Source organism: Populus nigra, chromosome 16 (assembly GCF_951802175.1).
Source record: "Populus nigra chromosome 16, ddPopNigr1.1, whole genome shotgun sequence".
Lineage (NCBI taxonomy): Eukaryota > Viridiplantae > Streptophyta > Magnoliopsida > Malpighiales > Salicaceae > Populus > Populus nigra.
The window spans coordinates 10949308-11059920 of NC_084867.1; the positions used below are offsets into that span (position 1 = coordinate 10949308).

The 110613-nt window shown below is 33.5% G+C and overlaps 15 protein-coding genes and 1 pseudogene across 47 annotated transcripts; 5 read left to right on the forward strand and 11 right to left on the reverse strand.

Annotated features, from left to right (window-relative positions):
- Positions 1-5104: 5104 nt before the first annotated feature.
- On the reverse strand, positions 5105-6562 carry LOC133675554 (uncharacterized). Its single transcript, XM_062096973.1, has one exon. The coding sequence runs from the start codon at positions 6475-6477 to the stop codon at positions 5497-5499; it is 981 nt and encodes a 326-aa protein (XP_061952957.1). The 5' UTR covers positions 6478-6562; the 3' UTR covers positions 5105-5496.
- A 13278-nt stretch (positions 6563-19840) lies between these two features.
- On the reverse strand, positions 19841-22235 carry LOC133676084 (malate synthase, glyoxysomal). The gene is made up of 4 exons (XM_062097657.1): positions 21846-22235; positions 21211-21536; positions 20602-20932; positions 19841-20500 (listed from the first exon to the last, which is right to left on the reverse strand). Exons 1-4 carry the CDS (start codon positions 22233-22235, stop codon positions 19841-19843), a joined length of 1707 nt encoding a protein of 568 aa, XP_061953641.1.
- Positions 22236-25437: 3202 nt separating this feature from the next.
- LOC133675792 (cyclin-dependent kinase G1-like) lies at positions 25438-30394 on the forward strand. 24 transcript variants are annotated; one of them, XR_009835496.1, is made up of 10 exons: positions 25438-27344; positions 27461-27596; positions 27695-27783; positions 27898-28009; positions 28120-28226; positions 28366-28761; positions 29149-29453; positions 29563-29591; positions 29872-29935; positions 30018-30394. XR_009835496.1 is itself a non-coding variant. In XM_062097273.1 (6 exons), the coding sequence occupies exons 1-6, from the start codon at positions 25879-25881 to the stop codon at positions 28613-28615; spliced, it is 2160 nt and encodes a 719-aa protein (XP_061953257.1). In that variant the 5' UTR covers positions 25438-25878; the 3' UTR covers positions 28616-30394. The 24 variants fall into 24 exon arrangements, 1 of the variants encoding a protein (XP_061953257.1); XR_009835487.1 differs by having other exon boundaries at positions 29149-29281; positions 29373-29453; positions 29736-30394; XR_009835488.1 differs by having other exon boundaries at positions 29149-29281; positions 29373-29453; positions 29739-30394.
- A 1100-nt stretch (positions 30395-31494) lies between these two features.
- On the reverse strand, positions 31495-35231 carry LOC133675794 (uncharacterized). The gene is made up of 4 exons (XM_062097274.1): positions 34598-35231; positions 33018-33449; positions 32544-32850; positions 31495-31770 (listed from the first exon to the last, which is right to left on the reverse strand). The coding sequence occupies exons 1-4, from the start codon at positions 35024-35026 to the stop codon at positions 31628-31630; spliced, it is 1311 nt and encodes a 436-aa protein (XP_061953258.1). The 5' UTR covers positions 35027-35231; the 3' UTR covers positions 31495-31627.
- A 901-nt stretch (positions 35232-36132) lies between these two features.
- LOC133675718 (4-coumarate--CoA ligase-like 9) lies at positions 36133-42637 on the reverse strand. The gene is made up of 6 exons (XM_062097179.1): positions 41345-42637; positions 40862-41051; positions 39172-39317; positions 38994-39061; positions 38402-38504; positions 36133-36580 (listed from the first exon to the last, which is right to left on the reverse strand). The coding sequence occupies exons 1-6, from the start codon at positions 42350-42352 to the stop codon at positions 36455-36457; spliced, it is 1641 nt and encodes a 546-aa protein (XP_061953163.1). The 5' UTR covers positions 42353-42637; the 3' UTR covers positions 36133-36454.
- A 6417-nt stretch (positions 42638-49054) lies between these two features.
- LOC133675192 (uncharacterized) lies at positions 49055-54339 on the forward strand. Of its 2 annotated transcripts, XM_062096481.1 has the most exons (12): positions 49058-49247; positions 49340-49452; positions 49665-49694; positions 49814-49941; positions 50049-50228; positions 50323-50386; positions 50497-50604; positions 51065-51218; positions 52027-52116; positions 52254-52309; positions 52623-52680; positions 53853-54339. In XM_062096481.1, the coding sequence occupies exons 1-12, from the start codon at positions 49166-49168 to the stop codon at positions 54062-54064; spliced, it is 1275 nt and encodes a 424-aa protein (XP_061952465.1). In that variant the 5' UTR covers positions 49058-49165; the 3' UTR covers positions 54065-54339. The 2 variants fall into 2 exon arrangements, with proteins under 2 accessions (XP_061952466.1, XP_061952465.1); XM_062096482.1 differs by having other exon boundaries at positions 49055-49247; positions 52623-53931.
- A 356-nt stretch (positions 54340-54695) lies between these two features.
- Positions 54696-56719, reverse strand: LOC133675193 (mitochondrial pyruvate carrier 1). 2 transcript variants are annotated; one of them, XM_062096484.1, is made up of 5 exons: positions 56611-56719; positions 56026-56150; positions 55847-55901; positions 55630-55765; positions 54696-54971 (listed from the first exon to the last, which is right to left on the reverse strand). In XM_062096484.1, exons 1-5 carry the CDS (start codon positions 56693-56695, stop codon positions 54929-54931), a joined length of 444 nt encoding a protein of 147 aa, XP_061952468.1. In that variant the 5' UTR covers positions 56696-56719; the 3' UTR covers positions 54696-54928. The 2 variants fall into 2 exon arrangements, with proteins under 2 accessions (XP_061952468.1, XP_061952469.1); XM_062096485.1 differs by having other exon boundaries at positions 56026-56158; positions 56611-56703.
- Positions 56720-57416: 697 nt separating this feature from the next.
- Positions 57417-60218, reverse strand: LOC133676085 (O-fucosyltransferase 37). The gene is made up of 6 exons (XM_062097658.1): positions 59478-60218; positions 58946-59114; positions 58523-58612; positions 58134-58417; positions 57797-58055; positions 57417-57638 (listed from the first exon to the last, which is right to left on the reverse strand). Exons 1-6 carry the CDS (start codon positions 60131-60133, stop codon positions 57417-57419), a joined length of 1680 nt encoding a protein of 559 aa, XP_061953642.1. The 5' UTR covers positions 60134-60218.
- A 1496-nt stretch (positions 60219-61714) lies between these two features.
- On the forward strand, positions 61715-67057 carry LOC133675802 (probable aspartyl aminopeptidase). The gene is made up of 11 exons (XM_062097284.1): positions 61715-61887; positions 62005-62140; positions 62530-62608; positions 62800-63002; positions 63156-63228; positions 63957-64076; positions 64189-64344; positions 65166-65339; positions 65917-65991; positions 66066-66206; positions 66678-67057. The coding sequence occupies exons 1-11, from the start codon at positions 61797-61799 to the stop codon at positions 66897-66899; spliced, it is 1470 nt and encodes a 489-aa protein (XP_061953268.1). The 5' UTR covers positions 61715-61796; the 3' UTR covers positions 66900-67057.
- A 355-nt stretch (positions 67058-67412) lies between these two features.
- On the reverse strand, positions 67413-71295 carry LOC133675803 (adenylate kinase 4-like). The gene is made up of 6 exons (XM_062097285.1): positions 71001-71295; positions 69413-69558; positions 69191-69310; positions 68871-69038; positions 68069-68158; positions 67413-67698 (listed from the first exon to the last, which is right to left on the reverse strand). The coding sequence occupies exons 1-6, from the start codon at positions 71122-71124 to the stop codon at positions 67597-67599; spliced, it is 750 nt and encodes a 249-aa protein (XP_061953269.1). The 5' UTR covers positions 71125-71295; the 3' UTR covers positions 67413-67596.
- Positions 71296-72818: 1523 nt separating this feature from the next.
- Positions 72819-76399, reverse strand: LOC133675931 (nucleolar protein 56-like). Its single transcript, XM_062097491.1, has 8 exons — positions 76039-76399; positions 75231-75445; positions 74960-75117; positions 74678-74865; positions 74340-74592; positions 73962-74110; positions 73747-73881; positions 72819-73459 (listed from the first exon to the last, which is right to left on the reverse strand). Exons 1-8 carry the CDS (start codon positions 76241-76243, stop codon positions 73101-73103), a joined length of 1662 nt encoding a protein of 553 aa, XP_061953475.1. The 5' UTR covers positions 76244-76399; the 3' UTR covers positions 72819-73100.
- A 4147-nt stretch (positions 76400-80546) lies between these two features.
- Positions 80547-82992, forward strand: LOC133675732 (GDP-Man:Man(3)GlcNAc(2)-PP-Dol alpha-1,2-mannosyltransferase-like; annotated as a pseudogene).
- Positions 82993-86263: 3271 nt separating this feature from the next.
- Positions 86264-91386, forward strand: LOC133675737 (probable inactive leucine-rich repeat receptor-like protein kinase At3g03770). 8 transcript variants are annotated; one of them, XM_062097206.1, is made up of 9 exons: positions 86264-86475; positions 87137-87197; positions 87307-88789; positions 88943-89076; positions 89674-89914; positions 90194-90405; positions 90502-90527; positions 90704-90815; positions 90956-91386. In XM_062097206.1, the coding sequence occupies exons 3-9, from the start codon at positions 87436-87438 to the stop codon at positions 91166-91168; spliced, it is 2292 nt and encodes a 763-aa protein (XP_061953190.1). In that variant the 5' UTR covers positions 86264-86475; positions 87137-87197; positions 87307-87435; the 3' UTR covers positions 91169-91386. The 8 variants fall into 8 exon arrangements, with proteins under 8 accessions (XP_061953190.1, XP_061953193.1, XP_061953188.1 ...); XM_062097209.1 differs by having other exon boundaries at positions 87388-88789; XM_062097204.1 differs by lacking the exon at positions 86264-86475 and adding an exon at positions 86637-87046.
- A 111-nt stretch (positions 91387-91497) lies between these two features.
- Positions 91498-94708, reverse strand: LOC133675738 (probable adenylate kinase 7, mitochondrial). The gene is made up of 5 exons (XM_062097210.1): positions 94237-94708; positions 93747-93887; positions 93275-93356; positions 93147-93181; positions 91498-92393 (listed from the first exon to the last, which is right to left on the reverse strand). Exons 1-5 carry the CDS (start codon positions 94591-94593, stop codon positions 92226-92228), a joined length of 783 nt encoding a protein of 260 aa, XP_061953194.1. The 5' UTR covers positions 94594-94708; the 3' UTR covers positions 91498-92225.
- Positions 94709-95360: 652 nt separating this feature from the next.
- LOC133675077 (protein ROOT INITIATION DEFECTIVE 3-like) lies at positions 95361-99631 on the reverse strand. Its single transcript, XM_062096356.1, has 8 exons — positions 99096-99631; positions 98244-98357; positions 97810-97943; positions 97553-97697; positions 97255-97457; positions 96731-96852; positions 96238-96470; positions 95361-96006 (listed from the first exon to the last, which is right to left on the reverse strand). The coding sequence occupies exons 1-8, from the start codon at positions 99327-99329 to the stop codon at positions 95755-95757; spliced, it is 1437 nt and encodes a 478-aa protein (XP_061952340.1). The 5' UTR covers positions 99330-99631; the 3' UTR covers positions 95361-95754.
- An 8525-nt stretch (positions 99632-108156) lies between these two features.
- LOC133675652 (protein kinase PINOID 2) lies at positions 108157-109936 on the reverse strand. Its single transcript, XM_062097100.1, has 2 exons — positions 109309-109936; positions 108157-109221 (listed from the first exon to the last, which is right to left on the reverse strand). Exons 1-2 carry the CDS (start codon positions 109896-109898, stop codon positions 108345-108347), a joined length of 1467 nt encoding a protein of 488 aa, XP_061953084.1. The 5' UTR covers positions 109899-109936; the 3' UTR covers positions 108157-108344.
- Between the last annotated feature and the right edge of the window lie 677 nt (positions 109937-110613).

Below are 110613 nucleotides of genomic sequence, written 5' to 3' on the forward strand. Positions count from 1 at the left end.
TTGCTTTGCTTCGGAAACTTTGACCTTGCCACTCTCACTTATTTACTGACTGAGGGGGATTTTTTTGGCAGGTGTGTATTGTCCGGTAAAAAAGTGGTTAAATAAATTGGAAATAAATTTTCGACAACCGTAGAGAGGGCAGTAGAAAACGAAAGGCGTTGGGATCTTGAGATTCTAGCAGTTAAGTTTGCGCCCTGCGGCTATATTTAAGATTAAAGTTGTTACTTTATCTTTTGATATTTCAGATGGCTGCCTGAGTTCATTTATGACCGGCTTCAGGTAAGTAATTGCATCCTCATTCCTACTAATCAAACCAATCCTTAGCTATAATAACGAGAGTACAATCAAATTGAAGTTGTTGAGATTTAATGACGCGAGAGAAGGTTGGACACAGTTCTGTTCATGTGGGAAAAAGGAAAAGGTGGTAGGCTGCTCCGTTGTGTTCTTCTGATACACGTATCTGTGATTGTGATTAGGTGAGATTTTTATTTTCTTTTCATGGGCTTGTGATTTCTGGGTTTTTCTTCTTGTACTTGAACATGTTTTTAGGTTTTGTACTTTTAGAGATAATTGATGAGTTTGTTTGATTTCTCCAGTTTTATAGGAAGAAATGCATGGCGAGTCATTGGATTATAGCGATTGAACGTCATAGAGTCGGTGATGAGTTGAATTCACCACCATTGTAGGTTTCTTGATTCCAAGAAAAATAGGTGCTAAAAGTTTCGATGATGTTTGTAGAATTGCACAGGAAGAAGAGCTTCGGTTAGCCCTAGAGCATGTAGTTTCAGTTTTGGAATTTATCACCAACATGCCCCCTTAGCCAAAAAAGGTTGGTTTTGAACGTAAAGGCTGTCCCGACATAGCTGAAAATAAATGGTTGACAATGGCTTGGTTAATAAATTTAATTGCAAGTTGATCCTTTGTGGATAAAAAGGAGATGTGAAGTTTTTTTTACTAAAACTTGATCCATAGAGAAAAATCAATTTTAATATATTTAGTTCTGATATGAAGAATTGAATTAAAAAACAAGTAAGTAGCTTTAATATTATCGCACCATGATTATGGATTGGTTATTAAGAAGAGTCATAGATCATGTAAAATGGATTTGTGTCAATGTAATTAAGTTGTTGTGTTGAAGAGTGATTTATATTCTAATTCAATGCTGCTTTGTGTCAATATTGTGCTATTGTTTGTAGCTCCAACTAATTCGAGTGGTTAATACAATGGTGTTTAGAAATATGGTTAAGGTGTGTTTTATTAAAAAAATATATTAAAATAATATTTTTTATTTTAAAAAAATTATTTTTGACATTAACATATTAAAATGATTTGAAAATATTAATTTAAAATAAAATAAAATAAAAAATTTTAATTTTTTTCAAAAACACTTTTAAAATATAAAAACAAGTAAATAATATGCATACATCTAGGTCACCAACCTAGTCGTCATCATTTAACCCTTGAAGAGGGTGATTTCATGTACTGCTGAAACGAATTCCATAACTCACCATGGACTTAGAGCTTGTTTGGTAGTGTAGTTGCGAGTGCTTTTTAAATAGCTTTTCGTGTTAAAATGCATGTCAATGATGTTTTTTTATTTTTAAAAAATTATTTTTGATATCAGCGCATCAAAACGATTAAAAACGTACAAATTATATTAAATTTTAATAAAAAAATAAATTTTTAAAAATCTAGGTTGAACCGTGTTTCCAAACATGCTCTTGAGCTATCTTGAGCTATGAAAGAGTCGTTAGACAGCTTTACCAATAAACGTACTTAGTTTGATGCATGAATTTGTTAACATGGTAGACATCAAAAGCAATATCTGTACGAGTGAATTCCAAGAAATGTAATGCACCAACTATGCTTCCACAGAGTTCCATGCTTCCACAGAGCTGAGGATTAGAAAAATCAAAGTTGTCAAACTTAGATAGAATGCAGGTGGTGCTTATAAGAGTTATGAAACCCACTTGAACCAATTAATTGGTTCATGAATCTTACAAATTAATTATAATTAACTTGACTCAATAAAATTATCGTTTCATTACATTAAAAGAAAATATTATAATAATATTGTTTTAATTTTTTTTAATAAAAATTATATTGGATAAACTCCCACTTAATTAAAATTGAAACCTAAGTTTGTTTGACGGTATGGTTGTGGTTGTTTTTTAACTAATTTTTCATATTAAAATACATATTAATAATTTTTTTATTTTTTAAAAATTATTTTTGATATTAACATATCAAGATAATTGAAAACATATAAAATATATTAAATTTTAATAAAAAAATTTAAATTTTTTAAAAACACAAAATAATACCGCCGTACCAGACTGGTTTGGTAACATTACCAAAAAGTTACACTCGACAAGACACCGGCGATGGTTTGTTCTTACATTTTTTAATGCATCTACATAAAAATGGGTTATTGGACCGGCAAGGTGCACAGGCCTACATAGCCATGTTCCATACCCATGCGCTCCTATTGTGCTGTATTAGCCCACGGATTTTTTTTTTTTTTTTAGTAGTGTTCTTGCGGCATGCAGAGTAAGTGCAGTGGTGAAATCTTTATAAAAATGTTAACATTAATTCAAAGAAAGTAAAAAAAACAATAAATTATTATTTAAAAATAAAATCATCTGTACATAACTCACATATACAACGTGCAAATGTAAATAAGTTTTTCTTAAGGCTTCATTAAAATTTATCATGATTACATTGTCATTATAACTTTCATAAATTATTTTATTTTAAAGGATTTATTTTTAATATACACGAGAAAAATATTAAAAATATAAACAAGAATAAAAAAATTATCTATATTTTATGTTAATATAGTTTGTCTAAAATATACATATCTTTTTTCTCTAAAGGAGTTAAAGATAGCATAAAACAATAACCAATAATTCCCTATAAAAAGAATAACAACCAAAGTCCAATATAATAATTTTTTAAATTTTGATTTAATTTTATTATTTTTGGATTTTAGTTACATGTGGTTTGTATAGAAATTAAGAACATAGGCATGGACAAAATTTTTATGAATGTTTTGATAAATCTTTATGTAAATTTATTATTTTTTAGATTTTAATTACTGGTTTTTGTGAATCTATTTTATGTATTTTCAGAGTTTTGATAGTCAAAATAAAATATTAATAAGGTACTATATAGGTTGTGACTGGTTTAAAAAGATTATTTTATATTTTGTGTGATGTATAGATAGGCATGTAATAAAAAATGAGATTAAGTTATTTTTAAAACAAATATAATAGAGTTGAATTTATTGACATATGTTATGTATTATGATATAGTTTATTTTTCCTTTTATACAAAGTAGAAAACTTTTAAATTTTTAGATGTAGGATTTTATAAAAAAAAATGATATTTATTAATAAAATTCTCTTAAAACATGTGATGATTTTCAAAATTTAAAGGTATTTTTTTATCAAATATTTTGACATAGAATTCTTGTTTTTATGGATAATTATGAATATTATGGATTTGAAAAGAAAAAAAGAAGAAATCAAGTCAATATGTGATTTAACAATTTATAATAAAAATTCAATACATTTTCTTTTTTTTAGCGTGAAATTAATATTTTTCAAAAACAATTGTACTTCGCGTGAACTTCAATCATGATTAATTAAGAATTATAAAAAGTTTCGCTAACATACTCATAGCAGTGTATTAGCCCTTTATGGACGTGCGAGCACAATAACATTATTACCAGAGCAACAACAACGAAACACTTAATGAACAAACCCAGCTGACTTTGAACGGGCCAAGGCCTGGTCCATAAATCGTCTAAGCAGCTGTTTCTCATGGGCCACTTCAGATTTCAAAAGGCTAGCGAGCATTAACACCACTTGAAACGTGTATTGAGTACGTGTCAAGCATGGGCCAAGCCCACTGATATCTTTGTTTTGTTTTTTCAATTAAAAAAAAGCTTTCCAAATGTTTTGAATTTTTTTTATATTTTTAAATAATTTTAATATGTTAATATTAAAAATAATTTTTAAAAAATAAAAATATATATTATTTTAATATATTTTAGAGCTAAAAATATTTTAAAAAATTATTATTATTTTTAGTGGTTTTTCAAGGTATAATTAGAATTTTATCGTCAAGATCTTTTTAAGGATACTAGATGTGTCTCGACAATGACAATAAAGCTTTGGTGTGTCTAACTCTTAACTCTTTTTTTTTTTTGCCATTAAATTTTAAATCTTATTTTCTATTATTAAATCATCATAAAATTTTAAGTTGATTCTTTTATGCATTTTAATTGAATTATAAAAGACATGGTTTTTGCAGAAACCGTTATTCTCAATCACAGACACCACAGTATGATGTTGATGTTAATAGACGGTTAAAGATGAGCTCATTATTATTATTATTATTATTATTATTATTATTATTATACTAAAAAATGAGTGAATTTACTACATTAATTACTACCTAGAGTTCTTTTTTTTTGAAGGACCATAGCTACGGGGAAAAAACTCCATTATCAAATCTTTATTAGATACAAGAGGGACTTACGATGCCGACATTATTCTATGTACTTGATCCGCCAACAAATATAATTAGTATATTAATTATACAACCAATCATCAAGTTCAATAAATTACACTATTCAGTACTTCTAAAATATTACTAAAGCTACATCTACAGTCTCGTGGTCAAGGCAAGGCACGTACATAATAGATAGGATCGGAGGACACTTCTCCTTGATAAGCTTGCTTGCCCATATAAAATTCCAAAAGCCAAAAGCCACTGCTGGCATGCACACACACATTGCTTAGCTACCTGCTGCAGCATACATCATTCAGATTTCAGAGAGAGCATACACAACTGAGACAGTTGTAGCCTCCCGTGGACGCTAAAACGACCCCGTATACGAGTACGGCACCCTATCTGCAACCACCTGTCCCAGCTCGTGCCCTCCCTCTCTTGACAAAGAACACCTCACCCCACCACCCTCGTATACATGATCTCTCTTCGGCTGACCTTTTTAAGCTTACAGTACTCTATCTATCTCTCACACAACAAATTAAAGAAAGTACAAAACACAGCACATAAAAATATACACAGCTCGGAATAGCGAATAATTAAAGAGACGATTTACTAAATAATATGATTACAAGAAGCTTTACTTTCCAGAATGTTTCTCATCAACAAATATCTAGACTTGAAGAGCGAACACAAAACACCCAAAGAAAACGAAGATAAAGATAAGGAGAGAATAGACAATCAGTGAGCAGTGAAAAAGTTATAAAGAGCAAACATCAGAGAAGCAGCTGGACCACCAAAAACTATGCACAATTTTAAGGTTATGATCATCACCGACATCATGTCCATGCTAAAGCCTCAGTTTAGGGTAATTAACAATACTGGTAGTAGTACTACTACTTAGGTCATAAAATATTGATAATATCATATCACAAGGTAGCAGCTTGCTGGCCTGGTTTCCTTGTTCCTCTCTTCTTTAGTTTACCGGCCCAGACAAAGAGCAGCCTTGACGTCTAATCTCCATGCAAAGCCACCAGTATCCATTCTCCACACATCACACGGCACCGTAATGATCGAACTCTTCTCCTTCCCATCAACCTCACTCGTGTTATACTTCTGGTATTGCACCCTTACCCTGCACGTGAAAGCCTGGTGACCTCCTAATGCTACCGTTACCGGCGCCTTCTCCTTTATCGCCAACCACACAAACACCTGATGATCTCCTCCCTCCCCTCGGCCCACCATCTTCCTGTACGCCTCGTTTGTCCACGTAACTCTCCCATAACCGTCAGATATAAACCCCGGGCACGTGTCCTCCTCCAGATTAACCCTCTTCTCCTTATCAGTACGCCCTAGACCATCCACATCCACCCACGTGTCGGTCACGCATTCAAGTGTCACACATGACCCCACTATATTCATCATTCCTGGCATCACAACTGTCCGATCTGCCGGCACGCCAAAGCCCACCGACTGATTATGACCACCAGCATGATCTTTCACATTGCCACCAAAACTAAGCCACGTAGACGTACTATTAACTTGCTTTGGCGTGAGGGAACACGAACCTGCTTCAGACTTAGGTTCTTTCGCCGGGGAATCTTTCCGGCCAGGTGCTTCCGGCAAGAGAGGCAAAGTTACAAAAGAATCAACTACTACCTTATTCTCTTCCCCTAAAACCTTTTTCTTTCTATTACTACCGCCACCACTATTACACTTCTTGGTATTATTACCATTACTGGTATTGTTGTACTTTCTCTTTCCTCTACCTGACCTAGGACTTGCATCACTGATTTCTGGGGACGATCCACCACCTGAAACAAAAGCAGCGGAGGACGGGGCCGCGGACGGTTTAGGCGCTATTGGCCTGAACCTCAACATTATCCGGTCCACCTTGGACATGTCGTACGCTCCTCCGCCACCTGCATATCTTGCAATACAACACCCTCCTCTACCATCCATATCTCTCTCTTGAACTTAAAAACCTCCTTATTTTCTCTCTCCCTCCCTCTATCTTTTAGTTTTTCTTAAACGAAGGCACTAAATCCAAGGTGGTGTAGTGGTGGTTTTTTATAGGGACTGTAGGGATGACACGCACTAAGGTGAAGACACGTGTGATAGCACTGTGTTTAACAGCGCAGGAAGGGGATTGGTTGGGGTTCACAACGTGGCATTTGTAGCGGTTTCCTGGGACCCACTAAAATGAAAAGATCTTTGGCATTGGGCCTACCTGAACAACCAATTAGATCGCGAGAAGTGTTGAGTTCTAAGCTAAAACAGGGGCACGTATGTTTTTTGGCTTTAGTGCATGTGCAAGCTTCATTTTTGGGGGCTTTATTATTATTAATTTTTTTATTTTTTATTTTTGGAAAAAGTATTTTCTTTTTCTGATAGTTCGAGAAGGAGGACACGTGAGCCAATGGAATTTGGATAGAACAAAAGAGACAGGTTTCTATAAATAGTAGAGAAGATCTTACCACGTGGACGGCGGATGTTGACCAGGATCTTTTTGAGTTAAGAGATTGACGTGAGCTTTGGGCTGTGTTTAGAGTAGGGGGGGAGGGAGGCGATTCTTGTTCTTGTCTCTCTAATTGGTGAAATGGAAAATGACCGGTTCTTCTCTCTTCAGCCTTCACGGTTTTTATTATGTTTTTTTTGGTTTACATTAGCCCTAGGAGTATACTTTTTTGTGTTTATTTTTGCAGTTAAATTGTGATGTTATTTTATTTTTAAATCAATATTTTTTTTATATAGTTTTAAATTGTTTTCATATGTTATTATTAAAAAAAAATTTAAAAAATATATTATTTTAAAACAATATCAAATAAAAAATAACTTCTATTGCAATTTTAAATACTACCTTCATATTTATAAAAAAAGCCCCGGTTGGTGCTGGAAGAAAGTGGATTTTGCCCACCTTCATAAAAATTAGACCAACCCTTCTGATTTTTTCCCATAAATATTTGGCCACTGTATTTTTGTTTTTTATTTTGAATAATCTATAAAATTAGATTTTTTTTTTCAATTTCACCCCCTTCTAGTTTATAATGTCTCAAATTTAATCTCTATTCATTTTATTGGTGTTTGTTTTGTTTGACATCATTTTTTAATTTTTACAATTTTATCATTCTTTGTTTTTTTTCCCTATTAAATTTTGATTTTTATTCTTTTAATTGTTTTTTTTAACTTTGATAAAAAAATTTCAATTTCACCCCATTTTATTTTTTTAACTTTCAATTCTGATCCTCATTCTTTTAATTGTTTTTTGTTTTGTTTGGGATTGTTTTTTAAATTGATTTTTTCTTTTAATTTTATCCTCCTTGAGTTTTTTTTTCGTATCAAATTTGATACCCATTTTTTTATTGCTATTTGTTTTATCTGGGATTGTTTTTAATTTTTTAATGATTTCATCCTCCTTAACTTGACTTTTCCTATTAAATTTGATCTTTATTCTTTTGATTTCTATTTTTTTACTTTAATTTTTTAAAAATTGATATATTTTTTTAATTTTATAATTCAACATTAAAATAGTTGAAAATTAAGCTTGTTGATTGAACCAACATATAGAATTACACGAGTTACAAATTTTGAAAATTATCCAAAATTTAGATGGCTCGCTTGAGTTTACTTGATTTTTTTCTTTGTTTAAACTCATATTTTTTCAGTTTCATCATTTAATATTTATTCAATTGAAAACTAGGCTCTATCTTTTTTTTTTTTGTGTAAAATCTGTCGCTAATTTTTAAATAACCTAGGTTGTCTAGAGTCTTTATATCTATCATGCTTTGTTGAATTTTCATTGGCTAATTTTTTAAAATTGATGTTTTTTTTTTAATTCAATACATACTTGGAAATTTTTTTAGTAATTTATAAAATTATATATATTTTTCAATTTTACCCTTCTAATATTTTTAATCTTTCAAATTTAGCTCATATTCTTTTGATTATTATTTATTTTGTTTAAAATATTTTTTTAATAATTTTATCCTCCTTAACTTTATTTTTCCTATCAATTTAAATTACAAGTTCTCAATCCATTTTTAAACATAGCAACATCATTATAAACACCCAATAATTACACAAATCTATCGGTCCTCATACTTTCATCAATTTATATTTATAAGCATTACTCTATATCTAAACATTCTATTTTGCACGAATAACAATCATCGTTAAACAAAATTTCATCATCATACAAACCTAATTTAAGCATAATAAAATCGTTTAAAACACTAAAACTTTGCACAATTTTCACCAATTTTTATACTTTTATTTCCCCACATTTAGCAAACATGAACCAATGGCCAAGCAACTTATTCTACATGAATTACAATGAAGCATAACACACTATTATCATCACATGTATTAATTAAATTTAAACATGACAACATCTTTTAAACACCAAAATTCACATAATTCCAACAATTTCCATACTTTTCATCATTCCAAAATATGCTAATAATAATTCAATTCTCGGCTATCCTCACTGCAATACTCACAACCAATTTCAAACATCTCAATATCATTAAAACATTAAAAATCAACTCAGTTAAATTAAATTTCTAAATCCCTAACCATTGTCGCTAAAGCCATTAATACAGTTTTATTCTTTCCGAGTAATGATCCGACACCTGAACCTCGACAAGTCTTTTCTCTTAAAGTTGTGCACCATTAAACCTTGCAAATCTTTCATTGTTTATCAATCCCTGCCCAGAGGAATCTTCTTCGGATGGATGTCAGAAGCCTACATACCCCTTTGGGCATTGAGTTTAGAACACTCTTAATCATGCATATTCTTCCTGCCATTCTAATCATCCTCCATTTCCACGAGGAAAGCCTATCACGGAATTTATTATTGATAACCTTCCAAGTAAAGATTTGCCCGGGATTAGCTCCTAAAAGCATACCAAGATAAGATAAGAAAAAGTAATCGATTAATTTATATATTTTTCAGATATGAGTTTTAATATTTGTAATTTCCTTATAAATCTCTCACAATCTTTAAAAAAGTAACCAATTTATAAAATTAGTAAGTATTTTTTTTTATTAACGTGAGTATCTGGATCAGCTTACATGTATTTCAATTAATTTTATATATTTTAAAGTTAACAACCATGTAAATTTCTAATAACAAAAAAATGATCTAATTTTATAATTATTAAAGAATAAAATCAAAACCTTACTAGTAAAATTAACTATCAAGGCATTCTTAAAGCTTCGCAATGTCTATAAACAAAACTATATATTGTTTTATTTCCCTGCAATATATTTAATATTTCTCTCTTAAAGGTTGGAAGCAGTGGTTTAAACTAGATTTTCTTGGGTTTTCCTATCATGATATATTTAATTGCTAATTAGACTTCGATATCAACTTCTAGACCCAAAATTAAAGTGGCTTAAATACACATACGATGAGGTACTAAACTAAATTTTTTCATCCACGTGGCCCTATCAAATCTACCCACGTGCTCCTATGGCACAGCCACAGGGACATTCAATCATTTCCGAATAAGTAAATAGAAGTAAAATTCTTTCATAGTTTTTTTTTCTGAAGTTACTACTGTTCACATTAAGTCGGCTCTGGCTTCCTTGACCTCACAACATCTTTGTTATCTGACGGGTCGAGGAGACAGACTATTCTTTATTCAATAATCTCGGCATTGCAAATTTCTCGTGGACCCCTGGAAATATTACTGGAACAATTGTAGCCGTCCAGATCGCGATCTAACATACGATTAAGAGGGTCCACCTATCGAACGTACATTAATTGACATCACCAAATCGTACGGTATAGATTTGTGAAAAGAAATGTAATGAGTGATTGCTACTTTGGGTGGCAGAGGCTGAACCAGTGTTTCCGAATCTGACCCGGATGGTATTAGTGATATGGCTGGCTGGTTGCTACGTTTCGAGCTATGAAAGCTTCATTCTCAGGGAATGATTGGGCTGTGAAATATGGAGCAGTGCAGATCGCAGGTCAACATCAGCGCTCTCCCGACGGATAATCCATCCCCTCCTCCCCGCTGCATGTTCTATGATCAGAGGCGCAATATTGTCGTATTATTTTTAGATGTTTGTAAATGTTGTAGCATAATTATTACATCTGATCTTGAAGGTGATCTGGTTATGGAGTGGGGTTTCAAGTTACATTCTTTATATGAATTAATTTAGATTAAACTGAAATAATATGATAAAATTAAAAAAAATTAAAATTTTAATATTTTATATAAAAAATAACATACAATCTATATAAATATAAACTATATATATATTATAAATAATAAAATTTAAAAAATTATTTTTAAAAATTTTATATTCCATATTAAAAAATCAAAATTATTTTTAATAATATCACGTCAAAATGATTTATAAATAAAAAAAATAAAAAGTTTTGAAGTTTTTTAAAAGTATATATTAAAAAAAAAGCAGACATACCTTTCCTTTTCATCGATTATTTTTGTGTTAATGTTCCTCGGTCATGGGTCTCTAACTGAGAAACATGCACACATGAAATTCATGAATATGCTTCCACTACGTCAAGCACTGACATATGCACCATGCACACGAAGGACAATAATCATGGCATTTACTTTGAAATGCCTTCTTTAAAACGACGTAGCAAGGTTGCGGAATAGTTTCGAAATTTCGATCATGATGTACAAATTCCATTGATAGGCGTAGCCCTTCAAACTGATAATAAATTCACCTGTCCAATCAATCCAGTGCACCCATTAAGTCACTGAATAATCATCCGATATAGAATTGTGGTTTGCATAATCCAGAATTTCAGTATTAATTTTACATTAATTTATAAAAATTATACATTTAATATGTTTCCTCAAACAATTACGAATGCTTGTGAGGGAATGTTTCAGGGACTGAATCATATTATTTTTTATATATTAAATTAATATTTTTTATTATTATATTAAAATATAAAATTTTCAGAAAAAACAATGTCAAATAATCTCTCGTTCTGTTTTTTTAAATGTTTATATTTAAATAATATTTTATTTTATTTTTAATATCATCATATAAAAAACAATTATAAAATATAATTTAATTATAAAAAAAAACAATTAAATCACAGTACCAAATAATCTCGAGATTCATTGGAAAGTGTGTTTGGGTTAGGCGCTTCGATAGACGCAAGGATCCAAGTCTGAAAAAAAAAAAAAAAAAAAAAACCATTACATGCAAAAAAGAGATAGGAGTCCCACCGAAAATTTATAAAAACCGTTGACCAGACTAGTGGGTTTTCGTGAAAGATTGCTGGTACGACCACCAATTTTTTCTCATATATAAACCCTTTTAATTTTGTGAGGTTTTTATTATTGTTTTTGTTGAGCTGAATTATTGTCCGTGCTAAGTTTAATATATTAGGATTTGTTTGAAATCAAGATAAACACTCTATTTTACTTTTAATTTTCTGGGTTAGTTATTAATTTGTGATTATTTTATTTTATTTTAGTTCTGATTTGATTGTTATTTATGTTGAGTTTGATATATTAGAGTTTGTTTAAATTAAGAAAGAAGCATAAATTAATACAATTGGTGCTACAAATAACATAATTAGATAAAAATTAAATAAATTAGAGTTTGTATTGGATTTTAGATTTAATTAATATAATTAAATAACATTGTATGCTCTCTTGCTAGTTCTCTAAAATTATCAAAATTCCATTGACTTAAAACGTATTCGAGAGTATCGTCATGGTTGTTTTTTTTAAAAAAATTTTATTTAAAAATATATTAAAATAATATTTTTTTAAAAAATTATTTTTAATATTAATATAACAAATGATTTAAAAAATTAATTTAAAATAAAACAATTAATTTATTTAAAAATATTTTTAAAATATAAAAATAAATGGAATCTCTGTTAAGAAATGTTAAGAAATGTACTGGTGAGAAGTTATTATCATTGTTTGTATTTTGGTGTCGAGGGAACCATGCATCGCTGAGTTCCTATCGCAAAATCACCATTAGAAATTAAAAATAACGGGGATGACTTTACAAGCATTAGTTTTATTTCCATGATTATTTTGAAATGAACGGTTCAGCTAATTTATTTATTTTTTCAATAAAATCATCTTAATTTAAAATCATAAACTAATTAAATGATTCATTTAGATAAATAATTGTAAATTAACAGAGAGAAATGTGTCTTCTTTCTACTCATGGAGAGGGCCTGCGTTGGGTTTTTTCAAATTTTCAACGAGAGCATGGCTCCATGATTACCTAATAGTCATTGAAAAATGGGATTTGATTGACTACTTCTCCTAGTGGCATCTTATTAAAGTGAAAGTGACTTCACAAGATTTCAGGCAGACAAGATCATCTCTATGTGTCTATTCTTTCAGAATTTCTGCCAATAGATTTAGGTTGCCTTTTATAAAGGGTAAGCCATGGCCAAAGCTAGGAGATGCATGAGAGCCCTTCACCTTTTCTTTTATTCGCAAAGCAAAGAATCAATGGGGTATTAATTCAGGCCGCAAGTCTCCATGATGCGAACATAGTGTTCTCCACCGTTTTCAATATCCCCTCACGCCCCTCTCTGTAAGTTGTATAATATCTAGGTTTCTTTTCTCTCTTTTCCCCCTTCTTCTTAAAAGAAACACTTTCTTTATACACACACACACACACACACACACACACACACACACACACACACACACATATATATATATACATAGGCAATTAAGTCAAAGAAATAAAAATGAAGATATATTCCAACCAATATTAGTTCGATTGGTACAGGTATCACTTTAGCAATCTTGGCAACGAAAATATCTTGCATTGAGAATGATGGGGGCAAGTAGTTCTATCTATACATTAACTCGCTTTAAAACATGAGCAACCTTTGACGTAGAGCTGTCTCTACCATACACATGGCATGCTAAGAGCAATATCGAACTATTCGATGAATTTGGTCATGCATCAACTTTAGAGCTGGCTTATTAAATTGATTTTTGTTGGGTATACGACCAAAGTCCCACATTGGCTAGAAATGGGGAGGATCATGGGTATATAAGGATGGACAAATATCTCCATTGGTATGAGGCCTTTTGGGTATAGCCCAAGAGCAAATCCATGAGGGCTTAAGCCCAAAGTGGACAATATCATACCAATGTGGAGATAAGTGGTGTCCATAGTCCTTACAAGTGGTATCAGAGCCAGGCCCCCGGAGTTAGCCATGATGGATGAATCCTCGGAATGCAGAACAGAAGGTGGTGGGCCCCCAATCACGATGTAATCCATGGAGCAGCTCTATTGGATAGGCGGTGTGCTCCCTTCATGGACGTGTCCTGATCCCAACATGGTGAAGAGGAGTTGACCTAGAAAGAGCAAACTCTCAAGTCAGGTAGTGCTCTCCGGATGCTTCATGGACGTGTCCTGACCCCAACACGGTGAAGTAGAGAATGAAGAATCCTGGTTGGTTGAGAGTGGACGGATGAATGATCGGTTTGAGGGGAGGCTCGGTGGTCCTTTGTTCGAGGGGAGGATTGTTGGGTATACGACCAAAGTCCCACATTGGCTAGAAATGGGGAGGATCATGGGTATATAAGGATGGACAAATATCTCCATTGGTATGAGGCCTTTTGGGTATAGCCCAAGAGCAAATCCATGAGGGCTTAAGCCTAAAGTGGACAATATCATACCAATGTGGAGATAAGTGGTGTCCATAGTCCTTACAATTTTTTCCTTGAGGATTGGACGAGGTCGAGATCAACATTCAAGTTATTCTGTATATGTGCAGTCTGCAGATACAAATTAAAATGCTCCCTTTCATTTGCTGACGAAGAATTTCAATGCCCCATTCACTACACCACGCAAGGACAATGACTTGTAGTTGTTTATTGTTTTCTTGCTTGATTGAAGAACAAAGCCAGGTCCATATACTGCGTGCATGACAAGCAATTCACAGCGTATGGGAGCTCTCATTTTAGCCATATTTTTCAAAATGGACATGTACATGTGGAGGATAATTGGTTCTTCTCTTCCTGTACTCGAAATATTGATTAAGAACCGTAAATCACGTAATAGCTTATTTGAAACAAGGCATCGCATCGATGTGATTTGCGTTTGAACCATGACAAAAGCTTCACATTGACATATTTGCCTAATGTGGCTGGTAACTTGACGCTGAAAGTTAAAGATTGCGGGTAACTAGCAAGTCACGGTAGATGATAACTGTTGTTTGGTGCTCGATAAGTTAAAATGGTTAATAATTAATGCTTGATACACTAAGGTGGTGGTGGGATAGCTAGTACTTACTAGCTGTAAAAATTCTTTTATGGTAGGCGAAAAAAAACTATGTTTAAGTAATTATTTTTATAATAAAAAAGCATGCGATGATATTTTAAAAAAATAAATTCTAAAATATATATGCAGTATAAATTATAAATCTTGAACTTGATGGATTAATATGATATAAATAATTCATGAGTTTTGTTTTTTTAAAGAGAAGAGTCGAAGAGTCATTTCATTTTTATAAGTTAATGAGGTATTTTGAGTTGTATTTCATTCAAAATAGTATATATTAAATTAATATAAAATATTGAGAGATTTATGTGGAGGTCCTGAAAAATTCCTAAGAGACCCGCGTGAAGGCTTGAAAAAATCTTCAAGGAAGTGTAGGGTTTAGTCAAGTTGTCTTAGCATGTTAGAGGTGAAAAAATCTCCAAGGACATGTGCTAGAACTCATGGGGATGCTAGGGTGCATGTCTAGCAACTCTATCGAGATTGCGCCTAGCACCTGGAGTGCTAGGAACACGCACTGCATGTCAATTGTAAAAATTAATAGTCTTTTTTTGTGGGTTAAGATACATGTCCAACACCTAACATACTTGGATCTAGGTATTTACCTGGGTCATTTTTTGTTGGGTCCATACATCACCTAGATTCGAGGATGGTTGAGTCAAGACAACAACATGAGCAACATGATCCGTTTTACTTAAGAGAATTTTTTGAAATTTTAATGTATTTTTTAGACCTATTACTTAAATTCACCGCATATCAAATTAGAATCATTCGCAAAATTGATTTCATTATACGATCACATTTATCTTTTTAGGTAAAGCCATGAAGAGTAACAACTATCACTCCCTTCTTACAGTAGAAGTCATTAAGTGTTTAAAAAATATGGATTACATATTTAGGCAAAAGTTGCATTCAATCTACAGGATAAAGACATCGATTATGTGACATGTTTGCCAATCCTTTATTAATTAAGAGAACAAAACACAAAAAAACACACTTTAGTTTATTATTTTAATTTTTTCTTCCTATTTTTAGCTTCAAGGTTAGACCTCCCTCCCTTACACGAGCATGTGCATCCAATGGAACTAGAACAAATCAAACACTATTCGAATATTTTCAACGCTAGGCCCCATTCTCAATGCTTTAAATAGTTTAATTTTAGCTTCGCTCGTAAACTAGTGTTGGCTTCACGCCACGTGTTGATGCCGGCCATGACTACACAGTAAACCTGCTAACCCTAACAAATCTAGATAGACTAGGTTCACGCAACTTTCCCAATCCAAGAAAGGATTACAGAAAACTAGAACAGCGCTCTTAGGGCAAAAAGAGAGGAATTTAACTACCTTTGGAATATCTTCTTATCTGTATGCCATAATGAGTAAGACTTACGTTAGAACTGGACCCATTAATGTATCTCCTCTCAAGCAAACCCTAGCTAGCTTGTAATAAATTCAAGGGAAAGAATCCAGTTTTGTATAATTGGGAAGGATGGGCGCTGTTTTTGCTTTCTTTTCTCTCGATAGGAGGAATTAGGGTGGAAGATTGGAATTTTTTATGTGCCAAAAAACAAGTCCTTCAGATATATGAGACCCATAATTAAACTTGTAGCGGTCATTGCAATCACTGGTTACGCATAGAATAAGGCTTACAAGAACACATGTCATCAAATAATTGATTGGCTTATTTTATAACTTTTTTTCAAAATTAGTATCTTCTATTTGACTTTATGATGACATTTGGTTACAGTTTTTTTTTTAAACAAAGATATTAGAAATAGAAAAAAAATTATGTTGAAGAGATAAAAACATAGATATAAAAATAAATTTATCTATATAATAATTTTGGTATGAATTTTTATTTTCAAAACATGAGGTATAAATATGACATGTCTAAATAGACAATATTTTTTATTTTTTATTTCTAAAATATCCTTATAAAAAACTCATAATTTCAAAATTATCTAACTAAGAGATGTAAGGATAAAAATAATTATAATTATAGTTTTAAAACCCAACTCGTGAGTTTAATCCGAGGCAAAGTCCGGTTCACTAGTCGGGTTGACCCGAGCCAGCATAAGAATAAAAGTGGTTATTATTGTAGTTTTAAAACCTGATTTAGAGGTCGATCCGTGGCAAGACTCGGGTCATAAATGAGGTTGACTATTGATTTAGGTTAATGTAAAAATAAAAATGGTTATTATCATAATTTTAAAATTCAAATAAAAAGTCAATCCAGGATAAGGCTTGGGTCACGTGTTAGGAGGATAAACTCGGATTGACCTAAGTCAACATAAAATAAAAATAGTTATTATAATAGTTTTAAAACTTGATTTGCAAGTCAATCCGGGGCAAAGCCCGAGTTATAGATAAAAAGAGTGAATCCGGGTTGATCTAAGTCAATATAAATATAAAAATTATTATGATCATAGTTTTCAAACTCAACTTTATGGTCAATCGAGACAAAGTCATGGTCACGGGTCAAGAGGGTGAACATGGGTTTGCCCGAGTTTGCCCTTGTCAATATATGGATAAAACTAATTATTATTATAGTTTAAAACCTGACTCAAGAGTCAACTTGAGGCAAGATTCAGGTCATGGATCAAGACGGTCAACTTGGCTGACCTCAAATAAAAATCAAAACAATCTTATTTTGACAAAAAAAATCAATAGTTTTTTTACCAGTGTTTTATCTCGGCTTGATCTTGGTTTTTGATTAAGTCAAGTCTAGTCCTTCTTTTCTTTGTTTTTTTTTACTCTAGGCTGGTTTAGAAACCATGTCAATCCGTAAAATTAATTATAGTTTTATAATATTATTAATTAATATAACTCGAATTCTTCACTTCTTGGTAAAGTGAGACCAGCCTAAGCCACAATTGTTAGAGGCAAGCCCTACCATTTTTCAACAAGATTTCTTGCTAAAAGGAGGGATCGAACCTACCTATTAGGGTTATAAAGTTAGAGGTGGGGGGTTTGATAATAAAAATAATTTGAATAAATAGGCAAATTATGGGCCGAATCAAGCAACTGTGGGGTGACGCGTTTTTAAATAATTCAAGCCCAAACTACTTGCTATCAAGCACTCCGTTTACCTGCAAAGCCTAAAGAAATATAAACCTTTTGCCTTCGAAATTTCTACTGATCTAAAAACTCAAAACTTTCCCTTATTCCTAATTATATATTTTTTTTCTTATACTTTATACTAAAAACTAAAACAAAAAGGTTAAAAAGAGCTGGTTGAACTGCTCGTGTAAACAGTCAATCAAATTAATTTATTTTTATTCATTTGATTATAGCTTCTACCTTAGTAGTTAGTGACTGTTTGGGAGTATGACTGCGGGTGAGGTTTATCCAGCAGCCACATATGACAGCGTTTGGTTAAGGAAAAAAAAATGCAGCTTACTGGTAGGACCCACTAAAATCAGAGATCGGACCACAGGTTTTGAAAAGCAGCATCTTGCTGCTTCTCATGGTAGGAAAGGAACTTCAACAGTGGAGCATGGCTCCATTGCGCACTGTTCACTAAGTGAACAATTTTTTTTTGTTGAAAAATTAGCTCACAAAGTTTTTTTTTTTGAAAAACTAGTGCAGTTAATTAATTGTACTCGCATTGTTCACGTGAACGTGAATGTGAACAATTTTTTTTTTGTTTTTTTTAAAAATATTTTAAGGTGAATTAAGTTTACTCGTATTGTAATATTAATTTTATTCATGATAATATTTTACCTAATTTTATTGCATGCAGGATAAATCAGGATAATATATATATATATATTTAATTATTTTATAACCTCAATTTAAAAAGTATTTTTTTAACCAAACTCATTAAACTATTTTTTTTTCAACCTCAATTTCAATCACAGTTTTAACCAAATATTTATTTTTTCAAACCAACCTCAACTAAAAATACTTTTTATAAAAATAATTTTTTTCAAATCATAACCACAATAGCCACTGCAATATTAAAGACACTCTTAATGTGTGGAAGTAATGTAAAATTGCGGGTTAACATTTAGGGTTACTATATTTTCCCCTCAGCTAACAAAAAAAAGAAGAAGAAGTTAATATATTATTTGATTATTTTAAGCATTGCAGAACATGGTGATGCGCCTTAACTTAGTTGATTGAAGCGCACGGAACAGTTGCGAGTTTTAGTCAGGATAGGTGTGTAATTTGATTTAAAACAAACATAGATAACTTATTATTTATATTTATTTTTTTAATTTTTTTTTAAAAAAAGATGGAAAAGAAAAACAATATGGGTTAGGCGTGCAGGCCTCCTTTAAACCCACACGTCCCAGCCCAATGCAACCAAGTTGTTTTTTTCTCAGCTATTTTATTTTATTTGAGGCTTTTTTTTCTTCAAGTTCATTATTTAGATTGGTATTTTTAATCAGTTTTATTTTTCAGTGTTGGATTGATGGTAAATAACTTTTGTATTTATTATCATATAATAAAATATAAAATAAATAGATTAAGTGGAGTTTATGACCCGGGTCCTAGATTTAACAGGTTAACTAAATATTAATTAAAGTGTTGGGTTGAGATTTTTTAGCACTTTTTTTTAATCTTTTTTTTTGCCTATCTTATTATTTAATGTGAGGATTTTATTATTTAGTGTTAAATTGATAGTAAATTAATTTAAAATTAAACTCGATTTAGTGAAGTTTCTCATACAGGTCACATGATTACCAGGCTTACTAAATATCAATTAAAAAGTTGGATAAAACGTTTTCAAATTTAAACAATTATACTGGAAGTAATAATAATGTCAGAAAGTTTTTAGCTATCTAAATATATTTCTTTACATTTCAAAAACTTTCGCGTGGATAAACTAGTAGAATTTCTATATTATTTTTCACGGAATTGACGTTTTTCTTTAAGAATCATCTTAGAAAATGCTAGTGTGTATTAAGACAAAAAAATAAATAAATTAAGTGCTAGTAATGGGTGGAACTTAAGTTCAAACAGATAGAAAGGATTTTATTCAAGTTGTAGTAGTAGAGTAGAACACGAGGGCACACATCAATCCCAGGAAATTAAAAACAAGCGATGAAACTCATGACTTAGAGGCGGGATGATGATCCCATAGGGTGATGGATGACGATATTTTCATAAGCATTCAGGGTTAGAAAATCATCTAGTGTAGGTGCTGTGCATTGCCTTGCGAAAATCTTGCAGGCCTCCTTGTACATTCCCCTCTTGAATTTCTCTTTCCCGACTTCCCTTTCAATCCTAGCCATTTCCTCTTCCACCACTTTCCCGAACAGATCATTGTTAACTTGCACTCCAAGGCCATCTCCGTCAAGTTCCACTCCATATTTAAGCCATTGCCAGTTCTGAACTCTGCTGATTTCTGCAGTGGCAGCGTCTTCCATGAGGTTGTAGAGAGGGACTGAGCCAGTTCCAGTTAGCCATGCTGCTAAGTACTGGATTCCTACACGGGTGTTTAGGCGGAGACCTTCCAATGATCGGGACCCTCTTGGCCTCTGTAAGAGGTCTTCCTCTGTTGTGGTCGATGCATCTTCGCGCTTCATGGATTGGATTTGGTTTTGCGTGTTTCCCATGTTGTTTGAGAAGACTTCCATGCAAGCTGGGATAAGTCCAGGGTGGGCTGCCCATGTTCCATCATGTCCTGCTCGAACCTCTCTTAGCTTGTCCTTTCGCACGAGTTCTAGTGCTTCATTATTCGCCTCTGGATCGTCTCTGATTGGAATCTGAGCTGCCTGTTTGATATTTAAGAGATAAAACATGGATGTAAAAATTACCAAGTTTTTTAAATAAGATGATGCATGCTGTATGATACACAGAATAAAGTGCAACGTACCATGCCGCCCATCGCATGGACACCACGCCTATGGCATGTCCAGATAAGGAGATCGGAGTAACTCTTCATGAAGTGCTGAGTCATGCCAACTTGAACCCTGTCTGGTAGAAGGCGATCTGGGTGATCCTGGAATGTCTTGACATAGCTGAAGATGTAATCCCATCTTCCGCAGTTCAAGCCAACAGAGTGATCCCTTAGTTCGTAGAGGATTTCATTCATTTGGAAAACAGCTGGAAGTGTTTCGATTAGGACAGTGGCCCTGATGCTTCCCCTTTCAATTCCTGCCATCTTCTCTGCTTTCTCAAACACACAGTTCCATATCTTAGCCTCCCTGCCAATAATGCAGATCATGTAACAATGTTCAGTTCAATGTGAAATCATGTCATGAACATTCCACAAGGGAACCTTCCAACGAGTGATGACTATAATTGAGGTGCGAGTTCTTGAAGATGGGAAATCGAAGCTGAAACAATCTGCTGAATTAATTGATGCCTTTCTGTGAACTTCCAAAGATCTTTCAAATTATTCTCAAAATTAATTGCGGAAAAAACTTCAAAGTTATGATTGCTTGACAATTTAGCTACTCTATTATCTCAGATGAAAGATTACCTTGAATTCTCCATCTTAGGGAGATAGAAGAAAGGCCCGAACCCTGCACCCTGAATCCGACGGAATGCTGCATAATTGTGGTAAAAGTAAAGGCCAAAGTCCACAAGGCAACCAGTTGCAGGTTCTCCATCAATGAGAATGTGCGCCTCAGGTAGATGCCAACCTCGTGGGCGGACAAACAACTTGGCTGTCTGGTTATTCAGCTTATAAACCCTGTTCCTGACCTTGTCGTGAAAGGTAATAGTCCCATCAACAGCATCCTTCAGGTTAACTTGTCCTCTCATAAGGTTCTCCCAACTTGGTGACAGTGCATCTTCAAAGTCAGCCTACCAAAATTTACTAGAATTTTAAATTGAACAAGTTTAAAGGACATTAATCATATGTTTTCTTTATCATATTGCTTCTTGTTGTCCTGATTTATCGCTAGCAACAATTTGCAGCTTGCGACTTTTACTTCTGCCTAATGCATTCTCAGAATGGAGATATCTGCAAATTGCAGAAGTGAGTTTTCATTTCTGGCTGAAAATCATATATTTTGGAGCTTCCTACATGATCATGCATTCAATCATTCATGGATATTACGTTTTGAAACTAGTGGCTTTCCACGAATAAAGTATAAGTACTGCCAAACTGACCATGAAAACTTTAGCTCCAGAATTGAGAGCATTGATGATCATTTTCCTCTCCACTGGACCTGTAATCTCCACCTTCCTATCAGCAACAGCTGGAGGGACAGGTGCGCATGTCCACCCCCCCTCCCTTATGTACCTTGTAGCTGGATCAAACCCTGGTAAAGCCCCCTCACTGTACCTCCTTTTGGCTTCCTTGCGACACTCCATTGCATACTTGATGCGGTTCCTAAACTCTCTCTGCAAATCAGCAACAAATTGCAAAGCATCCTTGGTAAGGATCACTGCAAACTCTCCGTCATATCTGCCTCTAATTTCAACTCCTTCAGGAGCATCATAGCCAAACTTCTTCATATTGGGCGGTGCATAGTGATTCTCATAAGTTGCAGGTCCCATTATTGATCTGACTGTTTTTTTAGCAATGCCACTCTTCTTTGTTGGATGGTTTTTAACGTGTATGAGAGTGTTTCAAGGGTAAGCTCAAGAGTAGAAAATATATAAAGGGAGAGTAAGAGGCAAGTGGATAGGTACATGGAGCATTATCGTTATGGCTTTATGTGCGTAAGATTGATTAAATGTGATGCAGGTTTTTGATAGAATGAACGGATATGAGGATTGATTTTGGTGTTTGTGCCTGCCTCGGGAGGTGCAATTTGTAAGATTGATATGGTCGTGGAATGTATGGGTAATTGACACGTAGTGTGCTAATCAACAAGTTTGATTGGGAGTTCTGAAACTCGGTAATAATTATTTTTTAAAATATTTTTTATTTAAAAGTTTATTAAAATAATATTTTTTAAAAAAATAAATTATTTTTTATAATAATACATTAAAATTATCTAAAATCATAAAAGAAATTAATTTAAAGTAAATAAAAAAATAAATTCAATTTATTTTTTTCAAATAAATTTTTAAAATTCTAAAACAAACAAGCCCTCAAAACAAGCAAACTAATTGCTTGCTCCAAGTTTTTGTATTGTTTGTTTTTATATTTAAAAAACATTTTTAAAATTTAAATTAATATATATTTAATGTTTTCAAATTATTTTAATAATAAAAAAACTAGAAGTTGAGTTCTTTTCGTCGCGTGGCCTTGAACCAAACATTCAATTAAAACAAGGAAAAACGAGTTGCTAAGCCATATTATCGGTGACTTCTATATAAAGTGTTGTCGTTTTTTGTTTTTTCCTTGTATACATGAATTCAGCATACTCTTTATATATTATGTGTGATTACGTTATATAATTTTAAAACTCACTTTCATAATAATGTATTTATTTAGAAGAATTTAATAAATTTTCCTATATATTGGGAATAAGTTTTGAAACTAAAAGATTGAAAAATGATATAAACTTTCTTAATTACCAGACTAATATCTTAGATGAAATTTTTATTAACACCATGAGTTTTAAATTGTAATTGTGTATGTATAGTTAACTTGATTATTATATTAGGAAGTGTTTATAACTTTTTTGTTGGTAATTTATAAAAGGATCGTGGAATTTAACAATGCAACCTCCTATATATATACAAATCTAAAAGTTTTGGAATACCCACATTTGCAGAATTATTGTTCGAACCAATAAACAAGTGATTCACAAAATCCGGGTGAGATGGTTCTCGATAATGAATTGTACCTTCAATTGTCCATTGGAATCCTGAAGAAAAAACCTTTTTTTTCTAAAACAATTAAAAATTAGGTAGTCCAACCAAATTTCACCTCAAGCTTGGTTGGGTCGTGGCCCAACCGAGCTCCTTTCTCCCCCCATCTTTTTTTTTTCTTTTCTCTTGGTCAAGATCAAGCAAGCTCCATAAAGCTTGGTTAGGTAGAGTCCTAATCGAGCTTGAACTCCAATCTAAACAAGTTATTCTAGGCTCATCTCGGTTTATTATTCATGAATAGTAACGTACATGACATTATTCATGAATAGTAATATGCATGATACTATTTTACATGTTAAACATTTTTTAATATTTAGCTTGAAGAATATTTTTACATGAAATATCCTACATGTAAATATTTTATAATGGAGGTGGTGGAGGAGGAGGAGGTGTTCGTGGTGATGGTGGTGGTGGTGGTGAGATAACATTGATGGTGAAAGAGGTGGTCGTATTGGTTATGGAGGAGAACGTTGTAGTGACATGGCAGTGGTGATGGAGAAGGAGGAGATGATCATGGTGATAATGAAATGACAATGGTGACATAGTAGCAGTGTTGAGGTGCGGTGGTGGAGAAAGGGATGGTCATGGTAGTGTTGAAGGAAGATGAGGAGAGTAGTAACATGACAATAATGGTAAAGGTGGTGCTGGAGAAATAAAAGATGATGGTGGTGGTTGTTGTAAAATAGGAGTAATGGTGGATAAAGAGGTGGTGGTAAGATTGCAGTTGTGATATGGTAGCGACAAATGATGAGATGGTAAAGAAAAAGGAGAGTGGTGGCATAACGATGATGATAAAGGAGGTGGTTTATGATGGTGGTGAGATGATGATAGTGAAAAAGAAAGTGGTAGTAAAATGTAGGTAATGATTAAAATAATTGGATAATATTATAAGTAAATTACTATCTATAAAATATTTTACAAAATTTTATAAATTAAAAATATTTTTCAAGAAATAACCTAACTTTGAAGTTTGACACTAAAATATTTTATACTGAACAGTTTTTATCTAAAATGGAAATTAAGTCCCACTGGGCATTACCTCAGGCCCAATAAGACGGCAAAAGCTGACGGACAGATGTGAAGGGAAATTAAGAAATGGAGGACTTTGGCATCACATTGTTTAGTGTCAAGGGAAAGGAAGCAACAAATGAGGATGAACAAATGATCTCGAAGAAAATTGTTTTAATGAACTGTTGTTTACTTACTCATACTTATATGCATTATAAAATTTAGCCTATAATATATTGAAATTAAAAACACCATAATTATAATTATAATTATAATTATGTTGTTTTAAAATTTTCTATGAAGTAGTCATAAGAATTGCCTAGTTTTAACAAAATTTATTTGTTTTGTTTTTTTATTTCAATGATAAACCACTACCGTCACTATTATTACATGAATTTTTGATAAACAAAATGATATTTATGAAATAAAAAATAAATATATAAGACAGTATTTGAAAACAAATTGTTCATTCTTGAATTTCAATACATATAAATTAACTGTAATTAGGTTTCGAAACTCAATGGTTAAGGTGAAAATTTATTAATTAACCACAAGTATGAGTCATTAAAACATTGAAATAATTTTATTTTTTAATAACATATAATTAATCTTTTTCTTGCAATTAAAAAATATATTTTTCTAATTCAAAATATATTCTAATAATTAAACCCCATTAGCTTAATTTTTGGAAAGCTACGAGCACTTCAAAAGCTTAAAAAATATATAATTAATCTTTTTACTGCTGTTGGTTTTTTTAAAATATATTATTAAATTAATTAAAATTATTAAAACTATTCAAATAAATAATTCGGATTTTAAATTTTTCTTGCTTCTTCATTCCCGGACTTTATTTTTACGTTAATAAAAATCTGACATGGCCCGCGTCTTTGCACGGGCCATCTATTATATAATAAAATATTCCAATCCCGAGCGCAGACCGAAACCACCACCACCACACAAAGACGCGTAAACGTGGTTTCCATCCTGTCCTCTCTTTTTTCATCTCTCTTCTTCGCTTCCGATCAAAGCGGCTTTTGCTTCTGTGTCTCTCTCTGGTAAGATCTTTGATTACCTGTGTTTTTTCAAGGAGAGACACCGTCAAAACCAAAAATAGAAAGAAAAATGACGATCTAGAGTTTCGATTTGTGATTTTTCCAACGAAACTCGTTTTTTTTCAATTATTTTGTTAATTTTCTCGCAAATTGTTCAAATACTTGTTTGTTTGCTTAATAGATTTTGTATACCCAGGGTTTTGTTAAAAAAAAATTGATTAGGGTTTGTGTTTGGATATCTGTGAAAGAAGTTGTTTTGTTTGTTTCCTTGTGATTTTTTATATTGAGAAGAGTTGTGTGTTGTGGTTGTTAATAATATGGCGGCAGGGCGGCTCGATGTGTCTTGGAGAAGGGGTGGTGGCGGTGGTTATTTTGATGAGTTGAGGCGGGGTGGTGATCGTGGTGTGGTACGGAAAAATGGGTATCATAGCTCAACAAGAGTGCGTAGTTTTGATTTTAAAAGAAGTGGGTTTAATTGTAGAGATGAAGAGCGACAGTGCGGGGAATTATGGCAATTTAATGCCTTTGGTGATTCCCCGAGGTATGAGGAAGGTGAGATATCAGGGAATGAAGATGGGGTTCAGTTACCTCTAGAGAAGAAGAGGAGGTTTTCTCCTGTTGTATGGGACGCAGAGGAGAAAGAAGCGAGGATTTCTTTGAAGAATAGGGTTTTTCAAAGGAGCGGTACTCAGGGTTTAAATGTTGTTTCAGATGAGGATGTCGTTAAAAGTTCTTTCAGAGGAGGATTGGAGCTTGTGGTAGATGAGGATCGTGTGGATGGAGGATCAGTTGATGGTATTGAATCTGAGTATCCAGCTCCTCAGTCTCCTTCATTGCCTCCAAAGAAAGATGGGGGTTATGGCCAAGATCAAGACCAAGTGGAGGAGGAAGAGCTTCCCAATTCACGGAATATAGCCATGTCCCGGTGGGCATCTGATGATGATTCTCCAAGGGATACGACTTTGGTTGATGATGAAGGCATGCATGGAGAAATTGTGTGCAGAACAAATTCCATTGAGAGAGAGGGGTGCCAGAGAGAAGTCTCAGATAGAGATAGATCAAGTTCACCTCTAACGGATGAAAGAGGTTACAGCATCAGCTTTACTTCTGAGTACGAATTGCAAAATGATGCCATGAATGTTGATGATATAGGGGATGAAAATGCCAGTGTTAATGAGATGGAGCAAACTGATGGTTGGATTGATGAGCCCACAACTACTACCCAAAGGGGGGTTAATATGCTAGAGGGTTGTAGAAGTGTGTTCAAGTATGAAAGACTCAATGAAATCAACGAAGGAACCTATGGTAAAGTGTACAAAGCCAGGGACAAGAAGACTGGAGAATTTGTGGCGTTGAAGAAAGTGAAGATGGATGTTGGAAGAGACAGGTACTTGGAAGAATATGGTTTTCCCCTGACATCATTGAGGGAGATTAACATTCTTATGTCTTTTGATCACCCTTCAATTGTAAAAGTTAAAGAAGTTGTGATGGGGGACCTTGATAGTGTTTTCATGGTGATGGAATACATGGAACATGATCTCAAGGGGCTGACACAGGCAATGAAGCAGCCTTTCAGTACAAGTGAAGTCAAATGCTTAATGCTACAGCTTTTGGAAGGTGTCAAGTATCTTCATGATAATTGGGTGCTTCATAGGGATTTGAAAACATCAAACCTTCTTCTCAACAACAAGGGAGAGTTGAAAGTATGCGACTTCGGGATGTCACGCCAGTATAGTAGCCCATTGAAGCCATATACCTCTCTGGTGGTTACTTTGTGGTACAGGTAAGCTGCATTTTACATGCTTAATTTATTTTGTGCTTTGAAGTGATGTCTTGTAATGTACTGGATCAGGGTAACTAGATGTTTTAAACTTATACAGTGTTACTTTTACATTGCAGGGCACCTGAACTTCTTCTTGGAGCAAAGCAATATTCAACAGCAGTTGACATGTGGTCAGTGGGTTGCATAATGGCTGAAATGTTGACCAAGGAACCCCTATTCACAGGGAAAGGTGAAATTGATCATCTGGACAAGGTATTTATCAATTCCTGCTCTGGTACTTTATCCATTTGATTTTTTTAAGATCTATTTTTGTAATTCTCCTCTTAATAAAAAAAAAATAATGATTTCAGATCTTCAAGACTCTTGGAACACCAAATGAGACGATTTGGCCCGGGCTATCAAAATTGCCGGGGGCAAAAGCAAATTTTGTTAAGCAACCGTAAGTATCTGTTTGGCTATCCTGTTTATTATTTCTATGTTTTTTTTCTTGTTTCCCTAAAATATCCAAAAACTATTAGCCCAGACATCTTATAGATACTGCTTTCTTTTTCAGGTATAATCAGTTACGAAAGAAGTTTCCTTTCACGCCTTTCACAGGATCTCCAGTTCTCTCTGACTCAGGATTTGACTTGTTAAACAAACTCCTAACTTATGACCCGGAGAAGGTAATTGGAGTGCACATCATCCTCTGGGATTTAAAATATATTATTGTTACTGCCCCATGGTTTTAAAATATTATTGTTATACTAATCGGTGTTGCTTATTGCTAATGCAGAGAATAACAGCAGATGATGCGCTTAATCATCCTTGGTTTCATGAGGTTCCTCTACCAAAATCAAAAGAATCCATGCCTACTTTCCCCCCTCAGTATGCAAAGAAAAGGTAGCTGATCAGACTGGATGACTCGAAGAAATACACAACTGAGAAAAAGTTCTTGAACCTCTTGCCTTTTGTTCACTATTTCCCAGAATAGGGCTTCGTGTTTTGTAGCTTTTTCTCAACTTGTACTTTGACTCCTTAGGCATAATCAAAGAACAATGAAATGCCTAGATTCCAGGAGGAGCAGTGAAGGAAGGCAGTACCAGGTGTTATCTGGCATGTATTGGTGCATATCATCCTCTGGGATTTACAGCCTTCTTTATAATGATCCTCTACCCTCTTTGACCCACAAGGTCCTGAGTATTGACCTTTTTTCTTTGTCTTTGATTGTTCTGTTCTCTTTGAATCAGCTTGAGTTCCGAATGAGTGCCAAATATTCTCAACTCAGTTAATTGATTAGATCTAATTTTTACATTTATTTTCATTTAATGTTAAAACTGTTATTCACTCGTTTTCTTGAATATTCACACTTTGTTTGCAAGAGATAACTGGTGTAAGACAATGGATTGGGGGTCTGATCTTTCTGGCTACCTGCAAGGTACTTGACATCTTTACTATTAAGTAATCTGTTATCTTTTGTTTTGATCTAAATTAAAAATTTCCCCAACATTCAGTTGATTCTACTGTCACGTTGACTCTTTTTAGATCTCATAAAAGACAATAATATATTTGGTATGGTTGCTTTACAATTCATAGTCAGCTTTCTGCTGATTAAATTCAGCACATGAAAACCTTTTTATGTTTTTTTGCATGGGTTTATCAATTCATTTTCTAGCTAGTATAAGAATAAAAAAAAGTTATGATAAGCTGCTGTAGCATTTGGTTCTCATTTGATCTGACAAAAAAGATTTATCATGTAACTAGTGAACTTTGCTTGGAAAGTCTTCTTTATAGTGCTAATTTGGTGTACTTTTTGAAACAATAGGGATTCATACCATCCTTATTGAACAAATGGTGGTACATATACTTCTCAGTGCCTCACTGATGTTTTAGTAGCCTGTGTTGGTTTTAAAGGTCTACAATTTTTTTTTGTGGGACCAATGTCAACGTCACAACATGTGGGTAAAATGTTTCTATTATTCTTTTATTCGTGTTTTTCTTGTCTACTCGTTTTATTGATTTGATCCTTGTAAACTTCTGAGTTACCAGCAACCTTTTAATGATGCCTGCTGTAGAATTTGCTACTACAGCTACCATGTTCTCAAGTTCTTTTCGTTGGATATTCAGCTGGTATGTGCTTTGAGTGAGCCTCTTGCTCCTTTATTTTCACTCCATTAACATCTCCATCCTCTGCTTGTGAGCCTGTTCAATTTTAACTGGATGTATTTCTTGTTCCTAGATTCCTTTTCTTCACAAAAGTGCATGCAGGTATGGTGGAATCTTTCTAATTCCCTTTATTTTCACTCACCTGTGCTTTTGCAATTGCCTGAGTTTGTCCTGCTTACCACATTCTACTTCATAAATGCTTGGATTCTTGTTTTTCTCACAATTCTTCGGGATTTGGATTTATAGCAGTGTGTGAATTCAGGTCACGATACTATTCAAGTAGATAGAAGATGTTTTCGTGAACAAAGGTGTTATTGCCTGCTGTTTGAGTCAGCAAGCAACATGTTATTAGTGCCTCAATCCTAATTGAATAATTGTTTAGTTGGCATGTTTCAGTTCAACTTGACCCCCCCTCCCTGCCGGGAATAATGTTCTGTCACGTCATGGTAAAACAGCCCCAAAACACCGAAATTTGTTCTTACAGGTATTTTCCTCGGAAAATGTGCCTGATATGACTCTGAAACACAGGTTATTTTACGCATTTACGCCCAAATTGGGACATGATTTTGCTTTCAACCAAACCAACATCTTCTAGATGTGCAATGCCATTTATCAACAATCATGCGAGCTCTTGTTCTTTTCCTGCGTAGCCAGCAAGTAGAGGAGCAAGAACTCTCCGATCCTGAATGTTCAATGATGATGACAAACGCCCATTGAGCTCTATGGATGGACAAGAGAAGTCAAATCCAATTCCCATGTAAGTAAGGCATATGTATGGACCGAATAATTTCGTGGTGTCTTGTTACGCGCACATAAATTTTGATGATCTTCCATTGTTAGCACATTCATCAGTGATGTCTGGTGATCTGTTTTAGAATGGAGCAACAAATTGAAGAGATTAAGCCTGTGTCACTGTTCATTAGCGATCGGGTTACTGCCCCGCCTCTCTAGAAATGTGGATTCAAAAAAAAAGAATCTCGCAATTTGAAAACCTTTTAAAAATAAAATTGGAACCAATTAATTCTATGGAACTGAAACATCTAAATGTAAACTAATTTTATGAAAATCAGAACGAAACATATAACAAAGAAGATTAATTTAGAAAAAAATAAATTATAAAAAATCGATAACATATTGCTTGAATTTATTGTTTACTTTATTCAGTATTAAACTTTGAGTTTTAATAACTTTTATTTTTAAATAGCTAAATATATAATAACGAAAGTAAAGGGTTTTTTTTTTTAAAAAAAATTAAAGAATGTAATTAAAAGTGAAAAAATGAAATAAAAGATGGCCTGGTGGCTGAGTGGGCATAAAAAAAAGAATTCGGGTGTGTGGGCTGTGCGAGTGTTAAAAAAGCGATATCCTGTGTATTGTCGATTAGAAAAAGAACAAGCGACAAAGAAGAGTGCTGTCCACCCAATTGTTCACAAGCACGTCACTCGCCTCAGAGGGAAGGGCCTTAGCGAACATCGCGCGAGAATTCCCTGGAAGACATGATAAAGGAGATGGTGGTTTTAATAGACTGATAGTTCTGGCTTTTGATATTCCTGCTCATCTTGATTATGCGATGAAAGGATTTTCTTTGTTTAGCAGTCGCTAGAAATGTCTTGCAGAAGAATGAATCTGAAGAGGCAATCTGTATTTTAGCACGAGCATCCCGAATCGTCGGGTTTGTTTTCTTCATAATTATAAAAATGCCTCCCGTTTAGTTTTTTTACTGTAGTAGTTTTCGTAAATTACTCAATAACGAAAATTCCCGTACACAGTTTTATTTCTGTTTAATTCAAGAGTAATAATATTCTTTAAGAACATTTTGCCCTTAATCATAATAAGATTTCCTCTGAATTTTCATTATTTTCGGTTCAAAATTACATGGTTTAGTGCGGGGTTTACACCACCAACAGTTGATGTTTCTTGCCTGTAAATTTGGACACTCATCAACGAGGGGTTTGTTGCGATTGACATCGTTGATTTCTTTCAGCAATGCTTAAGAGGGAGGGCGGAACAAGAAAAAAATGACATCAATAAATCAACATTGCGTCCCATTTGTCAACTATAGTAAGCAACCTAATGTTAAAACAAGGCTGCCAACAGGGAGATGCTTCTAACGCCATTACACAAACAACAAACCAGAATCAAGAATGATAGAGAGTTACGGTCTTCCCCAGTACAAAAAGAACTAGTGAAATCTCCAAAAAGAAGATAGTGTTGATGAGTGTCCGATCAACTGTCCATCCAAAAACTGTAAACCCACCAGGATTGGACTGCAAATACATCACTGCAAAGGCAAAACATGCGGAGGAAGAAATCATAAGAGCCATAAGAATTAAATAAATGATAGTTTTATTAGATTGATATTCATTTATCTGCTTTCTATGTTCCAGATCTAGACTATGTGAATGCAAGTCAGGAACAGAACTTATTTTCTTTAGCAGTTTCCAGAAATGTCTTGTTAGAAAAATGAATCTGACCAAGCTATCTAAATATTAGCACAAGTATTACAATGACAATTAACTAGAAAAATTGTTGTCCCATGCCACCCACATCCGCACCTGTTTGTTTAACTGCAGAATTGGATGCGCTCCCTCCTATTCCTGTTTACTATCAGTTTAAGTATGTTTCATAAGAGTATCATCCATGGAAGCGTTTTCTGTGTTGTGAGGATAATATGCGCCAGATAAAACATGGTTGGACCAGGGAAAGTTCATGATGGCATTAGAGATTTGATAGGGAGTAGGAGAGCATGGCGTCAAAAAGGGATTTGCGCGCGTGATAAAATTAATTTCTATTAACTTTGATATGCCCAATTTGGTTTTGTTGGTGTTGAACTTTTCTTACATTGTAAGAGATTCTTTGCTTGTAAATGCAATGGAGTCCTCTAGTTTGACGAGTCTACAAGTTACATGCTGAAAGCTTAGGATGGGGATGGATCTCCAACAAATTGGGATTAGGACAGACTGATTAATCACTAATATGGAATGTATTTTCATTAGCAGCTACAATTACAAAGAGATGTTAGTGAAGAACACTGTTAGTGATTTAGATACATACCAAACGATTGTCTCTTGTGATATGAGGACATGTATGAAGCCAACTGGTTAGTGGTTGGCACTGGCACATAGTCAACTGCCTCCAAATCACTTTCTGAATAATTTATGTGTAACAAGTTGCTTGGATTGGCAGCCTCCGAGCCTCCACTGTTAGTGCCTATTTCCACTTGAGAAGTGTCATCAGAGGCACATGTAACTAAAGAATGCCATTTAGCAGCAACCGATCCAGTGCCTTGAGCTCGATGTGTGATTTTCGCAGCAGCTTGCAGGGAAATTATTAACCCAACAAGCTCAACTATAGACGAGATCTGCAAACATAGCAATGTCGCAATCTAAGAAAGAAACTCAAGTCCACAATTGCTATATAAACTCAAGTTTCTGCAATAGGTGGAATGTAGAATTGAACAAGGTGTTCCTTACGAGATGTACTGTAAATCAAATACGAAAAAGAAACAACAAATTGTTCTTCACTCACCACAAAATCACCACCATTGATGAGATTGATAATTTCACTATGCCATGTAGTTTGAAATAACGCCACAACCTGGCTAGCTGTCACAACCAGGAGCTCAAGAACGAAAAATATTCGGAACCTATGGCTTATCTTAGACAGATAATGTGTTAGACGAATGTGTTCCTCAATATACTGTGTAACATCCAAATCCCTTTCTAAAAGCTTCCCATAATTCTCAAAGTGAATCACTTGAAAATTGCATACTAAATTGAATAAAGTACAGCCTGATAAATATATAGTAATCGAATAGGTCCACGAGACAACCAAAGCTATCAGAATACCAACAGATTGTCCCCAAGAATGGTGTGGAGCATATATTACACGAACAGCCTCGCGGATAGTCTTCAGGACGAGGAACGGTAGCAGCCATACAGCCAACAAGCGGAAGAAACCCTGAATATATAGTTCTTTCAAATCAATAGCTTGACATCTATAAATCAAATATATTTAACAAAAAAAATATTATACATGCAAATTTCAAAACACAAGCAGAAGGAAGAATTATCCACTCTTTCTCTCAAGTGCAAGATATAAATACAGATAATTAAAGAGAAGGCAGTTTTAAGCTCTGTCCATTAAGCGGACAGCATGATGTTTTATTGCATGATTCTGATTAATCTGAAATTGTAGGAGAAAAGTTACCCCTGTAATGGACTCCAGTATCTTATATTATTCCACAGCACAATTCTTCAATACCAGTTATTGATAATTTCTTGATTGGATTTCTTTTCAAAACAGTATCTCCATTCAAATAACCAATCCAAAAGGATATTAATAATAAATAAAACAATAAACAGAAGACGAGGGCATTACAAACAAAAGAACAAGCAGTTTCCAAATATTAATCTGAAATTATAGCAAAAGAGATCCCTCGGTTGATGGACTCATGTATCTTATTGTCAATCTACAACACAGTATATTGTACTTAACAACTCAATTATTGCTAATTTCTTATTCGGATTTCTCTTTCAAAACATCATCTCCAAGCAATGGGCAAGGAAACAACTTCTAAGAGATATGTTATGAATGAATGAATGATTATAGGTAGAATAATAAACATCACATACTGATTTCTTGAATGTCAAAGCCTCACCCTTTCCTATGGTGAGGCTTCTTTCCTTTCACAAGGGAGGCAGGGCTCTTTCCATGCTCGGCTAATTGAACCAAAGGAGCAACCAGCCCCCTTCAACATCTCTCATAACGTGTTCTACGCTGTTGAAAGCTAGATCCACATGAGGTGTGTAATGCATAGCTAAAAAAACGCCAGTCACTATCTGAATGACTAAACAAATACCAGCTAACGAACCGAACCCCCACCAATAACTAAGATTGCTCGGGGTTGGATAATCCATTAAAATCACTCCAAATTCTCTACTGCGTCTAATGAGTCATGCCATGACTAGTAATAGCAAACATCAAGAATGAATCTTAAAAATCCAATCACGCCAATCACAGAAAAATTAACAGAAAAGATCTTAGCTTTGATCACTAAAACAACCACAACAAATTTAGAAAGAGTTAAAATAAGGGGGGTTGGTTACATTGATCTTCTTGACATATTCATCACGATACTGTGCCATATGTCCATGAAACCGGTCCACAAATAGAAACTTCCTGATCCCATACTTCCTCAAGTTATGTGAAACACAAGCAAGAGAAATGGTAGCAACTAAAGACTGAAACACCAAAACCTGAATCTCAAAGCTACTAATTTGGTACTTCTTACAGTCAGTACAGTGAGACAAATACTCGATCATGACAGCAGGAAGAGCAATACCAAGAAGCAGAAAAGAAAGCCATGAGAGTATGAGGCTTAAAAAGGAATACTGACAAAAGCCAAAGACCCTTAAAAAGGTCTCTAAATGGTTTAAAGACTTGGAGAGATGGGCTTCATCTCCTTGGTCTTCATATATGAGAGGGATTTGCGTCGTAGAAGATGAGTTATCTGTTTGCGGGTAAGCAACTGCCATTTTTTAGCGAGTGAAAGTGAGGGTTCTCTTTTATGGGTTTTCAGTTTTCGGACTATAGAGAGAGAAAACCAAAATAAATGTGTTAAAACTAAACTAGATTTTAGAGAGAGGGAGATGGGGATAGTGTCTGTCTGAACCTCGACTTGTGTGTGTTGTGCATCTCTACGTTGCTGGAGACTACTTTTACATGGTATGGTCAAAACTTTGAAAATTAAAAACGAGATTTGTAGAGAAGAATTTTGATTTTGGAGCCCTCTTTCGGTTGCTTTCGAAACGAGGACAATTTCCTTTTCTTTTCTTCATTTAGAACCCAATTTATGTGTATTTTTTTTAATCTCATTTTACATTAAAATTAAATGTTGTATTTTAAAAATATTTGTTAAAAAATAATTATTTTAAAATAAATTTTATGCTCATTAACATTTCAAGACGATTAGTAAATTATTCAAGTTTATTCTTGAAAATGATTTACAAGTTTGAATAATTTATATAATTTAATAATCTATCATGAACCCCTTTCTCTAGATTAAAAAAAAATCAAGAAACTTAATGTTTAACAATTTACAATGATAACTAATCTCATTTTAATTTTATAATGAATAATGATTTTTTTTTAATTCAAAGGTCTTGGAGTTATTGGGAAAGTACGGGAGAATCTGAATTTGGGAACACAAATAACTCCCCATGGCAAGGGAAATTGTCAGTCAAAGTTTGCTACGACTGTTAGGTTGGTGTCTCCTCTCAATCAACTTCGAAAGAGAGCGAGCTCTTTCAAATGGAATGGAAAGTGGGAACTCTGTGACCGTATGACCTTCGGCTAGCCATTATTTGATTGGACAAATACAAACAAAAGGTGGCAACAACGTGTTATTGTTCTTTAGAGGTCTTGATTTATCCTTAAACTGCCGAGTTTTTTTGTTAGGAATGCCTTTAAAAAGAAACAATATCGTTATGGGGTCCCAAGAAAAAGCTACCACCATAGAAGAGTTATGATTGAAGCCCTCTTCTCCTGCAATTCTGTAAAGGCTTTTAACTCTTAATGTTGCCGTACCACCGGTTTGATCATGTGTTTACAGTCAAATCCTTTTATGTTAACAGCTGGGAAATCATGTATCGGAGTAGTATCCATGTCTGATACATGTGCCTCCATTGTAGAAGATATTATTAATCAGTATGAAAAACAATATGCCATAGACTCATGAACATCAGTATTCATGTGGTAATTAACAGAACAGTTATTTTACCCTCATGGGCCTGAGTTGGTGTTTGGACAACATGATATTCAACAAAGGACCAGTAGCCTCTGCAGAATCTCTCTCTAGGCTATCAGGTAGAATTCTGATTCATGACTAGCCAGTGACTATGATCCATGCTTTGGGTGACGATAAGAACTTTGCCCTCAAGCGGTTTTTGTTTTAAGAAAATGGATCATAATTTAGACGAAGCACCGGAGAGAGCATGATTGACCAGCTCCCGCCTCAGGATCTTTCCTGCTGGAGATTTTGGAATGGCACTGATAAAAGCTACTCGTCTTATTTTCTTGTATGGTGCAACCTGCAAGAAGAAATGATTAGTTTAGAGCAAGACAGGTTACAGAAGACTGAGCTATTATTAGTTTGACTGTGATTGTTGGCTACTTTTTATTTTCAGTGCAAAAGTCTCTCAAAGGTTACAATTCTGTTACATTTTCTGGAAAATCACTTCCATCAGGTAACCTGATTAGAGGTGGGGAAGAAATGAGGAAGCTGAAAGGGAAATCAGGCGTATGATCTGAGTTGTAGAAGCAGGGTGCCCTATCTATCTCCAATGGATTACGTTTTAATATAGGGTCATTGTTCTTTCACATGGTAAATACAAAATGATGGGCAATAATAAGAAACAATCCCACATGTCACGAGAGAAACCACCTAACATGTTTGTCGTTTTATGCAATTCAAAGTTTTTGTTTTTTTCATTTTGATCCTCAAACTTTAATTTTACACGATTGCATCCTTTTTTGGCACAATTAAAGAACAATTGAATTAAATTTGTTGATTATGAACAAAATTAAAAAGACAGATGACCAAAAAGATAAAAGCGTCACAAATGAGTGATGCTTTCAAAGTTATCACAAAAAAAGTTTACTTTAGTCCTCAAACTTTACAAATTATACATGATCAATCCCTTTATAATTTTTCAATTCAATTTTGGTACAAAAATCTATTTTTCTTTTATTTTTTAGTTCCTAGTTTGAGAAAAAAGTGAAAAGAGATGTTGAATTCTGACGATAGAGAGAGAAACAACATTGACATCGATTTTGGCTACCAAAATGATCAGAGTCAAAATGTTCCATTTGGTGAGAAGAGCTTAATTTAGGTGTTTTTTCACTTTGAAATTGTCTTAAAAACCATATCTAAGTTCTAGAAGAGTTTTTGTTTTAGATTGATTTTGAACTTTTTTTAAAGATCATTTATGGGTTTTTCAAGGTGCTTAGACTTTTTTCTAAGTGTTTTAGATCAAAATTGGATTGAAAATGAGCTTTAGGTCAAAAAAAAATATAGATCCTGTTTTTTTAGCTATAATAATGGTCGGAATATAAGGAATATCAAACAATATGTTATCTGTAATTTAAAAAAAAAAACAATATTTGAGTGTACGACATGTCCATCCCAATTGAATTTTAAAAAAAGTAAGGTCTTTGCGTGGGCTTAACCTTTTAAGTCCGTGTGCTGTGCTTTTTTAAATAGGTTAGGTGCTAGCATGGCTTTTTTGTCTTTTTTTTAATGTAGTTTTGCCTTAAAAAATCATTTTTTTTAAATGTGTTTTATAAAATATTTTTTTAATTTATATTGAAATAAATTCCCTTCTCTCTAATTTTTTATTTTTGTATTTAGTTTTTTTTAAGTAGTGGTTGTTTTATTAATTATTTTTGTATGTATTTAATTTTCAAAGTGATTATTATATTTTTTTTACATATTTTATATAATTAAAATTTATTTTTAAAGATGAAAAATATTTATTTTTGGATAGTACTTATTATAAGTGCAACATTGTAAAATATTTTTTTTATTTTTATTTAATTAATTTTATGTGTATTTACTTCTACTATCATTTGATTAAATAAAAATAATAATTTTAATAAATAAGGTGATTGAACACGTGAATGGACCATGTTGTGAAATTATGGTGTCTGTCGTTTCATGCAGCATGTGGGCAAAGATTAGATATGACAAGGATTCATATATCACCTTCAAAAAATGCATCAGAAACAAAGAGGCTCTAAATTATTGTTTCTGTCATTTCATATGGTCATGATCCATTAGATTTCGTGGAAGTATCTGCATCTTAAATTAAGAGGTGCCAGATCATGGCTTCAATGCATATCCAGAAGCTTACCTGTTTCGCAATGGAATCCATAATTTGAGCCTCGGTGATATTGCTTCCTGGTTTCCTCACCACATATGCCATGGGAATCTGCCCCGCCTCCTCATCAGGATAACTGCTCCAATGGCAGATAAAACTTTCTTATCACCTCAAACTATCGTATGCTTTCTAACTGTATCTCTCAAAGACATGTAGAAATCTGATTGCTCTATGGATACTCATGGCTAAAGTATCAGAAGACAAAATTCACAATTTCCATGTATTGAGGGAAGCTCATCTGAACCAAAAGAATCTCTTTTGCTTCCCAGTAAATGGGCTAAGAGAACCTTGCTAAACCAACAAAAGCAATTTGAAAGCAGTACAGTGTGAGAAATATACATGGACAGGATCAAATTTTAAGAAATAGTTCAAAGGAATGTGATCCAACGTGTTTCAAGAATGAGCTAGTGAATCAAAGAAAACTTCAGAAAAATGTCAGCGAAATGGCAAGAAGTTTTCTGTCAGCAACAGGCGCACAAGTCGATGAAACAAAAGCAACGTCTAGCATACAAAAGTATAATGACATTGCAGCGTGAGTAGCTGATGGAACAGTTAGACAACTTACGGAATCACAGCAGCATCAGCAATTTCAGGAATAGACTGAAGTAACTTTTCCAACTCAGCTGGGGGCACCTGGAAATAATCAAATATATGGTAAGACAACAACATTCCTGATAGGTCAAATTAGATTTACAATCCATATGTCCATTGCAGTAAAGACTGTGCTAATATGATCCAAGCACCTGATATGCCTTGTATTTTATCAATTCCTTTAGCCTATCAGCAATGTATACGAACCCCTCTGAGTCAAAATAGCAAAGATCCCCGGTCTTCAACCATCCATCTGGAAGCAAGGTTTCAGCAGTTGCCTTCTCATCTCCTACATAGCCTACATAACGCCATTGTTCTGGTCATTGAAGAACAAGCTTGATTGATCTGAAACACATAATATTCGAGTGGATTGGTTTGATTATCAACATACAAGTCCCTGGGGAGAAGGTTTCAAGGAATTCGTGTGGCCAAAGAAAGTATCAAGGGAAAAAGGTACCAAATTAATTTTTTTTTTACAGCACCGGCTCTTAAATTCCTAGACATGGCATTTTATTTGTCTACTTTCAGCTAACCAGTATATTTAGTGAATACCATGGTGCAGATATGAACTTGTAAGTTTCCAGCTTAGTATCTAAAAAGAAGGGGAATATTTTTTTTATTATTATTGTTATTAATTAAGTATAAAACTAAAGGGAGTGGGGTTTTCTGCTGTACCTAGCACTGTTCACATAGTCATAAAACACCGTGGACCTCCTATGTGTTTTTTAGTAATTCATTTTAGTCCTCAAAGTTTAATTTTGAGCAATTAAATCCTCATTGAAAGTTAATTACTTTAGATTTCTTAGTCAATGATGTTATTGGAAGAAGTGGGACTACAATGAAAAAGCCAACAAACATGGATGACATGCCATAGATTTCAGGAAAAAAACACGTGGGTCCTCAAACTTTTAAAATAACACAAATTATATAATTTAGATCTTTTAAAATTTTTTTAAAATCAATTTTGATATAAAAGTTTATTTATATTATTTTTCAATCCCTGAGTAAAGTAAGGGGTCATTAGATTATGACAATGAGAGAAAAAATCATATTGAAGTCATTTTCGACCACCAAAATGAATTTTTTGTATTCACAGGTTCCATGAGATGAGAGATACTTGATGGTGGTTTTTTAGTGCCTCAATATTTTCTAAAAAGATAGTTCTAGGCCGAGAAAGATATAAATCAATAATAAAAAAAAAACAAGCTAGGGCAAACGAGCTAGGGTTTTAAAGCCACCCATGCTATTAGGCTTTTTTAGGTTTTTTTTAGTGTGTGTGAGAGAGAAAAAAAAAATTATTTAACCTGTTTGGGTCCATAACAACTGGGTTATTGTTATTTTTTTTATTGATATCTTTTTTTAATGTTTTTTTTAATTTATGTTTTAATTAATATAGCTCATCTATGATTATTTTTATCTGCTTATTTAACTTTTTTTTAATAGAGATTTTTATAAAATTATTTTGTGTGTTTAATTTTGAAGTTATTTTTTTTATTCATCTATATTTTTTTTTGTAGATGAACTTTATTTTTGAAAAAAAAATATTTATTATCGAATAATATTTTTAATATACATAGCCTTAATATATTTTATTTTATTTTATTCAATATGCGTGTCTATTTCTATTATTGTTTGGTTGAAAAAAATTAATAAATAAAATTTAACCAACACAATCAAATAAATATTTCATCTTATAAAATTAAATATCTTGATTTATTTTTTTCTCTTGATATTTTTAAATTTATTTTTAATTATTTTTAATTATTAGTATTTTTAATTTAATCCCATAAATTAATTTTAATATATTTCAAAAAAATTTCATTTTAAGTCCATGATCACTACCTTTCATGACAGTTGGCCCTCGCAACCAAAGCTCCCCTCTCTGGCCAAGACCCAAGGCCTCTCCAGTTCCAGGATCAACAATCTTGGCTTCCATATTTTCAGACAGGCGACCAACAGAAGCAAGCTGTCTACTCTCTTCAGGTCCTATAGTCCTTGTTGCCCCTCCTCCAGTCTCCGTCAACCCATATCCCTAAAAATCAACACACAGTCATGATTATTCAACAACCTCGTCCTCAACATCCAATCACTCCAATAAACACGCAATCATTTTATGTAAAAAAACCTTTTCAAGCATAGTAATTGTTACATGACTGGCTAACTACTAATCCCACAAGGCATAAATTAAACTAAATCTATAGAGTCCTGCAGGCAGACATGTAATAAAAGTGGCCACCACACCACCAACAACAACAGATCTTATCTACTGTGGTAGTACTTTAATAATTTTACTCAGAATTGATAGAAGTCTCGAAAAGGGATCACCTGTACTATTTCCACGTGTGGGAATTTCTCCTTCAATGCATCGGCAACCTCTTTCCCTAGTGGTGCGCCACCGCAGCCAAGCGTTTTTAAGGAACTCAAATCGTACTTTTTAGTGAAATCCGCTTTCACAAACGCCACGATAAGCGGTGGCGAAACCGGCATGCGAGTAATTCTATATTTTTCTACGCACTTCAGCATGTCTACGAAATCAAACCTCTCCATTAAGACCAAAGTCTCCCCTATCGAAAACGCATTTATCGACTTAAAGAACCCAAAAACATGAAACAAAGGTAATATAAGCAGCGAAACCGGAGGTGGACCGGGTTGGTTCGGGTCGGGTACTGCCTTGTTATGATGAAAACCGGAGATTAAAGTGATCAAGTTCCGGTGAGTCAATGCCACGCCTTTGACTCGCCCTGTCGTGCCCGAGGAGTAAAGAATCGCAGCCACGTCGGACTGGCTCACTTCAACTTGTGGGTGGGTAGTTTGGGGTTTGGGGTGAGTCAAGGAGGTGAACTCGGGGGAGTCAATGAGGACGGTGCCTAGGGGGAGAGAAGGAAGCTTGTGGGCAGTTTGGGAGGTGGCAAAGGCGATCTTTGGCTTACAGAGTTGGATTTGGTGAGCCAACTCGGAGTCGGAATTGAGTGGATTGGCTGGAGAGATGGTGACACCGAGGTAAAGAAGAGAGAAATAAAGAATGGGGACGTGGAGAGAAGGTGGGCAGAGGATAAAAGCAACGTCATTATTGTTTAAAGAGTAGTGGTTCCTGAGAGATGATGAAAGAGAGTAAATCTGGTCGATGGCTTGAGAGTAGGTCAGAGACTGGGCAGTTGAGGGGATAGTGAGGTAGGTGGTGGTGGTGGTGGGGATGGTGGAGGAGTGGAGGAGGGAAAGGACGAATTGGGTGATAGAGAGAGGTTGATGTGGTGGTGGAAAAGGAGTAGGTGGTCTGAGACTGTGAAAGGTTTTGGTTTGTTGGCAGAAACCACTTCTTGGGTCGATTGCCATTTTTTTTTGGATACGGAAGAGCTGCTAAGGAAGATGGAGAGGAGGAGCTTCTCTGTCCTTGTGTTCCTGCCTGTATGTAGTCGGTCGGTGGGAAAGACAGGTATTTGGAGGTGGTCAAAAAACCGTTTCAGATATATTGCATCCTACGGAAAGCCACTAATTAATCAGTATTAATATTAATAATTAATTTGGTTTGAGACTTGAATCTTTGTGATTAAAGAAGAAATCTGTTAATCCTCTCATGAATGAGTGATTTTAAAAATTCACCAAAAAAAAAAACCTTGATCTGTTTTAAAAAAATAAAAATTAATTGCAGAATATTTCTTGAAATGATGAAACAAACACTGAACCACGTAATAAAACTTTCATTTTCAGCATGAACACCGAGCAACGATTAAAATAGTACGAGAATGATGGGCAGTGTAATAGCAGTTATTTTTTAAATAATTTTTTATATTAAAATATATGTTAATAATAATTTTTTATTTTTAAAAATTATTTTTAACTTTAGCATATCAAAACGATCCAAAACACGTAAATCATATTAAATTTTAGTAAAAAAAAATTAAATTAGATGGAGATTGTTATAACATAACTTAGTTAATTTGATAAATCCAAAAATAATTTAAATAATCGGTAAAGAATATGGTTTGATTTAAAAAATTAAGATAAATTTCTTTTAATATTAAGACGTTGATAATTTCGTAGAAAGAGAACCGAAATAATTTTAAAAAATAAATTTAAAATCAAAAAAATATTAAATGATAAAATTAAAAATTAAATTAAATGAAAAGAAAAGAGGGAAAATAAAAAAATAATTTCTTCCATTATTCATATAAACAATAAAGAAGGTGAGTTTATAACTTTTTTAGATATATTAGATAATATATAAGTTGATATTTATTGAAAATTAAAATAGCTTATAACCACAATTTTTATTTTAGTATAAAATTAAAAAATGTTCAACCCAATTTAATTGATGTATTAATTAGGAGTAAATTTTTTTACCGATCTTAAAGATGATTTCTCGTATTAATCTAGTGTATTTTAAGAAATTTAATATTTTTTTTAAAAAAAAATTAAAAATAAGTCATAAGTTTTGAATTCATGATGTCAAAGAAAAAAAAATCTCCTTAATCATCCCACCAAGTTCTTGGTATTGGCTATTCTTAAAAATTAAGTTCCTTGATCTCCTTTTCATTGTGTTTAACATTATAATAATAATAGTTATTTTTAATAATATTTTTTTAATATATTAAAATAATATATTTTTTTATTTTTTAAAATTTATTTTTAATATCAGTACATTAAAAAAATTTAAAAAAATTAATTTAAAATACAAAAATACAAAAACATTTTCCAGTAAATAACTAAAACAAATGAGTTGTGTGTTTTATTATTATTATTATTATTATTATTATGTAAAAGTAATGAGGTGTTGAGTTTGCATATGATAGTGAGATATTGGTAACCTCATTTTTTCTTTTTCTTTTTCTTTTTCTTTTTCCTTTTCCTTTTTTTCTTTTTCTCTTTTCTCCCTTTTGCTTCGTTATTTTGCCGGCCCATTTGGTTTTCTTTCTTCTCTCCCTACTTCATTTGGTCCCTTAGTTTTTATATTTAGTTATCTTTAGTTTCATTGTTATGAAATTATATGAATTTTGCTTAAAAAAATAATAGAATAGTCTTCTAATAAATAAAAAAATAGTTATTTTTTCCCAATTTAAATAAAAACAAGCTTATTTTTTTTACAAAAAACAATGGATGAAATAATAATAATAATAATAATAATAATAATAATAATGGAACAAAAGTTAACTAAACATAAAAATTGAGGGACTAAATGCATTCTGAGTAGGAAAAAAAAGTACAGATTATATATAAAAAAAGAAGGTTGATGTGAGATGCGCATGTGCTATCATGCGCATCTGTGTACCTCATCCCAGGATGCTGGTTTGGGAATTATTCTTTCAACTAGCTTGGAAGAAAAAAAAATCCATCGTGCTGGTGTTGGAAAAAACTCGAAATGTGAAAGGAAGAATATTTTTCTTTGTTCGGAAGAAGTGGGGAGAAAATTCTATTCCCACCCAACATATAAAAGCGAGGGTGTCTAAAGTGTTTGGAAACGCGGTTCAATCCGTATTTCTAAAAAATTTAAATTTTTTTATATTAAAATTTAATATGGTTTGTACGTTTTGGATCGTTTTGATGTGCTAATGTCAAAAATAATTTTTAAAAAATGAAAAAAACATCATTAACATGTATTTTAACATAAAAAATTATTTGAAAAACACTCGTAACCACACTGTCAAACAAAACTTTTTAATCTTTTCTCCTTTTCTTTTTTAATATTACTGGGCCTTGTGTTTGCGCGGCCAGCAGCAACGGTGGTAGTGCAAACAAACACACATTTAGCAATTTTTTCCGTGAGGAAAATTTGAGTTTCATTTATTTTATTTTATTTATTTATTATAGAATAAGAAATTACTTGTAATTATTAAAAAAAAAAACTAAAAATCATCAGCCAATCATTATAGCATAAGACATAGTTTATTGTAGATTGTATTATTGAAATTACTATTTCACCCTTGCCGCACAAAATCATTGAACTTGCTTTGGGGATTAACCTAGTTTCATTTGTTATTGCCGGATTAATCAAGGATAAATAGGTTTTTTTTTTAACTTTTGATTAGCACGGTAAAATAACTTAATAATTTTTAATAGCAGAATTCATTGTTGCTCGCTAATATTTCTTTAGACAATTATGTATGTTGTGAAAAACAACACACAATTCTTGTTCCTCACACACAATTCAAGCTTTTGATCGAAGTTACTGCAGTTCTTGTTCCTTGCAGTTTTATTAGCTAGGGGTAGTAAATTATTTGTTTTAAATTTGTTAATTATTAGTAAATAAAAATCTATAAACATAAATAATTAAATTGTATTTTTAAGTTATTTAAATTATGTATGAATTTTTATTTGAACCTTGTATTTTAAGGTATTTAAACTATATATGAATTTTTATTTAAACCTTGTATTTTAAAATACTTGAACGATGTATGAAAAAAAATTTACTTGCGATTTTATGATTTTACAATCCGAGTTTATATTGTATTTTTCGTGTTGCGTTAAAAATATGTTTTTAACAACTTTGCACAAAATATCACTTTTTAACACTCACACATTCCACCTAATCTATACTTTCTAGATTCTGATACATTTTTTTTGGGTTAGATGCTTTCTGATGTCAACAACCAAGTTCTTAACACTACATACAATTGATATCATGTATCGGATTATGGGTCAAAAAATTTTGAATGTGGTCAACCCGGCTCGATCCAACTTGTATATTTTATACTCATTTTATATTTATATTTAATAGGTTATGGATTAAATATTTATTTTTATTTTATTTAAAATGTTTCGGCTTTAAAATTCTTGTTGATGGTTTCTTATTAGATTTCTTTAACATAATAAAAAAATAACTTGTCTCTTTATTGGAGAGGAGGAGAGAGATAACAAAATTTTAATGGTGGTGAAATGTATGAAAATTAGACCTTTGTGTTCTGGCTCCTAAGGTACATGTTGTATATTCGTCTTTATATGAGGACCCGTGAAAATTAGTAATATAACCTCAACTCATGAATACCCGTAATATCCATAAAAAAAATTAGCTCAACCTGATATATCAAACTCGTTTGGGTCTAAAAAAACTAAATAGATCAAGTTTCTAACTTGTAAAATATCAAAAGTTAGGTTGAATAGAATTATTGACTTGAACTTAACTCAATCATATCTATGAATACCTGTAATTTTAGCTCAATAAATTATAAGATATACTAAAATGATGAGGACAATCATTGTAACATTTTTTTTTCATCTTTATTTTGTTTCCTAATTGTGTCCTTTTATGCCTAAAATGAGGTATAATTTGTTAAAATTTGTTAGGTTTGGGTCAAATTAAAAACCAATGATTAAAGAATTAAACACAGAAAAATTTCATTACCATTCTAATTTTTTATTCAAAATTCATTTTTATACTTATACTTTCTCTTTTAACCCTCACCATTCTTACAATTTTCAAAAATTCAATTTTGATCTAAAAATTTATATTTTTATATTTTTTTAGTTGTTGAGTTTGATAAAGGGAAGAGATAGTCATCATGTTTTGATAATGAGAGAGAAAGTCATAAGTTGTCATCGAATCTAGGCATTAAAAAAGTCGATTTTTATGTTAATAAATTCCATTTCACAATAAAAATTTGATAATGGTTGTTTTGAATCTCAATATTTCATAAAAAAAATAGATTGGAAATGAGAAAGAAAATTTTACGTGATTTGATTTTGAGTTGTTGGGGCTTTGTGGTTTTTAAAATTGATAAATTAGTTTTTTAGTATTGTAAGAGTGTTATTTGGATGTTTTTTGAAAAATAATAAATTAAAAAAAGAGAATTGACCTAACAAAACAAACCAAAGATTTTTCAGCAATCATTAATGGTCATAATCTAGGTAATAGTAGATAATGTGTTGACTATCTTATTTAAAAATAAATTAGAGGTGGATAACAAGTCATCCATATCTTATATAAAAAAAAAATCTAGGTGCGCAGACATAGATTGGAGGCCCACACGCATGGGTTCCTTTTTTAAAGCCTGGGTATGCTGAGCCACTCATTCTCGCACACCTAGCTTTTTTTTAATTATTATTTTTTTATTTCAATTACACCCATTCAATTTTTTTTAAGGAAAAATGCTTTATTTTTGTTATCATATATTTAGCTAAAAAAAATTTAATTTTTTTATTAAATTCAATGAAATTCATGACTAGATGAGTGATGAATAAATTAAGTTACAAAATCAGAATCAGAATCGATCTAATATATATATTTTAATTTTAATTTTCATAAATTAATTCGTTTCAATTTGGTTTTTAAGGAGTTTTCCTTGCTTGTTTCAGTTTTCATTGAATTAATTGGTTCCAATTTTATTTTTAAAAGGTTTTTAAATCACTAATTTAACATGTTAATCAAGGATTTTTTTTAATCCACGTTTCCAGTGCGGGGCAGTAACCCGGTCGCTACTGAACAGTGTAAACTCTTCAATTTGTTTTTTTATTTTGGATTCGAGGAAACTCCACTTCCCGGAAAGCGCACTTTGTGGATCTAGGTAAGTAAGTAAAACCCCGGCTGTCCCAGGCTCTTACAAGAGGTGCACACCCTGACTCGAACTCGAGACCTGTGTGCAGATCTTAAACCATTTACCACCACGCTACGCCCCTTGAAGACTCTTCAATTTGTTGCTCCATTTTAAAATAGATCATCAAACATCACCGATGATGTGCTAACAATGGAAGAGCATCAAAATTTAAGCGTGCGTAACAAGACACCACTAAAATATTCAGTCCATACCATAGTTATTAAACCCGGCCCGGCGGGTCAACCCGAGACCCGGTCGACCCGGTGGCTGGACCGGTCCGGGTTTAATAAAAGACCGGCTGTGGCAACAGCCCGGCCAAACCCGAGCGACCCGGCGGGTCGACCTGTGCTAACATGGATGAGACCCGGTTTTTTTTTTCAAATGTAGAATTTGAAACCCATTGGTATATATACTCTATGTTCTCAAGAAAAAAGTCATGTTTTTTCAATGTGGGATTTGAAACCCATTAGTATATATACTCTATGTTCCCAAGAAAAAAATCATGTTTTTTCAATGTGGGATAAAAACCTTTTGGTTTAAATACTTCAACTTAAAAGCATAATATAATATTTTTTCAATGTGAGATTTGAAGCCCTTTCATAAATATACTTCATGTTCTCATGAAAAAAGTTATGTTTTTCCGATGTGGGATTTGAAACTCATTAGTATATATATACTCTATGTTCCCAAGAAAAAAATCATGTTTTTTCAATGTGGGATAAAAAACCTTTTGGTTTAAATACTTCAACTTAAAAGGATAATATAATATCTTTTCAATGTGGGATTTGAAGCCCTTTCATATATATACTCTATGTTCCCATGAAAAAAGTTATGTTTTTTCAATGTGAGATTTGAAACCTATTAGTATATATACTCTATGTTTCCAAAGAAAAAGTTATATTTTTTCAATGTGGGATAAAAAACGTTTTTAGTTTAAATACTTTAACTTAAAAGCTTAACATAATATCTTTTTAATGTGGAATAAAAAACTTTTTAAAATATTCTTTTAAACTTCATAATATATATAATCTATATTTACATGGATTCTTTCATATGAAATATTAAAATTTTATTTTTTTTTAAATTTTTCCGGGTTGACCCGGGTTGACCTATGAAACCCGAGACCCGGTCCCTTAACCGGGCCAACCCCCAAACCGGGTTTAATAACTATGGTCCATGCATATGTCTTATTTACATGGGACTTGGATCTACCTCCTCTCGTCCATCCATGGAGCTCAATGGGCGTTTGTCATCGTCGTCGAACACTTAATTTGACTCATTCTACGAGAGCAGAGCGGATGATGATTATGGGTATTCTTGATCGGAACCGGTACACATAAAACCCATTCCGACGGGATCCATTGCCACTCCTGTTAACAAGCAATTACAAGAAATCCGTTGGCAAATGGATGCAATGGTTTGAAGACAATTATAGAAAAATAAGGGACTGGTTTGAAAGGTAAGGAAAGTAAAGGGGTACTAAAGTCTAAAGCAGAAAGTCAGGAACCCAAAATACAAAGACAAAATAAGAATTAGGGGCTTAGGGTTTTGTATCCTCTCTCTCTCTCTCTTTCCCTCTCCCTGTTTGTATTGGCAGAGTGAAACTGAATATCGTAAAACAATGCCGCGAACTACGACATTAGAGTGTCCTGGTTGCCCTCCACTTCGAGCTCTAACTTTTGACTCACTTGGTCTCATCAAAGGTAATACACAATCAATTTCTCTTTAAATAACTCATTGAAGTAAATAACTGGTTTCGATTCTTATTGTTTTGATATTTGATATCTGATTATAGTGATTGAGTCTCGTGGTGAAAGAGGAATACCTCAGGTTGTTGAAAGATGGGGTGATCCTGATTCCTCCAAATGCGTGCTTGCTGCTTCCATTGATGACTGTAAAAAAGACCCTGTATGTGTTTCTCCTTTTCTTCATATTTTGAGCTGAAACTTGTAAATATATGCCATTTCCTATGTTTTGATTTCTGGGTTTTTCTTTTTAGCGGAGTTAATGTGTCACAACCATGCTTGCAATACATGGTGGTGGACGTACTGATGCTTTATGCATTTATTAAATGTAGTAAAGTTATTGTCTTACTAGGGTGTAATTTTTTTTTCTTGCAGTTTTTGGCTGTTGCAAGGAAAAATGGAGAGGTGAGTTAAATTTATTAGCTCTGAATGTAGAAGAAGGAATGCAGTTTAGTTTTGGGTTCTTAATAGTAGTTCTAGTGTCACTTGAGCTTTGCTTAGTTATTGTTATGGATAATGTACAGGTTGAAGTACTCAACCCTCTTAATGGGGAAATTCGTGTTGTGTTTTCTAATGTTGTCGAGGATGGTGTTCAACCTGAAGATGATGCTATTGCTGGTTTGCATTTATTCAAGAGAGAGAGATCAACTGGGTACTCTCCACTATTTCTTTTTCAGAGTCTAACTATTTGAAGTTTATGGGTATTGGTATTTATGACTACTAGTAGTTACTGATATTGGTTGTGTTGATTTTGTGTAGATCATGTGCTTTGCTTACTTGTACAACAAAGGGAAATGCAAGCATGAGGTCCATTGGAGTTGATAAATCGATGGCTGATGTGGCCAATACCAGTGTAACAAAGACGTGGAAAGTTTGTGGTTCTGGCAATGTCTTGTGTTCTAAAGTGGATGGAAGTGAAAATTATGCTGTGTTTGGAGGGTGAGTATCTCCATCTGTGACTGTACAAAATAAGATTCAGACTTGAAGTTTATGTTCATTAGTGGCATGATGGCTTTTTTGTTTTCTGATTCAGGAAAGGTGTTGAAGTTAATCTATGGGACCTTGAGAGTTCTACTAAGATTTGGACTGCAAAACCTGTGAGCCATTTTTGTAGTTAAATAATCTAAATCAAGAGAGAAAACTTATTCATTTACAAGCATTTTTGTAACTGCCTTCATGTCAATTTCAACATTATTGCTTTGTGCAGCCTCCTAAAAATAGCCTTGGAATATTCACCCCAACTTGGTTTACATGCACAACATTCCTGAGCAATGATGATCACCGTAAATTTGCAGCTGGCACCAACATTCATCAGGTAATCTTTCCATAGCAAATACTCCCTTGGAAAAATATTAGAGTAAGGGTATTAGAGTAAGGGCGCCATCCACAAAGTCACAATGCAAACTAAGTAGATTCTCCCTGACAATGTGTCTACTGAAACATTCTTACCCATCCTCTCTTGTTTTTGCAACTTTGCATGGTTATGAGGAGCCAGTGTCAGTTTATATATATATATATATATATATATATATATATATATATATATATATATATATATATATATATATCTGGTTACTGCAAAAAATGGTGATATAGTTAGCAGTGTAGGGATTTAGAGATAACTTTTTGTGAATTTGACAGTTTCTATTTTTGCTAGAATCATATTATGTTAGGAATTGTTATTGCGAATAATTAGAAGTCATTCACTAACAGCTGAAGAGTTTTCCAGACAACCTCAATCTTATATAACTTGATATTTGCGGTTTACTTAACAGGTCCGTTTATATGATATCTCTGCTCAGCGCAGACCTGTCCTGTCATTTGACTTCAGAGAGACCGCTATTAAGGCAGTCACTGAAGATCAAGATGGCCATACGATCTATATAGGAAATGGGTCTGGTGACCTTGCTTCCTTTGACATGCGAACAGGTACATGCATCTATTTTTACTAAAACAAGCAATCGTATTTTCCAAACTTTAATGCATATCTATTTTCTTCTGCATTCTGCACTTCTGATTGTAACATAAAAAAATCACCTTGAGTAGATACTGCCTCATTTGTGATTATCCAATAGTTTCTTGTGAATGACTGCCTTTAAAATGGCTGTTACCATGGAAACATAAGGACAAATGCTCATGCTTAAATCTATGGTGGATGATTTTATACACATTTGTTTTTTAGCAAAAATGAGGAACCTGTGATTGATTCCAGTTTGTGTTTGTGTTAATATGGTTCTTTTATATACATTATTCTTTGTATAATTTGAAAGTATCCATGGAATTCTTTCTTAGACAAGCTGGTCAACACCATCAAATGGCTCCCAGTTTTGAATTATAATCAAAGCAAGCATAGGCTCAAGCCATTTCATGAGTTTTATGCCACACTATTTCGGGCTTACGACTCTTTAAGAGCCCAGCTAATCTCAAGGAACATGCAGGCCCTCCATCCTGCATGCAGCGATGAACTAATTAGGCTGTTTCAATTCATTATTTTAATATGTTTGGTTGTTTTGTCATGACTGGAATCCGTTAATTAGATCCTCTTCTTTTATGTTTTGATATATCTGTAAACATTTGTTTTGGTAACTATTTCATGGTTGTGGATTGGGCTATATTTTGTTGCTCTCAAGCCAGTGTTGGTGCCTACTTGCTGCTCCTGTCCTTGATTAAGTTTATCCTCAGAATGTTTCTTCTTCCCAATAATACTGATAACATTGGATATATCATTTTCTTTCAGGGAAATTATTAGGATGCTTTATAGGGAAGTGTTCTGGAAGTATTAGATCCATGGCTAGGCATCCGGAGCTACCTGTGATAGCATCATGTGGTGAGTATATTGAAAATTTTCTTTGTTTTATCCTTCTTACAGACAAATATTTGACTTGGTGCCCTGTGCCTTTAGATGTGCAGCTTCCTTTTTTTGGTGCCAAAATTTTTCTCCACTTATCATTTTCTTTTTCTTAGGTTTGGATAGCTATTTGAGGTTGTGGGATATAAAGACTCGTCAACTTCTTTCTGCGGTATTTTCTTGGGCTTAAATTCTATCAAGTTTTATCTAATTTACCTGCTTTACACTTCTTTATTGTTTTTTTGCTCTTTTCCATTTAGAATGATATTATATTAGACTTAATGTCTGTTTTGGATTTCTTTTTATCTCAGTTAGTTCCTTCATAATGGTAAAACTATTTGAGTTAGAAACATTCCAATTTATTTAGGATAAGAATGTTGCGTATGGCTTAATTTGTTATGGGTACTTGATTTATATGGCCTGCTTTTACTTGACAATTTTTATATATTCCAATCATTTAATCAAACCATGTTAATATGATGCAGGTTTTCCTGAAGCAGCACCTCACAAATGTTGTTTTTGATTCCAATTTTGTTGACAAAGGTTGGTGTTCCCTTTCTTTGCACGGGCTTGGATAGTAGAGTTATATCTTGAATAGTACTAATCTGGACCTCCGTAAAACTTGGGTGATTGTGCATAAACAAGTCTAGATGGACTGTTTACCCAATTGCATAACTATGATAATGAATAAATTATGGATGAGTGCAAAACTTAAAGGAAAAGAGCTATATTGCTTGTTTGATTTGCTTCAATTTAATGATTTCCGATGATTGGTGTTGCTCAATGAAGGGAATATTTACCAAAGCTTTCTTGGGAATGCCATTAAGATTGAAATTTTATTTATCATTAGAAAAGTTAGTCAATAAAAAATACTTTTCAGATTTGGTCTCTATTTTTTTATTTCTATTTATTTTATTTGAAGTAATTTATAATATTGAATTTTTTTATTTCATCCTTTTTCAACTTTTTTATTTGTCAAATTTTGTCATGATTTTTTTTATTGCTATTTGTTTATTTGAAATAACTTATGTATGAGAATGAGATTTTTTGTTTTACTTTCATCCTCATTCAACTTTTTTTATTTATCAGATTTGGTTCATATTCTTTCGATTGCTATTTGTTTGAAATAATTTATGAAATTAGAATTTTTTTTAATCTCATCATTCTTCTACTTTTTTATTTGTCATATTTGATTCTTATTTTTTTATTGCTATTTGTTTTATTTGAATTAATTTATGAATTTGAAATCTTTTTTTAATTTTATCCGCCAATTTTTTTCACGTGTCAAATTTGATTCATATTTTTTTTATTGCTATTTATTTTATTCAAAATAATTTATAAAATTGAGAAGTTTTTTTCAATTTCACCTTCTCATTTTTTTTTCTGTCAATTTTAGGAAATTTGAAAAAATTAAATTAAATATTAATAAGTTATTTTTCAGTTTGTTTTCTATGACATATCCAATAAAAGTATTTTCTAACTCATTTTTTTTTAATACCGTGTTACATTAAAAAATAATTTATTTTCAAGAATTTACTTTCCATAGATTCACATACAATTCCCATTAAAAATTCCGGCAAACAAATAGCGTCTTGGTCTCAACATGAGCTTTGTCTATCTGATAGCACTGTGATGCATTTTCTTTATTGCTAACCATAAGTCATATTTATTCTATCGGTGACCAATGATTACTATTGTCCTTATTGTGCTAGCAGAAATTGCGGCAACAACACAGAATGTGGATGGGATCCAAACTACTGAGATGCAAACTGAAGTTGAGATTGGAACATTGCCTGTGAAAAGAAAGAAAGCATCTAAAGAAAAAAGGGAGAAAAAGAAGAAATCTGAAGAAGATGAAGAAAGCGCGGTGACGAAATCCAAGAAAAAAGGCCGGAAGCTCAAAAGCGAGAATAGCGATGACGCCTGAGATTAGCACGGTAAAGAGCTGGGATTACGCGTTGCCATCTAGAAGACAGCAGCATCATATGGCCGCTGCTGCATGGCATCTTGCGAGTTCCCCGAGTAGAGACGTTATTGTAATGAGATCATCTCTGAGACTGAGGCAAAGCAAGGCCGCCATAATTCTTTGCAAAAGACCTTTTTACAAGGAATTCTCAATGTGAGGCAAAACGAAGCTCTTTATTCGCCTTGTAGAGAATTCATTATGATTAATCAATTTTGCCCCGTGATTTTACTTTGTAAGGCTGCAATTTTATATATTCTAGTATGAGTATTTGTTTTGGCCTTTAAAAAAAAATACTTTTTATATTTTATATTTTAAATTAATTTTTTTTATAAATTCAGATTATTTTGATTTGTTGATAAGAAATCGAAACAATTATAACATGTCTCGAGCAACCCAGAGTGCTTCCTCAGCGGGAATCGATCATGGCCAACAAAAACAATTTTGGTACATAAACGATGAAACAAAATATGGGCAGGGGGGAGACCTGACAGGTCTAGAAAATATTGCTCCGCTCGAGCTATCCCTGGTTCAAGATCTCTCGAAATGAATTGCTGGAACTACAAAAGCTAACTAATGGTTTCGAACGCGTAAATGATTTATGAACCATAATTTTATTATCCCTCCCGACCAGTGCATCATAGACAAAAAGGTCAAATCTGCACCATGGCTTGTGGGGTGAAAACCAAGATAAACAAGCTGCTGCATGGTTATACATGTGGTAACAACGTTGATCCAGGGGATTCGAAACATGAAATCACAACAAATTTCTTCAGAAATGACGATAAAATTAACTGGAAACAGGGCAGCAAAAGCAGTTGCATCAAGTTACTGAGATCTAGTTTCCTCCTTTTTCTCCGATGGCAAGTACCTACAAGAAAAAATAAACAAATAGAGTTATACCTTGGAATATCTACATGTACCAGCTAAAGATGGAAAATGAAGATAAGAATAAACGCCTACTGGTGAGAAATCCAGTTCATACAATATAGCACTATAAAAGTGTTAAGCATAGGACATATTTCGAAAGGTATAACAGTTCAGTACAGAGAAATGAAAGTATCATCAAGCCTGAATTTAAACCATCCCTTCGTTGTCCCGTGAGGCTCCTCTCCTCCAACACAAGGTTGACTTGGCAGATCAAACTACCATTGGTAGTAGAATATGCAAAGTCAATAGTATTGCATCATCTGATCTCAATTTAAGAAAATCTTTTATTAAAATAGAAAAAAACTGTCAATTTCTTGAAGGGGTCATTGTTTCATGGAACGGTGAATGTCTTTACTTATTAGACCAGGAAACATATTTTGACTCCACTTCTGGAAAAAATGCTATAGCCAAAAAGGAGAAAACATTTTTACTAAATTTTCCCCTCAAGGGCCCTGCTCCTGCCAGACCATAATTGAGGGAATCGTTGTGTTCGTTTTTTCTAATATGACTCCTGACTCCACGCAATACTAGAACATGGGAAGATACATTGCTATTAAGAACAGATTAATTCAGTAGAAATCACAAGCAAAGTTACTCACCCCTGACCCTTTGCCCAACGGGACAATTGATAGAGCTGCACAGTCTCATTTGAAGCATGGCATGCTAGAAGTAGATAGTTTCGAGGCTGTACCATCCACGCAAACCTCATAAGCAATGCCGAGCAAACACACATAGCTGAAGCACCATTAACAAATATTAGAACCTCAACCATCCACACTACAAGTCATAGAAATTCAACACCAGAAATTCCTTTACCTCCCGTCATATTTCCTGAAATCATTTCTGGGGGTTTTTTTATATCCACCAACCCCTGTTCAATAGATCAGATACTATCATTACAATTCACAAAGCATTAAAATCTTGTATGAACATAAAACTTATATGAAAGGGATATCTGTATAATCAAAACTGGAAAAAAAAAATAGTAAACATACAGCAGTAACAAGTCCCCAGTTGGCAACAGGTCCCCAAAAGTGAGTTGTCTTCGGACCAACGGGACTGTTCAAGAATGTTCTGAAGTAAGCAGCCATTGAAAACAACTGCTTCCCCCCAAAAACCTCTGCAATACTTGCAAATCAACAACAAAAATAATAATTCAGACAATCCAACACAACAAATGCGGAGTAAAAAATAACTACACAGAGAACATCATATTATCAAACCCTATTCGGCCGCACAATCAAACTGATAAAAAAAAAAATCATAACTATACTACCCTAGATTTACAAAGAGCACCAAAATGGTGTCCCTAAAATTATACAAATATTTTCTTAAAAAATATATAAAAAAATCCACTCTAACACAAACTTCACATCAAAAGTACGTGATTAAATCAGAATCTCTTGTAATATTAAGATTAAAATAGAACTTTGGCATAAATCATGCAAAAATCCAATGATTAAGAAACATCACATAAAAAACATAAATGGAGTAATCGGTAGAGCTAAAGGTGATTTATCAGTAGTTAATAAATCCGTAAATGTATTTTAAATTTAAAGAGTGAGCATAAGAAAGCGTACCAGAAAGAAGATCGCCAAAGAAGCTGAAGATGATCGGAGAAGCAAAATGAGAGAGAGAGTGTGAGAGAGAGAGACGTTTGGGCATTGAATAGTAATAATATAAGGGTGTTTAGCGGTTGCTTCATCGATTTTCAAATAATTTTTACTTAATTATTTTAAAATAATAATTTTTTTTTATTTTTAATATTGAATATATTAAAATAATCTAAAAATATTTAAAAAAATAACTTTTTAAGAAAAACTAAAATTTTTAAAGCTGACGTGTTTTTTTAGAAAATCAAGTTATCTTGACTTTGAAAAGTCAATAAGGGACAGAGGAAGTCCGCTTTATTTTGAGTAAATTATATTTAGTCCATTTCTTATACGATTTTTCATGTTAGTCCATTTAGTTTTGAAATCATAAATCAAGTCTTTGCATGACGTCCTTTATTTAACATAATAACGTATCAATAACGGTTTATTTATAAGATTCATTTTTTTGATATTTTTGTACTTCAAGCTCTTATTTTCAATTTCTTTTTCTTTTTTGGGAGTGATAATATGTTTTTTTATATGATTCTTGCCATTGTATATATCTAGCAAACTTATCAGGAAAAAGAAAACCAATTAAATGGACATGAAAAACTAAAAGAAGGACTAAATTACAAACAAATATCAAAATATAGGTGAAAGTGGAGCTTGGTTTTCACGAAAATTTAGTATGGACAAAATGGTAATACACGAGTTGGTGTACATGTGGAAACAAGGAAAAAGTACAATGCTATTACAATTGGCATACAACAACATCAGTCTACTTGTTGATTAGCTCAAAAAATTGGTGTTCGGTGCTTGCACATACATTCAGGAACTGGATATGCAATCACATCTCGGTCTCTCTTGTTAGTCCTCGGCTCAGGTTGGCCCTGAGATTTCTTGTGCAGCGTCCTGATGATGCTTCCGAATTCGAAGGTGGAGTTTTCGAATACAGGAAGCATGGCTCGCTTGTTAGGCCTTATGTGTTTCTTATGACCAGCATAAGCACGGTGACCCTGTGAAGTTGAATACAGAAAAACAGATGTTAACTACCCTCAAGTCTGCTTTAGGTGGCTAAAAATAGTAGCAGACAAATGATGTCAGCCAGGTTAAGTGAAATTCAGTTTGGTATTTCTTTATGGAATTATTTGCATCAAGTTTTGCAGCCGCTTACCTGCATGACTCGACCGAAGTTTCCTCCATGGGAAGGTATAAAGACATTGCTGCTTAATGAGATGATGTAGTCTATAGCAGCCAGAGCTGAGGCCTTCTTGATAAATGGTGACAGTTCACCTCCTCTTGCCAATATCTCCTTTGTTATTACGTTTGGGAATTCGGCAATCAGTGGTTGCAGAGCCAGGCTGCCACCAAATGGCTCTCCTCCAGCAATGTATATTCGAGCAGTGCTTGGTGCTCCTAAAGCCTTTAAAAACCTGCAGTAACTCTGTCTCCGATTATAGTCTGAAAACGAAGTTCCCTTTAGACTTCAAACTTATGTTGGCAGTTTTTACCTTGCAATTTCTAGTGCACTAAGGGGACATAGGCCAGCAAGTCTTCGCCGGACATGGTTCATGTTCAACCTTCCTGTAAGGTATTCAGGTTGAGACTCCCGTGATCTGGCGATGATTTTGTCATATTCTGGGCCTAAACTGCTGAGACATCCACTTCTGACCCAGATATCCTTCTCTAACCTGAGATGGAGGGCAATATACGGACCTTCAATCCACATTCTCTTTGAAAGCCTGTTCCCGAGATCCTGTATTGGTGCCGCAAATCTCAATGCATGGAAAGCTACCTGCAATTCACAAGACATTTCCCTTGAAGAAAAATATGGCAGTTTCAGTGGTACTTATGGTTCAGAATTTTCTACCTGATGGGAATTCAATGGTGTGACCATTACCTTGCATCGCAGCTTCTGCAGATCGGGGGGGAGATTCTTGGAAAGTTTGGAGTCTAATGCTTTTAGTATAAGAAGGCCTTCTTCATTCAGCTACAGAAACCATTAAAAAGCATTAGAAAAGAAAATTGTCTCTCTACTGAGAGCCTGAAGAAGTGTTTGTAAACAACCTCAAAGGTATACTACAGATTGTTATTCTGCTATCTTAACAATTTCAATTGTAGATACATATTCATTCTAAACTAGAAAATGCACAAAATCTTGGCATCTATTCCAGCATAAACTTCTGATTCAACCTCTTAAACCCATAGCTGTTTCAAATTTGAAACTAAGCTATCAAGATTTAGTACAGTAATGAAGGGCTAGGCAATTATTTTTTTCGTTAACAAAATGAATAGCACACCAAGAGCTATACTCTGCCCTTACCAGTCTGGAGAACCTGGCACGAATCCAATATGGTGAAACATCATAAGGAATTTGGTTTTCAATGGACTGCCTTGACATCAAATGTGTGGAGGGAAGGGACGATACAATTCGTACATCAGCTCGTAAAACTCTCTTGAAATGCTCAACATTGAAAATCTCCGAGAATTCACTGAAATTTTGGAAAACAGACAGAATCATAGGACAACCCGTACATTTTAGATTCATCAGAGTTCAAAACTGCGTGATCAAGTATTAGAGAAACTAATGCCCTATAATAACAGTTGCAGATATATCATTATCACTGAAAATACATTCATGAGGATATAAAGAATCTTTTGAAGAGAAGAAAACACAACCCAGATGCTTGGTATTTGAGAGAAATCCATAAACAAAGAATGCTTCAGTGAAAAAAATCAAGAAATGACAGTCACATAATAGACAAAGAGAGAAGATAACCCTCAATGTCTCATTAAAATCAACAATGTCCTAAGGAAATATACAACACAGAAATCCTGAACATTCTCCAAGTTACCTCTCATCGCCCCAAATTGGATTAACCTGCAAAACAGGAACAACCAAAGCTGCTTCAAGAATTCTTGCAATGACAACAGCATCAACAATCTGATTCCTCTGCTGGTTCAACCCCCCGGAGGCTACCACCACCAAGAACCTCCTTCTCTCCTTTGAAATTCTCGCAGATGCCTTTCGATACTTGAGACTAAAATCCAAGCATGGCTTGTACCCTTCTCCATCCGGTTGCTCCCAAAACTCTTTCTCCTCTTTTGACAAATTGCCAGTAACGGGCTGCAGTGGTAATGGCGCCATTAAACTCTTTGCCATTCTTGGCTCATCTTCCACATTCTTGGGAACAACAGAAGAAAGGGAGGTCAAAAGCATTGACGAAATGGACATAGAAGGAAATGAAAGAGAAGATGGAGAGTTTAGAGAGCATGGAAGTGAATCATGAGAATTGGATGTGAAGCCAAGAATGGAAACTCCAAAGAGAGTCAAGGAAACAAGAAGTGAAATTAAGCATAGAGTTGGTGGTGTCAAGAGTTTGTTGTAGTTCCTCGGGCTTTTCTTGGGAGAGAAAAGAAGAGAAGTGAATGGAGAGGCAGAGAGCAAGTGATAAACTGGTGATGGGGTCAGTGTAAAGATTGGGTTCTTGATGTTTCTTGATTTCGCCATTGAAGCTCTGCTTGTGCTAATTTCTTGGCAACTTGGAATATTTTGCGCCTTGTTTGATTTGGGTGACTTCTTCTTGTGATTCTTGAATCAGTTACAGGAGTGGGAAAACTGTGGTTAAAAGACGAAGACGCCTCCTATTTATTGCGGGATTGAGAAGACTATGAAAGGGGTCTTTTCGTCATTCTGTTAGTGGGTAGTTAGATTCTGTTAATTTTCGCGGGCAGAGTAGGCCTACAGTAGTCAATAAACAGAAACCAAGGCGGGAAACTACTGTGCCATTTTCACTTTTTCATCTACTCACGGTGTACTAGAATAATGATTTTTTATAAATTTTTAATTTGACCCTTAAATATATTTTTTTTAATAATCGAACCCTTTTAATTTTAAATTAGCACTAAGTTGTATGTTTTTTTTTGGAATAAAGGGTTGACTTTAAAGACCGAGAATTGAAGTGCAAAGGAAGGGTAAAATCTGCCGTTCTAGAGTTGTTTTCCAAAAGTTTATTTTGCCCCCCATCTATTTTAGCTATTGTATAATTGGTCCCTCTAGTTTTTTTAAAATTTATTAACTATTACAATTAAAAAAAGAAACTAATTAACTATATTTGGCATAGGGTAACTTTCATTATTACTTTTGACTACAGGTCATTATTGTAAAGCAAGTATAGTAATAAAACCTGGGATCATTAAAACTTGGATAATTTTGGGTAAAATTCAATATGATAGTGCGATATAATTGAGAAGGAAAATGTGCAATTTATTTATAGAATATACTACTTTTTATGTGTTGATTGTTTGTAGAAAAATTATTTTTCACAGTTTTCAACTGTTTGACAACTCTTTAGAAAATAAGTGAATAAAGAATGTTTTCTAATAATAATAATAATAATAATAAAAGCGTAAGGCTTTAAGAGGGGAAAGTGCTTTCCTCTTTTAAACTTGGAAAAAAAACATTTCATTCTGTATGCTACATGTTATCATTATAATTTATGTATATATATTAATGGTTTAAACTAAATTTGAATTTTATTGTTTATTAATATTTGTAGAGTAAAAATTCTCCCTTCATTCTTTTTTCATTCCATACTACTTTTTACTCTCATTTTTTTTAATAAAATAAAAAAAAAATAATTTTTTTTTAAAAACAGTTTATATCCCGTTCCCAAACAGAATCTTAGTAAAAAAATATGGAACGACCAAACTTGAATTTCTCAACTCAGATCATCAACGTAGAAATCACAAATTTAATCAAAAATTTTCACAATTCCATCCATATTAATTCAAAAATATTCAAATATGCAAAGATTCAATGAATTTTGGTGTGAAAGACGAGTAGATGACCCTCGGGGTTAATACCATAAAAATAAAAAAATCAAGCTAAACAACTTGGTAGATATGGGTGGGTTGGGTTGGGTTGGGTATTCCAACTTCCACAGAGGTTGCGTGTAAAAAGAGCATCATCATGTATGTGTATTGGGCCACAGCCCATGAGACATAATAAGTTATTCTAAAGCTTCACCCCACAGCCCAACTAGCAATCTCTCGCCCAATCCACAGACAAATCCATATATACCCACGCTAAACACAAAATCAAGCATAGAATAGAAGAAAACACTCAAACAGCATCTGAGCAAAGCAGATTTTGATACTACGAAGAAGGAAAAATGGCAAATAATAACAAAGAACAAGAATACTGCGTTGCCTCTGATCTCATCGAGTTCTTAAACGCTTCTCCAACAGCTTTTCATGCCGTCGGTAACCCTCTCTCTCTCTCTCTCTATATATATATATATATCAGATAGATTCTGTTTGTTTTAGATCTTTTTTTAAAAAAATGAAAGTAAAATATGTTTGACTGATTGATTTTGATAGAGGAGGCAAAGAGGAGATTGAAGAATGCAGGATACGAGCAAGTTTCAGAGAGACACGATTGGAAATTGGAAGCTGGAAAGCGTTATTTCTTCACCAGGAATCACTCTACCATCCTTGCCTTCGCTATTGGTAAAAAGTATGTCTTCTTCTTCTTCTTTATTTATTTATTATTTTTAATCACAGCAAAATAATTATTTTGTAGCTGATAGGTTAAGCTCCTTTATTTGGTTGTTTACAAATTATATAAGACTAAAAAGTCAACTTTTTTTAATTTATGTTTTTTATTTTAAAAAAAGAGGTTTGTTTTTACTTTTGAGCAATAAAAAGTATGTTATCTTTTAGATTTTAGATTTTTTCAGATTATCGATGGATAAAGCAAGCTCCTTTGTTTTGCTTCGTTTTAGTTGTTTATGAATTATTATTGTTGTTCTTGTTGTTGTTATCGTGACAGGAAATGGATTGCATTTAATTTTTATTTATTAGTTATTTATTGCTGATATTTTTTTCATTATTTTGATTTTTTAGATATGTAGCAGGCAATGGATTTTATATAGTTGGTGCTCACACTGATAGTCCTTGTCTCAAGTTGAAGCCTGTTTCCAAGGTGATATTCGAATTGACTTTGCTTTTCTTTTGTTTTTATTTAAATTGTGCACTTTGTTGGTTTTGTTGAAGCATGTTTCCAAGGTGATACTTGTCCAAAGTATTGATCATTTGCTGGTTTTGTTTGAAAATTGTGCACTTTGTTGGGTAAGTTAATGAATTTGGTGTTTGGGGAATGGATTGACTGGTCAGGTAACGAAAGGTGGGTTTTTGGAGGTTGGAGTTCAAACATATGGAGGTGGTTTGTGGCATACATGGTTCGACCGTGACTTGACAGTGGCAGGGAGGGTGATTGTAAAAGAAGAAAAGGGTGGTTCGGTTTCCTACTCACATCGGCTAGTTAGAATTGAGGAACCCATTATGCGTGTCCCTACAATTGCAATTCACTTAGAGAGGTTTGGTAGCTAGACAAATTACTTTCTTTACTTGTTTGATCTTGTTTTATATAATGCTATTAATGCCTGGGATTCTCACGGGTTTAGGATTGGGTAGTCTCATCTTTACTTTGCTTGGTGTTATGATATTTCATGTTGTTATGTTCTGAACAGGACTGTTAATACTGATGGATTTAAGGTGAACACACAGAGTCAACTTCTTCCTGTCTTGGCAACATCAATTAAGGTAATCTTTGAATCACACATTTTTTTTTCATATGTTTGTTGGTGTACTTGAATTTATGCTTTTATTCTAGTTTCCACAATTACAGTTCAAAATATGTTTCTTGCTGTAAAACAACATAATGATGAATCAAATTATTAGTGCTAAACATAATATTCCTATAAAATGGGCATTAAGCATGATGCACACATTCCTTTATGATTTATGAAATTTTAAAATAGATTCGCTGCAATTTATCATAAAAAATCTTAGCACTAACCTTGAGAACATTGTGTCCTACGCTACAAAGGATTTTTTTCCTTAGTTAGTTAGTTAGAATAAATTATTTTCATCCAACTTTTTCTTCAATATATGTGAAGAGCTATAGATTTCTTTGACACTCTAAACTATGTGTCTTCTTAATATGGACCATATCTATTTTTTATAGATTTAACTTGAACTTGAAGCCACCTAATGCATTTAAAGAATTGACACTAAGAAAGAGAGAACCTTTGTTTGCCTTTTGAGCTCAAAGATTACTGCTAGACAACTAATTACTGCTTTACGAACAGAAGTTAGTTATATGCTTTTCAAATTTCCAAGCATTAATGCTAAATCACTAGTAAGCATGCAATATTTTGGTTACTTAATTGTGAGAGAGTGGATATTTCTTTAGGATACTAGTGTATGAGATGAAGTCTCTATATTGTTGCAATATTTTCTGTTCTCAATTAGCAAACTTCTTTTTACAGGCAGAGCTCAATAAGGCCGCCGCTGAAAACGGTCCAGTTAAGAGTGAAGAAGTTCAAGCTGATGGGAAGAAATCTGATAAAGGAACGATTTCCTCAAAGCACCACTCACTTGTACTAGAGGTTAGTAAACTGAAGCAAGAATAATATCTCTTCTTTTATCCTTTTTTCTGTTTATTTTGACAATTTTGATTTAAGTTATGGCTGTTCTGTTATTTTCTTTCTTGTCTTCTAGATGATTGCAAATCAGATTGGGTGCAAAGTAGATGATATATGTGACTTTGAATTACAAGCATGCGATACTCAACCAAGTGTAATAGCTGGAGCTGCAAAGGAATTTATTTTCTCTGGAAGGCTCGATAACCTCTGCAGCTCATTCTGCTCTCTGAAGGTATTACTTGCTACATGGGCTGTTGTTAGGTTGCAAATCATGTTGGTTTGTATGATATCAGGTCCTGTAGGCCAATCTCATCACTACTGCATTGCCTTTCTATTTTCTGACTACAAGATTTGCTGTTGTCCTATTGAACAAAGAATGCCACCTCATGTCATATTGAAGTTATCATGTCAATTTAGGTGATATTACATCCCATTTCCCCTGGCTTTCTATCTCTCAACTACAAGTTTGTCTGATGCCTTTTGCTCTACTAAACACAGAACCTACAGTGTTCTCTCTTGTGCAGTGAGTGAATCAAGTTCAAAGTTTCTTTGCTTGTGCTGAGCATTAGGTATTGGTTTGTATTCGTTTTTGGCTAAAGTGATTGTGTGGATTTCGTTTTCCACTTGAAGTTTGAACTTTAGGTTTGTCCTATTTGAGTTTCAGCTACTTTTATATTTTGGAAGTTAGTATTGGTTTATGGTAGAATGAGTTTCACTATAGATAATGGGATTAAGTTTGAATATGAGTTTTAGTGTTGTTTGAGTATAAGCTATGTTATTATTTATAATGGTAGAATTAATTTTTTCCACTGCCGTTTTCTTTCTTTGGGTGTGCGAGGCAATGGATTCAAATTTTGTTATTGATCAAAACTGGCAATCATCTGAACAATTGTTATAAGTTGCGTTGACAACGTACTTCAGTTACATGTTATTCAGCATCAAAATGGCTGCTATTATCCCATCTACATTTATTGTTACTTTTCACTTTTGCACAAGAGAAACACTGGTCTACAGAAACTGATTCTTATTTGTGCCATTTCAATTTGATTTCAGGCACTGATAGATGCAACATCTTCTGAAAGCGACCTTGAGGATGAGAGTGGTGTTAGGATGGTGGCATTGTTTGACCATGAAGAGGTAGGATCTGATTCAGCACAAGGAGCCGGGTCTCCTGTCATGTTAGATGCTCTGTCACGAATCACAAGCTCTTTCAACTCAGATTCCAAGGTGCTTTTTTTTTTTCTGACTCTGACTTCTGCTTCAGGGAAAAAAACAAAAACTTAATAGGGAGGGAAGCTGTAGGGGGTAGACAGGAGCGGTAGAAGACTTCCTTCCTTTCTAGCTCTGTAGGGAGGCAATTTGGGGGGTGTTCTGGATTTCTGAGCTGAGTTTATTATCTGAGTGCTATAGTATTAAAGGGATTAGTTTTGGTTTCTATTTTATTGGAAGTCATTTTATTCATGCATCTTCATTACAAGTCTATGTCACAAAGTTAACCATAATTACCAGCATAGTAGTGTTTTTTTCATGTTTCACTTGTCTGATTAATTTGGATAGGTGTGCAATAGTGAAATGATTCTTGTAAATTTTACACCTAAGATTTGCGTGTTATGTTGATATCAGTCCATCCGCATAGGGAAGGGCTATCACATCAATTGGGACTTATGGGTTTAACCCGCATGGTCGTGTGAAGGAACAAAATTTAGGGATGCTTGGTCAAAAGGAGTGGGATATTAATCTTGAAATTAAATCTCGGTTTGATTCATATAATCATAATTGTTTCTTTTCTTTGATTTCTTTTCAGCTGCTTCCAAAGGCAATCCAGAAGAGTTTCCTTGTATCTGCTGACATGGCTCATGCCCTCCATCCTAATTATATGGTACATTGCCTCATTGCTCATTTAGATGGGGTTGTTCTTTCAGACTGTTCTAACATGGGATATCTCGTTTCTAGGACAAGCATGAAGAAAATCATCAGCCCAAGTTGCATGGTGGGCTTGTAATCAAACACAACGCGAATCAGCGCTACGCAACAAATGCAATCACTAGCTTTTTATTTAGGGAGATAGCAACGAAGCATAACCTTCCCACCCAGGTCAGTTTTCTGCCGACTTAAATATCATGATTTTGAACAACGATAACAAACAGAATTTCTGACAACTAATGTTATCATTTGATTGAGATGAATTATTTTATTCTATATAAGAATTTGGACAAGCATGGTTCTGTCCAATTTGTTCCCCATCATTCTTTCTAAACAATGTGATTTCAAGCATTGATGACATTCGATAGTCAAAATGAGGGGAAAAAATTGTCACCAGATGCATTCTCACACTGATTTTTGAGTCCTTAATTCTTTGTACTCAGGGGACGAAATATATCTATCACAAATCAAAATACAACAAATGGCTGCTCTGACTTTGAATTTTCTAATTTTTTTCACCATTGGCACGGAAAATATAGCCAGTGAAATGGAGATTGTATGCTGAAAGGCATGCAGCCCAAGGTAGTAGCAATTCAGTAATTGGTAGAAGAATTAATTATCATGAAATCACTGTAAATGCAGGATTTTGTGGTCCGAAATGACATGGGCTGTGGTTCAACTATCGGTCCAATCCTAGCTAGTGGTGTTGGGATTCGTACTGTTGACGTTGGTGCTCCACAACTATCGATGCACAGTATAAGAGAAATGTGTTCTGTTGATGATGTCAAGTATTCCTATGAGCATTTCAAGGCATTTTTCCAGGATATCTCTCATCTGGATGCTAAGATTACAGTTGATATGTAGGGCGCTGCACCTCATCCATGCAGCACGTCACCGACTTCAAAAGACTCATGAAACAACTGCTCAGTATCCTTTGTGCGCTAATGCTAATGTCGACTTGTTGTAAATGATACATTGTTGGATCGAATTGCGTTTCTTAAGGGGTGTCGTGTTTTCAATTACGATTAGACTATCTGCTGACATTTGAAAGAGTATGTATGCCTCAGCTTTAGGAGGAAGGTGCCAGCTTCAGAAGCACTTTCAGGCCGATCAAACCCATTTGGATTTAAGCCTTTAACTTGGGTTCCTTTCACTTCCTAACCCTAAACACGCATCCTAACTTAAATAGAGCCTTTTCGAAGCAGACTGCTGCATAAGAGTCTGCCGGTTTTTCTATTTTTTACCAAATTACCAAATAGGCGCCCGCCCAAAATGCTGCCGGTTTTTCTATTTTTCACCGCAATTAAAAATAAAATAAAAACCCTGCTGCATAAGAGCGTCTCCACTGATAAAACCAACACCGATAAAGAAAGAAAATAAGGCAACCCTGTAGTATCTTTTATTTCAACGTGAACTCAGTTATTACCTCAATGACAAAAGGCAGCGCCGGCAATTTGCAAACAAAATACGAGGGGAGCTAAATGATCAGCTTGTGTGAAAACATGTCTAGTACATAAGAACAGAAAATCCACTGAAGTCAAGGGTCGAAGGGGCCTCCGTCTCAAGAGGAAAGCACTTTCTTAACCTCAGTTGTAACCTCCTTTGGAGGTTTCTCTGCATGAAGCTCTGCAACAGCACCTTTCTTCTTATAATAATCAATAACCTGCATTCCCAGCATCCAGAATACCATCAGATTTCAGTAGGACAGAACTAAGACACGTCGATCTGGCAAGACATGGTCAGGATTACAAATGGAGATGAAATCTAGATGCATAGGCACATCATATGGCTAAAACCAAAAGAGGTGATTCGCGTGGCTCGATACTATCCAAAACTATCCAAACACGTGGTAATCATCCATGAAAATAAATGCGATACCAAACATGCATGAAAATAGTTGTCCTATAAGTAGGGAGAAGTAAATACTATGAGAAGAGTTGGATCATCATCCCTTTTGTTGTGGGTGACTAGGTGATTGAATCCAACCCCATCTCATGTCACCAAAGGTACTGAAATAAAGCCAGAAAGCTTACCGGTTCAGTTTGCTTGTGAAATGCCTCCAGCCTTGACTTGAGAACAGCGGCAGTATCATCTTTGCGTTGAATCAAAGGCTCTCCAGTTACCTTCAAGAAATCAAAAGAAAGAAGCAAGTTTGTGAACATACTTTCATCTGCTGACTTGCAAAAACATTGATGCAGCTAGCACAGTGATCACTGTGGAAAACATGTATAAGAAACAGTCTCAACCATATTCAAATAACCTTGATTATTTAACAATTTCACAAACCAGCACACCTCAAATGCGGGTGCCGAATGGATTCCCTGTGAACAATTTTCTACTACCTCTCTTAAATTACCTAATTCGACGCCACCGATGTCTTGATCAAGGGTTTTAGTCAAGATAGATAATCCATGGCTATATTACCTTCCCTTGACATATCCAGCCCCTTGTCAAACATAAATGGACAACATAAACCGCGAATATTCTCTTGTTTCAATATTTTTTTTTAATAACCTGTCCATAGACATTCTACAGCTATACAAACAGGACACTGCCACTTAGACTAAATATTGACAAGTCAGATCCATTATTGGCCTAATCAACCTATAAGAATAATATCAAAAGTAGACAATCATAATTACCAAGAACAATTCACAATTGCTTTTACAGACTCCCATATTTTGAAAATATTGATATCTACAACAAATGTACACCCTTTAACCAGTTTCAGTTCCCCTATGTTCTCCCATCATTAATATATACATCCGAAAATCCAATTAAATAAAACGAGATAACAAAAAAAATGTAAGAGAAGGATCGTTCATGTTCCCTTACATCATCAGCACCAGGAGCCTTGGGAGGTGCAAATTTTGTATGGTAGGTTCTACCACTAGAAGGATGGATCCAGCGACCCGTGATCCTCTCCTCCAAAATTGCATCATCAATTGCAAAATTCAGCACCTTATCAATTTTACTTCCCTGCTTTTGAAGCATGTCATCAAGCTGTGCACATAAAGGGTAAACAATTTATGGTTAGAAACATCTACAAAAAAATCAATTGAATATGTCCAATGCTAGAAACATATAAGAACACACTCTGAAATGTTTATATTTATTCAAACTCACATATATATTATACAACTAGATAGCGATACCTTCTGTGCTTGGACCACAGTCCTTGGAAATCCATCTAGAATGAAACCTTTCTGACATGAAGGTTTCTTCATTGCTTCATCTATAATGCCAACAACCAAGTCATCAGAAACAAGTTCCCCCTGAGAAAACCATTCGAAACACTCCATTAGCTAAATCCAGCAGAACTATGAAAAAATAAACAAAGATGAATCCCGAAAGATAAGAATGGTTGCAAATTCAACCTTTTCCATTGCCTCCTTAGCCTTGATGCCAAGAGGGGTTTTAGCAGCAACAGCAGCTCTCAACATATCACCAGTAGCCAAGTGGCATAGACAGTACTCATCCTTAATGATTGGTGATTGAGTACCTTTTCCAGATCCAGGAGGGCCTGCCAAACACAAAACTAAAAGATTACAACCATGGAAGCTTCTGACCGAAGCCAGGGTTTGATTGACCGATTGGTTGCTAACAAACATACTGGAATCAATAGAAAGTTTTCACCAAATAATATGAATAAGAAAATATGCATTTGTTACTACATGAGTATGTACTGAGGTGGTCAATTGCCGGGGCATTATGCAGCGCACATGACATTATCACAGGATGCACATCGTGGATTTGAAAGTTTAACCAAAAAAGTAGTTCAATATTCACAAGTTCATTCAATTCATTTTGTCCTCCTAGTTGAATCAAATTCTAATTATTTAATCACGCTTATTTCAAAGTAGCCGTGTTAATTTCAAATATTAACTCCCAACTAGGCAGGCAGTCTAAAATTTTTTTTTGTTTTTTTTTTAAACAAGCAAGATGCTAAAACAGGCAATCATATAGAAACCAGAAAAGCCCCAATTGGGTCTGTTATGTGTCACTGAGAAAGTTAACAGATAAGAATTTTTGGGGCAAGAATGAAAATAAGCCAAGACTAATTTTGGAGAAAAGATTCTTCATACAGAGTTACAATAAAAGAAAATAAAAAGGTTTGATGCAAAGAAATCAAACAAAACCTTTATCTACTAACGTTGAGAAAAGGACGATCATGCCATTGTCTCAAAGCATTTCCACTGAATGGAAAGACGTTAAATTTCCAGATTAAACGTGTAAAAGATGATGAGTGAAGATCGACGTGGTGAACTCTCTGAATTCAAAAAGATTTTGCAATATATTTTTTTAGAAATGCCCCCATTTTAACAAGAAATGTCAAAATTCCATCTTGTGAGTCTCAGAACATTAACTATTCAAAACAAAACTGGCCATAAACACTGCAAATCTTCTTTCTACCACGCAGCATCATCAACCTTCAATTCAATTTTGAAAATATAGCCAAAGATTGACATGACTTGACTTGCGAAACAAAGAGGGCACAAAGTATCTAAGAAAAGTAATTCTAGTTTTACATTCATTAAATACAGCATCTCAATGTAATCAAAAGCACAAAAACCGGAAAAATCATTCGCGCGTCTAAAATTGCCCCGTAAAGAAGGTTTCTTTAATATGTCCTCAAATTCCCAACTCTATGAACACGCCAAAAACCAAAACCCCACTTCTCAACTAAAGCAACAGTAAAAAAAAAAAAAACTCTAATCTTTTCCTTTTCCTTTTCCTCAATTACCTCAGCAACTAAGCAAACAGTGCATAGTAAAAAACAAAAGAAAACATCTCAGCACAAAAAAACCACAAAGAGTTCCTGGATCTGAATGCACCCTGGAATTAAAAACCAAGAAAGACCAAAACTTCAGGAAATGCACATCATGCTACATAAACAAAACAAGGTGCGTAGTTTACTTGTAATGTGGAGAGAGGGAAAGTGGAAGAGTAAAAAATGAGACAAACCGATGAGTATGAGACGCTTGTCGGGTTTGTCAGAACACTTCATGCGACGGAGGAGCTCACTCATGAGATCCAGTGATGGCACATCTTCCAAGTTTGCTGCTACTGCTGCTGCACTGCCTGCCATTCTTGTCTAGTTGAGAAGGGGTCTTGTTTCGTTTAGGATTTTAATTGTAGTGAAACAGAAAGGAGGGGGTAGAGGGTTTATAGGCAGAGGGGTGTGGCTGTGAAAATGAGAAAGGTAGGTGTGTTCTTGTGTTAACCGTTCGGACCTTCCAAGGCTTCAACTTCAAGTACTTCTGTTCTGGTCTCCTCTTAAGTCCTCCCACTTCTCTAAATTACTCTTCTGCCCTCCCTTTTTTTCTTCAATTCTTTTCTTTGTTTCTTTTTTTTTTTTACAAAAAAAAGAGTTTATATCATAGTGTATTTAAGAGAATTTAATACATTTATGTATATGCTTGCCTAAAATTTTAAACCCCAGAAATCAAGAGAAAATAGTCAACTTTTTTAACCACTCGGTCAACTCTTGCAACTATAATATTTTTTCTTAATACCTTTTGTGTTTAATAAAAAGATTAATCTAATTGAAGCAATAAAAATATAAAAGTAAAATAAAAAATTAATTTGAGGGAGTTGAGAGTGTAGTGAAAATTATTTTTAAAATATTTTACTCGAGAATATATTAAAATAATATTTTTTATTTTTTAAAAAATAATATTTGATATTAGTATATTAATATAATCTAAAAAAATTTAAAAAAATTAATTTTTTTTACTAGGATGCAACCAGCTAGAAGCAAAGTCCTGATTTTGTTTTTGTTTGTGTAATTGATTGACTTATGGCATGTTTGGTGGCATGAAATGTAATCATGATTTCAGTGCAACCTTTGATTACTCTATTAAATTAGTACATGACAAGTTCTAATGATGATTGTATAGTGAGGCATTACGTTTTAATGAGAGAAAATAAGTTAAAAAAGTTATCAAAATATGATTGAAAACAAATAAATAATTATATTTACACAATAAGTTCTCGCAATATTTTCCATGCATTAGGCATCACAGTTTGGTGGGGTTGAAACATTCAATCTCGAGCCCTGCAAGTTGTCTTATTTTTCTACAGGCCACAGCCCCCGACATCTCTTTAAAAAAGCCGGTTTCACAACGCTAGCAATGCAGCCGTGCAAGGCGGCGGTCCTAGAAAAAAGCGACCGCCTCAACAGCAAACTCTTAAAAAACAGCAGTGGACAGCTTCATGCTCGCAGCTCGCCTGCAAAATGGGGTACCGATGCCGCGAGATCAAACAACAATCACAGGTCAACACCATTGATTTCCACGCATTAATTTTTTATTCGTACCAAACTGAAGCAAAGAGTTGCTTTTGATAGCTGCAATGGAGACCCGCCAACCTCCAAATCAACCTTTTATTGTTGAGAATAGAGGTCGACCCACCTGCTCTTGTAACAACCTCTTTATTTTTATATTTTGAAAATACCTTAAAAAAATTTTATTATTTTTTTCTTCGACTTAAAAATATTTTCGAATTATTTTTATATATTAATATCAAAAATAAATTTTAAAAAATAAAAAATATTAATTCAACATATTTTTTAAAAAATAATTTAAAAAACAACTATTATAACAACACCAAATAAATACTCTAAACCTTCAATATATACACTAAAATATTGTGAATTCAATTGCTTTTTAAAATATTTTAAAGAAGTTAATTTTTAATCATGTCAAAATAATATAAAAATATTAAAAAAAAATGCCCCTGAATCTCCATAGAGTTGGTAAAGGCATTATAGCATAAACCATCTCAACTTAAAACCACAAAAATATATATCTCCAGGACCGCAACATATTGGCTGGTCATGGATATCATCATCATCCTACTACAACAACACAGATCCAGAGGACAAAAAACCAAGATAATTCAGATTAATCAACACAAAACCAAAACTAGGGCTACAATTCATAATTTGTAGAGATCTAAAGGCATCTAATCTTAACATAATTTGTGGAGAGATCACAGTGAACAGAAGGCCAGTTCTACACAATTAACAGCAACTCGGATACATCAAACAGTTATCAAAACTCACTACTCTTCACCTTTTGACTTCTTCTTCCTTTTCTTTTTCATGTCACTGGCATCTTGCAGATCCTCTCCATCTTGATCCTTACTCTTCTTCTTTTTCTTCTTTGTGGAAGTACCATCCTCCTCAGCTTCAACCCCGTTAGTACCATTTGACTTCTCAACAGCCTGCTCCTGCTCCAATTTTCTCTTCTCCTTTTTCTTCTTCTTCTCCGATTTAGCATCCTCTGAAGCACCTCCATTTACTGTTGGTTTGTCTTCAGCCATAAGCTCACTATTCTCTGCAGCATCAGATTTTGATTTCTTTTTCTTGCTTTTCTTTGCAGAAGGAACAGTAGTTGCTTCCTCAGTTTCCATATCAGTATCTAGAGAATCCAACAATTAAAAACACAAAGTAAACCATCAATATCAAGAAATGAAAACTGTGAAAGCACAAATGTCAACGAATTAAACAGGTCATTTTTAAAGAACAATTATGAAATGGATGTGGCAAGTAAAACTTACAGCCAGGAACACACATAGGTTGTTCATCAAATGATATTTGCATGTTAACAATGCAACTGAAGATGCTATGGAAACACTTCCAACAGAAAACCAAATTTTTTGAAGGCATATATATATAAAACAGCATCATTTTCACTCAGGTTGATACCTTTATTTTCAGTACTTTCAATTGCAGCTTTCATCACATCAATGTTTTTACGAGGTGCAACACCCTTGTCATAGAAATCCAATCTCTCCTCAACTTGTTCTCTTAGTTTCTCCCCAAAAACAGTTGTCCCGTTCTCTGCAACACAAGATGCAAAAATAAGCTAATTCTAGAGAGTTGAAATAGTCACCCAATTTATGAAAAACTTTGAAATTTACCAGAAAAACAATCAATGCGAGATGCAATAGAACACTTGTTTGCAAGATAGCGAGCCATGCGTCCCTTGTTGCGAGCAGATGCGCGACCAATAAAAGATGAATGGAAAATCAAACCATATTTTGGTGTGTTTCCACGAGTTTTAAGTGCCCTAAGAACAAACCATCATAAAGGTGAATATTTGGAACTCAAAATCTACATGGAAGAATCTTTTAGGGGAAAAACATTAACAGAACAGATAACAGTACACATGTTCCAAAGGGAGCAAAACTCTAAATACTATTTGGAGTTTTGTGAAGCAATAGAAAAGGACAAGTGTTATTCATAATTATATGATGTAGTTATGTCATATTCAGAGAATACTAGCAATGGAAAAACACCTGAAGAGTGCCTTCTCAGCACCAAGGATCTGAAGGGTGGAAGAAGGGCACTTGGCCAGATTTGTGAGACTGCCAGCATGAGAAATCAAACGAGCCCCAACCATTTCACCAATCAAGGAAGCCAAATTGGGAGCAATATCATTCATTTTTGTAATTAGATATTCATGGAGCTTCTTCCTGTACTCAGAGAGGTCCATTACCCTCTGAGCAAATTGCTGGACATTAATCAAGTCAATGGGGGACAAGTCTTGCCCTGCAAAAGGGAAAGAAAAAGGTGAGTCGAATATGAGACAGGATTAAACATTGGCTGACATGTAATATACAAATAAGAATTCTACCCATTGATGCTTTGGCAGCTTCTACAACCTCCTTTGCTTTATCTTCATCTCCAAGTAAGTCGGTTAGTTCTGGGAGTTTGTCTTCAGACAACTTGGACTTGTCATCAATGAACTTTGCAAGTTTGGCATAGAGATAGTTGTCATTGACGATCTTCGCTAATTCAGGGAAATGCCAAGAATACCATTCTCTGTAGGAACTTAAGTGTTAGAGGAGATACAGCTAGATTGATACAAATTCCAAATAATGCAGACAGCACTTTGGTATAAAAATCAATCACAAACCTGACTCTCATTGCAAATGAATTGACATCCTTATCAAGAGTATCAAGAAGGAAAATTGCTTGAATAACCATATTGTCAACTCGGTTAACATTGAACTTCACTTTTGCTCTGCTGTAACTGTGTCCCAGACCAAGCTGGGCTTTCTCCAAGTCACCAGGCTGCATAAAGGGATTAGGGAGGAAAAGAATAAAATTGTGAGAAACATACTCATGAAAGCAAACAACAGGAAAGCTTTTAAAAAAGAAAAGCATGAATCTGAAGAAATGCAAACCTTCAAGTCCTTGATGAACCTTTCAAAATGTAATCTTACACCGCGAAGAAGCTCATGAACAAAGTCATTACTTTGGCAAGGAAGTTTTGTCACCTCAAAGATATGGGACCCGATCTTTGGCTCAGCAACTCCCAAACTAAACTTTGCCTTCTTTCCCTCCTTGACTTTTGGGAGATTAAGCTCCAAAAAGTTTCTCAATTCATCAGTCATGATACCTGCAAACAAAGACCAATAACAAACCAGACATGAACTAACAACGAAAATTTAAATATGGAACCAAAGAGAGCCAATTACATCTCTAATATCTGTCATTTAATATCTCGTATAACACAAAACAAGCAATTCATCCAGTGAAACCGCAGCAAAGTTAATTACTCTTACTTTATCAGTGACGAAAAATTATCAATTAAGACATTTTCTACACGTGATTTGCTTTCTTTCTTTAGACACAGTTTCCCCCCAACCAACCAATAAAGACAGGGCCTCTCAAGAACCAAAAAACCCAGTTTTAAAAAAACAAAGCAAGCACAACTATCTATCAGAACAACGACGCCGTCTACCCAGTTCATAAAGCGTTAACTGACCGCTAGAACAACCGAAGAACAGCAACCACAAAGATTAATCAAGTCCATTCACCATCAGAAACATATATGAACAAGGTAATTACTACTTGAAAAAAAGAGCAAAGACATTTTCTTCTTGTTTTCAACTTACTTCAAATAAAACAGCCTACAAAAACCAACCACTTCCAAGAAATCAATTAACATGGACATATATATAAAAAAAAGGGGCCTAAAAAAAGCTATACCTTCAGAAACAGAGTTAATCTGGTTGAGAGCATCAAGAGCAGACTCGAACGGGTGAAAAGCAGTGAGCTGCACTACCTTACCAAACCGGTTAAGATCCGAAACAGAGTTCCTAACAGCCTCGGTGTTTTGTCCAATTTCATCAATACCATTAGCTTGGAAAAGACTGTATCCTGATGAAGTCTCGTAAAGCAAATACAAAGCCATTGTTGACGAAATGAGATGTTTTGCGGCCGCGATGGTGGTGTCAGCGGTGGCTGTGTTGTTAGGGAAGGGTAGGGTTTTATGTGTTTTAGGGTTTATGGTGAGGCATAGCTTGGTGGGATATGAAGAGTTAAAGAGGGAGAGGGGGTATGATGGGTTTTTGCTTGGTGTTTTTATAAAGGCGAATTAGGGTTGATGGTGGCCATGGGTCGGGCCTCGTCTAAATTGGTGGTGTGGATTCGTTGCCAGGGTTGTTCGGGTTCGGGTTCAGAATATACCATTTGTTATATAAGCATGTTTTTCACAAGAAAATTATTCAGCTATTTTTATGAGTTTTTTATGATTTCATTTAATAGTTAATAGTCAAAAAATACAAAACACAAATATATATATACAAGAACTTTAAAAATATGATCTTTAATAATTTCTTATAAATACAATTTGAAATTGAAACAGAATTTCTTATATCATAAAATTTTATGTTTTTTTAAGCAAAAACAAAATTTAGAAAAAAAAAAAGAGTGTTATTTTTTCTTTAGAGTGCATGTGAATAATCATTTCAATTTAAAAAATTATTTTTTTTTATTTTAAAATAAATTTAATTTGAATTTATGATATAAATTTAAGTAATAGGATATAAATTAAGAACATGATAGATTATGATCTAGAATTATTTTTTATTTTATTTTATTTTATTTTAAGTTCTTATATTTAGTAATATCTATAATTGAGAACTCTTGGACAATCTCTTGAAAAAATAAAACTGGATAAAACATTGGAACTTTGCTAAATGAAGATAGTAATGTCTGTACTGATATTTATATTTTAATATTATAAAATTAAACTATCTTCATTTACCAGAATTTCTATTATATTACAATATTTGTAAGAGTGTCTTGTTCATAAAAAATTTAATGTATAACATGGACAAATATAAATTTTATTTATCATTCTAGTTTTTTCAATCTTTTTATTTTAATGAATGTTTTTATTATATATGATGAAAATTATGTTACCATTTGATCATGCAATGAGATTTTTTTTTTTATTATTATTAATGTGGGTGTCCAGGTCAGTTTATGGACACCTCGGTTAATTTTACTGGCCCTAAAATTAATGATTATGTAAGCTTCCAATAAAAAAAAAATTCTTTTTAACATTAGTAGAGCCTGTCAAGGGGTATAAATTATTTTATCTAAAATATCAAAGATAACACAAGACAATAACCAACTATCCTCTACAAGAAAATAACTAAGTTTTAATATAATATTTTACTAAATTATGATATAATTTGTTAATTTTAATTTCCCATGGATGAATATGAATTAGAAATATAAGCATGGATAGATTTTTTATGGATAATTTTGTTTAAATGATTCTTTTAGATACTGGGACCAATTTAAAAGTAAAATATGAAAATCCACAATCTATTTATATTTTTATTATTTATACTGAACAACATCAATAATAATTTAGAGTTTAAAAAAATCCAAAGAATTAAAACTTGATAAGATTTTGGATCTTGTATACTAATATTTATATTTTAATATTATAGGATTAGTTTTTTTATGCTACAAACACTAATATATTACAATATTTGTTGTTGTTTTTTTTATGTATAAAGGAGTTCCTTGCTCAAATAAAATATACCTACAACACGTATAGTTAGTTACTCATGTGATGTGATTTCAATGTAATTATTTGCGTTATAGTATCAAAGAATCCGGTATTGGACTGGGCTGGTCACTAGACCGGATCTAAAATTAGTCGTATGGTCTGCTGCTCAGACCCGAGAGGATGCGATCTACATCAAAGCACCAAATGAGCTTCGTGGCCCATCAGGGCTTCAGGTACGTGTCTTTCATGGGTCTTGCCTCAAATTCTACGACATGAACCATGTGGTCGGGGGTGTAAGGCCCGAGCCTACCAATTGCATTGCTCCTCGTCTCCACATCAGCAGTTCACTAGATCTCCACCACATGTCCACCCAGCCTCCCTGATTTTTCTCAAAGCATGACGATCCTTGTAGAAAACGCATCCAGTTGACGACTGCTTCTTTTAACTTTGTTCCATGCCATCTCGAATTGAACCAGAGTGGTGGGTGATTTTATCTCTCTGTCTGAGAGAGATTTTTTCTTAGTTTTTTATTTTGCAATCTAATTTCTGGTTTTGCAGACTAAAAATAATTCGCCCCCATTGATAATTTGCAAACTAAAAATATTTTTGCAGAAAATAATTTATTATTTCACCCATTAACATGTTAGAGAATAATATAAATTATATCTTGAAATCTCACTTAAAAATTTAAGCTATTGGGTTGAGATGATTTTTTAACATGATATCAGAGCTTTAATGACTAAGCGGTCACGAGTTTGAATCTCACCATCCCTATTTATTTGATAAAAATCAAAGATATGGTAATGTGGTCCTGTGCAAGTTTCAAGTCTAAATAACTTTTACTTGATGGAGTGTATTAGAGAATAATATAAATCATATATTGGGATCTCACCTAAAAGTTTAAGCTATTGAGTTGAGATGGTTCTTTAACATAACAAACACGCTAGATCACATCCTAGTCCAATCAATAAATTAAAAAATAAACTAGAAAAAAATATATATTGTTCACCTAATTTTAGTTTATTGTAGATGGAAACAATGTTTTATCCTTGCTGACTAAGAAAAAAAACCCTCTTAGCCCATTGTCTAGGGATAAAATAGTTTTGCAATAAAATAATTTTAATGTTCTAAAATTGATGGGGAGCAATACGAGTATTTTGCATCTTAACTGTACAGTAAATTTATATCACTATCCTTAAAAGAAATAGATCTTTTGCTTCTACCATGGATTTATTTTTTATTTTCATGGAAAAAAAGTGCAACTAAATAACCTATCTATACCTGGAATGAAAAAAAAAATAATTGATGATAGGCCTTTCTGTAATTTTAATTTTTGTTATATAGTAAAAAGACTTTGATGCCCTTTATGTCAAATAATTTAACCTTAGGTTAAAGGGTATTTCTATCATTTTGTTGTTGGTTTTTTTTTTTTGTAATTTAATGAGTTGGGGTGGGGTCAATTGAGTATCTTGATAAATAAAAAGACATGAAAAAATATGTTGTCGTGTGCTGCGCACGAGCCAGCACGTTAGTCATTTCACCATTTTAGGATAGTGCAAATAGCTAATTCAAGAGACCAAATTTGTCATTTCAAGGTTGCTTTCGATGCGTCTTGATGTGTTCTCTATAAAAAAACGACGATTGCATATATAAGTTCGCTTATTTGTTGGCGGCCTCCATTCCTTTTTTCCTCTCTCTTCCTCGGTCTTAGTGCTTGTCTTGTTATTTTTCATATCAATCATTGAACTTCTCTTTATTTTTTATTCGGTCCATGTTCTTTTGTTATTGTTTGCTTCATTTAAAACAATTTATGAAAATTGGAATTTTATTTAAATTTCATCTTCATTTAAGTTCTTGCTTTGTCAAATTTGATCCCTGTTTTTTTAATTGCTATTTTTAGAATCTGAGATTTTTTTTTTCGATTTCACCCTCCATATTTTTTTCCTACTAGATTTCATCATCATTTTTTTGATAGTTTTTTTTTCCTTGCAAAGTTTTTTAATTGTTTTTTCACTCGATTTCATTCTTCAACTTTTAATTTGTTTGGATTTCATTCTTCAACTTTTAATTTGTTTGCAAAGTTATTTAATATTTTTTAAAGCTAATGTTTTTTTTATCCTTCAGTGTTTACTTAATTGGAGATTGAATACTATTTTTTCCAACTTTATCATTTGTTTTATCCCTTTTTTTCAATTTGATTGGGTTCTTTTGGATATTTTATTTATTAATTTTATTTTTGAGTTAAATAGAATTAATTGGTTGAATATAGACAAATGATCACTTTTTTTTTGTTTTCTTTTTCACGGCGTTGCTCTAATGACCCATATGACTTCTTTTAATGTCGTCATGCACTCTTTTACAACGGGGCTTCACTCTTTTGCAACGGGGCTTGAACCATTTCAATAAGGTCTTTTAGTGGTGAACAATGTTCACACTAGAATGACAATGAATCTTCAATTATTATTTTTTTTGTTTCTTTTAAGTATGAAATTGATAACTTATTTGTTTTAGTTAATTATTGTTAATTATTTTTTATATGGTTCATCTTTTATCCTTGTCTATGATTTAAACCTGATTGTTACATTACGTAGATTTTATTGAATTCAATCAAATTAATGACTAAAATATTGAATTTTTTGTTTTTGCTTTTTTACTAGTGTCTTGCCTAAACATTTATGTTGCACGTTAAACTTAAACAACATATTAGAAGGGCGCACCCGATCAAACGAAAGAAAACGCAACAGAAATAAAAGGAAAACCTTCATTGATATTTTATTTATCAATATATTGACTAGTTGAAAGAGGTCGAGAATACCTCTCAAGGTTATGTGGTGACCATAGGATCGATGCCAGGGTAGAGCATTATTTTTCATGGTGGCCAAGCTGGTTTCTTAAATAAAAATGTCACTGGCCTAGATGCCTTTAAAGCCAAACACGGGGATATGGCAGATATTGCTAAGTTCTTGTAGATGGAGACTTGAAATTAGGAAGAGAAGTAGGTGATTTCCTTTTGAGATTAGACAGTGTAATCCCGTGAACTATGTGAGCACAAGGTACTGCAGTTTTAGTGGCTTGTTCCGGGGGCCTGTGTGGGCTTACATTCGTCTTTACAGCTTGTGTTTCATGTCTCAGGCGCACCCACTTCAACTCGAGGCCTTTTCTGTTGCCATTAAGAGGTTAGATGCAGACATGCCGAGACCTGTGCTCCAGTTTGTTGGTAGTTGCCGAAACCAATTTGATGAGGACAGGCTGCAGAAATTGCAGGACAAAGCAGTTGAATTGAAGATAGATGGGGACTTACAATTCTACAAGAATGTGATGTGTAGGTTGGTGCAAGCACTTTATAAAACTGCTCTTTTCTTATTGAAAGTTGAAGAGCTTAATATGAGCGTGTGCTCATGCGTGTGTATGTATATGTTGGCAAGCGCGCGCGCGCTTCATTCTACAGTACTGTGTGTGTAAATTGTATTCTTATAAATTTATTCTTAAAAATGAAAAGACACTGGAAGGATGTGATGTGGAGCATATGCTCCATACGCGGTAGAAGATGATTAATCATACTCTGTTCTGGTTCAGCTTGTTGATCAATTTGATATTTATTTTAGTGTCTCCCTAGTAAAAAAAAAGCCTTTCATTAGGTTTTCTTCGCTTTTGTATGATTCATGACTTGATTCTGACCGTGCCAGAGTATTCTTGCATCACTATAACTAACTTGTTACGAGATTTCATTTGGCTGAGGAATTTCGAGTTGTGCCTCACTGCTGAATTATTATTTAACCCATTGTTTTGATGTAGAATATGATGCTTGGTCTAGAAAATTTGATGAGAAGTCTGTGGAGGTGATGGGATAATCTGAAAAAAGAGGATAGTGTGCTAATTGATACAATGAATCATTAAGTTTAAGAGTTTCTTTTGTGGTTAATGATTTGTAGTTGACTACCCCACCTTAAATTTCAGGTTGGTTTCAGTTTTATTACCATCTTCTTTATCTGGAGTTCTTTAGGCTCAGTTAGCTTTATCCTAATAAAGTTATTTTCCTCTTCTTTCCTCTTCAGTGTTTCTTGTGTACATCATCTGTCTTTGGGTTTGGAGCATATTTTCTCATGAATTCATATATACTGGGAAAGTCTTTCATTGCGTTTTGCTTTTACCTGGAGAAATAGAAAGGGAAGAAAACCCTAGTGTTCTTATCCATGTCTGAACTTTTAACCTTGGCCAATTGACAGGGACTTGGTGAAACTCTTGGGAGATTCTGTGGCAGGAATGCATTCTATGGTAGATGAACACTTTGGCATTAGTGTTGTGGAATGTGGAGTATATGGCTGCAGGTGCCATACCAATTGGTGAGCATTTCTATTTATTTATTTATTTATTTTCATTTAAATGATGATACTTCTCTTTTCTGTTATCTTGAGAATGCTCTGGATGAAATTACATTGATGTTCTAACTTTCCTCTCTTCAGCTCATAATTCTGCTGGGCCAAAAATGGACATTGTTCTAGAAGAAGATGGGCAGCAAACGGGGTTTCTTGCCCAGAATGTAGAAGAGTATGCAGATGCCATCCTCAAAGTTTTAAGGATGCCAGAAACTGAGAGACTCTAGATGGCTGCAGCTGCAAGGAAACGTGCAGGCCGATTTTCCGAGCAAAGATTTTTTGAAGATTTCAAAGCTGCAATTCGACCAATATTAAACCATGTTTCCAGATGATGGATTAGCACAGTTAATAGTTATAGCAAATTTCTAACTATAGAACAGAGGAGCATAGCTAGTAGTGATAAATGAACTCTAATTTACAGCCACGGCCATTTCAAGTTAACAATGGCATGTTGCATTGCACCAACACTGAAAAAATTTTGGATTGAAAATCTTCTAGCATGTGGCATGCTCGCTGGGTGACTGGCATCTTCTGAAGGATCATGAAGTCCTTAGCCTGATTTTTGTCAGTTTGTCAAGACACAAGATTTTTCAGGTGTGTTGTTTTAAGATTGAACTTCAAACTAAATTTTCAGAGCTGTTCATTGTTCTATCAGGATTGTCTGGCATGCATTTCATTTTTTGTGCTCTTGTTTCAACCAGCTTATGAATTTGAGCTACAATTCTGAAGTGTTTTTATAACATCACTTACTTTGTTTTTCATGGATAATTTCTCAGCTCTCTTTAGTGCTTCTGGCAATAGTTCTTATATCTTACAAGAAAATGCAACTTAACATGGCTCGGGTTCTGTAATATTAGGTGGTGCCGTTCATGTTTCTTGCTGACAACATTGCTGCTCTCTATAGAATATGTGGTCGGTCTTCTTCTTCTTCTTTGATGAATGAACATCCGGGATCTTCGTATTCTCTCAGAGTATATTATATATTTCTTGTTCTTCATTTTTGTTTACCCCTTATGTTTGGCAACAAATTCCTCAGTCTTTTACATCTGTTCTCTACCAGGAAGATCAGTAGATATCGTCCATTGTTTTATAAATAATTTTGTATTAACTTAATATGTAGAATTTTCAAAATAGCTTGTTTATTAATATAATATTGAATGAGAATAAATTAACTATTATTTTATAAAAATTGTAATTATATATATATATAATTACAATTTTTATAAAAAAATAGTTAATTTATATATATATATATATATATATATATATATATATATTTCAGATTTATTGTTTTTATATTTTTTTTCATATGGGCACGTAAAAATAATTGATTTGTGATTTTTTAAATTTTTTAATCAAAAATTGCTTTTACAATTATAATAATTTTTTACTTTAAAAACGATGCTTCTCATAAAAAAAAAATGCAAAAATTAGGTTTCTATTCAACAACTGCCTTTTCCTTTTTAGTTATCTTTTTATATTGCTGTTGCTTTTTATCTAATTAGCCATGCTATTAATAAAAAAAAACCTGTTTTCTTGTAAGAAAAGAATAAAAAAAAGACAATTAAGGAAAATTTTTCTATGATTTTATTCATTGTTTTTTCCTATAAATATCTATTTTTATTATTATATAATTAAATAAAAATAAAATTTTAAAAAATAAAATTATTAAACTGTCCATAACCAAAATAAAAAATTAATCTAGATAAGTTAATCTAAAATATCGTTTTTCAATACTTAAAAAAATATAATAACAATATTATTTTAATTTAAAAAAAAAACTAAATTAGATTTTGATAGGATTGATTCAAGTAAAACTATTAGATTGATTTAATTATATAAGTTAATTTTGTTTAATTTAATTTAAAATCCAAGACTGAATTCTTATATAAGTTTAATAATTTTGCCAAAAAAAAAATAATCTCAGCGTACAGACAACTAACTAGAACAGTCCTCGACCATTCAATTAAAGTCTTTCGTACATAATAATAATTATTATTTTTTCAATGCATGATTATTTTTTAGATTGTGAAGTATCATACAAATATAAAGTCATTGCCCTATCCGGTGTTAATCATGCGGAGGGGACGACTGGTCCACCAAGTGACAGATTTTCAACGTATGATGATATGATCTGATTGCTGGAATTATTTATTTATTTTTCTTATTTAATTTTAAAATAACAAAATCCAAGGCATGTGGTCTTCACTCATAACAACATCATGAGTCAGTGGCCTGAATTATTTGATAAAGACACCCCATGATACTGTAGTGTAGGCCCTTTCCTTGGCGCCTCACCAAATGGGCTTTCATCCTCATCACCAACTTTTTCGTTTTTCCTTTTCAGAACTCCGCGTTTCACTAATGATGATTAATTATCGGTGATTAATGATTAAGTCACCGTCTGTTTTTGCTTTTTCGGTGCAAAGATGATTTTAAAAAAACTTAATTTATGTTGTTTCAAATCAGTTTTTTATTGGTATTTGTTATATTGTTTTGATATACTGTAATGTTGAAGATGAATTTTAAAAAATAAAAAATAATAATATTTTAATATATTTTTAAATATAAAAAAATACTTAAAAAAACAGTTACTATAATGTCAAACGAATCAAACAAACTTAAAGAATGTTGAAGATAAAGATGAAATTAAATTAATTATTCTTTGTAAACTCTTCAGGTTAAAATGTTTTTTTAATTTAAATTTTAAAAAAATTACTAAAAATACCTAATTTAAATACTCTGAAGGTTAAAATGTATTGTTTCAAATTAGTTTTTTTATTAATGTTTTTTTATATTTTTTGATATGCTGGTGTTAAAAATAAAATTTTAAAAATAAAAAAATTATTATTTTGATGTATTTTTAAATAAAAAAACTTAAAAAAATAGTTACTACACTATCAAATAAGCTTAAAAATATTAAGGATAATAATAGAGATTAATTAAATTAATTATTCCCGGTAAACTTTGAAGGTTGAAACGTATTTTTTTAATTCAATATTTTTAAAAATAACTGAAAAAAACTTAATTTCAATACAAACTAATTTAAATATAACTTTTGGCGTGGAAAGAAAGAAAAATTCCTTCACATTTTCTTTCAATGATATATTTTTAAACTAAAAAATGTCCGTTGTAAAAAGATGAGAACTTATAAAATCCTATTAAAATGCGATCATTAATCTGAATTTTAAATTAATCATTTATTTTTATATAGATTCCATGATGATTTTTTTTATTTAATTTTTTTTAATATGAATATTCCTTTCATACAGATGGTCCTTTGTTAAGCATTAACACATATATTCCATCGTCATCCAGTTCTCTATGCATCTGAATTCTCATTTATTATATCATAAATGCTCCTCTGCCTTGTTAAGCGAACTCTTCTGGTGCCGGTGGTCAAATAAGCTCTTTGACCCGTTTATTTTTTATTTTATTTTAAAAATGTTTTTTATTTTAAATCATTTTTAAATATTTTAAAATCATTTTAATGTATTAATTTTAAAAAAATTATATATATATATTATTTTAATATATTTTTAAATTAAATAAATGCTTTAAAAAATAATTACTCCTGTTATTCAAACACCTTTTTTAAAACTATAACGGAGGGTACGGATGGGGTGGGAGTAAAAGTCTTCAGTCCTCTCCTCGCTCCTCTCTCCTCTCATGGCATGGCCTACTGATTTTATACATGTGGGGCATTCTTGTCTTTTCAATCTCAATTTTAGTTTTCAAGCCATCTTTATGTAAAGATCGAATCTTTTCTTAAAGTAAGGAGTCATATCCAAATCATGTTGAACGATATGATGATGTGTTATTAATTATGATGATTTAATCAGATTGGTAATAAAAAAAAGTTTTTTTTTTTTGACAAATTGGTGAAAATAAAGGTCTAAATAAACAATAAATCTAGCCAAAGTCGGCTCTGAATTAACCATTGAAGCATTACTGCTATATATTATCAATGCATGCATGTTGGAGAATTGAATAGGGAAATCATTCAAGGCTACTTGCTGCCATGGACATGGATAATACAAAGAAAATCTGTCTTTAATTTGAAGCAGACTTGGATTCTAGAATCTTTTAACTTACACTTAATCTTTTCATATCTGCAGAAAGACAGGTTTTTTTTTTCTTTTCTTATCCTCAACCTTAAGTCTGCCAATCATAGGAAAGTTTCAGTGAGAAGATGCTGACTCTGCACCAGTGCAGCCATCCAGCTAGCCTGTCTCTCTTATGGTAAGTAGCGATCACTAGTTCCAAGGATATGCAAGGTTATTTTCTTTAAGCCCACCTTGCCAACTTGTGTATATTGGCAATGAAAGCAACATTTCTTGCTTAAGATTCTGTCGGTGTTTATATATTTTCTTATAAAAACCAGATGTCTAAGTACAAGGACAGCTGAGACACTTGGATCTTACATTGGATTGGCAAGTATAATAGAAAATTCCCTCACTAAGATGGTGTTTTTTTATTTATTTTCTGCTAAACCATTTTCACTGCTAGCTGTGTCCATTACTAGAGGAAGTGTTTCGACTTCCAACTGTGCCATTACTAAAATCTCTTCCCATTAATGTTAGACAAAAGCTCACAGTCTTCGAGGAAGACACCATGTGGAAGCCGTAACTGCATCTACTCCAGGTCCCCCCACCACACCAAATCCCTAAGCTTCTCAACATAAATGCAAAATATTCACTGCACTATCGTTCACTAGTTGGTGTTTCATCGGGAAGGAAAAACTTTCATAGCAAACTTTTCGAATTGCCTGTTCAATAGCGTTTTTAAGTCCTATATAGCTTCTTCTAAAGGGGTCAAGCAAGAATCTCTTTAACCTCTCTTCCTGCTTATCTCCAAATATCAGTTTATTATTTGACTCTGTGTTTTCTTTGTTTCTGCGTAGTGGGTAGTTTTGAACCTGTTCCAAAGCTCAGCATTTACAGATTCCTTTTTATGGATTTGAGGTAAATTCTTGAGTCATTGTAACTGAGTCACGTGCAGTTTTTAACAAAACCATACAAAAATCCAACAGTTCATGCTGAAGTTGTGCCAACTTATTTTCATCCTTCACAGGTTACTGTCTGCTTCAACTCTGTTTTAATTCACTAGCAAGTTCTCTTGGTAATCAGTATCTCTTTTATCTGTTGCTTTCAGATGCTTGAAAGCTTCATAAAGTGTGTGGAGTGATAAGAGAGTTCTTCCATGGGGCACTGTAGTTTGTTTCTTCTGTCATGTCTTCTGTGGAGTTTTCTCATTACTGGTACTCATCAATTACAATCCTCACAAACACAAGTCCTTCTTCAGATAAGGAAGCATTTAGAGTATCCAAGTCAACTAGAAATTTGGAATAATCATGGAATGGATTTATGCTATTTATCTCCATCCACACAAGTTAATATGACATGCCAGAACAATGTTGTCACCGAGCTTAGAATTATGGGAGACAAGCCAGCCAAGGTCAATAACTTCGTGGGATTTGCAATTCCAAATCAAACTTTATCAGGAAGCTTCTCTATGGATTCTTTTGTGACCACTCTTTCAAGGCTAACCAGCTTGAGAGTTCTTAGTCTTGTGTCTTTAGGCATTTGGGGTCCCCTTCCAGACAAAATTCATAGGTTGTCTTCACTTGAATATTTGGATTTGAGTTCAAATAATCTCTTTGGTTCCATCCCCCCTAAGATTTCTACAATGGTGAAACTTCAAACTCTTAACCTTGACGACAATTTCTTCAAAGGTACAGTCCCGAATTGGTTCGATTCATTGTCTAATCTGACAATTCTAAGCATAAGGAACAACCAGTTGAAAGGTGCATTTCCATCTTCAATCCAGAGAGTAACCACACTTGTTGATCTTATTCTTTCTGGCAATGATTTATCCGGGAAGTTGCCGAATCTTGACAGGTTAAGTAAACTGAATGTGCTAGATTTGAGTGGAAACAGTTTAGATTCTGATCTACCTTCAATGCCTAAAGGGTTGGTCATGGCTTTCCTTAGCAACAACTCCTTGTCTGGTGAGGTTCCAGGGCAATATAGCCAGCTGAGTCAGCTTCAGCATTTTGATATGTCATTCAATAAACTAAGTGGAAAACTCCCTGCTTCCCTTCTCTCATTGCCCAACATCAGCTACTTGAATTTGGCATCAAATATGTTAAGTGGTTCACTTCCAGATCATCTAAACTGTGGCAGCAAACTCCAGCTTGTTGATATATCTAATAACAGATTAACTGGTGGATTGCCTTATTGTTTGAGTACTGAATCAGGAAATAGAGTGGTAAAGTTTGGTGGAAATTGCTTATCTGTTGATTTACGTCATCAGCATGCAGAATCATCTTGTATAGATGTTCCTGTAAAAAGGAAACCATCTGGAGAGAAAAAAATAGTAGTATTAGTTGGTGTGATTGCTGGTATATTTGTCATTATAGTTCTCCTGGCTTTCGGTCTTCTCATGGTGTGCAAAAGATATTGCCCTCTAGGGATATCGGAGCAGCATTTGTTGCACAAAGCAGCACAAGAGAAATCAGTGACAGGATTCTCCTCTGAGATCCTCTCTAATGCAAGTAGGTCATCCTCTAAAAAAACTCCGTGCAGACATCGCAGAAATTTGGCTTTAGTTTGCAGAATTCAGTCTAAAAAGTTCTTCTGAGTTTGTCGGTTGAATTCTAAAATATATTGCTTAAAGTTGATAGTTTTCGTTTTTACTTTGTCTTCAGGCTTTATTTCTGAGGCTGCAAATTTGGGCATACAAGGTCGCCCAGCTTGCCGATCATTCACAATAGAAGAGTTAAAGGAAGCAACAAACAACTTTAATAACTCTGCCATTTTGGGCGATGGTTCACATGGAAAGGTATAGTGTCTAAAACTTCCAAATTACTGATTTTTTAATGAATGTTTTCAGTAAAAGTCTCAATGGTGATTCCCTTAGATCTTATAAAGCTGTTGATCACTATTTTGTAACCTTAATGGTGTGGCATGTCATATGCTTTAGTAGGATTAATCAAGGAGGTGTAGGTAAAATGAAGTAGAGAAATTAATAGCTACCTTTCATGCTCTGATTTTAGTCAATGTGCCCAACTGAGTTCATTAGTCCCATGCAAGACATGCTCTAAGTGAGGAGCTGTAACTTTTAATAATTCACACAGATTAAGTAGTTTCTCATTCCACAGACCTCATTTCAGTCGCTAGTTGCTAGTTTCCAAGTATTGGTTTTGACACACATGCAGCTGCTAATGCTATGCATGCTATTTGTGGTACTCGTGCTGTGAAATTGAAGTGAAAAACTCAAATAGAAGATCTGCCCATACCCCATATAAATGTAAACATCATGCATATTTAAGTGTATTTTCTTATGAAAGCAATCTAGATCGTATCCGTTAATCACCAAAACTTTTATTTAACATCATTCCTGATCATTTTTAACCATTCCTCTCCTTCGTTTTCCCAGCTTTACAGAGGAACGTTAGAGAATGGAACCCAGGTTGCTATAAGGTGCATACCTTCATCAAAGAAATATTCGATGCGAAATCTTAAACTCAGGCTGGACTTGCTTGCAAAGCTTCGCCACCCGCATCTGGTTTGCCTTTTGGGACACTGCATTGATGGTGGGGAACAAGATTACACTGTGAACAAAGTCTTTCTTGTATACGAATATGTTTCTAACGGCAACTTCGGAGCTTATCTCTCTGGTAATTTTTGGACAAATTCTTAAAGAAATCTTGTTATAAGTGATTGAAACTTGTAAGCGATTCCGAAGCATGATATCCATACACAGCATGCAAACATGGAAGAATCTTGACTTTCTTGGTGACCCCATTTTGAATTTTATAGCAAACCATCCTCTAAAGTCACTCTTATTTATAACTTACAAATCTTTTAGAGTCACTTAGAGCCGGTCTTTTCACAGTTATTTACATGTTGCGGTCAGTATAGACTTATAAATTCTAAGTGCGGCCCTATATGTGCAGAGGACAGTCCTGGAAAGGTTCTAAATTGGTCAGAGAGACTGGCAGTGCTAATTAGTGTCGCAAAGGCTATTCATTTTTTGCATACTGGAGTTATTCCTGGTTTTTTTAACAATCGATTGAAGGCAAACAATATCCTGCTTGATGAGTATGGGATAGCAAAGTTGAGTGACTATGGACTTTCCATCGTCTCTGAAGCAGCTGGAACTTGTGGGGTAAGCTCCTTAATTCTAAGATCAAATGGCCAGCCTTGCAATAAACTCTTGATTGAGTGGTTTATGAGTCTGTGACTTGGGTTTTATTTTCTTCAGGAAAATGGAGAAGGCCCTAAATCATGGTAAGAATTTCCTTTATCTACAATATCATCATGGCATGATCCTCAAGGATTCTGGTTCGATTTATCAAGTTTCAGAAATCATGAAGTGCATGGTTTGAACTAACTTGACCATAAGCAAACTACAAATTCATTCACCTGTGCATAGATAATTACCTACATGTAATCCTTTTTTCCAGGCAATTGGAAAGATTAGAGGATGATGTTTGTAGCTTTGGCTTCATATTACTTGAATCACTCGTTGGCCCTTCAGTATCCGCCAGAAGAGACAAGTTTCTACTAGATGAATTGGTAGGTGCAGAAACTTTTATTATAAGGACTACTTATAGCTACGCTTATGTCCATTTAGCCATTTTCTTCAATATATGCTTGATGGTTTAACGTTGATGACAACTTATCAGACATTACATCAATATACTGCACTTTTTCAGGCATCTTGTAGCAGCCAAGAGGGGCGCCAAAAATTGTTAAGCCCAATTGTTCTGGCCACATGCTCACAAGAATCTTTATCAACTGTGGTTACCATAACGAACAAATGCATATGTTCTGAATCATGGAGTCGTCCATCATTTGAGGACATTCTTTGGAACTTGCAGTATGCAGTTCAGGTCCAGGGAACAGCAGATGGTGAACACCATCGATGAGTTGTATATCAGTTGCTCCAAGAGATTGCCTCCCCATCTTTCGTATCCTCGCAGCATGAGTTGCACAACACAAATTTGAAGCTGTTTACCTCAATCTGAGAATCCAAATACCAATATGCATCGTCACTTTTTCCCACTTTCAAGAATTGTAGCATATGAGTCTGTATCCATTGTAAAGACTAACCAAAGATCAATTAGCAAGGAAGAAATTTACACAACTCATTTTTGCTAATTTAATATTGTTGGAAAAAGCTGCAACAAATGTCAACGTTTCGAGAGATTTCATGTTATTACTCAAGGTTTTACTTCTCCAATATTTCAATCAGAGATGGGTTGAAAGTTGATGTCTACTGCATTGATATGCCAATTGGCAAACAAAATCAGAGTGGAGCCCGAAAGCAGAAAAACGATGATAGTGTTTATAATACAAAGGCTTTACAACGTTGATATGCCATTCGGCAAACAAAATCAGTTTAGACTCTCCTAAATTTACCATTTGAGATTCTTGTGGACATATGTCCAGATGGGGATCGACTGTCCACAGCACAATTCTTCGATAATACTCTCCTCATCTCCCCTTGGTTTTCATTCTATTGTTGGGGAGGGAAAGCTCTTTTCTAGCATACCTTGGAACTCCATGGAAAGATGGAAACCAAACCAGTGATGATACTGTATGTATCTGTTATTCTACAAGAACATTGATCTTCTCATATTTCGCAGTGAACGACTATATGTTGCAGACTTGAATCATCAAACCTTCAGTTCTTTCAATTAGTACGCAAGACAATACATGGAAACCAAACCAGTGATGATACTGTATGTATCTGTTATTCTACAAGAACATTGATCTTTTCATACTTCGCAGTGAAGGACTATATATTGCAGACTTGAATCATCAAACCTTCTTCAGTTCTTTCAATTAGTAAGCAAGACAATACATGGAAACTTGCATTTCCCATCTCATTCGCTATAGAAATTTCCTCCTCGTGACGCTATTCACATTACTTGTATTTACAGTAAAGTTGACATCTCAATCTAATATAGGGTGATAAGAATTTCAGAGCATGCTAGATGATGTGGTCGGTTTCTTTGAAGAGCACGCAGCATTTATGTGTTGTAGATGCAATGCAGCCAATAGCCCCTGCCAATTCTCTGCTGGTGCACTGCCTACTTGAAAGTCAAGAAGCCTTTTTTGTTTCTGGTAATAATCTTCTAGTGGCTTGCTCTGAGGAGACAATAAAAAATTTAATGATAAAAAAAATCCCAAGGCAAACTGTACTGATCCTATCAGTAAGATATGTATAATACAATTTTTAGCAGAATCAAGTATCATCTAAATTGTTAGTGCAATAGATCAAGTACCAAGAACCCTGCTTTAAAGGAAACTACATATTCACAAAAGAAAGGGTTTTGAGTAACAAAAACTGGACATATGAAAAATCTCCAGCAAAACATAAAGGGAAACTAAATCCTCTTTTAGCCCTTTTTTTCCATGTTTTTGTGTGCTGGTTGGCAGTTGTCCAAAAATAATCCACACAAAAGGATTATTACATAAAGGAAACTACATATTCACAAAAGAAAGGGTTTTGAGTAAAAAAAAAAAAAGAACTGGACATATGAAAAATCTCCAGCAAAACATAAAGGGAAACTAAATCCTCTTTTAGCCTTTTTTTTTCTTTCCATGTGTTTGCGTGCGGGTTGGCAGTTGTCAAAAAATAATGCACACAAAAGGAATATTACGTAGGAAACTACATATTCACAAAAGAAAGGGTTTTGAGTAAAAAAAGAAATAATCTGGACATATGAAAAATCTCCAGCAAAACATAAAGGGAAACTAAATCCTCTTTTAGCCTTCATTTTTCCATGTCTTTGTGTGCAGGTTGGCAGTTGTCCAAAAATAATCCACACAAAAGGAATACCATGCAATAGGAATCAATCAACAAAATAACAAGGAAGAAGATAAAAGCACAACCGTTACCTGTTCAGCATAGACTCTCTCTTTCCAGATACCTTCTGCAATGACAGTGGAAGAGTGTTATAATTTATATGAGGTAATATTTCGACCACAGGAATTGGTCACTTCACAAGATTTGGAAAAGAAACTACCTTCTTGGTGTTTCACCAAGGAATCATCAGTGCACCTAAAATTCACGACCAAATCAATCTCCACAAGTTGATCAAGAATCTCCTTCACAGATTCAAAAGAAAATGAAAATAGATCAGATAAATCAGTACCAGGTGGTGTTGACTCTAGCAGATTTATACTTCATAAGCAGCTATCCACCTAAAAACAAATCCCAGAAAGTGCAAAAGACTATAATACTAACCTCAACGACATAAACTATATGTCCTCTATCCCAAAGAAAAACTCCAAGAAAAAGGTACTTCTTAGCATGGAAATGACAACAATGTCAAGTGAATTATCTTTTATTACAAGAACAGGGTCGGTATGTAATGTAGTCATGAGGGGGCTCCACCTCACCCTCTCCCCCAAAATTTTCAAATATCCAGTATTGCTAATTTTCATATTGACCCCTCTAAAAATTGAAGAATCCAGTTTTTGACAATGAAGACTTACAGCTTGTAACCGTGAACGAGGAATTCCATCCAGAATAAAACCAGTTTCACCTTTGTAATACCCATCTTCCAACCTCTTTGATAACAGGCCAAAAATTATATCCTCTGGAACAAGCATCCTACGATTCACAGCATTTGCAATCTACAATCAACAAGCAACCACAGATGAGAGCTTACCACTGTCAAATCTCCATTAAAATAAAAATATCCTTTTTATAATACCACTTAATATAATCAGCAATCTTCAGGGCCACAACTTTCTACCGATTTCCTTTTTGGTTTCAAAACTAACGATAAGCAGTTTCACAGTTTAATCCACAAATCATTCTCAATGTAAATCTAATTAGACACAATTTGTCAATTTTGTGTTAATTTCTCCCCTTCACTTCCTTTTTGTAAAAGTCTTCACCTTTGCCATGATGAATTCACTAATAAATAATCCAAGTAAATAGATAAGCTAAGGCATTTATTTAATTAATTAATTTCGAGACCTGTTTATACAGAGAAGAGCGAGGATTAAGTTCTTGGCGAGCGAGACTAGCCATGGAAATGCAAGGTACTTCCAGAAGCTTCGAGAGAGTCTCAGCATACACGCGCTTCTTCGCGCGTGGGCTTCCTATAAACGCCCACTGCACTCCTCTTCCTGGAACCGAATTTTCTGTGTCATCCATGGCGCCAAGCGGGTTGCGTCGGGGCGGCTCGTTGTAGTAGTAGTAGTCGGGTTCCAGCTGCGCCTCAGCTGCTGCACCTGCAGTGCTGAAGAACCTGCTCAAAGTGATGTTAAACAGACGGTAAACAGCCGGTACTGCCGCTTTTGCGGTGGAGGAATGGCGGCTCAGCGCGATCATGGCGGAGGAAATATGTCTTTCGAGGGAGAGCAGAGTGGAACGGTGGAGGCCTGAACTCAGTAAGAGAGATATGGCAGTGGGTTTTATTAGACTGAAGATTGTTGCATCAATGGCACTCGTTTTGCCTGCCACGTCATTATGAACCCCACCCCGGGGGATATTTTCGCGTTTTTGACTTTTGATTTTTTTTATTTGTACGTAAATTTTTCCTCCATTTAATTATAACTTAGTCCTTGTAGTTTTTTTAAATTAATTTAATAGTTTTATTTTTATTTTTGAATACCTTTTTTCGTGGTGAAGTTTCTTCATTTTACCCAATTATCTTTCCTTTATTCTATTTTTCGAGAAAGAATAAAAAAATAAATTATAAATAAGCATAAAAATATAAAAATTAAATTTATAATTAAAACTAAAGGGAATAATTATACTTTACTCTTCTTTCTCTTCAATTCCTAATTTCTTAGCACCAAAAGAAATAAATTAAATCCGAATCATTAACCTTTTTAATTACTAATCATCCTATAATACCAACATATTTCAAGCTTTTATTTGGTATTGCATTTCAAAACTGGATAAAATTTAATTTTTTTATTTCAAATTTTATTTTTTTATTTTTTATTGTTTTAAAATGCTAATATTAAAAATAATTTTTTAAAATAAAAATATATTATTTTAATATATTTCCAAATAAAATATATTTTTAAATATTTTAAATAACAATTGTTATCATGCTAATAATTTGTATATAACAATTTGTTTGGCCAGAAACAATTGATAACCCGCACTGCTGCGGATTCTTCATAGTAGCTGAAACCAGCAACTAGCTTGCCATAACTTGCAATACTATTTTCATACAGCTTTACCAGAAACACAACCACAGTGAGTGGCATAATTAAGAAGAATGCTGCACTGCTGCTTAGCAAATACACAACAGGCATGAGAGTTTCCTTACTTTTCTACTGAGCAAATGTAAGCACTTAAGAATTGGTGATTCGAGTTTTTCTATAGCATGAGCTCTGGCAAATCATTAGAATAAGAAAGCCCTTGATCTCTCTTCTTTTTACCTTTTGCATCCTTTCCTGTTTACACCCTAACAAAGACATGATACAATGTCAGATTCATATCTTTTCCTGGTAATTCCTGCTTTGAAATCATGGAAGATTAACTAGGGGGTTGTGATATCTTCTCTTGTTGTTCTAGTGGCGGACTTTCGATCTTCAGCTTCTTACTCTTTCCTGTAGTGGGTGAATCATTTTCAGTAGCTAATAACAATCGAGTCTGCATCAAGTCGAGCAGACGAGATTGCAAATGCCTGTTCATTTCCATGACATGATTTGTCATCCTTCTAGCCCATGTACGATGGTCCATGCTTGTTTCTACCTTCATTTGCATGGCTGCAGGTGTCTGTTCTTGCTGCTTACATTCCAAAGCAGAGAAATAAGAACGCATCTTATGCTACTTGTACATATTGAAGAACATAAAAGAAATAACAAAGCAAAATTTATTTCACCACTCTTTATATTGTATAAGATAGCAGATATTTGTGTGTGTTTTTGCAATTAGCATAGTGTATGTTCTCTGCATGTCAATCCATCTTTGCATGTAACCAGCAGCATGAACATACTAGACAGGAGAAAAAGAGACCTCCATCTCAAATATTTGCTGATCCAATGAATTGGTTCTTCTGAGATCCACAGAAGCCTGATGATCCTTGGGGGAAGAACATGTGTGAAGGAGAGTGAGAATCCCATTAGATGAGTTGGCTGGCTGAGGACACTTACTGAGCACTGAAACGCGGAACTGATTGGAAACTCTTCGATGGTTTGATGCAGAATGCAGCGAAGACCGTGGAATCACTACAAGATTGGTTACTGCCCCTGCTTACAGATGAAAACAATTGATATTGTTGTTTGAGAAAGCACAGAATCACTCAAATTTCAAAACAGGAAAACTTTGCAGTCAAACGTTGAATAAAAAACAAGAAACTTCCAATCCACAACACTTAATGAGAATGCCGTGAAAGATGAAACGCTTTCATTCGTTTTCAGATCGTCCACTTAATTGGTACCAGAACAGAACTGTAACATAAAAAACAATGAGTTCTTGAGATTGAGAAAGCAAAAAGGGTCATGTTTACCTTTTTGATGGTTAAATCTTCGTATGATCACCTGGCTAACGACATCCCAGAGACAGACAGTGCAATCCTCAGAAGCAGATATCAGACCCACCGAGCTGAAGGTCAAAGCCATTATAGATCCACTGCATTGAGGGCAGGAACTTCTTAGAATCATTCAATATAACTATCAGATGCTATTGGGGCAAGATATGAGAAGAATCATGCTAAAAAATCTAAATAATTGTTGGTATACATGAAATATCTATCCACCAACTCATATGAAGATAACTTGGGTGAGTCAGTCATTGTCACAAATCTCAGATAATTTTTTTATGCGTAATCAGTCTGACAATTCAACTGCACATTTCAGAAACTTGAAGCAATTGGAATTTTCAGTTAGTTCTAAAACCTGATTTGCTAACTAGAAACAGTAACTTTACATGTTAGACTTTCAGATTTTCCTTTGTTTTCCTCTACCATTTCTATTATATCGAGGGAGTTTATTCTTCAATAAATTTCAACAAACTTTATTCATCATACATTACTTGTGTCCTTTTAGAGCAACTGGTTCATCTCCGGCAACAGCAAAAGGATCCTCCAGGAGTCCAATATCAAGCACGCTAACAAATATTCTTCCATCCATGCTTCCAGCAAACAGGAGCTGCTCTGCTGGATCAGTGACGATTGCAGTTATCCCTAGTGGATAATCCTGAGTTTGTATAAGCCTACCTGAGAACACGTCCCAAGCCTAGAAAAGTCGAAAATATATCCTGTCCTGAGCATAAGAAATTTCAATGCTAAATTTATATGAATTGTAAATGAAGCTAATACATGTCCAGGAACCTTGCATGTAGCATCAAGAGAACTTGATATAAAAGTTGAGTTTGCAATGCCTGATGTTGTCAACAGACCGGTGATGGAGGATGTATGCTCCGACGAGTAGTGCAACAATGAACATGAGCTTCCAAAATCTTCTGTATCTAGCAAGCTTCCATCAATTTGATAATCAGTATGATGCATAAACCATTCATATGATTTGGTCTTTAAACTTCTTTTCTACAAGTGATAAAAGGAGTTGGCAGTAGAGATTCAATCTTTACCTAACCATAGACCACACACAGACCACACCATCTTCTGAACCAGAAATAAGAAGAGAGTCATCATTAGAGAAAATCAAGCATTTCAAGCACCTGGAATGCGCACGCCAGGTTTTCAGTAATCTTCCACCTGCAACCTACGAGTTATAACAATCTTATTAGAATTCTATTTTTCAGAATTGGGACAGTATATTACGAAGTCCAAACTCTAATTTTTACCATCAAGTTCAGCAAAATAAAAACAAGAATCAGTATTTTTTATCATAGAACATGAGAAAAAATGCAGTCAAGATAAGTTTTAAAAGAACTCGTCGAAAGAAACAGAGTTTTGACTTCTTGACAGGATAGAACATATTTCGTTTATATAAGTGGGCTCTTTCCATTTTTCTTTTTCCTCCTCTTATTCAAAATAAAAAGCAAGCGCTTAGCAAACAAACCTCCCAGAGGTAAACATTTCCAGACGGAGAACCACCTGCAAGAAACAGGCCGTCCTTGGTGCAACCAAGTGGCCCGATGGCTTCAAGCGGGTAGCTTCGAAGAGGTTGTTGAGGCTGAAATATCAGAACATAAAATGAGCAAGATTTTTATAGCAATTCAGAATCTCTGGCTTGATTTCGTCTACTTTTCCCCATTTTCTAATACGTTTGTGGCAGATCAGCAAAAAAAAAAGAAGCAAAATCTAAAAAAATAGAAAAGTCACTTCCATCATATTAGTATCTTACCAATTCCAACCAGAAACTTATTACATCTAATAGCTAAGAAAAGTAAATGTGATTGAAGTATGCAGAAAACTTTTTATAAGATCTGCTTCATGCAAATAATTCTATTCCCGTGTCTGGGAAGGGAAATTGAGGAAATTATAACAGAAATCAAAACTATTTGGAAAATCTGAGTTCATCTGTAGACATCAATTATATAAACAAATTTATATTAATGCAGAATCATAATTCAAAATTTTCAAAACCCAATTCAGGTCTTCAACTACCCTACTTAATACTTCTGATGGGCTTTCGCTGCTAAATATAAAAAAGAACCTCCATGATCCTCGATAAAAAAACAAACGAAAAAAGAAGACATTACAGTAGCTAAAAAGGAGAAGCAGCCTACTTGATTCAATTTCTTTAAGGGATCCAGGCTTTAAGTGCAATATCCACCAAACCAATGACGATCAAAAGAAAATCACAAGAAATTGCAAGAAATTATTGAGTGAAATTGATTCATCACTAGAGACTATAGACCAATTACGACAACAGATATTTAGGACAAAAGGAGTTTTGAGGTTTTGTTACCTTGTTCAATGACCAAGTGAAGATAGCCCCGCCACCAACAGACCCATGTTTGTTAACCTGAGAAGCTACAAGAAACTGATCTCTCAGACACAACAAGCCATGAAGAGGAGAGGCACAAGTTGGTATATGCATAATACGATCTCCTGTTTCCATATCCCACATAGCTATCCCCGTCCCCATATTCCTATCACTACACACCACCAAAACCTCATCGCTTCCATTTCCCTTTCCCATCTCTCTATCACTACGCTCAAAATGGAGTATTTTTTACACATGATATAAACATGTACAAGCATATATGGAGAGAAGATGGTGGCATCTGGAGAAGCTATGCATGCAAAGGGTTTCCTTAAGGGACGGGCAAGGGTTGAATGACGCATGGCATGCAGGGTTGTGAATGAGACAAAGGTCGTTGGGCATGGTTGCTAATATACATGAGTATAATTGCAGTGAATGAGTAAGGTGGGTCAGTGGTTATGCCAAGGGGATTGCATGCAGCTGATGACTAATTGCGAGGTGCTGCCAATGTTGATGGGTTAATAAAGAGAGAAGGACAAGATGTGGAGGTGTTGGGTTTCAAGTGACGAGGTAGGTATGGATGTGTATGAATGAATGAAATGGGGTTTGCAATGTTGAAATTCCATCTTTAATTTTTTTAAAAATAAAAAATTAAAATCTATGCATATTTGTTGATAATAGAAATAATAAGGTTACAATTAATTTTTATAAAAAAAATAAATTATTATAAAAAGATGTTGTCCACGTGAATGAGAAAATAAATTCACTACAATAATCAAATGACGTCTATGACCCTGAAAAAAACACTTGTCTTAGGATTAGGGGTATTTTTATATTTTCACACGGTTTATTAGTTATTGTAGATTAGACTGGGGGTGTTTTGGTCTATTCAATATTTTAATTACAGTAAAATAACAAAAATACTCCAGGAAAAAAAGAATCAACACAACAGGGGCAAAGGTGTCTTGATATTTTTATTTTTTTTATAAACAATCAAATTACACATAGGTCCACACACTTGGATCTGGCCTTGCAGGGCTACACGCGAGTCGTTACTTGATTGGGCGAGGTGCTAAGCTTGGCCTACCAGAACTAGCAACACCTAATCTAATTTTTTTTATTTAAAAAAAATATATTATTGATATTTTTTTCAAATAAGTTTTGGGTTTATGTTTTAATTAGTTTGTGATGATTTTTTAATGATAGTGTGTGAGTTTAGTTTTTAAAGAGATAGGGATAATTCATCTATAATTTTTTCTTATATTAGATTTGTTTATATATATTGATTTGTTTATAAATTTTTTTCATATGTGTAACCTTGATTTTTTTTTATTTTTATTTAATTTTTATATGTGTTTTGGTTTCTATTATAAATTTTATGTTTTTTCTATTACAAATTTATTTTGACATAGAAATTCATTAAACACAACAAGGTAAATTTCTCTTGTTGCGATGTTAAATATTTTGATCTTCATTTATCGCTTAATTTTTTACAGCATCTCAGTATTAGATTGGTGTTTTATTTGCGATCGTATATTTTTTTATTATATAGTTAAATAAAAATAGTTTTGGAAAAAAAATTATAATCTCACTAGAGTCCATGACCTGGTTCACAGGTTTAGTGTGCTAGCTCGGGTTACCTGGTTCACAGGTTTGACAAGTTCATCTGCTAGCCAGATAAGTTTTTTTGGTTTTTGATCTATTGATTGTTTTTAATAATTCTTCATCGATTTTATCCTTTAATATTGGATTAGTTGTGAAATAAACTGCATGATTTATTTCTTTTTGCTTTCTTTAGGGTTATCTTTGTCTTAAATAAGTTTTTATTTTTAGGTTGATGTTCAATTATATGACCATCTATTTTTATCATATAATTAAAAAAAAATTATAAAAACAAATTATTAAACTCAATGAAGTCCATGACACAGTTTGCTTGGAGAATAAGATCGATTTAATCTGTCATTGTCTCTATAGTTTTTGTGAAAAAAAATTATCATCTTAAAGTTTTGTTAAAAACTAAGTTATATTTTTATTCGTTATCAAGATTGTATTTTAATTCATGAAATCAATCAATTTAATTTGGGTTAACTCTTAAACGATTTAATTTGAAACTCGAATTAGACAAAAAGATAAAATGTAAGATTTCAAGATTGACTCATTAAATTAGGTTTAATAACATAGTAAGAAAAATTACTCACCCTTTTAATATATTTTTTTACATTTTAAAAAATTTATCTAACTCATCTAATAACTAGTATTTATTAAACCATGAAGAAAGACAATATCATTTAGCTCGATGTAGCTCTTAAATGGCTTAGTAAATATTAATGTTAAAATCTTATTGGTCAATACAACTAACGTTGTTAAATGAAATATAGCAAAAAAATATAAATTACAAACAATAAATAATTTCTAGAATCTATATCCATAATAAATATTAAAGAAATAATTTTAGGATAGAATATATATATATATATCTGAAAAGTAAGGGGTACAATGATAGTTGGAAGGTGCTAGTTTGCCGAAGCCTTATAGAAATTGTTTATTGTAAACCCTAATTTTATTTTTTTCAAGACGAAATAAAAGTAGATGTTTAGTGTGAAAAGTAAAAGGAGAGTGAAAGCGAGTGGCTTTTAACTGATACAACGTGAAAAGACTTTCTTTTGTGTTAAAGAAAAAATAAATAAATCCACTTTGTGGATTTATTTTAAACCACCACATAGTCAATAGTTTGTTCTTTTATTGTTTAAGTTTCAACTTTGTGGATTAAAAAGAGTATTACGATCACATTTTTTTTTTCGAGGGGCCACAACTCTTATATGTATATGAGTGATTTGACTCGTATTTAACCATGGGTTGATTAAATTTTTTCTTTGGTAAAAAAATAAATATGTAATATTTTTTAATGTATTTTTTAATATAAATTTTTTTGAAATAGTTAGACACATATTTAATTAATTAAATCAATATGTTATATTGCAACACTGGATATGTACCCAAATATGTTTTACAACTTTGTTTTCTATAATAAAGTTTTTATTTACTTTAATGATTATCCATGATAATAAAAGGTAAAAAAAAATATTAATGAAAGATAATTAAATAAAACTACGAAGTTCAACTATAAAACAACTCATTCTTGAATGGATAAAAAACAATCAATCTAATATTAAATAAAAAAATCAAAGTAAATTCAATAAGGAACGGTAGATAAAAAGAATTAAGATAATCTGAATTATTTTTAAAATTAGTAAAAAATTCTATAACAAGCAAGCAAATAAAAATAACGGAGTTCAATGTCCAATTGAATAAATGATAAAGCCTGAAACCGTAGTTTTGAAACTCGGCCCGGCCCAGTGGGTCGACCCGGAAAAACCCGGTTGCAACTTGTTGACTTTTATTTTTTTTACTAAAACGACGCCGTTTTGAATTTTTTTTTAAAATAGGTATTGACCCGGGCGACCCGATGAACCGGTCAAAACCCAGAACCTCGCCCTTAGACCGGGTCGGGTTTAAAAACTATGTCTGAAACTGAAAAAAAACATGAGTTTTTTTTAATCAATACAACCTTCTAAACATAGGTTAATCTCTAAAACTCGCAACTCATGAAATCTCATACTCGAGCTCTATCAAGAAGGTCAATTACAAACCAAACTAATATTAAAGAATGAAATAAAAAAATAAATTTAAAAAAGACTGACATGAAAAAAAAGTAATAAAAAGAATGAGAATCAAATTTTATAGGAAAGAAAACCTAAGAAGGACAAAATTGTAAAAAAAAATCAATCTAAACATTATCTCAAATAAAATAATAGCAATCAAAAGAATGAGGACCAAATTTGAAAGATAAATGAAATTGAAAGTGGATGAAATTGAAAAAAGAGTTTCAATTTTATAAATTAATCAAAATAAAACAAATAGTTATAAAAGATTGTTTCTGTCAATCCGGAAAATTGTTGGCCACATGAGCCGCCTTACAATAGAGAGGAGGCTGAGACGAAACTAACGCCACCACGAAAGACGGTGTTTGTCCACCAAACAGCCATGCACGTGCTACCATGTAAATTGCATGATTCAACAACTTTTTTCTAACATATATATTAAATTACAAAATTGCCCCCGGGTCGACCCGATAACAACAACAACAACAACAACAACCACCCAAGTGAAATGACAACAATGCCCCTAGACATAAGCTATAAATATTTCCACTTTTAAAGACATGCAAGTCATTTCATTGTTCTTAAGAAATTAAAAAAAAAATAACCTTGTGTGGAAGCCTTGCCAAATTTTGAATCTAAAGATACAATGATCATTTTACTATGCATTAAAAAGAAAAAAAAATCTTAATTATCCCCTTTAAATTTGGAAATGACAAATGTATCCCTATGAAATTGCCGAGTTACCCTTAATATGTTTTATTTTTTAGGGCCAAAAGGTGCTTTTACTTTGGACATACACAAAGTTTTTTAAAAAAAGCCACTAGTTTTCTCCGTATTTTTCATTTTGATCCCTTATCTTTCAATCCCACCTCTCTCCTAACAAATTAGCCTAAATTGACTTACAATTTGATCCAACAAGGGCTAAATAAAAAAAAAAGACATTATAAATAATAAGTCCATAATGTTTTGTGTGGAGATCCATAATGCATTTTGCACAATAAATTTCCCATGCCATTTAAATTTTCTTATAATTACTTAATACCTCTAAAAGAATTAGGATGTCAACTCACCTCCTCCTTCACTATTCATATGGGAGGTGACCTTTTTTTCATATATTTTTTTTTATTTTCATCCTTTCTTTTTTAATTTTATTTTTCAAATTTTTCTTATTTTGAATCTCTCTATAAATTGTTTATGTTGATGCTCGATTTTACAAGCATATATTTTTATTATTGTATAATTAGGTAAAAAAAAAGAAACAAAGTTCTTAAATGCAGTGAAATCCATAACAGATTTGAAGGGTTAAGCTGTGAAACCCAAGTCGATTCAATATATTGTCATCTTAATATTAGAAAAAAAAAGGTCATCTTGAAATTTTTTAAAGTCAGACCACATTTTTACCGATCATCTGGGTTGCCTTGGGACCTGTTAAGTTAATTGGGTCATATCAGAATAACTCTTACGCGATTTAATTTTAAACCCAGGTTAAAAAAGAACTTGAATCATGAGATTTCAACATTAAACCATTGAAGCAGGTTTAATATGAATGTCAAATAATTCACCGTGGCATGGACATATTTGTTACATATATTTATTTATTTTGTTTGAGCTGCAGCATAGCGTAACCTTGTAAACTAGCATACTCTTTAATAAATTAAAATGTAAGTAGGAGCCAACACCAAAAAAAATTTAGAGATTAACTACTAATAATTATTTTGTAGGTCCACTTGGAAGATAAAAATGGATGATAAAAGAAAAAATAATAAGAATATTTCTTTATAGATTTTCTCTCTCTCTCTCTCTCTCGTTCCTCTTTTATTCTTTGTCTCTATCTCACTTATATAATAAATATCACATTCAGAAAGACATGACTAATTTGTTTTTTTTTTTCCTTTTTTCTACATAAATTTTTCAACAGGAAAATAAATAAATATCACACTCATCATTCATCTTCGTACGGAAGGAGAGACACTGGAAAACATTAGGGCATGGATGTATGGAGAATTGGAAAACTAGAGAACCCGGTCGGTCACTTTCACCATGCATGCTTTTCCCGCCCAAGTGGGCTAAAAAGGGAAGCTCGCGTGCTGGTTCAAGCTGACCACTGGCACAGGCAAGATGGCAAGCTCTTGAAAGCAAAGTCCTTTACCACTTTTGTAGACTCTATGGCCTTGAGTTTTGACTTAAAACACTCATTCCATGCACACTCCCACACAATACTTAATATTTTTAATATCACCTCATCCCAAGATGGGAGTTGGAGATCCCTCCTTTTTCTTTTAAAAAATGTCATTGCTTTTAATTCCCAATATTTAACTTCTTAATCCCATTTTCACCATGAACTTTTCATCTTAAAAAAAATTCAATTTGGGTCAATTTGGAAAATGCCAATCATTTAATGTGAGTCATTATTAAAAAAAATACTAAAAGGGGAGAAGGTTTTATTGTAACTCTAGACATATTGATCCCGTGGATTAAAATAGTGACATTATTATTTTGTCCTTATCAACAAAAAAAAAACCTTGGTGGTAAGGGTAGCAAGGTAATTTTGATTTTTTCCACGATGAAATGACTAAAATATCATTCAAAGAAAAAGATATTGAATTGACTTGCAAGGGTTGTTTAGATTTTTTTTGTTTTAATTAACATAGTAAAATGATCATATTGCATTTGAATTCAAATTATCTTAAGCTTACATCAAGGGGATCTTTGGTCTTAGTGTTGTTTTTTTATTGTTATCAAGTTGGATAAGGGATAATTTAATAATTCAACATATATAAAAATATTATTTAATATTAAAAACTGATGACGCATGTCGTTCACGCAGACGCATGTGGGTATGTCCGCGATCTTTGGATGACATGTGTAATGTCTTTCGGTGGACAAACGCTAGCTTTCGCAACGACATATGAATCTTCACAGTGGCCCCTGGGCGGTTCGTGCGACTAACATCCCTTCGGTTTGTTGGCGGTTGCCATTTCTTTTTTTTATTCTTTGTTCTCTTTTCCTTGATTTCCACACATAGCACTGCAAAATTTCAAAGTAGCTCTTCAATTTATTTTTCTTCCGGATTTAGTCCCTATTCTTTTTATTACTATTTTTTTAATTTTCAATAATTCATATAATTAGAATCGTCTTATGATTTGTTTATATATTAGATTTGATCCTCATTCTTTTTATGGCTATTTTTTTTTGATAATTTTTTTAATTGGATTTGTTTTTCAATTATACCCCTCAATATTTTATTTTGTTTTTATGTTAAATTTGATCTTTATTCTTTTAATTGCTATTTGTTTTGTTTTAGATCATTTTTTATTGAAACTTTGTTTCCCAATTTCATCCATCGATATTTTATTGATCAAGAATTTGGATTCATATTTTTTTTTTGAGTTTTTCTTCTATAGTATAATTTTATCCTCATGCCCCAAATCATGGGTTCAAAAGATTAATCTGGGTTGATCTAGGTTTTTTTTTTTAAGATTTGTTTTCTATTGATTTTTTTTATTTCATCCTTCTATACGGTTATCTTGATCTCATGTGATGGGTCAAGGGTTAATCTAGATTGACTCAAGCCAAGTTTGTTTTATTTGATTTATTCTTTTAATTGATGTCTTTTTTTGTTTCATCTTTAAATATTAAATCAATTATAAATTGAGGTTCTTGATTGAGTTCAGGTCAAAGATTTCACGGATTACAATTTCACCCACCTTAATTTTTTTTATTTCCTATTAGATTTGGTCCCAATTTTTTTATTGTTATTTTGAAAATTTTCTTAAATTGATAAAAAAGAAATTATATTACATCCTTCAACATTAAATTGATTAAGAATTGAGCTTCCTGATTAAACCCGACTCTAGGATTTCATGGGTTATGAGTTTTGTAGATTAACTCAAGTTTAAGAGGTTCGCCTTGGTTTACTTAGTTTTTTTTTTTTCAAGTTCATATTTTTTCAATTTCATCCTTCAGAATTTATTCAATTTGAGATTGAGCTTTGCTATTTTTATATATTTTCTTTCTATCAAATTTCTCACTAATTTTGAAAATAACTTAGGTTATCTTAGTTATTTTTATTTGTCATTCTTGTGTTGAATTTACTTTGGGAAATTTTTTAAATTTATATTTTTTTATTTCATCTTTTAACATTGAAAGTTAATTATTTTTTTAGTTCCATCCTTTAAGGTTGAAGTTGTTTTAATATTGGATTATGGGTTGTAGAGATTGGTTGGCTATTCTAGTTTGCTAGTTGATTTTTTTGTTTATTTTTTAATTGACTTTTTATCATTTTATATTGGATTTATTTGGTGTTGGACTTTTTTTTTCTCCTTTTTGTTGGCCTATCCCAATCTTATAACCTGACTTGCATATTTAACCTATCTCATGTCTTGGTTTATATATTTAGCATGTTCACTTAGGTTGGCTAGTACTGGTTATTTTTTTCTTATCTTTTTTTAGTTTTTTTTCATCTCGATAACCATTTTTTTTCAAGTTCCCATGATTCATTTTTTTTAAAAAAAAATTAGCTCATCTACTGTTGTTATCTTTTTTAAAAAAATTATCTAACTAAATTATACCAATTTTTTTCTTAATCCAATCTACGCCCCAAGTTGCATTTTTTTTATTCCTTTGAAATACACTGTCACCCAAGTATTTTTTTAACCAATAAAAAAATATTTCAGCTAATAATGTCACGCGGGTCCACATATCTAGTTTGGTCATTAAGTATATGCTTGACATTGTGGTAGCTTTTATTGTTACAGTTTTTAAAAAATAAATTGAAGAAAAACACTTTTAATTATTGTTTTAAAAAATACGTGTTTAGTTAAAATTATTATGAGATGAATTTTTACATGAAAAATAATTTTTCATAAATAAAAAATAAATTATTTTTATCTTTTACAAAACCAAGATTTGAATTGTAAATTGTACAGAGAATGAAATGCAAAATATAAGAGCTGTATACTTAACCAAACATTTTTTCTCTGAGTAAAAAGTAAAACATAATTACCAAACACACCTTTAGCCTCCACTGTAACAACATAATAGATGGAAGATTATGATAAGATCGTAAAAGGAGTAATGGAAGAGAGAGGTACTCAAAGCATCAAACTGATAGTAAAGGTAGTCAATCAATGGAATCGATGTTGTACAGAAACATGCGTAGAAATAGCAGTCAAAAAGCTGATAAAAAAAAATGGCCATGTTTTTATCCTCACTTTAATTAATTAAATTATATTTACCATCATTGTGAGGAAGAAGTGCAATTATTATCGCCATATGGGTTTCTGGACTTGTCATGAGAATCACACTGGAACAATTATGAGATCCTCTTCTTTTACACGCAAGCAAAGACATTATTTAGCGGCATTTACGAAGAGAGAAAGTGATCGACACAAAAGCAAGTGTCGCAGAACAAATTCATGGATTCAAAGGTTTTACTACATTAATTATATTTAGAAGGGCTACTACTAATAAAGTGTCTCATTCCTAACAAATACGCAGGAAATAATTTCCTTGGCTTGCTGTTATACATTGATAATTTTGGTTTTAATCTACAATTTGAAGCTAGAACTTAGAAGTATTCAAAATGACTAGGGATCTGATATGGTTCTTGTCTCTCTTTCTTGCTCAACATTGGTATGTGAGCTCTACTCCTGAACCTGCAAAGATCAGTAGGAGACTCTGGTGGCTTGATTGACCTGATCAAAGCCCAGTTCACACCTTTGAAGAACTCGTGCCTCTTGATTTCCACAGACCCCTTTAAGCTCCCAATTCTCCTTTTGGGATTCTTCACTAGAAGCTTGCCTACAAGGTCTTGAAGTTTCACCATCTCTTCAAATTCTTTGCTGCTATTTACACCTATTCTTGGAAAGGTTAAGGGCTGTTTGAGTATGTTAATCAAGGTTTTTTCGTTGTTTTCACCTTTGAAGGGTGTTCTTCCATATAACATCTCGTACAAGAACACCCCAAGAGTCCACCAATCCACCGCACTTCCATGGCCCTGCCCTGATATCACCTCTGGTGCTAAATACTCGTGGGTCCCAACAAAGGACTTTGATCTAGCACTGATGGGCTCGGCTACCAATTCTGTGTCAACTTCTTCGTTATAACCCTGGCCATCAATTTGTTCTGTAATTGTAGTTGTGATTCTAGGTTTCCTTTTCTTGTTGGGAGATGAGAAACAAGATAGGACAGGGTGTATAGGTGTAGCGCAAAAGGTTAAGGGTGCGAAACTAGTGGTTTCATTCTTGTGACGAACAATGGCTTCCAAGCTGGGTTTAGACCTTAAAAGCTTTGGGACAACATCACATTTGAAAGAAAGATCAAAATCTGAAAGCATAATGTGACCGTCTTCTCTGACAAGAACATTCTCCGGTTTAAGATCTCTGTAAACAATTCCCATCATGTGTAGATATTCCAGGGCCAGGAGAGTCTCGGCAGCATAAAACCTGTAGATGATAATCATGATCATATTCAGGACAACAGGCTACATTAAGGAAAAATGAGAAAGAAAAACCTGAAAAATTACTACTTACTTAGCAGATGAGATGCTAAAGCGCTTCCATGGCTGGCGTTGTCTTGCAGCATACAAATCTCCACCAGGACAGTACTCAGTAACCAAGCAAGAGTAATGAGAAGCCTCAAACTCTGCATAAAGAGTAGGCAAAAAAGGATGATCAAGCATACCCAGAATTTCTTTCTCCATCTCAGCTCTCTGCAGCTTGTTCCTTATAGCAAGTGCCTCTTTATCCACCACTTTCATGGCATAAAAGCACTGTGGCAAACCCACCACAGGGTTCCTTATCTGGCAAAGATAGACATTGCCTATATCTCCACTGCCTAAACGGCGTAGGAGACGAAAATGGTCGAGACCAACTCGGCCTGTTGCTCTTTGTAGCCGCTTTATGGCCTGCCATGCGGCTTGGTTAGCCTTGTGTGGCTTCATGTAGGCAGTGCTGCAGATTGAAGCACTATCAGCTACAGATGAAGAAATAGAGATAGAACTTCGACGGCTACCGAAGCTGAGGTTGCTCATCCAGCTCCGGCTAGAGTCAGGTACAGTGGTGGAGGAGGAGCTGCTATCATAGTCGGGGAGGGACTCATCTCTAGTCGCTTTGGTAGTCATTATTTCTTGGTGAAGAAAATACTTTTGGTGATGCAGGAAGCAGCACTTCCTTCAATATATATAGCTGTATAAAAAAGCAAGAGGCAGGTACACAAAGCACCCGTGCCTTTATTGATTACCACCTCTAGTCATCAAAGAGTAGGTGAAATCCTGGTTTGATCTCAGAAAAAGAAAGCAGGATGACTTTACCTTAAATTTGGAACTAGTAAATAGGTCTCGACAACTCTAACTTTGGAGTGGCCAAATAAAAGGAAATAAAAGTAATGCCTTTTTTCCCTCTTCTTTTTGTTTCTTTTTAGAAAATTAGAAATTTATGAAAGAATATATATTATAATGTCATGAAAATATAGGCATAGAAAAAATAGTTTTATGAAAATCACTTTATAAACTTTCATGTATTTATTTATTATTAAAAAAATTAGTTAATAACAAATATTTTTTAGTTAAAGAAAAAACCTAATGTTGATTCGGTAGTGTTTGGGAGTATGGTAGTAGTTACTTTTCAAAATGTTTTTCGCTCGGAAATGTATAAAAATAATATATTTTTTTTAAAAAATTATTTTTAACATCAGCACATAAAATGATTAAAAATACTAAAAATAATTTTAAATAAATTGTTTTTTTAATCACAAAACATGATTTTAACCGTAAAAACAAATAACCCCGAAATATATTAAAAAAAAAACATGTTATTTTTTCAATGATCAATAATATG

What these genes read in the sequence shown, in the direction of transcription:
- LOC133675554 (XM_062096973.1), bottom strand. Translation starts at nt 6,477, where the DNA reads ATGGATGGTAGAGGAGGGTGTTGTATTGCAAGATATGCAGGTGGCGGA.
- LOC133676084 (XM_062097657.1), bottom strand. Translation starts at nt 22,235, where the DNA reads ATGGGACCTGCAACTTATGAGAATCACTATGCACCGCCCAATATGAAG. An exon ending in CCTAAGATGGAGAATTCAAG is followed by an intron (nt 20,933 to 21,210) that starts GTAATCTTTCAT and finishes CATTATTGGCAG; the next exon opens with GGAGGCTAAGATATGGAACT. An exon ending in TCCATGCGATGGGCGGCATG is followed by an intron (nt 20,501 to 20,601) that starts GTACGTTGCACT and finishes AATATCAAACAG; the next exon opens with GCAGCTCAGATTCCAATCAG.
- LOC133675792 (XM_062097273.1), top strand. Translation starts at nt 25,879, where the DNA reads ATGGCGGCAGGGCGGCTCGATGTGTCTTGGAGAAGGGGTGGTGGCGGT. An exon ending in GCAAATTTTGTTAAGCAACC is followed by an intron (nt 27,784 to 27,897) that starts GTAAGTATCTGT and finishes TTTCTTTTTCAG; the next exon opens with GTATAATCAGTTACGAAAGA. An exon ending in TAACTTATGACCCGGAGAAG is followed by an intron (nt 28,010 to 28,119) that starts GTAATTGGAGTG and finishes TTGCTAATGCAG; the next exon opens with AGAATAACAGCAGATGATGC.
- LOC133675794 (XM_062097274.1), bottom strand. Translation starts at nt 35,026, where the DNA reads ATGGCAGTTGCTTACCCGCAAACAGATAACTCATCTTCTACGACGCAA. An exon ending in AATATGTCAAGAAGATCAAT is followed by an intron (nt 33,450 to 34,597) that starts GTAACCAACCCC and finishes CTATATATTCAG; the next exon opens with GGTTTCTTCCGCTTGTTGGC. An exon ending in TCACAAGAGACAATCGTTTG is followed by an intron (nt 31,771 to 32,543) that starts GTATGTATCTAA and finishes TTGCCTTTGCAG; the next exon opens with TGATGTATTTGCAGTCCAAT.
- LOC133675718 (XM_062097179.1), bottom strand. Translation starts at nt 42,352, where the DNA reads ATGGCAATCGACCCAAGAAGTGGTTTCTGCCAACAAACCAAAACCTTT. An exon ending in CACACGTGGAAATAGTACAG is followed by an intron (nt 41,052 to 41,344) that starts GTGATCCCTTTT and finishes GTTGATTTTTAG; the next exon opens with GGATATGGGTTGACGGAGAC. An exon ending in GCTGATGCTGCTGTGATTCC is followed by an intron (nt 38,505 to 38,993) that starts GTAAGTTGTCTA and finishes CCATTGGAGCAG; the next exon opens with TTATCCTGATGAGGAGGCGG.
- LOC133675192 (XM_062096481.1), top strand. Translation starts at nt 49,166, where the DNA reads ATGCCGCGAACTACGACATTAGAGTGTCCTGGTTGCCCTCCACTTCGA. An exon ending in AAGAGAGAGAGATCAACTGG is followed by an intron (nt 49,942 to 50,048) that starts GTACTCTCCACT and finishes GATTTTGTGTAG; the next exon opens with ATCATGTGCTTTGCTTACTT. An exon ending in TTCCTTTGACATGCGAACAG is followed by an intron (nt 51,219 to 52,026) that starts GTACATGCATCT and finishes ATTTTCTTTCAG; the next exon opens with GGAAATTATTAGGATGCTTT.
- LOC133675193 (XM_062096484.1), bottom strand. Translation starts at nt 56,695, where the DNA reads ATGCCCAAACGTCTCTCTCTCTCACACTCTCTCTCTCATTTTGCTTCT. An exon ending in CTTTGGCGATCTTCTTTCTG is followed by an intron (nt 56,151 to 56,610) that starts GTACGCTTTCTT and finishes CAAGTATTGCAG; the next exon opens with AGGTTTTTGGGGGGAAGCAG. An exon ending in TTCAGGAAATATGACGGGAG is followed by an intron (nt 55,766 to 55,846) that starts GTAAAGGAATTT and finishes ATGGTGCTTCAG; the next exon opens with CTATGTGTGTTTGCTCGGCA.
- LOC133676085 (XM_062097658.1), bottom strand. Translation starts at nt 60,133, where the DNA reads ATGGCGAAATCAAGAAACATCAAGAACCCAATCTTTACACTGACCCCA. An exon ending in GTGCCAGGTTCTCCAGACTG is followed by an intron (nt 58,613 to 58,945) that starts GTAAGGGCAGAG and finishes TGGTTTCTGTAG; the next exon opens with CTGAATGAAGAAGGCCTTCT. An exon ending in TGCAGAAGCTGCGATGCAAG is followed by an intron (nt 58,418 to 58,522) that starts GTAATGGTCACA and finishes TGTGAATTGCAG; the next exon opens with GTAGCTTTCCATGCATTGAG.
- LOC133675802 (XM_062097284.1), top strand. Translation starts at nt 61,797, where the DNA reads ATGGCAAATAATAACAAAGAACAAGAATACTGCGTTGCCTCTGATCTC. An exon ending in GCCTTCGCTATTGGTAAAAA is followed by an intron (nt 62,141 to 62,529) that starts GTATGTCTTCTT and finishes TTGATTTTTTAG; the next exon opens with ATATGTAGCAGGCAATGGAT. An exon ending in ATTGCAATTCACTTAGAGAG is followed by an intron (nt 63,003 to 63,155) that starts GTTTGGTAGCTA and finishes TGTTCTGAACAG; the next exon opens with GACTGTTAATACTGATGGAT.
- LOC133675803 (XM_062097285.1), bottom strand. Translation starts at nt 71,124, where the DNA reads ATGGCAGGCAGTGCAGCAGCAGTAGCAGCAAACTTGGAAGATGTGCCA. An exon ending in CTAAGGAGGCAATGGAAAAG is followed by an intron (nt 69,311 to 69,412) that starts GTTGAATTTGCA and finishes TGGTTTTCTCAG; the next exon opens with GGGGAACTTGTTTCTGATGA. An exon ending in AGGCTCCTGGTGCTGATGAT is followed by an intron (nt 68,159 to 68,870) that starts GTAAGGGAACAT and finishes GATTTCTTGAAG; the next exon opens with GTAACTGGAGAGCCTTTGAT.
- LOC133675931 (XM_062097491.1), bottom strand. Translation starts at nt 76,243, where the DNA reads ATGGCTTTGTATTTGCTTTACGAGACTTCATCAGGATACAGTCTTTTC. An exon ending in GATTAACTCTGTTTCTGAAG is followed by an intron (nt 75,446 to 76,038) that starts GTATAGCTTTTT and finishes CTTTGTTTGCAG; the next exon opens with GTATCATGACTGATGAATTG. An exon ending in TCGCATTGATTGTTTTTCTG is followed by an intron (nt 73,882 to 73,961) that starts GTAAATTTCAAA and finishes CTTGTGTTGCAG; the next exon opens with AGAACGGGACAACTGTTTTT.
- LOC133675737 (XM_062097206.1), top strand. Translation starts at nt 87,436, where the DNA reads ATGGGGCACTGTAGTTTGTTTCTTCTGTCATGTCTTCTGTGGAGTTTT. An exon ending in AAGCAGCTGGAACTTGTGGG is followed by an intron (nt 90,406 to 90,501) that starts GTAAGCTCCTTA and finishes TATTTTCTTCAG; the next exon opens with GAAAATGGAGAAGGCCCTAA. An exon ending in AGTTTCTACTAGATGAATTG is followed by an intron (nt 90,816 to 90,955) that starts GTAGGTGCAGAA and finishes GCACTTTTTCAG; the next exon opens with GCATCTTGTAGCAGCCAAGA.
- LOC133675738 (XM_062097210.1), bottom strand. Translation starts at nt 94,593, where the DNA reads ATGATCGCGCTGAGCCGCCATTCCTCCACCGCAAAAGCGGCAGTACCG. An exon ending in GCTCTTCTCTGTATAAACAG is followed by an intron (nt 93,888 to 94,236) that starts GTCTCGAAATTA and finishes TGTTGATTGTAG; the next exon opens with ATTGCAAATGCTGTGAATCG. An exon ending in CTCGTTCACGGTTACAAGCT is followed by an intron (nt 93,357 to 93,746) that starts GTAAGTCTTCAT and finishes GAATCTGTGAAG; the next exon opens with GAGATTCTTGATCAACTTGT.
- LOC133675077 (XM_062096356.1), bottom strand. Translation starts at nt 99,329, where the DNA reads ATGGGAAAGGGAAATGGAAGCGATGAGGTTTTGGTGGTGTGTAGTGAT. An exon ending in CTCTTGATGCTACATGCAAG is followed by an intron (nt 97,458 to 97,552) that starts GTTCCTGGACAT and finishes CGACTTTTCTAG; the next exon opens with GCTTGGGACGTGTTCTCAGG. An exon ending in GTTGCTCTAAAAGGACACAA is followed by an intron (nt 96,853 to 97,254) that starts GTAATGTATGAT and finishes CCCTCAATGCAG; the next exon opens with TGGATCTATAATGGCTTTGA.
- LOC133675652 (XM_062097100.1), bottom strand. Translation starts at nt 109,898, where the DNA reads ATGACTACCAAAGCGACTAGAGATGAGTCCCTCCCCGACTATGATAGC. An exon ending in TTTAGCATCTCATCTGCTAA is followed by an intron (nt 109,222 to 109,308) that starts GTAAGTAGTAAT and finishes TATCATCTACAG; the next exon opens with GTTTTATGCTGCCGAGACTC.